The 144,179-nt window shown below is 44.0% G+C and overlaps 1 protein-coding gene across 1 annotated transcript; it reads left to right on the top strand.

The window, feature by feature from the left end:
• Positions 1-16,018: 16,018 nt before the first annotated feature.
• Positions 16,019-96,552, top strand: ABCD2 (ATP binding cassette subfamily D member 2). Its single transcript, XM_029617178.1, is given in 11 exon segments — positions 16,019-16,996; positions 23,827-24,007; positions 53,527-53,648; positions 59,845-60,013; positions 65,836-65,930; positions 67,068-67,213; positions 82,264-82,409; positions 83,709-83,793; positions 92,245-92,370; positions 95,702-95,795; positions 95,797-96,552. Coding segments are annotated over 11 exon segments (2,220 nt in total). The 5' UTR covers positions 16,019-16,057; the 3' UTR covers positions 95,914-96,552.
• The last annotated feature ends 47,627 nt before the right edge of the window (positions 96,553-144,179 follow it).

Consider the following 144,179-nt stretch of genomic DNA (forward strand, 5'->3'; position numbering starts at 1 on the left):
GGGGGGGGGAACAGGGTAAGGTGATACTGGGGGTAAGGTGAACATACATAATATAGTAAATTAGTAATGATGGCAGAAAAGGACCAGCTGGCCCATCTAGTCTGCCCAGCAAGCCTCTTATGGTACTATCTCCGGAACGGATTTGCCCATGTTTCTCTGAAGGGTAGTAACTGCCACTCCATGCAGTTACCCCCAAGCCTTATAATAAGAATAGAAATATTTACAATCAATCAAACCAAGCAACTGTCAAATGCATAACAGCTAAAAATGTTTTTACCGGATGAGGAGCCTTCTTGATAAGTCAGACAATGCTGCTTGGCGTTCTTTGCTTGGAACTTACCCATAGAAGCTGTGCTGTTCTTTTTCCTTTATGACTTACATAGTAATATAGTAATTGTTGCGTTCGGGGGTGGACCCTTGTCCTGAGGCAGTGGAGAACTGCCTCCTGGTAGGGACCAGGAAGCAACTGCCCCCAGAGGGCGGAGCACTGGAGGAGACAGAGGATAGGAAGAGCTTCACCACTGGAAGCCCAAGGTCCCCCCGGGAGGAGCCCGGAGGGACCCGGGCCACTTGGACTTAGGTGGGCCTCGCAGGGTCTCCTGGGAGAATGGAAGTCCAGCATGCCTACAGGCAGAAGGAGAGTGCGGTCAGGTTCGAGACTGGAGGTCAGATGGAACAAGGAGGACCAGAAGAGCATAGGTGATGACAAGGCTAGGAACAGAGCCAGAATCTAGAGATGTGGTCAAGCAGGCAGAGGTCAAACTCCGGGAGTCAGTCCGAGGAGTAGTCAGCAAAGCAGAGGTCAGGTTCTGGAGGTCAGTTGAGGTCACAGGCAGGCCGAGGTCAGAAGGCAGGCAGCAGGCAGGCAGGTCGAGGAACAGACTGGAGTCAGAAGGCAGGCAGGTCGAGGAGTAAGCCGAGGTCAGTACCAGTGAGACGGTCCGGAGGTACTACCTCGGGAGATGGACAGACAAACAGGAACAGAAGGATACTGGAGTACTAGGAAGCAGGAACAAGGCAGGACCAGAACTGGAACAGAAGGATCCTGGAACGAGACTTGGAACAAGACTGGAGCAAGAAACAAACGCAGTAACAATCTAGCACAATCACCGACCCGATTACCAAGGCAAGGAAGTACAAGCAGAGACTTCCTTATAACAGGGAATCAATCAGGGTGCGCCGCGGAGCTAGGACACGCCCTTGGCCCTACAAGAGGCCGGGCGGCGGTCCGCGCACGTAGGGGCGTGGCCAACACGTCAAGGATGCCGAGCTCTGGCATGAGGCCTGGGGCGCAGTGGAAGGCCCGGCGACCACCGCCGCAGGACACCCGGGCCTGGAAGCGCTTGCAGCTGCCACTAGGGAAGCCAACCCGGGACCTGCCATGAAAGCATGAAGGTGAGCAGGCCCGTGCGCAGGCCGGGCGCAGACGGGATGCGTAACAGTACCCGACCTTCTAGGCCTCCCCCTACGCAGCCGTGGTTTATCAGGATGAGTCCTATGAAAGGTTTTCAGGAGCTCCTTATCAAGGATATTGTGGGAAGGCTCCCACAAATTCTCCTCGGCCCCATAACCCTCCCAGGCTAAGAGGTATTCCCATTTTCCTCGACGACGCCGAACATCAAGGACTGCTCTTACCTGGAGGGAAGAGTCAGGTTCTGCAGAGACCCATGGAGGAAAGGGAACACTACGTGAGGGCCAGGAGAGGACCAACGGCTTCAACAAGGACACATGGAACGTGTTATGGATACCCATGGCACGAGGTAGCTGGAGTTGATAAGATACAGCTCCCACTCTTCTGATTACAGGGAATGGTCCAATGTACTTCGGAGCCAAGCGATGAGAGGGAAGTCTCAGTTGTATGTGTCGAGCGCTTAGCCACACTTTCTGGCCAGGACCGAAGAGTGGAGCAGGACGTCTATGGATGTCAGAGTTACGCTTAGAGCATTTAGCGGCTTGGGAAAGACGCTCTTTTACTTGGTTCCATACTTAATGAATGGTGTGAGCCATAGATTGTGCCGCTGGAGAAGGAACTGTCAGAGGAACTGGAAGAGGCAATCGGGGCTGCCATCCGAATAGCACAGAAAACGGGGTTAAATCGGTGGCTGCAGCAACATGAGTATTGTGCGACAGCTCAGCCCTGGCAAGAAGATCAGCCCACTTATCCTGTTGATCATTTACATAGGAACAGAGGAAAGTCTTCAGAGTCCGATTGGTCCTTTCAGCTTGACCATTGGCCTGTGGATGATAGGCCGATGTATAGCTTAAGGAAATGTTAAACTCTTACATAGGGAACGCTAATATTTGGCAGTAAACTGTGGTCCCCGATCGGAAATAATCTCCTTGGAGAGTCCATGAAGGCGAAAAATATTCTTCAGAAACAGCTTCGCCAATTCCGGGGCCGAAGGAAGGCCCGGCAGGGGAATGAAGTGACCCATTTTCGAAAAACAGTCGATGATGACCCAAATCACAGTATTGTTCTGGGAAGGAGGCAGGTCTGTAATAAAGTCCATCGAGATGCTAGGAACTTTTTCGATGTTTATTAAAACAGAGACGTATATTAAAAAACTTGCCCGACTCTGGCCGAGTTTCGCGGCTCACACAGCCGCTGCCTCAGGGGCTTCAACACTTCACAGCTGCCAAAAAGCATTCATTTGTGCAAAATCTTCCAACATGCAACCATTAATTATCAGCAGTGCATTGAACCACTCTCGCACCGACGTGCAGCATGTAGTCTCTGCTTCTATCATGCTGCACGTCGAAAAAGTTCCAGGCATCTATTCTTTTGTTTTTCCTGACGGCTATCATAGATCGCCTACCTCTGTGTTTTCTTGGACCATCGAGATGCTAGACCATGGCTCAGTAGGTGCTGGGAGTGGTTGAAGTAAGCCCCAAGGCTTTCCAGTAGGCGGTTTCTGTTTAGCACAGATGGGACACGAGTCCACATAGTTTTGGGAGTCTTGCACCATATTGGGCCACCAATAGTGTCTTTGCAACATCTCTAAGGTCCGGGCATGACCTGGATGGCCTGCCAACTTGGAATCATGAACCCATTTCAGAACTCGTTCATGTAGTCTACATGGAACAACGGTTTTCCCAGTAGGAACTGTAGTGGTCACAGCAAGGGATATACAGGCAGAATCAATGATGAAACTAGGAACTTCAGGGACATCTTCAGGTTCAAATGATCTGGATAGCGCATCAGCGTGGAGGTTCTTGGAACCAGGGCGGAAAAAGAGGATGAGGTTAAATTGTTCGAAGAAAAGTGCCCATCGGGCTTGATGAGGGTTCAGGAGTTGAGCCTCTTTAAGGTGCTCAAGGTTCTTATGGTCAGTGAAGATGGTAAACTTGTGTTGCGCCCCTTCCAACCAGGGGCGCCACTCTTGAAGTGCCAACTTGACTGCGAGGAGTTCACGGTCACCAACGGAATAATGCTGTTCCATAGGAGAAAACTTATGTGAATAGAAAGAGCAGGGAATCATATAGAAACATAGAAGTGATGGCAGAAGAAGACCAAATGGCCCATCCAGTCTGCCCAGCAAGTTTCGCACTTTTTTTTTCTCATACTTATCTGTTACTCTTGGCTCTTAGTAACCTTTTGGTTCTATTTCTCTTTCATCCTCACCATTAATGTAGAGAACAGTGCTGGAACTGCATCTAAGAGAAATATCCAGCTTAATTAGTTAGGGGTAGTAACCGCCACAATAAGCAAGCTACACCCATGCTTATTTGTTTACCCAGACTATGTAATTCAGTCCCTGTTGGTTGTTGTCTGTATATAGATCCACTTTTCTTCATTCCCCCTGCCATTGAAGCAGAGAGTTATGCTGGATATGCATGAAGGATCAGACTTTCTCCCCTGCCGATGAAGCAGAGAGCTATGAAATCAGTTTACCCTTATGGGAAAACCTGCTCAAGATGGCTCCTGCGCCGATTGCAGAGGCGTCAATCTCTACGACGAACAGGGCCGGTAGAAGCATTATGCTTCTACCGGCCCTAGGCGCCCGGTAGAAGCCTAATGCGATCGCCGAGCATTAGAGGGCGCCGAGCCGTCGATGGCCGCCGGTGGACCTCATCCTACTGGCGGCTGAGCGGTGAACTACTGCTGTGCTGTGTGCCAGATACACACCGCAAGAAGATCAGCAGGGCCGTAGTGGAGCTTGCGTCACCTCGGCCCGGAAGAAAAATGTTGCCGGAGCCGCGTGGGCAGGAAGGAGGAGGAGGAGCATCAGCCGCATGCAGAAGAGGAGCAGCATGGCCCGAGAAGACCAGGGCCGCTGCAGAGCCCATCCTGTGGTGACCCGTAAAGAAGAGGCCCAGAGGTGAGAGAGAGGCTGAGGGCCTGTAGAGTGTGTATGTGTGCATGTATGAAATGAGTTGAGAGATTGAGTGTGACAGTGAGTTGAGAGACTGTGTGTGGGAGTGAAGACCTGAATGTTTGCAGAGACAGCATGTGAGAGCCTTTGTATGTGTGAGAGAGACAGCATGTGACAGTGAGAGCCTGTACTTGAGCAAGACAGCATGTGGGCGTGAGAGAGAGCCTATGTGTGTGAGACTCAGACAGCATGTGCCAGTGAGAGACTGTATGTATGAATGATTGTATGAGAGAGAGCCTGTGTGTGTGAGAGTCAGGCAGCATGTGCCAGTGAGAGACTGCGTGTATGAATGATTATATGAGAGAGAGCATGTGAGAGTGAGAGCCTGTATGTGTGTGTGTGTGTGTGTGAGAGAGAGAGAAAGCATGTGAGAATGAGAACCTGAATGTGTGTTTGAGGGAAGAAGACAGATGGAGAGAAAAGAAATAGAAAAAAAGACAATATAAAAGGAATTGGCAAAAAAATAAGAAAGGGATGGTAGAAAAAAAAAAAGCCTGTGACCAACCTATTAGAAAACTAAGATCAAACCGCAAATGTAAAAAAAAATAAATTACTTTTACTGATTGGCACTTGTAATCTTTGGAAATGTGCAAGAGTAGCACTTTCTCTATGCGGATCTTACAATGTACGAGATCCGCATGGAGAAAGTGGAAGCCCACGGGGCCTGCACAGAGGAGGCAGCAGAATGGGTTTCAGTACCAGTAGCAGCAATCAGCACCTCCCCAATAGCCACGCGGCAGCAGTGACAGTGGCAGCAGAGGAATGAGAGAGGCTCTGAGGTTGCTGGCAAAAGAAAGATTGGGGGTCTCTGCCTTTAGTGTATGCATGTGTATGAATGGGAGTCTGCCTAGGGGTGTATGTGTGTGAATGCATGGGTGCCTGCCTGAGGGTGTGTCTGTGTATGAGAATGAATGGGTGTCTTCCTGGGGTTTGTATGAGTGAGAATAGGTGCCTGCCTGTGTGTGGTGTATGTGTGTGTGTGAGAATAAATTGGTGCCTGCCTGGGGGTCTGTGTGTGTGAGAATGAATGTGTGCATGCCTGGGGGATGGGGAGGGAGTGGTGTGAAAATGAATGGGAGCCTGCCTGGGGTTCAGTGTGAGAATGACTGGGAGCTTGCCTGTGTGTGTGTGTTTGTGTATGTGAGGGAGCCAGTGAGAGTGAGAGCATGAGTGTGTATGAGAAAATCCAGGGGAGTAAGAATGTGTATGGGGGGGGGGGGGGTGGAGGGGGAGAGAGTGCCTTACAGCCTGAGAGTTTGTCAGTGTCTGTGAGAGTGAGAGGTTATGGTTGGGTATAAGAGCATGAATGTGTATGTATGTGACAGTGTATGTGTGAGCGAGAATGGACATGTGAGTATGTGTGAGAGAGAGAGGATAACCTCCTAATCCTCGACAATATCAGGGTGACTGGAAATCAAGAGCTCCCATGTATGGACAGCAGGGGCTTTTTAAAATCCTTATTAGTTTTAATTATTGTGTGTTATTTGATATATGTGCTGTTTTGAAATATTTTATTGGTGTTTGGGAAATTGTAAAAAATGTATATGATTTTAATTAATAGAAATTCCATTTATCAGTAGTTTTAAAATATTCTTTTATTAATATGGTTTTACTATTATAACTGATGCTTTATGTTTCTTGATTTTATTGTTTTATGAGGAATGGTGGTTCTGTTTTTCCATTGTTAATACACAGAGTCTGGCTTCTTGGGGTTTCCATTTCAGTTTTTTCTAATTTGTGCTCCTTTATTTTGTATTCTGTATTTGGTGAGGGTCTGTCTCTGCTCTGTGTGTGTGACCATGATGAGAGATTCCGCTAGCATGTAGTGTCTGTATAGGGATCTACAGCAATCTGATTGGTTTTGTTTCCTCAGTAGGTGGTATATTGTTATCCTAGGACTGAATGAATGCATGCATTATGTAGTTAGTTCTGTGAAATATATGTTTTAATGTAATGTCTGCGGATTTATGTTTGTGGTTTGGACCAATGCATGATGTTTTGAAATATTGTGGGATTATTATGCAAATTAGATATAGGGAGTATATGACCTGATGGCATTTAATATTATGTGATTTGTAGCATACAGACTGTTTTCTAGTAGGAACAAATCATTCACTTCATACTATTAGTTTAAGTATGGTATTTCTTCCTTATGCAATGTAATTTCTAGTTTAAGACTAAAATTATGATATTATTATTAAACTTGTAGTTTAACCATAGAACTGGATGATTTCTATTGTAATTCAGTTTTAATGTTATTGTATGATTAGCTAGTGAATGCTTGTATGAGTATTGTTTACATTAATTAAGAATCTAGAGGGACACACACAATTATGCTCTACACCTGATAAATACCAAGGTTAGTTATTAGGACACATTTTTTAAGTTCCTTTGTTGTGGCCCATCGTCAAGGACCAGTTGGTGTGCCACCGATGCCATTTAAGGTGGCACAAGAGGGAAATGATATAATGAAGATCTTGGTTCAGGACTTTGGTTCATTTAGCCAGTCCCAGAGTCCTTAGCTGTCAGACCCAGTGTAATATTTACCCTTGCTTATTCACAGGTAGGGTTATTGTTATTTGAGTCCTTGGTGTTATTACTGTTATGTTACGATGGGATTGCAGTATAGATTTTGAGTGTCTGTTTTGTGGGGTTTTGTGTTAGTTCACAATGTATCTGGCAGTGGAAGGTGTTTGTGCTGCTGTTACTGTGAGGTGACACCAGAATTTGAAAATATCTTTTAGTATGATGAGCTGTAAGGGAAACATCCAAGCTCCATTGTTTGGGGGAATTTCAGTGGATGCACAGAGTTAGAGAACTGGAGTTGCAGGATTTATATTGACATGCTGTCCCTTCCTATATATTCCAGACTTCACTCTTATAGCCATATAGAATTAGTTGAATGAGGCTATCAAATAATTTTATAGTGTGAAACTGGCCAGCTTTTTTAAATTACACAGCAGACCCTTTGGACTTTTTTATTAATACTTTTTTTTTATAACCAGTTTTAAAGCAGGATCCATGCTATAGAGGTGGGTGTATTGAAGAAATGTTATTTTGGCTCCCCCCCTCCCCCCCCCAATTCTTCTGTCTAGAGATGCCACTGATTTTCTGTGACCTTAAGTATAAGTACAAGAAGGATTACGGGGGGGATGCTGGAGAGGCACACAAATGCATTGGCCCCCGGGCACCGGAGACCCTTGGTGCACCACTGGGTGCGAGTCATATGGAGCTGCAAGCGATGGCAAAGAGGAGTGGAGATTTGGCGGGCCGCAAGCAGTGCCCAACCTGTTCGCGACCAGAAAACCACACAGTCAGCGGGCGTGATCGAGAATGAGGTAGGAGTCGGGGCCGAGACCAGGGGGTGGCGGTGCAACCAGGGGGGGGCGCAAGGGAGAAGGCTCGCCTAGGGCGCCAAATCACCTTGCACCGGCCCTGATGACAAATGGATGTTTAGGGTCCGAGTGCTGCAGGCAAGGGCCAGAATAGAAAGCCTTCTTGATCGTCTGAAAGGCGGCTAGTGCTTTGGGTGCTTTGGATGTCCACACCCGAGCGTTGGCCCCTTTCCTAGCCATCACGGTGAGTGGGGCAACCAGAGAAGAATAATTAGCAATGAAGCTCCGGTGATAATTGGTAAAGCCAAGAAACCGTTGTAAGGCACCGAGGCCTACTGGCTGGGGCCGGTCGCGAATCCCCTGGGCTTTCGCAGGGTCCATAGAAAATCCTCAGTCTCTGCCCCTCTCTCTGGGAGACTCCAAACGCCGATGGGGTGGAGGTATGCACCCGATCAGGCTCAACACCGTCAGCTCTGTCGGTTGGGGAAAACCAGCACAGATTCCACCCGACCCCCTAGCGCTAGTGGCCTCACCTGAAGGAGAAGCTAAGAGCTGCTGTCGTGGATCAGGAGGATTCAGCGATATTTCCCCAGGTGAAAACAGAGCTCCTTTCTCTGTTTCACCAGCGGGGGTAAGAGCTCTCAAATCAGCTGTGGGAACTGCAAACTCCCGAATTAAACGCTGGTCAACTAAAGTAGAGGGCTGACTTTTCCTTTTCTCTTATGCGGCATAACTTCAAAATTCAAGGAAATTTTCCAAAGGTAATGCTGAGCAGCTGAGAGTTGCCTCAGGTGGCCATATTGGATCCGCCCCCTCCACTAACTGGTCAAAGCACCCACATACTTTGTCCAAAATGCACAGTTTGTAAATGGCCACCTTAATAATATTACTTGTGGTCTACCTTCATTTGATGGGGCTGGGGAAGTCAGCACCCTGTCCAGTTTTATGTCATTTTTTTGTCTCCATTTTTAATAGTTTTGGAATTCATTCTGGGAAAAATGCTCGTAGTTTGGAGCCTTCTAATTTTTTTTCAGAGGCTCCAATCAATCTAAGACTGTTTCTCCTATTAGAATTTTTCAAATGATCATGCCTTTCAGAAAGATAAGCACATTTTCTTACTGTTGCGATTCCACTCGTGGGTGGGCCCTGTGAGCAGCCTCACTCACCTTCCGACTCCACCTGTACCACTAGCTCTGTTTTCCTGTATGCCTTGCCTCCATGGAGAGACGCCACTAGTTTGCCATGTGGCTGTGAGCCGCCACCGCTGCCATCATCTTCGCATTCTGTGCCCTACTGACTGCTGGGCCACCTTGCTCCTGCGCGGCCTGGAAATGCTGCTTCTGCCTTTCCATGTGGTCCCAATGCCACCTGTTCCATCTGGCAGAGATGCCGCCGACATCGCCGGACCACCGCCAGCTTCTGCTCCTGCCGTTGTTCTCTAGGGGCACACTTAAAGTTTAAAGGAACTGCGGTAGGAAAAGCCCCAAGGCCCCTCCTAATGATGTCATTCGCTGCAGCTCTATAAAAGGGCATTTCAGTCAGTTCTTCGGGGTCCTTCGCAAAGGTTTGCTAGTGCTTTCATGGTTCTTGTTTCATGTCCCTTGTCTCCTGTTTCCTGTGGTCACTTCATTTTGTTCCTGAATCCCTGTATTCACATTGTTCCTGAGTCCAAATCTTTGCCTTGTTCCTGAATCCAAGTCCTTGCCTTGTTCCTGGTTCCAATCCTTCATCCTGTCTAGAGTCTTCGTTGCTGGTTCAAATCTTTGGAAGTCCTTCCTTGGTTTTAAAGTCTGAGTCCAAATTCCTGAGTCCAAGTTCCTAGTTCTGAGTTCCTGGGTCTGAGTTTCGAGTTCCTGAGTCCTGTCCCTGGTCTTTGGAGTTCTTGCTCCAGCTTCCATCTTGTTCCAAGTCTTTGAGTACGGTGCCTGTGCGCTATTGGCATGGTCCGTGGCCAGTTCCGCAGTTGTGTAGGACATGCAGCGGCACCAGACTTTCTCAGAGCCTTCATCATGTTTCCAAGTCCTGTGCCTTCATCTTGTTTCAAGCCCTGAGCCTTCATCTTGTTTCAAGCCCTGAGCCTTTGTCATATCCAAGTTTTCAGAGTCTTGTCCATGTCTCCAGATTCATCTATAGAGTCCTCAGCCTCTGTCTGTCATCAGGGGAAACTCAAAGCAACCTGCCACCTGAAGCGAGGAATGAAATGGCACTCCTTGCCCAGCCCCCTCTTGCTCTGCCCCTCCTCCCTTCAGCTGTCACTGACATGCCAGCCTGGCCTCCAGTGTCGTCGGTGTCCCTCCTGCATGCCACCGGCCTGGGCAGTGGCCCTCTGGCGCTGGTGGCCCTCCTCCACGCTGCCAGCCCGGCCTTCGGCAGCGGCAGCATCACTCTTCCAAGCCGTTGGCCTGGCCTCCAGCAGCGGCATCCCTCCGGCGCCAGCAGCATCCCTCCTCCATTCCGCCAGCCTGGCCTCCAGCGTCGTTGTCGTCATCCTTCCTCCCTTCAGCTGTCACCAGCCTGGCCTCCAGCGGTGGTGGCCCACGGCAGCAACCCTCCTCTCTTCTGCCACCGCCAGCCTGGGTCATCAGCTGCGGCAGGGGCAGGCAGGGTGAGGAGAGCGCCACAGTGGCGTTCTGAGAGGGGCATTTTTTGCCGCCTCAAAGTTCTGTCGCCTGAAGCAGCCGCTCACCCTGCCTCATTATAGAGCCATCCCTGTCTGTCCTCATGCTCAAACTGCTTCCAAGCAGCAGTCCAAAAAGGCTTTCATGTGGCCGGAGGGCTACCCCAGAGACCAGCATGGGTTGCTGGTTCTCAATACCTGGAGCCACTTAGACATCCTGTTCCAAGTCAAGTGTTCTTGTACCAAGTCAAGCGTTTTCCTTTTTCCAAATCTACAAAGTTTCTCGTTTCAACCAGCCCCTGCCCAGATGTGCTTGCCTGCCAGCGGCATGGACCACAGCCAGCCCCGGGGTTGTGCAGGTCATGTTATGGCTTAGGGGCTCACGGTCTTAAGTACCCATCCATGTTCGCAACATTTACGGGGATTTCTGACTTCTGCCTTTTAACGGTTAAGTAATTTTTCCAGTTCCTCAAATCTACCTTATGTTTCATCCATCTGTCACCATCTTCTTGAACACAGGGCAACAAATTGTAAAATATTATTCCTTGGGTGGGGAGGGTGGGGGAAGGATCATTGGACTTTTGTACTTTTCCAAAGTCGAAAGAGATTGGGCTGGGTGGGGGTTGAAGGGAGCACAGAAGGAGGCAAATTCAGATTTTTTTTCCCTTATAAGAAATGTATCAGAGACAACTTCAATATACCATATCTCGAGAATCACTGGGCCAAATGTCACGAAATTGTATAGGTGGCCATTCAGTTCAATGAGGTTTAACTGGGATGCCAGTAGCTCCTTAGTTACTGATTATTCTTAATGGCCATGCGATGGTTTCTAGTGCATATCATTTCTTGTAAAATTGTTCTCCTTACTTTTCTTTGCATTTCATTTTATAATAATCTGTAAACCTGATTGGCAGCACTGAGCCTGACAGTGAATGTTTGGCCTTAATTTGACTGGTAGAAGTGGTCAGTTTTTTAGAATGGTAGGCTGAGCTTTTTTGTATTCCAAAATATATTTTGAAATTGATTTTCTATGGAAAGCTTTGAATATGTCTTGATAGAAATTGTTTAGCCCGACTGAACTTTACCCTACATATACTAATTGTAACTCTGGAAAATAGACTTGTTTCAGTTCTCCTTGTAGGAGAGTGCCAGTTTAGTCAGGCTAAACCTCTGTGAGTCGAGTTGTTTGTAAATCCTTCACAACTGTTGCTCCAGAGGGAGCAAATCCAAAAGGCTGCGTTTATGTTTCAGGAGCTTTGCAGGCGTATGATATGGCAGATCCAGAGGGATATTTCCAGGAAGTTTTAGACAGTGAAAGGCAGGGTGACCAGAGCAGTGTAAGTGAACTAGAGGCAGGTTTACCACATGGGAAAGCAAAAAAGAGGGAGGATTTAAAAGATTCAATGAAAGATGATGGTGATGATGGTGGGGAAGAGGTAGATAAGGACGAGGCTCAGCAGGTTGAAGAAGTAATTGCAAGTGGTTTACCTGCTCACAATTCTTTTTGTTCTCACCATGAGTTCCCAGGTAATCTCACACGAGGGCGTGCTAAAAAATGAAAACAGCAGACAGATAGAAAAGCAAGCCCGTTCAAGCGGACTTAATCTGAATTCACTGAATATGTTCAGGTTTCTTAACCAAGCAGGCAGAAAAATCTGAGTCCTAAAGAGAGAGTTTCTATTGAAGAACAGTCTTATTATTTTGTTAATCCTTGGGTTGATAATTTGGCAGGATGGACGGAGCAGTTAACTCCTCAAATGATACCATATCCTAGAGAAGGGTCATTTGAGCAGCAGCATATGAATACTGCCCGTCTTTGCATTACAGGAGGAGTTTCCAGTCCTGATCGGGATTTGAATTACATGACAGAGGGACTGAAAGGGGCTGATGCAAAAAGGTTGCGCTGAAAGAGGGCGCTGTGTGTTCAGCGCCTGCTTTCCTAACGCACCCACAGGAGAGGTGCGCAACTGGGAGAGGTGCCTGGGGGCGCAATGCAATCTTTAAATTAGGGCTCTTGCTCTCGAGGAGGCGCTAGGGGTGATTGCATGCCCCTAGCGCCTCCTTGACAGCATGTGCCGGAGAGAGGTCCGCTGTCGGTGGCTGTCCACCGGTTAAGAAAACCGAAGCTGAATTTATCAGCGTCTGGTTTTCCTAAACCGTGCACATCAGGGGTTAGGAAAATGGATGCTGATAAATTCAGGTCCATTCTCCCAACCTGACTACCGGCACCAGAAGGAGTGTATAAATGTTCAAAACTGAGTTGCTGGAGTTAGCAATCTGTTCTTGTTGGGGATAGTTGTGGGTGGATTCTTGGGCCGGTGGCAGATGACCACGCCCCCGGGGGAAGATCCCGAGAGGGACCACCAGTCAGGCTCAGAGTTTGGAGACAGACACACACTAGTTCTTTTATTAAACAGTACATTGAACCACCAGAGGTGGCAGTAGTGAGCTGGAAGCACCCGGCTGGGCTGTAGTCCCTCAGATACTGGAACAGCGATCCCAGGGTGGCAGAGCTGTAGAGAAACGATGTAGCTGATATACAGGTCGATACTGTAAGACCGCGGGAGAGCGGACGAACGCCCGCTCTCCCGGCGTGCGCACCGGCCCCTCGCCGGTGCGGGTGATTCAGTATTTAAATGAGGTGACGCGGGAAAAACGGGGAAAAGGAGGCGCTAGGGACACTAGCGCGTCCCTAGCGCCTCCTTTTTGTCAGGAGCGGCGGCTGTCAGCGGGTTTGACAGCCAACGCTCAATTTTGCCGGCGTCGGTTCTCGAGCCCGCTGACAGCCACGGGCTCGGAAACCGGACGCCGGCAAAATTGAGCGTCCGGTTTTCGGCCCGACAGCCGCGGGCCGAATTCAAATTTTTTTTTTTTTTTTTTTTACTTTTGGGGACCTCCGACTTAATATCGCCATGATATTAAGTCGGAGGGTGCACAGAAAAGCAGTTTTTACTGCTTTTCTGTGCACTTTCCTGGCGCCGGAAGAAATTAGTGCCGACCTTTGGGTTGGCGCTAATTTCTTAGAGTAAAATGTGCGGCTTGGCTGCACATTTTACTTACTGAATCGCGCGCGCATACCTAATAGGGCCATCAACATGCATTTGCATGTTGAGGGCCCTATTAGGTGCTGCGGGTGGGCCGCGTGTTTTCCTCCCCTTACTGAATAAGGGGTAAGGGAAAACACGCATCCATAGCAGGCTGACAGTGCGCTCCAACGGAGCACACTTTACTGTATCGACCTGATAGTTGGTAGTGATGACTTCCAGGCAGAAGAGTATATGAAGCACGAGAAGCGAGTACCGGTTCCAGACTGTCACCTGAAAAACAAAGGAGAGAGCAAGGCCCCCGAGGAGCGGGAACCTCTGGTAAGTCCGACGAGGCAGAGTTGCTTAGAAAGACAAAGTCCGTTATCAATCCAATGTCAATCCTTGCTAACTCGATGTGTTAGCAAATACTGAGACCTTAAATATCCGTCGCGGATGATGTCATCTTCGGGGGATGCCCCCAAGGTTCGCGCCATTGCCGGTACTTCAGTCAGGGCCGTGCCGCGCGCGCGCCCCTAGGCCTCCAGGAACATGGCGGAAAGCAGCGTCGAGCCGGTCCGGGAACGTCTGAGGATTTGCGGCAGAAGAACGCCGCAGCAGCCAATCTTCCCATGGCCGGAGAGGGAGGCGCCAGAGAGGTAAGGAGGGCGGAGAGAGGGAGTTGGGCACCAACGGACACAACAATAAATCAATATTAAAGTGTCGGGCACTTAATATTAATTTATTCACTCCTTCACTTATTGCCGATTGGTCCCTTTACTGTCACATGTCAGTGAAAGGACCAATCACCTTTCAGAAGGCTGTCCTGAAAGGGGATTGGTCCTTTCACTGACAAATTTCAGTGAAAAGGACCAATGGGCAATAAGTGAAGGAGTGAATAAATTAATATTAAGTGCCAGACACTTTAATATTGATTTATACACTCCTTCTGGTGCCGGTAGTCAGGGTCAGAGAATTTATCAGCGTCCCGTGTGTATGCCAGGGTTTCAGGAAACAGACACTTGTCAACTCAGCGTCCGCTTCCTGCACCGGACTGTCAGAACTTTTAATTATTTTTGTAAAGAGTTGTTCCTCCTACTTAATATCCCAACGATACTTAATATCCCAACGATATTAAGTAGGAGGCAGTACAGAAAAGCATTTTTTTCTGCTTTTCTGTGCTAGTTTTAGCACTCAACAATTTACGCCTGCTCTGGGCAGGCGTTAATTTCTGATCTCTAAAATGTGCGTCCAAGATGCACATTTTTTTTTTTTGCATTAGGCATTAGGAGTGAATAGCCTCAATCACATGCATTTGCATGTGATGAGCACTATTAGTTTCACTCCATGTTGGATGTGCGTTGTAGAGGTGCTAATAGTTATCGCCTATACAACCCTTGTCCAACTGCGGGTTATACAGAGCGCTTGGCTGAGCGCACTGTATTGCATCAGCCCCAAAGTGTGGGAAAAACATGCCCAGGATTACCAAAATAAAGAACCTGAAGGACTTTTTCCTATGCTTTATGGTAAAAGATCATCAGGTCAGGCAGGGCCATGTTCTAAGAAATATGTTTCCTAGAATTTTTCAGAGCTGACTACCTTTATTGATACATTACCACCTCTTGAGAAAGGAGCTGGGATGTGGATAGCTGACTGAGAAACATACCACCGGAGTCACACTGATTTCTCCATAAGATGCATTCAAATGGAACTCATGCTGTCTAAAATGTGACACTTTCTCCTGGCTGTTTAGGAAGTATGACTCACTGTTTTTCCGGGAAAACATTTCATGTCATAACTTGATTTCCAATCTTTGGTTCAACACCTTAAGGAAGGTTACAAAAATATAGCAGTAACTAAATATAAAGTAAATTATACTACAGAAAAACTATAAAAATATATAGCAATATATGCAACTACTGTATATAAAACAAAAATCTCCTTAACCCCCCCCCCCCCCCCTCACTAACAACCCGATATAATGTCTAGGAAAAAAATCCCTTCAGAGCATAAACAGTTATCCTTCCACCCAGGCTGTCTTGCAGGAATATGACTGGCAGCACTGAAGCATCCGGAAGAAGAATCTGAGTCAATTTTCACTGCAACGGCTTTTCCAATTTAGTTATTGTGGTTTTGGAGAGGAAGTCTCCGCCCTGCCCAGAATGAAAGGCAATTAAATTAAACAACCAAGGCGAAAGCACCAATTTTCTCATTAAGGGCTGTGCGTTCTTCTAGTGACGAGCGCGTCTATCCCGAATATGTAATTAAGGCCAATTACTGCTTTCAGTAGCATGCCATAGAGTACGAGGGTTTTTTTTTTTCTTTTCTTTTTGTCTCAGCCCTTCTGCAGTTCACGGGTCGGTTGGGGGCGATAGGATGAAAAGTGGTAGCTCCTTGCTTTGGGTCATTTCTAAAGCTGGCACATAGGAAGAGAAATTTGCATACAGGTTTATGCCATCCAATGAGCTTCTCGAAGGGGCGGTGCTTACGGTGGGGCCGATTTGCATGGATGCTGGGACCTCTGGAAGGCAACCGTCCTGGGGATGTAACAGAGCCGCGAAGCATCTCCTCATAAAAGCAAACCCCCCCACCCCCCACGCTTGATTTTATTTTTGTTTGTTGTATTATTTACCCTCACCCCCCCCCCCCAATAACGATGCAGCGGCCGGAGATCCCGCCCGCGATCCGCTCGCCTTTGTGCCTACGGCGATGACCGCAGCGCAGGCAGCGGCTTTCCCCGCAGCGCTGGCTCGGCTGCTCGGGAAGATGGCCCACGCGCTGCACGCGGCCGGGCGAGCCAAGTGGCCCGGCCAGGCGAGCGCCGCCCGCAGAGCCGCCCTGCTGCTGGCCGCCGCCTACGGGCTGAGGCGCCTCTACCCGCTGCTGTGCGGGCGGCTCGGAGCCCGGCCCGGCGGCAAGCCCAGCGAGAAAGCCTCCTCGCCGGCGGCGAACGCGGACTTCTTCCGCCAGCTCCTGGAGCTCCGGAAGATCCTCTTCCCGGGGCTGCTGACCAAGGAGCTGGGCTTGCTCTGCCTGCACTCGGTGGCCCTGGTCTCCCGCACCTTCCTCTCCGTCTACGTGGCCAGCCTGGACGGCAAGATCGTCAAGAGCATCGTGGAGAAGCGGCCCGGCAGCTTCCTCGCCCAGCTGGCCAAGTGGCTGGCGATCGCCATCCCGGCCACCTTCGTGAACAGCGCCATCCGCTACCTGGAGGGCAAGCTGGCCCTGGCCTTCCGCACCCGCCTGGTGGCTCACGCCTACCGCACCTACTTCGCCGACCGGACCTACTACAAGGTGATCAGCATGGACGACAGGCTGGCCAACCCCGACCAGTCGCTGACCGAGGACCTCATGGTCTTCTCGCAGTCCGTGGCCCACCTCTACTCCAACCTCACCAAGCCCATCCTGGACGTGCTGCTCACCTCCTACACCCTGATCCGGACGGCCCGCTCCCGAGGAGCCGACCCCCTGGGGCCCACGCTGCTGGCCGGGCTGGTGGTCTACGCCACGGCCAGGGTGCTGAAAGCCTGCTCGCCCAAGTTCGGCAAGCTGGTGGCCGAGGAGGCCCACAGGAAGGGCTACCTGCGCTACGTCCACTCGCGCATCATAGCCAACGTGGAAGAAATCGCCTTTTACAGGGGACACAAGGTAAGAGGGGAGGGGGGGCGGGCGGGGGAGAGCGGCTCTTCTCGCTGATCATCTCCCCCCCCCGGGCGGTTTGCCTTTCGGTGACATCTGATATAAACGAACTGAATACAATATACGGTGCTCCTACGGTCGCCGTAATGTATACCTCTTGGGAAGAATTGGAGTGGATGACAGCAAAAGGGTGATTGATTGCATTGCGGCTGGGCTTTTGCCCAAAAGAAAATCTATTTCTCATTTTATCGTTTCCTGTTACACACTAAATATTTGATGCCATATCTAGGGTACTGAACATACTTTCCAACCCTGTGTACGGTCTTGGGTTTGCGCTCCGATAAGTCCGCTTTCTGGATGCCCCTTCTCCTAAGGGCAGTGGCAGAGAGCGGAGGCGAAAGCTGGCAGCTGGGGATCGCATCCGTCAGCCTTCTGGCCATTGACTTTCGGGCTGGGTTTGTTTGGATGGCGATCCGAGCTTGCATCAAACCGCTTCATGTTTGTTTGTTTTTTTTTCTATTTAGATGAGGTTCGTGCAATCTCGGATCACACAAGACTAATAATAAACTCTACCCAACAGACAATACCTGGGCAACAGGGCAGAGTTCCAGTCCCCATCTTTCCCCCCTTTCTGTAGCTCTTTGATCTGGAAAGTGTTTAGCACTGCCTAATCAGTCAGTCATGTACTTCAAATAAATACTACTAAATCTGCAACTGCCTTATCTTCAGTAATAGAATTTTCTCTAAAGCCACATACTAGACACAAAATGAAATACGCCAAACAGTAATCATAATAGTGTGAATTTGTATTGCCCAATTAGTTAAGAATTGTACTCTGGCCTATGCATGGAAGGGTATTACTACATCACCACCATAAATTCACTTTGATAAGGATAATAAACCCTACCTCTAAAAACCAAGTATGATGTATTCTGAATCTGGAATATAGAGATCACTATTTTTATAAATGAAATCCAAGTGTTGAAGCTTTGACTATAATTGTTAGTGTTCATGTGATGTCCCTGAATCCAGTTGTGTCAGATCTGGTTGGTCAGAGATGATCTGTTGCATCTTTGCTTTCTAATTCCAAAGTCATGCTTGTGTTTTAAATGCAAATGTAGACTCTGTGTGTAAAGTTTCCTGTAAGGTTAGTCAATTGTTATTCAAATAAAGGGTTTTGAATTCTATATAATGATTATTGAACCTACAGATATGGAGCAAACACATTTACAAACTAGACATGAATGAGGGGATTTTCTAATTGGCTGAGAACACCCCTATCCATTTATGACTTCACAGTTGGATGTAATATAGTTTGGACTTATCACTGCCCTTCATAGCGATAGTTAAAAGAACGAGAAACGCCTTTTGTCATAGTAATTAGCAATAAAAATAACTAAAGTTCTAGTATAGAAGTTTCAGCTTTAAACTTCTTGGAAGTATGGTGTGATTGAGGGGCTGGTTCCTTTCCAAGTTTAATTTTACAGGGGATGAGGGATACATTTTTCTACTTTACTAAGTCATTTTGTAGTTGTAGTATCACAGGACCATTTGTCTCAAATTATGCCACTGGAAACTGGAGACACTTGCCTTTACCATGGTGTAAGACAGGCTTCCATATGTGTGATAAGAAAAAAACTGGAGAAATCCCAATTTAAAACTTAAGCTTGTGACTAAATCGGAAACTGATTACACTCCCTTGCCTTTTACTGTGAAATACCAATTGATAAAAACTTCATTTTTGCATCAAATAGAAAGGTTTAAACCATCTATTGATTAAAATTGTATTTAAGTTAATAAATGTATTAGTTACATATAATTTTTAATGCATTGTTAGTTTGCATACTAAATTCAAGAACTATATTTCCATTTATTGCTAGTGTTCATTATAAGTTATTATATTTGACAAATACAGTATATATTATAATTTAAAAAGTTAACTTTCCAGTAGAGGGAGTTTGTTTTGTTTTTATTGAGATGTCAGCAGAACCAGAATATCTTTTTTTGTTGGGGGTCGAGGGGTTCCTGTGGATGCAGAGTGTATGCATCTGTGTGTGTGTGTATATATATATATACACACACACACAGATGGATGAAAACATGATTGACCATGCAAAGCTCCATGAAAGAAGAGATTATTATCTCCCGGAGATTATGGTTTTTGCCTCAAGAGGGAAGACTTTTTCCATTTTACGCTGAGAAAGTACAGTCAGCATCTATTATATTGAACTCTGGATCGACTGGACAAAAAAAAATAAATTTCAATTGCTTTTGTAGCAACAGATTACTGTGATTGCATAGACATCTGGGCTCAAAACAAAGCCCAGAGTGAAGCATTCCCCTAGAATCTGACTCCAGATGATTTGGCTTTGAAATTCTAGACAGGCAGTAGGGAGAAGCAGAAAAAAACAAACCTGTGGAGTTTGAAGTTTTAAACTAGAGAAAGAGAAAACTAGGGTACAAATTCGGGGGATTTTTCAGAGCTGCTAATCAACAATAGGAGAACAATAGGAGACAGTTAGGTGGGCAGATACATTCTCTCTCTGGTTTACTCTGAAGTGTTTAATAATACGCCCTCTTTCATAGCTTCTTCTCCCAGCAGCAAACTATGCAGGTGTTCTTCCTTCTTCTCTCTGTGTTCCTCATCCCCCATTTTCTATATTAAATGGAATAAAGAGAGAGTTAGTAATAGCCCCCCCCTTATCTCCTGCTGTCTTTTGAGAAAGACTTTTGGAATTTTATATTGGTTTCCCCTCCCCCCCGACAGGTTACTTAGTAGCACAAATCTTAAAGTTGACCCTGCTGTCCTTTAACACCAGACCCTTGCATTGAAAGGGAAAAGTCCAGATGATTTGTTATCAAAGATCACATGATTAAGTCAAATCTACTTCTCCGTGATTTTCTTTCCATAAATATATATATATATATATATATATATAGTAGTAGAGTTTGAGATCATTTTATGGACCCATTACATAATGTATTTGTTAACAAAGAAGAGCATATTGGGCCCCACTTCCAAAAGAGCTTAACCACATAATCACAGACTAGGAAAATGCTTTCAAAAGTAACATAGAAGAAAAGATAATGGCAAAGAGAGACCACATGCCCTATGCAAACCACCCATCAACATCTCCTGCCCAGCTTCTAAGTCCCTGGTTCTCGCTCAGAGATCCTCTCTGTGCTCTTCCCATGTTTTCTTGATTTCTGATACTGTCCTGGTCTACATCACATCCACCTCCTTTTCTGTAAAAAAAAATATTCCTTTAGATTACTCCTGAGTCTACTGCTTTCTTTCATCCTCATCCCATGACCCCTCATTACAGAGCCTCCTTTCCATTGAAAGAGGCCCATATCTTTTGCATTTATTCCTTGGAGGTATTTAAATGTCTCTATCATATCTCTCCTTTCCTCCACAGTATAACTCTCTCCCCACATGCTTTGTGATGAAGACCATTTTAGTCGCCATCCGCCGGACTGACTCCATCCTGTTTATATCCTTTTGAAGATGTGGTCTCCAAAATTGTACCCAGTACGCCAAATGAGATTTACTGTATACAAAGGCAATCTTGCCTCCTTTTTCCTGCTCACTATTCCTCTTCTTATGCACCCAGGCTTCATTCTGGCTTTTCCTGTCAACTTAAGATCATCGGATATGATCACCCCCACATCTTGCTCTTGTTTTGTGCACAGAAGAATGTCACCCCACATACCGTACTGTTCCATTGGGTGTTTGCAACCCAAATGCATAACCCTGTAGTTTTTAGCGTTAAATCTTAGGTGCTGAACATTAGACCATTCCTCAAGCTTCCTCCGCATGTTTTCCATACCTTCCAGGGTATCTGCCATGTTGCAGATTTTGGCAACATCCGCACAGAGGCAAACTTTTCCTTATAGCTCTTCCTCAATATCCTGTGTTTACCATTACCCTTTATGGTATCCCATTGAATCAGTTTCTAATCCAGGGGGGTCACTTTAGAGGCCATACCTAGGGTGCTCAGTTTGTTTATAAGTTGCCTAAGTGGAACTGTGTCAAAGGCCTTGCTGAAATCCAGGAATATTACATCTAGCACTTCGCCCTGATTTAACCTCTGTAGTCATCCATTCAAAGAAATTGATCATATACATCTGACAAGATCTACCTCTGGTAGAACCATGCTGCCTTTGATTCTGTAATCCACTGAGTTTAAGAAACTGCACTACCCTCTGTTATAGCAGCAATTTCATTAATTAACTCACCACAAAGGTCAGATTTACTTGCCTGTAGTTTTCAGACTTCTCCTTACTTCCACGTTTGTGATGAGGAACCACATCTGCCTGCCTCCAGTCTTTTAGAACCATTCTTGACTCTAAAGAAGCATTGAAAAGTCAGACAACGTCACTTCCAGAACTTTAACACCCTTGGATGTATCCCATCCGACCCCATTGCTTTATCTATTCCTGAAAATTGATTAAGGTCTACTTCACTTCCATTCCTATTTGTGGCAGTTTTCTGTGGTCCTGTGCCAAATAGAATCCATAGTTTGTAAATATTTAAATAACATTTAAAAAATATGTATGTATTTATTTAGTCACACGCTCTGTAGAAATAGCCATATTTCTATTTATCTTGAATTCCACTATCTACCAAAACCTTGTTGTCACCATGTGAAACCTAGAGATTTGATAGAAACAGGTACCACTTAAAATGTCTACCAACAGCATACACCCTTGGAATATAATTTGCATAACTATTTAAAATGTGCAAACAAAAATGGCACATATTTCAAATTCAGTAAGTATAATTTCATTTAAAATAAAACTGCATTTTCTGTGCATTTTTCAATGTTCAGAAATTCTTCTCAAAGTGTAAACCCACCATGTATCAAATAAATATATAATAAGGTACTACTGACATTTTTTAAAGAAAATGTGTGCCATCTATGTAGAGTGTATCAAAATCATCCTTGATAAGTAATGCTCACCTTATATTGACAATTGATTTATACTCTTGTATTTTTACTTATTTAGAGCTTGATTTACAGAGGGAAAAAATGTTAGTAAACCAGGCCCTTAATTAACACCACTTAGTGGTAATTTTCTGCCAGGGCATGCCAGGTCACTGACCTAGAAACCTTTTGAATTTGCTTCCTTTTTCCCATTGCAGCTTGAGGCTGCCATTGGCCCCCAACTTTTTTTTTTTTAATGTTCAAGAATTTGCAATTTCTCTGAGCATCTTGAAAATGCCAAGTTAGCAACTGAGTCCCAAATAACCTCATACTTTCTAAGTATAGCACCGCTTAGTCTGTACTGGTTATGATGTCACAAATGACATCACATACACATCATAAATCAATCATATCCCTATCCATGTAAAGTAATTTATGATACTACAAACATGATAGGTTACATAAATTCATAGTCACTTAAAAATGAAAACATAATAAATTTCCAGTAAAATATTTTATAAAAGGTGAATATTATTACATTTGAAATGTTGTACACAAGGAGAACAACTTTCTTCTCAGCATCATCCATACAGTGCCCGTGAGCTCCTCAAAGCAGTGAGTGTAACAAATTATCCTATACAGGATGTCTGATTAGTTTCTGCAGTTTGTGTGATGTCATTTATAATATCAAAGTCACTAAAAGCCAGTGTAATACAGTGTGCATTGGTTCTTTATAACATGGTTCCAAAGATGGCTATTCAGAAGTTAGTGAAATTACAGGTTCGAGCTGGTTAAAGAATTTAAAAATATCAACTTATATAGTAAATAAAATATTTAACCAATACATGATGCTCATTATTACTTTTCACTTCAAGATGAGCAAGGCAGGTGAAGTTTTATTGTTTAATAATTACTTTTAACATTTAGAACCCAGCAGGCTTCCACCTTGCTCTCTTGCATTTGCAATTTAATCAGAACCTACCCCAGCTATGGCTACAGCGCCCTGAACCTGCAGTTACTGGGATTTATTTCCCTCCACTGTTTATGCCCTTACCCTTTTCTCTCTATAAACCAGTCATTGCAGCAATAGCCATCTGTAGGGGGCCATAGACTATGGAACATGGTATGCCTGCATCTTAAATCCAGTTTATAGGTTTTGCTGTCACATATGCTGTGCAATCGCTGGGATTTTAGCTCTAAGCCTGGATTTATATATCGCTAATGTGGTTCATAACCTTTACTGGAAATTAAGGTTGGTGAGACAACTATGCCCATTCCTTGAGTTAAGCTCACTGAAGTCTGTTGTCTGTGCCTTGGCCATGGCTCAACTTGATTATTACAATGCTGCCAGCAAAGTCTACTTATAGACTTCAGTTAAAATAGAACATTTCAGCAAGAATAGTTACGGATAGTCCATGACATACCCCAGCCATGCCTTTGTTTATTTATTTAAAAATATATATGCTGCCTACGTAATACAAGTTATTCTAGGCGGCTCACAAATCATAACATTGATATTCTTACAAGTACTGGACAAAACAATCTTTAGAAGACCAATACCTATTGTTGTTAGAAGCAAATTTAAGGCATTGGTATTGGCATTTCATGTGCCACATGGCAAGTGCATACTAGACCTTGAAAATAGACTTCAATGGTATGCTCTCTCAAGGTCGTTACGATCTAGAAAGGCCAGTTTGTTATGTTTTTTGCCAACGCATTCTATTTACCATGGGAGTCCACGTTCTTGAGCCTTTCAACTGTGGTCCACCAGTTATGGAATGGTAATTCTCCTGATAGTCTGTTGAGAATGTAATCTACAGGTGTTCAGAAGGAAGTTAAAGATCTGATTATTAGCACCGAATCCCGATAATGCACATTGTAGAAACCTTTTACAATTTTCTTTCACTATAGGTAGAAATGACAAAACTACAGAAAAGTTACACGGCTCTGGCAGACCAGATGAACCTGATTTTATCCAAACGCCTTTGGTATGTCATGATAGAGCAGTTCCTGATGAAGTATGTGTGGAGTGCCAGTGGTTTGGTTATGGTGGCTGTACCCATCATCACTGCAACTGGTTTTGCAGATGGCGGTAATGACATTTTAAACTTATCTCAAATGCTTATGTTGACAAGTAATATAGCATTTCATTACAATACCTTAAAGTGAAATGAAGGAAAACTTTTAAAATGGCATTTAACGTGGGTGGCATGTTAGCGAAATTTTTTTCCCTAAACACCATTCTATGTACATTTTTCAGTTAGTTGTCAGTTATTTGATGAATGGCTTGCATGTGTTTTTAAGAGATTTATTAGTTGTGTGACAATACTGTGCATTTATTTAATTAATTAGTTATTTCAATCCTTTTTAGAGCTAAATGCATTTTGCATTTTGCAATTATATAATCTTTTGAATGGTTATTCACAAGGTAGGTTAGGTGCATATTCAGTCTAGCAACCAAAATATAAAATTGCAAAACAATATCTTATGTGGGATTTAGATGACTGCCTAGATTGACATTTCGTTCCCTTTGTTTTTTTCATATCAGAGTAGTTTGTTGTTCCAGATCTGCATTTCATATGATGGTCACCTACAAACAGATAAAGAGGCTGATGTACTAACAGGAGAAAAATTGTGTGCATTATCTAGACTTTTGTGTATGCTGTCTTGCTATCACAACTTCTATGCAAATAAGCCCAACAGCAAATTAGTGTACATGGTTTTTCTACTGAATGTTTTGCAGAAACTTGAACTACACCTCGTCACATTTGCGAAGCTATTATCATGGAGAGTGCTACTGTGCACTCATCGTTAATAAGCTGCTTTGCAAATGTTTGCACCACAGTCACTTATTAATTATTAATTTCAACAAAAGTTTGCACATGCAAAACTATGTGCACATTTTAGCTCGTTGCATAGTTTTACATATTGCACTAAAAGGGGAAATAGTGTGCACTATTGTAAATAACAGACACTATTTGGCCCTTATTTCTGTGGGTAAAGCAGCGTTTTAGATGCGGAAATAGGATCTTTAAAAATTGCCTTCCCAAGTAGCAGGTGCAGGTCTATGCATGTACTTTTTCCAATTCAGGTGTGAAAGGGAGACTTTTCCCTTAGAAAAACTGAAGACAGTATGAAAATTGGCTCTTATTAGTGCACAAAGCAGCCTTTGCAAATATTTTTCTTCTGTTACTAGGTCGGCCTCCCAGTATGTTATCCAATGCTCCACATTTTTTTCATGCCCTAGGAAAAATAATTGGTTGATAGTGCTCTGCTTTATTCTCCTGCTGACAAATGCAAGGAACAACTGTGGCTTTACTTCTTACAGAACGTTACACTGTCCATCATCACTAAATTAAGCAAAGCCCCAAAATAAATCAGGTGACTCAAGTAAGCAGCAAAGATGAGAAAAGAAACCAAAGCACTTATTTATTCAGAAAATTCATGGTTCACGATGCACACTTGCAATTCAGTTAGGTAGAAGTAACCAAAGTAATGGCACATTTAAAATAAATGAAACATTTATGACCCTCGATACCAATCTGCAAACCACACAATTGATTTACTCATTTGAAGCTATTATTGCAATGATGTTTAAAAAATCAGGCATAAACATGAGCAGAAGATAAATATACACTTGATCTGGAGTGCTTGTGTTTATAGAGTTTGCCTCACCTCCCTTCACATGAGCCTGATTATCCCTTTATAGACATGCAAAGTCATTTGGACATTGTTGGTATCTTTATAGAAAAAGGCAAGAAAATCTCACGTAGCATGGTTTGGGCCATGATGACAGTGTAAATTAAAGGCAAGGAACCAAAAACGCTCACCAAAACTTTACTCTCCACATCATCTCATTTGCATACTCTTTCAAACACTTATTCACCCCTAGCTCCATAGGAATCAATCAGAGGTACATTATTAATCTCAAACACAGACAAAGCATTTATTATATTCAAAAAACAAACTGCAAGTATCTCTGCATGAGGAATTGCTGGCATACAAGATCAGTATGTACCCAAATATAATATTAAAACACTTTATTCTATCTACACAATGTTTATTTTGCATCCTTCAAACAAAACGGTGGAATCGGTAAAAAATGGACTTTATTGTATCTTGCCCGACTCTGGCCGAGTTTCGCTCTACGAGCTGCCTCAGGGGCTTTTTGAACCACTTGATTTGGCTCAGATCAGTGCAGACGTTGTGTGTATCATAGTCGGAGGAACATTAATCAGCGAACTGACTATCAGACCTGTTCTAAAAACAGATGCTGTCAATCACAGACCACTGTGAGAACAGTGATATCGTAATTCTTCAGTGAAAATGCATACAGCTACTCGCCGCTCGAGGAAATTCTCTCCATGAGGTTTTGCATTCCCAGCACACTAGTCACATGCTTTTTCCCTTAAATATGCCAAGCAGTCCTGAACTTTCTCAGTCTCTCAGTCGCCTTTCACACAGGTCAGCAAGACTAGGGGCACAGCCGTGGAAGCCTCATCTGTCACACACCAGATGGGTTTGTCTTCACACATCCCGATCTTGCAAGAAACCTGTCACCTTCTGAAACTCATCTATCATACATATTGACCTGCATTGTGCCTTCTAGTCTAAGATGCCCTGCATACCTTTTGCTGTCACTGCTTTCAACAGGGATGCATCTCACTATTCAGAGAGGTAAGCATGCCATGTGCAGATAAATGGACACAACTGGATTGCCTGTTATCACACACTTATTTTGCCCTTCTCTAAATTTTGTTGTTTAGTATCACCAAAGAGCCAATGACTGCCTTTCAGCTGCGCCCAAGCAGCACAAGCCAATGTATGCCTTTCAAACGCTGGTAATATGCCACCTTAGCAGTGGTGCTGGGCAAAGTATAAACATGTAAGCATCAAGTGTTTGTGTTTATTCTTGACTGAGGGACAAGATTTACTTATTTATATGGATTTTTATATTCCACTTTTCAGCACTTCAAAGTGTACATCTAAGGGGATTACATTCAGGCTCTATAGGTGTTTCCCTATCCCCACAGGGCTTACAATCTAACTTTGTACCTGAGGTAACAAAGGGTAAAGTGACCCTGGCTTCCCTGGGTCATAGCCCGCTGCTCTAACCACTGGGCTACTCCTCCACTCCCAGGCAGCCAGGGCCACCAGCTCAGCTGTGATGCCCAACAACTGTCCATAAATTTCCTTCAGCTGATTCCCTGGGACTGGTACTGGAATGAGGAGGACTATCTCTGGTGGATTCTCCTCTCAGCTCCAGTAAGTCTGGCATGTCTCTTCTCCTACCTTTCTGTGTGAGAAGGATAGGGTACACATATTTTGTTGATGGGTCCAGTGTGTGGTGGAAGAATGAGGGTGAGTCTTTTTTCTGTAGACTGATACATTGCTTTGCATTTGTTGGACTCAGTCCACCAATGACTGTATTCCTTTAAAAAAAATAAATTTTCCATACCAATCTGACCTTATGAGGCACCTGCTTGTGGTCCAGAGGTTGGAGCAGAGCATCCTGTATCCTGGGTATGAGGATGCAGAAGTGGAAGGGGTCATGGGAGACTTGTTTGACAGAGGCCTCTCAAGGATATGTGGGCTGGGAGTCTCAGCTGGGTCTGGTGAAGGAGATTGACTTCATGAGTATTTGCGTGACAATGCATGTCATTGTCTATCATAAAGTCCGTCCACAAATGCCTTTCAGTATGTCTATCTTAGGGAGCTTCATTTTCAGTTTGTATTTTGTTATTTTTTCTGGGAATTTATTGGGTTTATTTTAACAAGAACAAAGACAGGAGAAAATCAGTGGAAAAAATGTATTTCTTCATTTTTCCAGGAGAATATCTGAATGTATTTTGGTGGACAGAAGCTTCCCATTGTCTCATGCTCTCCCATCCCGCCTCTATAACCTCCCCCTCAAATGATTCTTCCGATGATCCTGATCCCTTTACCCCTCTCCCCAGCATTTCCCCTTTTTCTCCCACTCTCCTTCTGCTCCCTCATTGTCTCCCTTTCCAAAAATCTCCTTCCGCCTTTTCTTCCAAGAAGCACCCCAAAAAAATCACTCTCCGTCCCAAAACACCCCTTTCCCCTAATAACCCTCTCCCCTCAAAATCCTCTCTCTCTCTCTTCCCCAAAGTCTGCATCCCATCTTTCTGCCCTCTTCAAAGAATCCCCCATCTCTCTTTACCCCTTTTAAAATGAATCCACCTCTTCCCTCCCCCAAGAGTCCCCTCTTTCCCAAACAATATTCATCCTTAATGGCTGTGGTGGCCCCAGGCTCCTCCTCTACCTGCTTTCAGCAGAATGCTCACATTCCCACACTCTGATAGCACTGCACATCTGAGTCTGTGCTGAGCCAGAGAGGCAAGAGTCCTGCCAGGAAGTTCCTTTGGTGGGGAGCTGCAGCCTCTGGTGGGTGACTGTGAAGCCATGCTCTGGCCGATGATGCTTTGGTTCCAGCCCTCTCCTGGAGCTAAATCAGCACCCCCCTTTCCTGATGCCAAAAACGCTCTTTTACAGGAGCAAGGAGGAGCCTTACAGTCTCAGTTCTGCTGACCTCATCTCCATGTGCCAGGAAAAGCTTTCACCTAAGCAGTGGCTTCCCAGGTGCATGGAGATGAGGTCAGCAGAACTGGGCCTGCATGGCTCCTCTCAGTTCCCGTAGAAAAGCGTGGCTGACATTAGGTCTGAGGCATATTTTCACCGCTTGGGGAAGGGGGAGAGGGAAGGATTTGAAATCTGGCAGGCTCTTCGGGGAGCTTCGGGAAATGCTGCCCCGGCAGCTGTTGAAGACGCATAAAATTAGTGTCGAAACTGGTGTAAACCGATTTCCACATTTGGAAAAATCCAAGAATTTATGGGTGAAGAATCGGGTTAAACTGAAAATGAAGGTCCCTGGTCTGTCTCTGTCTGTCTGGTATGCTGCTTCGGTAGTGCTGTGCTCTGTGATCTTGCTTGTGTGCATTTGCTCTGTCTTTTCCGGAGCGCATGCTCCCTCCTTCCGCTCCTGTCTGGTGTGCCAGTGTCCGTGTGTGCTGTGGCAGGGTATCCTTTGTGTGCTTTGAGTATAATGTTCTGTTGGAAAGGCGCATGCTTTTTTTTCTGTGCTCCCTGAGTAGAGTCCGTTGTGTTGCTAGTCTTTGTCCTTAATTACACAGCACGTCTCTCTCTACTGTACACTCTGCTTTTGCATTCATCATTCATTCTTCTTTGTGTAACTACTATTCCCTTGTATCTGTTTATTTCCACACCCGCCCCCCCCCCACACCCACTACCCACAGCGTGCAACAGCCTTTCCAAAGGGCCGGTATTCCATAATCTCAATGAAACCACACGTATCATCTCTTATAAAAAAATCATTTTATAAACTCCAACTTCTAAAACGTCTCCGTCCCCTTCTCTTCTATCGAGACTTTAGAACCATTCTCCAGTCCTTAATTTTTTCCGGGCTAGATTACTGTAATGCCCTCTATCTAGGTTTACCTGATTCTTCATTATACCCTCTGCAATTGGTTCAAAACAGCGCAGCCCGTATCCTATCTGGTATTACACTCCGAGATCATATTACTCCTATTCTACAATCTCTACACTGGTTACCCATAAAATTTAGGATAAAATATAAAGTACTCACTATAATCCACAGCTTAATACACAATTCCTCATCCACCTGGCTCTGCTCCATACTTCGCATCTATAAACCCGCTCGTTATTTAAGATCATTAACACAAAACTTGCTTGACATACCATCACCATGACAAGCAAGATTAAAAATCACTAGGAAAAGAGCATTCTCCGTAGCAGGACCCTCGCTCTGGAATTCTCTCCCAATCTCCCTCCGCCTAATATCAAATCCACTTCATTTAAAAAAATCTCTCAAAACATATCTATTTCAACTTGCCTTTAACATACCACCAACACATTCTACTTCCACTACTCACCCTTCACTTATTCCTTCTATACCTTCATGATAGTTAAGTTCAATTTATTCCAACTTACTCTTCTAAGTGATATTTCTCACTCACACTTCATACCCCTGGCCCATTTTTTTCCTTCCCCCCTGCTCTTCCCTCAAGGCATAAATTTTCTTTCTTGTTATAAGATAAAACACTTTTGTTTTAATTGAGCTACCTACGTAGCTTATATCATTTTTATGTATTTTTTCTCTAATTTATTTTAATTTTGTTGGTTTTACCTCTTTTGTAAACCGTTTTGACAAAAACTCTATTTTTAAAAACGGTATATAAATACTTTTAAATAAAATAAATAAATAAATAATCTGCTATGCCACACAGGGGACACATGCTTTTTATTTTTAAGTTTGTTTTCGAGATGGTGTCTGGTATTGGAGATGCAGCTGTATGTTCTGCCTTCTTGCCCATCTTTCAACTGTTGCCTTGTGTGTTGTCCACGAGGCATTGTCACTGAATTTCCTTTTGTAATTCTTTCAGCTCTGCCCACACGTTTTCGTTTTCTGCCTCTGGAAGCGGTGGTGGGGGAGGGAGATGGAAGAAGAACCTTCCTTTTCATCCCCCATCAGCCCTTCCCCACCACTACTACCAGGAATAGGAGAAAATATAAATAGACTGAGGGTTAGTTTCAAAAGGATTTACAGGCGTAAAACTGAATTTTAAGCGCACGAATGGACTTCACATGTGCAAATGGTTTTTGAAAATTGGTGCTTTTGCATACATAACTCCCTTGAGAATTCAGTCCGTAGGGTTGAATTGTCAAAAGGTTTTCATGGGTAAGTGCCTAAACCTGTCTAAAAGGGCTTTTGAAAATTGCTTTCATTATATGATACTTTTACGCATGGAACTCCCTTGAAAATTACTTCAAGGTATGCTAGTCTATCATACTTAAAAAATTTGAAAAATACTGTGAATTTTCATGTGGGCATCCAGCCAACTTTTTCTCTCAGGAGCTGTCCAGGGCATAACGCTAAACAGCTGTGAAATGCCCCTAGTTTTTGTTTGCATATGCAGTTTCCCCTTGAAATCTCATGTTTATTTATTTATTTTTATTTGCACGTAACGATTCCACAGGAATTAAACTTGTATTAGAAAAAGAGATAACATCCAAAAATAAACCCTAATGTAGGGATGGACCAACTCTAGTCCTCAACACATGAAATGAAACTCCAGGGAGGGCGTCTCAGAACCAACGTCAGAAAATATTTCTTCAAGGAAGGGTGATGGATGCCTAGAATGCCCTTCCAGAGGAGGTGGTGAAAACCAAAACAGTCAAATAATTCAAAAGGGCATGGGGATAAATACTGTGGATCCCTGAAAGCTATAGGATGGAAATGGAGAAAAGAGTGCATGGAGTAACTTGCTGATGCGACGGTTACTACCCTTAACCGATAATTCTGATATTTTGATGCAACTCAAACATTGCTTTTTGCTTCAACAGCAACGCATAACGGGAAATTAGATTCAAACAGTAACCAATGAGGGCCCTGACTTTTATGGTGTGGGAAACTGATAAGCATAGGGTAACCTACACGGCGCAGCAGATACTACCATAAGCTTACTGGGCAGACTGGATGAACCATTCGGTCCTTTTCTGTTGTGATTTCTATGTTTCTAAGAGCCACAGACACGCCTGATTATGAGGATATCCACAATGAATATGCAGGAGATAGAATTACATGTACTGGCTCCATCATAGGTAAATCTATCTCCTGCATATTCATGGTGCATATCCTGAAAACCTGGCCTGTTTGTGGCATTTGAGGATTAGGGTTGGCGTCCCCTGCCCTAGGTGAAAACCAAAAAGGGGGAAAAAGATCAGTGTGTCTTAGCAGACAAAATTCATGTTTATTTATACAAGAGATCACACAGGAAAGGAAATGCATTGCTGTCTCTGTTACCATGCAAGAAACTATCGAGCTATGGCCCTAGCTATTCATTTTTTATTGTATTTTTGACATGTTTGCACTTTTGATCTATTATTTTAGGATGTATATTTTTATTTATTATACTTTTTATGTGTTATTTTATGACATTTTATTTATTGGATTATTTTCATACTTTGTGACCTGTTTTGGGGATGGACTATGTCTAAGGAAGGCATCTTTGAACTTCTGTGTCAATTTAAAAATAAAAATATGAATGCAAAAGCACAAATAAGACAATTATACTGTACTTATCATGTCTGCATGCATTTTCCATGAGCTACTGCAATTTTGTGCACCAAGAATGGGAGACCAAGACAGAATCAGTACACATCATGATGGCACATCTTTGTTGTCACTGGGAAGATAGATTTGCCAGCAGGGTTCCTGCAGATCCACAGCCCACTTTCTCTGAGAAAGCAAAGAGCAGAAGATTAGCACTTGACAATTCTGCAGTAGAACCTCTACTGCCCAAGAAATGCACTTTACTAAACCCTAGTTTTATTGGTCCTATTTTTTTTAATAACACAATATTTTTTATTTATTTATAACTCCTGTCTCCTGTATCTGACACTGAATGAAGACCTTTTGATATTGTGAGCATGGCTCTGCGTGCTGGAGTGAGGGTCCTGGTAGTGTAAGTGTGTGAGAATGAGAATGAAGATGATGTATGATAACTGAGAAGAGGGTGCCCATGTGATTAGTGAATGTTTTGGAATACTTAACCAAGATGTGGGGAGGGTCAAAGCTGCTTTTCAACAGTATGGTACTATCTTTTTAAAAGCAGCAAAAAAAAAAAAGGCTCCAAAAAACAACTATTTTCTTACTTTTTCCTGAGACTTTTTTTTCTGATTCCATTTCAGTGGAATCAGATAGAGTAGAAGAAAAGCCTTGGGGAAGCAAATGAAAACTGCATATTTAGGTGGGTAAAACCCTTTAGTGTCTGGACTGCAGGTGGAGTTAATCTCAGTAATAGAATATGGGCAGGCTTCACCTCCTGCCTACTCCAAATATCTATTTTTGGGCTCTTGCAAATATATTTTTGAATGTTTAAAAACAGCATGAAAAATGGCTGAATGTCCCCTTTTACAACATAAGATAATTGGGAAGACTTGATATTTGGCAACTGTTTGCCTTGTGGGGTGAATTGAGCCCGATAGTACTAAAATAATACTGTAAATGTCCATCAGTTAAGATTAATGCACAATAATTTTCTATGCAGTGTCCTAAAAACTAGAAGAATGTTTCCTTTAGTTCACTGAGATTTCTGCAAACTCAGTTTCAAACATTTAGTTGTTCAACCAGCGCTTAATGTAAATTGACTTGGCAGGAGAGAGGAGGTGGGAGAGGCAGATCTGCCAAGCCTCCTGCATTGAGTAGGAGACCCCCATTTATGGCTGTTGTCTCCTGCACTCTCGCTGGCCAAGAGCAAACACTCTTCAAGCCTGAGAGTAGGTCTGGGAGCTGAGAGTGGGTGCTGCAGGCAGAAGGGGCTGGTTTCTCCTGTCACATGCTCCCCACAGCCTATTAACTGGCAAAGGAACGCCTGACTAATGGCTGGCAAGGGAAGGAGGGTGCAGCAGCAGTGCAAGAGAGGCACCTTCCTGCCCTTGATCTGCTGTGTGGCATCAGCAGAGCGAGGGAGAGGAGATCATAGAGGGATTAGGGAAAAGAGATAAGACAGGGAACAAGGTACTGCTGAAGGGTTTGAGAGAGGGTCTATAGAGAGGAGGAACAACTGAGAAAGGGGGTGAGGAGCTGTGAGAGAATGGTTGAGACAGGGAGGAGAAATGGGCGAGGGTGAGAAAAACTGAGATATGTAATGTAATTATTGTAAACCGATGTGACGGTATGTTCCAAACACCGGTATAGAAAAAACTCAACAAATAAATAAATAAATAAGAGATGGTAGAAGTAGTGGGAAAGGGAAAGCTGGAGGGATGTGCAATTTGTTTGAAATGAAATGTGAAATTTTTATGAAATTTCCCATTTTGTTTCATTTTGTTTTTAAAACAGAACTCTGCTGCTTAAAAAAAACCAATCCTTCCTGGGCCCTCTCCTAATCCCTTATGAGGTTCTCCCCCTGAACCCTTTTAACCCGTTTATTAAAGTCTTCATGGGGCAAAACTCCTGCCCCACCAGTGCAGCTGTTATAAATAGCACTGTCAGACCAAGGCCAGCACTCAGGCTAATTTTTCTGCAGAAGAAAATGGCAGATGTTAACAGTGGCATAGCAAAGGTAGGAATCAGGCATTTTTATTTATTTCTTTAATTTTAATTTCATTTTTTTTTATTTCAAATAAAACGAAAATTACCTGAATTAAAAAAACAAAATGAAAAGAAATGTCTTTGCACATCCCTTGAAGCTGGTTGGGAGAGAGCACGAAAGGGAATATTAGCTGGGAGAGAAGCTGGAAGAGGAAATGCTGGCTGTGAGAGGGGGCGGGGTTAAAGCCTGTGAGAGTAGCTGTGAAAGGGCCTGTTGGCTATGAGATGAGAGCAACTGTGAGGGGGACAGAGAATGGGTGAAGCTAAGGGGGTCTGGAAGAGGAGCTGGGAAATAAGGAAAGAAGTTGGGGGAGTGGCCATAAGCTGTGAGAACCAGGGGGAGGAGCTAAAAGAACCAGGTCAGGGGACAAAGGCTGCAAAGGGACGAGGGGTTATGAGAGGTGGAAAGGAACTGAGAGAAGGGGCACAAGCTGAGAGAGAGAAGAGTAGACAGAAGAGATGGGGAGATGACCTAGGCTGTGAGGAGGAAAATAGCTGAGAGGAAAACAGGTTGGGAAATGGGGAGGGGATTTGTGAGAGGGGACATGGCCAGGGTGAGGGGAAGAAAAACTAGAAATTGGGTTGAGGGGTTAAGGGAAGGGATATGGACTACAAGAGAGGCTATGAAAGGGGGCCTTACAAGGAAGAAGAGGTGAAGAAGCTGGGGAAAGGAGTTGGAAAAGGCCCTGTAAGGGACTAGGAGAGGAGGAGGTCTAATGAGCAGATAGACTGAGAGAAGAATTTTGAGAGGAGATGGGGTCATAGTGGAGAGAAGAAGCATGAAGGTGAGGAAGAGGTAGGGGAATGTGAAACTAGAAGGAGATCAGAGAAGGTAGCAAGCTGTGGAGAGCCAGTGATACACATATGAAGGAAAGAAAGCAGAAATGAGAAAAATATCAGGAATATGAGTTTTAACAGAGAAATAATGAGCAGGAAAAGTGGAAGCAAAGAGTAGACCAGGAGCAACAAGAGACGAGCGAGAAATCACACTACTGACACAATGGTTGGAAAATGGTTTTAAGTTTGGTGTGCTAGCTAACTGGGCTGTATCAAGGGCAGGGGCAACTCTTATCTGCTGTTCTCCTCCAACCATGGAATCAATGAGGTAAATATGATTTTTCTAGAAGGATGGTGTGAGTGAGATAGATACAATGCCATGGGCAGAAAATTTTCCTCTGCTTCCCCTTTGCAGCTATGGAGATGACTAGGAGTAAGATCTTGAGCAGTGCTGGCCCATCTTTCATGCTCCTAGAGCCATGGAAGCAGAATGCACAGTAGCAAAGAGCCTCATATTTTAAGGAAACAAGGATGGGAGGAGAAGGTCTACAGCCACTGCAAACTCTCAACCCTCTCCCACATCCCCAGCAGTCTCTCTTTCAAACCTTTCCCATACCCAGAGGTCTCAGTCTCTTAACCCCTCTTCCACATGCCTTCAGGTCTCACTCTCATACCCACAGGTCTCGTTCTCTAAACTCCCCTCCTCTCCCCTATTCTTACCCCTACTCTCTCACATATTTCCTCCCTTCATCCCACATTGATGCTAATGAAGCCTTGGATCCCATCTCCTCCTCTTCCTCCTCTGCACATCCCACCCTCTCCTCCACTGTGCCACCTCCCTCTCAATTGGTCTGTGCCACCATAATGACACTTCTGAGCCTTTTCTTTCTCCAGATATTTCTTTGTTTTCCCTTCAGCTTGCAGCTGACACTCCCCCTGACTCCATCTCTTACTCCTCTGTTCATTCTGCCTCTTCCTTTGATGCCACTTTCCTCTTTTGATTGGCCTACATAGTCTTCTACCACTACCTCCTGCTTTTGGCCACGTGGGCCTCTGAGGCTACCTTCTTCTTCATTGGCTCATGTGGGTTCCGCTATCATTGGTGTTCAAAGAGATGCATTTTTAAATTCAAGGTGCTGCAAGTGGCTTAGGAGATACTGATTGGCCACCCCTGACCTAGAACCTCAGGACAGGAGTCCTAACAACATACAAAATGCTATGCAGGATCAGTCCAAGGCCCATTGAGTCCAGCATCCTGACAGTGGCCAATCCAGTTCACAAGTATCTGGCAGCTCCCATAAAGTGGATATATTTTTTGTTACTCACTCCCAGGGATAGCAATAGCTTTCCTTAGTCTACCTGGCTAATAATGTGCTATGGATTTTTCCTCCAGGAGCTTGTCCAAACCTCTTTTTAAACCCTATTGTGCTAGTCGCCTTGACCATGTCCTCTGACAACAGCTGAGTGAAAAAGTACTTTCTACAATTTGTTTTAAATTTGCTGGTTATTTCATTAAGTGTCTCCTTCTTTTAGTATTTTTTAAAGGATAAATAGCTCTCCTTTATTTACCTATTCCACCCCACTCATGATTTTATAAACTATCATGTTCTCTCTCAGCCACCTCTTTTCCTGTATTCCTATTAGCTAGAGCAGGGGTGGGCAATTCCAGTCCTCGAGGGCCACAAACCAGTCTGGTTTTCAGGATATCCCTAATGAATATGCATGAGAGAGATTTGCATGCACTCTGCCTCAGTTGTATGCAAATCTATGTCATGCATATTCATTAGGATATCCTAAAACCTTGACAGGTTTGTGGCCCTCGAGGACTGGAATTGCCCACCCCTGAGCTAGAGTGTGTAAGAACAACCATCTCTTCAGACATTTATATGGAAATCCTTTTTCTCATAAACAGTTGGAGCCAGGGACAGCATTGGAGAAGAAAAGTAAAGGGGAATTGCTCGGGGTCCCATGTTGCCTGTAGACCTGCCTAAAGCTAAAAGAAACACAAACCAGTGGATGTCTTTAGGTGTTGGTGATGGCAATAACAAGACAAATCAGCATGGGGCTTGGCGCTACAGTAACCTCACCCCCCTATTGTAGAGGCTTTGTTACCAAGGAAACCATGCAAGGAATAGAGCCCATTGCTGAGCCTGTGAGTGCATGCAGGCTCAAAGGGCCCATGCAAATTTTGTTTTTATTGCTGCCACTGCTGTCTGAAGACTTCTGCTGAGCCTGAGACAAGACAAATAAGAATAGGAGAGAGAGGATCCAGAAGGGGGCAGGGACAGGAGGGGATAAGAGGAAAATTACTCTGGAAGAGGCCGAGGGTGGATAGAGGGAAAAATCCCAGAGTATGGTCCTAAGGAGTAGAAGACCCAGGAAATGGCCATGGAAGCAGGAAGGAGAATAGGGGAGAAAGAGGGAGAAAAACTGAGAAGGGATTATTGAGGAAGAAGGAAGGATAAGACCTAGGAAATAGCCATGGTGAGAGAGGAAGCACAAGGGCTAGAGATAATAATAATAACACACATACTTCCAGATTATCCTTCCAACCCCATGGGGTAACCAAGATAGTGTACAATCATAAAATTACAATAATGGCATGCCATACAAGATGGATTGCTGGGAGGCTCAAGGACTGAGATGGTGATAGGATGGAGAGGAGCTGGGAAGGCCCAGGAAGGGATCTTTGGTTGAGGGTGACTCAAAGGATGAAGATAAGAGAGTAGGAGGTAAAAGACTGGAGAAGAGGTCATCAGCGGGAATGAATGGGGCGGGAAGCCTAATGACTGATATTGGAGAGGGTAAGAAGTAAAAGGGGAAGAGAGCCATAGCAGAAGAGGTGAGGCTCAAGGGCTGAAGTTTAGGCTTATGGACTGGGGATTGGGGTAGACTAGTAATACAAGGAATATATCCCTTTTACCATAAAAAAGGACTATTATTAACATCAAGTTGTAGAAGAGCAGTAAAATTCCAAGGGAAGTTGCGGACAATGTTAAGGGTTATATTGGAGGACCAAGGGAGCCCAGGTGCCACAGTTTGGTTACGGGAACACCATGTGATGTTTAAAAAAAAGCCATGAAGTAAGGTTACAAGTGCTCTCACCATGCGATACTGTGTCATCTGAAACCTAGAATCCCTCCATGAAGTCCATAAAATCCCAGGAGCCATTGTTATGTGGGTGAAAAACAGTTAAGGCAGTAAAGCAGTGCTTGGGATTATATGACAAAGTAACTTTGCAATTAGGGAAATAGCTAAATAGTTTTGATGTATCCAAAGGAAGAAAATAATAGCAAACTGTAAAACACTGAGTAGCTGGGGAGTCAAATAAATAAAGCATTGAGGGGTGATGTGGATTTAGGGCATCCATGTGGACATAAGGGAGAAGGATCTCAGCCATAACATGATGTTAAACATAGTTTTGTTCAGGTATGTGGGGAGAAGACCACATACAACACAATTGGAAGTATTAATTTTTGCCAATGTCACGGAAATGTTTAGGTATGAGATATCACTCCAAGAAAATTCTAGACTCCATTTACGCAAAGGGATAAAGATGAAATACACTTATCATCATTGAAAGGATTACAATAAAAACTAAAGAAGATTATAAGGAAACATATTAAACAAAACAAATCAAAATAATTCCAGGCATTAATATATCATAATTAGATTTTCTAGTATCTTGAGTCACTCGCAATGTACACATCTCTTGACTGGTGTGTAGCAAGTGATATTCAAACTTGGAATTTCTAGAAGGAACTTGTGTCCTTGTTCTAAAGCAATGACTTCAGCAATGTCTTCAGATAGTAAAGGTGATGTTGGTGTTGGATACGCAATCCGTACCTTTAAACCAGGGAAGATAGAAAATAAGAACATAAGAAATTGCCATACTGGGTCAGACGTAGGGTCCATCAAGCCCAGCATCCTGTGTCCAACAGTGGTCAAACCAGGCTTCAAGTTCCTGGCAAGTATCCAAAAACTAAGTAGATCCCATGCTACTGATGTCAGTAATAGCAGAGGCTATTCCCTAAGTTAACTTGATTAATAGCAGTTAATGGCCTTCTTTACCTGCTTTACAGTTATCCAAACCTTTTTTAAACCCAGCTACACTAACTGCACTAACCACATCCTCTGGCAACAAATTCCAGAGCTTAATTATATGTTGTATGAAAAATAATTTTCTCCCATTAGTTTTAAATGTGCTACTTGCTAACTTCATGGAGTGCCCCCTAGTCCTTCTATTATCCAAAATAGTAAATAACCGATTCACATCTACCCGTACTAGACCTCTCATGATTTTAAAGACCTCTATCATATCCCCCCTCAGACGTCTGTTCTCAAAGCTGAACAGCCCTAACATCTTCAGCCTTTCCTCATAGTGGAGCTGTTCCATCCCCTTTATCATTTTGGTCGCTCTTCTCTGTACCTTCTCCTGTGAAACTATATCTTTTTTGAGATGCAGTGACCAGAACTGTACACAATACTCTAGGTGCGGTTTCACCATGGAATGATATAGAGGCATTATGGCATTTTCCGTTTTATTCACCATTCCCTTCCTAATAATTCCTAACATTCTGTTTGCTTTTTTCACTGCCACAGCACACTGAACCGACGATTTCAATGTGTTATCCACTATGACACCTAGATCTTTTTCCTGGGTGGTAGCTTCTAATATGGAACCTAACATCGTGTAACTACTGCATGGGTTATTTTTCCCTATATGCAACACCTTGCACTTGTCCACATTCAATTTCATCTGCCATTTGGATGCCCAATCTTCCAGTCTCACAAGGTCTTCCTGCAATGTATCACAATCCACTTGTGATTTAACTATTCTGAGTAATTTTGTATGATCTGCAGATTTGATAACCTCACTTGTCGTATTCCTTTCCAGATCATTTATAAATATATTGAAAAGCACTGATCCAATTAGCTTATATAACCCAACACCAATATCAGAATCAGAATTGATATAATCATTATCATATATTGGAGTATATTAAGTTCTTGTTCTACCAAGGTAAATGTTTTCAACAATTTCCCAATGAATTGGTGGTGAAATGCAATTTTTATTTTTCCTTAATCAAACCATTAGTATGTTCCACCAATCCTGCTGCTTGGGGATAATAAGGAATATGTTATACCCATTGAACGCCTTTTCCTTGGGCCCATAATTTAATCTTATTACCTTTAAAGTGTTTACCATTATCTGTTTGGAATTCTACAGGTATACCATGAAAGTGAATTATCTGATCTAATCCTTTCAGGGTATTATCCTGATTGGAACTTTTGTCAGAGGTTTACTCAGCCACTGATTGAGATAATGAGAGCTCTAATTCAAATGGAAATTCCGGCTGGATAGGGTGTAATGCTAGTGTGATGGCAATAGCTCTTTTGCTTCTTGCAAAAGCTTCTTCTTGGCTAGGTCCTCATTCAAAAATAATCTTCTTTTTGCAGATGTGTTTGGAGACTACAGAATCTTTGGACATTTTCTCAGCTTTGAGGAGTGGCCACTGCTTGAACCTTTTCTATTACTGCTGTGGAATATTGCGGGTACCTTTATCCCATTGTATGCCCAGGACCTTCACTTGCTGGGAAGGTTCTTGTACTTTGGCAATATTAATCACCCAGACTGCCTCCTGGAGGAAATAGACAAGGGAGTCCAAGCTGCTGCACATCTGTCTCTGATGTGCTTTGGAGTAAGAAATCATCAACATAGTGATGAAGCTGGATACCTTCAGTCTTTGGAAACGTTCAAAGCATGTCTGCTAGGATGCCATGGCAAATGGTTGGGCTATATAGAAGCCTTGTGGCAAATGTTGGACGGTGTACTGTACCTCTCCCTATTCAAAAGCAAATTGATTTGGGGACTTTTTGGTTAATTCAATACTAAAAGAGGTGTTTGATATGTCCACTGCCTCGTACCCACTGCTTTTGCCACTTTGAGCAGCCTCTACTAAAGTTGAGACATCAGAAACCTCTGCTTCTTCATTCATCTTGCGATATCAACTGTTATGCACCAGGTACCATATGTTTTCTTCACAGACCAAACTGGACTGTTAAATAGGGATTTAGCATTCCTAATTACACTGGCTGCCAACAAGTCATCCACCACCTACTGAATTTTTTTTTGTCCACCTTTAGTCTTATGTTGGGCATGATGAGCAGGTTCTTTAGGTGGGCCAATAGCCATTGAGTCACCTAGTACATGGCCCACTTGTACCGCTACTATGGCACACTGTGTCCTTTGATTGCTTGTGGAAGACATTTCTCGTTTCTCTTCCATCAAAGTCCAATTACATTTTCTAATAACACAAATGCCCAAAATAATATCTTTCTGGGGTTGTATTATTACCTTATGGTGGAAAGGAGCTCCGTCTCCTATTTGCAATGTGATTTCAGCTGCCACCCCAGGGGTAACTTGACCTTCATACCCTTGGAGGGACAGCATGTGCCCCTTGAATCTATCTAGGTTGCCCCACAAAATTAAGAACATAAGAACATAAGAAATTGCCATGCTGGGTCAGAACAAGGGTCCATCAAGTCCAGCATCCTGTTTCCAACAGAGGCCAAACCAGGCCACAAGAACCAGGCAATTATCCAAATATTAAGAAGATTCCATGCTACTGATGCAATTAATAGCAGTGGCTATTCCCTAAGTAAACTTGATTAATAACCGTTAATGGACTTCTCCTCCAAGAACTTATCCAAACCTTTTTTGAACCCAGCTACACTAACTGCACTGGTGGTGAGGAGTGTGGTGGTGGTGGTGGCGAGGAGGAGTGTGGTGGAGGATGGAACGTGACAGGATTGGGAGGAGAGGACAGAAGAGGGGAGTTGAGAGGAGGAGGGAGAGGGCGAGGGAGGAAGAGGGACCTAGTGGTAGGGGTATGAGGAGTAGGAGCAGGGATAGGGGTAGTGGGAGAGATAGGCAGGAGAGAAGTGATAGGAGGGCGGGGGAGGGGGAAAGGGTGAGGCAGGAGAGAATGGTGGAAAGAAGTAGGGCTAGACAGCCAGGGCAGAGGGGAAGGAAGCTGGAAGCACAGGGTCAGGTGGGGGGGGGGGGGGGGGGGGGAGGAAGGGAGTGGGGAATCTGGTGGGTCGGAGAGTAAGGCTAGGGAGGAGACCCCTCCGGAAGTGGCACCCCAACTAGGCAGCCAGGCAAGGGTGAGGCAGCGTGCTATACACTTCAGCCAGGAGGACAACGATCGGCTGAATGAAGGTGTCCTCCGCCACTATGCCCATCTCTTTGGCAACCTGGCAGTGAAGACGTCCAAGGCAGCCAAGGCACAGCTATGGGCCATCAGGTGGCAAAGTGGAATACCTCGCACCGGGGAGCAGGTGGCCCACCGTTATAGGGACATAAAGGCACAGCTGAAGGTGAAGATAGCGGAGCGCAACGAGTCCCTGCGGGAGACAGGAGGAAGGTCCCCTTGCCCAATCCACTTCACAGACATGGAGAGGCGTCTGATGCAGCGCCTGGGACCAGACGTGTTCGAGGGGTTGGATCCACGACTAGATACATCCCACCTCGAAGATGGTAAGTTGGCCTGTACCCCTCCCCCCACCATGTCCTTTCCTGTCCTGTTCAAGGTTCATATACAATGTTTAGTCCTGTTCTCTGTTGAAGTTCCCCATGTGCTCTGCAGAACAGTCTTGCCCCGGCCCCCATCCCCCAGACTGAGGCTAGCAGTATGAGGTGTTGAAGAAATGCTTAGAACTGTGAACGGTTTCACTTCCCCCATGTGCTCAGCACAGTCCAGGCTTGGGCCCCCATCCCCCAGACTGAGGCTAGCAGTATGAGGTGTTGAAGAAATGCTTAGAACTGTGAACGGTTTCACTTCCCCCATGTGCTCTGCAGAGGCCCTTGCGGAGCCCCCATCCCCCAGGCCACAGGCCATGAGGTACAGAGAAACTACAGAACTTCATAAGCAGACTGACATGTTGGTCAATGATTATGTGTCCCTGTTTCCTGCTACTCAAATTCAACCAAACGCTGTGGTACTGATGCTGTCTATCCTTTTCTCCCCCATCTTCTACAGAGCACTCTGGTCCCAGGCAGCAGAGGTCGGATGCCAGCTGGGAAGGACCAGGCACCAGCAGTGACCCCCCTGGGACAAGGCGGCCACCGATGCTCACCAGGCCCTTCGTGATTGATGCCGAGACGTAGTGGTCGAATGAGGAGGAGGAAGAGTTGGGCCCCACAGCAGCAGGCCAAGGCAGCCCCCTCAACCTGACCGAGGCCCTTGAAGGTCTGGAGTGGGAGTCCCCCTCCCCCCCCCCCCCCCCCCCCCACTGCTCTGCATGGAAGCAGCCCAGTCACCTTCGAGACAACTCCGCCCACTCTGGATACCCCTGTCGCATCGCCAGTCAGCCCTGCACCAGCACCTGTGGCACCAAGAGCACTTCCCCCAGCACCAGTAGCCCCAACACCACCACCACAACCAGCTCCAGCTGCTCCACCCTTCCTACCGACCCAGGACCCTATCTCAGGCACACAGGCAGACCAAATCAGGATGGAGCTGCGTGGGCTGAGGAGAGCCATTACACAGCTCACCCGCCACTTCCAGCTCCACCCTGCCTCGACCACCCAGGCATCCACCAGCATGACGGCAGCGATTGCCACACAAAACACCATACTGCTCCAAATCCTGCAGCGCATGGCGGACCAGCAGGCGTCATCGTCCACAGCCTCGACACCCCAAGCCAGTCCCTCAGGGTCCCGAGGCCGCAGGGGCCATTCCCCCAAGAACATGCCACCTCCCACAGGACCAGCACGATGTGGCAAAGGGTCCTGAGGGGAGCATTGGACACCAGAAACTGGGTAGGGCAGTCACTCCCACCCACCACTGGGATGGCCATCCCTCAGAGTTGCATTGCCGCCGAAATGGAAGAGGATGCATCACTGCCTGCTCCCCGCAGAGTTGCAGTGCCGCCGAGATGGAAGAGGATGCATCACTGCCTGCTCCCCGCAGAGTTGCAGTGCCGCCGAGATGGAAGAGGATGCATCATGCAAAGCAGATGAGGCGCCACCTCCCACCCACCTGGTCAGCTAGCCCACCGGCCTCCGCTGCGCCACTCTGCTATGTGCCACCGGCCTCCGCTGTGCCACTCTATTGTGTGCCACCGGCCTCCGCTGCGCCACTCTGCTGTGGGGTGCTTTCTGTTCTCAAGGGATGCAAATTCTGCCTGTGTGCTGTGGGATGACTTGTGTGCTCAAGTGCTGTTAATGCTGGTTGTAGGGTGCGTTCTGTGCCTCATGGTTCCAAATGGCATTTGGCCTGTCTCGTCCTGGGCCTTCACTGCTGTTGCCATGCCGCTGCTGTCTCGTCTTGGGCCTTCACTGCTATTGCCATGCCGCTACTGTCTCGTCTTGGGCCTTCACTGCTGCTGCCATGCCTCTGCTGTCTCGTCCTGGGCCTTCACTGCTGCTGCCATGCCTCTGCTGTCTCGTCCTGGACCTTCACTGCTGTTGCCACACCCTTCATGTGTTCCCCTGCTGCCTACATGCTGAACTGCAGGATATCTTGTCTGCTGGCCGGACTTTCACTCTGCTGGCAGGCCTCTCAGGCACTCCCCTTTCAGTGCACTCTTTCAACATGGACCGCCTGGGGCCCGGACTTTCACTCTGCTGGCGGCCCTCTCAGGCACTCCCCTTTCAGTGCACTCTTTCAACATGGCTCGCCTGGGGCCAATGCCAGTCAACACATTGTATACTGTCCAGCGGTAATCTATGTATTGCAGGATCCAAGCTATTGGGGTGCCACTTCCTGTTTCTCTGTTCCTAGGTAATCATGCTTTGCCAGTACTGATAACACCCACTACCTGCATATGTGTATATACTCCTTATGGTGGAGTGATGTAGCACAGAATTGGACCCCTTTGGATCTATTAGCTATCTAGTACTTGCAGATAATGACTACCTAGGAACGTCTAATGTATGGTTAAACTGCTGATCTAATACTTCACTATACCCTGCACAATGTTGTTAGGAATAAATTTCCAGTTTAACCTGCCATCTTTTGTGTCCTCTTTATGTTTCTAATGTGCCCTTGGTGTACACCTGCCACACCTAGCATGCTGCATCACACGTTGGACCAATGCAGAGTTTCCCAACTGCCCCCTGGCTGAGGTTCAGTATAGCAACATCTGCACCTGCCATTGAAATACCTTACTGGGAGGTTCAGGTACGAGGAGGGTGCTAAGGGGGACCCTGCACAGTAAACATTAGGGGAGTACATGACATGTCCCTCACACTAGAAGAGGTACTGTTCCTCAGTACAATGAACGCACAGTAAGGGAGCGTTCTGATGTATGCCTGTTCTCATGATCTGTGTGGGAAGGGGTGGACAGCAGTCTATTCAATTTGCAGTGCTCATGTCAGACACTGTTGGCGGTGATGAGTCCACACACGTATTTCTTACCAGTGTTCAGTATTATAGCTATCTCGCCCTGACAAACACCACGTATGTGAGCCTAACCGATGCTACGGTACTAACCAAGTTTGCTTGCTAGATTGGTCTCTCACATGTGCTGGTAAACAGAAGATGACTTCCACCAACTCTGGGTGACTCACAGACAGGTTGCCAACCTCTGGTGCCATGCAGGACATCCATTATAGTGGTGGATCATGCATACGCTAAATTTCTAGGTGCTATTGGCATACAATAGTGTGTAGCCATTCTCATCTGCACATGCTAAGCATGTACCATGTGCATACTGATATATCAGTGTACATCCCCACCATGGCAGCCTGAACATGGATTCCTTGTGTGGCAGGGAAGGTTTCCTATAGTTACTGTCTTAGCCTTAAGGTTGTGAGGCATGGGAAGGGTTATCTGGCTCTCTGCATGCCGTGTATTAAAACAGGTTCACAGACTGTCAGCGGACAGGTTACTAGGCTGTTGCTAGTTGTACGGAGAGGTTAATATATGAATGCTGATCTGTCATACCCGTTTACATGGTGCAACCTGTGTAAGGCATGTTAAAGAGGCCTTACGTGTGTCAATCTGGTGTCCATGTGCACACAGATTTGGTGAGTGCTGGTGTGCAGTCAGTGTTAAGTACCAGTATATTAATTGGATGGCCAGAAAAGGCCAAAGGTGGCAAGAAGTGGTCACCATCCGTTGTGACACACATCCCTCTGGTGCCGTCTCCCAGCTGTGGTGTGTGCATGCACCCTTTAAAATGTTGGCCACGTCCAACATGTGAACACTGTCTGACGGGCAACACTGTGTGGTCCACAATCCTACAGTCTCTTCACATATATTACCTCGCCAGACACAGATATACAAGCCATTCTCCAAGTTTTACTGACATTGTTGATAGTGCATGTTGTTTGCACAACCAGTACAGTCCACTGACAGGTATCTGTCAGTGTTGAAAAATATTAGGTTTACATTAATGACTATTAACAGATCAAGAAACATTTACATGCTGCAGAACCCCAGTGGACTTTCCTCCCTACATGTGTGCTGTTCAAAAGGTTACAGGTAACCAATGTTGCTCACACATCAGTATCAACAGAATATTAGTGTTTGCACATACTGTATGACCTGTGCCACCATCACATAATATACCCACCTCAGCCCTGGTCTTCTACATACTCTGTCTTGAAGCTGCTGTACCTTCAAGGCTTTCTTGAGGGACATCATGTGAATGGGATGTATACCCTCCCAACGGAGCGATATGGGTGCATCTATCTCAATCGGAGGGACATGTAGGCCCATATCTGGCCAATAATCCCTCTATTGTTGCACACAGCTCAGTTAGCACTGAGTGGGAAGACCACTGTGCGGTAGCTCCTGTGGAATACATAGTTGGCCGGCGAGCTAACGGCGACCTGTCCACATATAGGCTGTCAGGCATTGGCATAGTCCCAACGTGTGAAGCTATATGTATCACTGGGTGTCCCACACTTCTGTACTCAATTATGAGTTGGTTTGTGCGGCCGTGGAGGACACAATTCCTGACAGATGGTCTGCCACTGTAGGTGGACATCCGGAATCTCACAGCCTTCTACCTCTTGCCATACATGCTGTAAGGTGTTGCCTAGATGTCCAGGCCACTGTGTCGCCTGTGATGTAGTGGTTCACAGGCCAGGTGCAACAGTGATCACTGCAATGCTGTTTGTCAGCACCCTTACACACAGCTAGCTTTCCTGACACATTGCACCTCATGAAGGTTAGGTTGCCAGGTCCAAGAATACAGCATGTAGCGTTCAGCCTGTTTAACGTCTGCGCATCCAGCTAGTGGAGCTCCTGCACCACAGAACTGTGCTGCTGCATGGAGCACAATTGTAAAGGATGCACATGTGCTTGGCCAAGTGGCAAGTATTAGCACACTGTAGCCAGGAATGGCAGGGGCTCATGGCAACTTTGGACCTCCTGATATGCCCTTATGGAGGACATCTCCGGATGCAGCCAGGAGGCGTGCTGCCAGAAGGGTGCACCCTTATAAGGTACAGTACATGGAGGCTCTATGTGTAAGTCTGCATGATATCATGGGTGAGGGGCAGAACTGAGAGCGGTTGGTACAGAGGAAGGGTGTGTTACATAGAGGCTAGGTACCACGAGATGCCATCTTGGTATGGGCTGGTGCTGTGGCCAGCAACATCGTTGTCATAATGGCAGAGACATACACCCACCCGTGGCATTTACAGAAGCTGGGTGGAATGGCCTTCCATACATTGTGGGAGGACTGGGTGGAGATAGGGGGTCTGGTCAGAGTGCAGACCGAACATCTTCCCAACTGTTCACCTTCCAGGCCAGCCTACCATTGTACTGTACAGTTTGAGGGTGACAGTGCAGTCAATCCTACATACCTTATCACGGTGACATGGTTCCAATATTGTGATAGAGCGAGACATTAGTTTGGCACCCTGTCTGAACCCCTGTCATCCTCATCACTGCAAGTAGCAAGCGTGGAAGCAGCTGTTGCTGTACAGTTATGTGTCTCAGCTAGTGGATTATTACTGACACCCATCCACGTGCAGGTGTTCCAAACAGCTCTGGAATATGGTGTCCATATGTTGTGTGCAGAAAGGCTGGTACCCTCTGTCCGGACACCTAGCACACATTCATTGTTCCCACTCATTGATCACCTATTCTTCCAATACCACCCCTGGTTTGGTGCCGCACAGGGGTACTACACATGTTAGGAAAGGGGATTGGGCTGTAGATCAATGTACCTCTTCACCTGCCTAGCCGTATATCTGGCCCCCTTCAGCCATACATTCCACCCTGTGCAGCCTCCTCTTGTGTTCTGCCACTCCATATGGACGACACATGGATAATGCGGGATCAGCCAAAGGCTTAGGCTCCAGGTACACATTCACATATGAGTACTGAATTGCGTTATTTGAACATCATGACCTGTGCTGGAAGGCTGTGTGATCACCTGTCAATAGCGATGGATTACCCGTGGATATTGCTTTGTCATCATACTCTGCAGTAAGGCAGCTATGAAGAGGGCGTTGGTAGAGGCAACATGATTTGGATGGGCTCTGTTTGGAGGACCTTGAATGACTGTGTGTGGGCTCACCAGGGGTGTGCTGTTGGGGAGAAAATGCCTGCACGGAGGTGCTTCCACAGAACACGGCATGCTTTCTGTGCTATGGAACCAACTGCAGTGGCTAACGTGCCACCAGCCACACCCAGATCTGTGCCTTGTGCCACTCTGACCCATATGTGGGCGGTTGCACAGGCCATCTGCTGAGGGCCTGGGCAAACAGGCACTCTGTTACAGTCCTGACAGCCTCATTGGCAATTTGCACAGATCTCCATGTTTGAACACATTGCAGCCAGCTACTTTCTGCACCTTATAGACATTCAAAGGGCACCTGACACCACATTGAGGGGGACTGCATCACTGTCACATCCACCTGTGAATCCTCTTGTGAGGGCTCACTCCTCAGTAATGGCCATCTTTAACTCAATAGAGCAGTATACACATGCATGCATCCTCCCTTTGGCAGCCTGGCCGATCGGTAGTGCTGCTAGTGAATGCCTTTCTGCGAGGTAGCTGCCAACAGTCAGCCCCTCACCTTTTGGGCGGAATATGTGACATGTGGGTGGGTACTTCCATGTGGCAGCTCAGTGATACTTTCTACAAGTGACATGTTATGAGAGGAGCGTTTACAGCCTCCATTAAATGGTGGCTGTCTGTCCCGACACGGGACATCTATATCATGAACTGTCTGACGGTCTGTGTGTGTGCTCGTACCATGAGCATGCATGGCCAGGAGGCTATTTCCTTGCGTCACATGCGCAAAGTGTTGTACACTACCTCCATCAGATAATGTGTGCCATATCTGGCATGACACAGGTGTCTGGTACGCCTTGGATGGCAGCTATTCACTAGACACCAAGGCTGAGCTCTGCTGCTGTTCCATCAGTAGTTGTACTGTAACTAAACAGTTCATACTGTTAGTGGGGACAGGATGGGCAAGGTGTTACATACTGTACAAATATTCACAGACCACATACATGTACGGTACACAATGTGCACATGAGCACCTCAGGATTGACAGTCATACACAAGATACACGGTGGCTGCAGCCTTTGCAGCCACAACTGCCCTGTTGTGACAGCTGTGCCAGGCTGCCCATTGACCCCCACATCACTGGTTTCACAGTCACAGCCAGATACATGATGTGAGCAGCGATAGTTTTCAAATGGTACTGCATGGATATGTAGGCCAGAACACATGTACATGCATAGTCAGTTACAGGGAGCCCAGTGAAGGGTGTGTGTGAAACAGAACCACCGACTCATGAGAGCTGGCACTGTACAAACTGTGACCGATGTTTGATGTCTGTACTATATGTGTTTATGGAGGCTGATACACAGTATTATTGGGCCCATGACAGCACAGTGGGCTACATACTGCCATAGCTGTGTGGGGGACCGAACTGTACATGCATCTCCTTTCCTTCACAGCGATTCCTTGTAGCAGCATTCAGCCGCCCCAACCATGTGCATGCAACAAGATAGCTGGCTCTCCTTTCGGACAGCTGCAGTGACCCCAGAGGTGGGTTGATGTGGGATGCTACAGTGCTAAGGGACCTTCAGATACGTCTGTGCAGCGCCAGATGTGCTTTTTTCTCATGCACCCATTCATGAGGCATCAGGATGTTGTAGGGCTGATATGTGCTCCCTGCTGTGTATGGAGTCTCTGCTGCCAGGCCCTCACTGATACCACTTGCATACTGAAGGGTTGTTAGTGTTGCTGCAAGACGCACAGGACTATAATATAGAGGGTTGGCAAATAAGGTAGGACTGACATAGGTAGGGTTCATTAGTCCTAATGGGCGTCAATGACGCACTGATATGCATGTCACCGTGATGGCATTAGGGGCTGACAGAGGTACGGGCCATTACAGGTACAATTGCTATAAGGTGTTAGCAAATCTGGGGAGGCGTGTGAGTGTGTTGTGTCTCATGAGGACAAGTGTGTACAGTACCGTCATCCTTGATGGCATGTCAGTATGTAGCAAGTGCATAATCCAATGGCACTGAATAAGTAACACACATAGAGCACCTCAGCAGTGCCATGAGCCAGCCCTTAGCCACCCTATTATGGGCTATACCCTCAGATGTAGAGCACCACCCCCAAACAGTTGTTGGGTGGACAGACTTAGCAGGTCAGGCACGTGGCAGACTGAAAAAGAGGTCTGCACATTAAATTATGTCCTAACCCATCAGTGGCCAAACTGCCCTGCTGGGGCATGGTTCTGTCCCATGCCTACCTTAAAAGTATGCCTGTATAAAGTGTTGGCGAAGCTGCCTGCCACTGACTGTGTTCTCATGCAGTCGTGCACACACACATGGGAGATCAGGTCTGAGGTCTGGATCTATAGCCATAGGTATTCCATGCTGAACAGCCACATTATGGAACACAAAGCAAAGCAGGATTATCCTTGCAACCTTGGGGGGAGCAAACAGTAACGCTCCACCAGTCTTGTCCAAACATCGGAAGCGGCTCTTCAGAAGGCCAAAGGTACGTTTGATGACTGAGCGTGTAGCACGTAAGGCCTCATTATAGGCCATCTGTTGCGCTGTGGCAGGCCAGAGGATTGGGGTCATAAGCCAGGGCCTACATCCATAGGCTGAGTCTCCTGTAGCATGAAATAGGCAAGCCATTACAAATACTGATGTTGGTGTCACATGCATGTAGGTGCTCACTACATGCAGTAGAACCGGATGGGACGAGGCAGGCCATTCTTGTTTCCTAACACACTATTTGTGGGGCTCCATGCTTGCTTTGTGCCACAGCAGGTATGCTGCTATTAGGAAGTATAGCATGTGATGGGCCCCTAGACAGTGTGTATGCGTGTGTATGCGGTAGGTCCGTAACATCACGGTCCTTAAAGATTATATCCCTGTGTTCGGATCATACGCATCATGCACTCGAGTCATTGTGTACGGACATATCTGCTCAACCTGACATTTTATGTAGGTATGCATTCCCAATAACAGACATGGTGTAAACTGGCTGCCCCTGAATGTGCACAACTGACTAGAAGTGATGATGCGAAGTATCATGAACGTCAGGACCTCAGGAACACCTGTGGATGTGAGCTGCCCTTACATCACAATTCTAGAATCACCTTGGACAGTGCCATTAACCATGGCTATACCGAATAAGTGTAGGCTGTCCACTAGTGCAGTAAGGTGAACAAGCCATGCCACATACAGGCCATACTGGGGCTGCTGTGTACCTCGTGCTTGGCAGTCCATAGCAACTGGTTGGGTGCCTGAGCCATTCCACCACTTAAGGTAACATTATGAGCCACTGAGGCCTGTTGTGATGGGGACATATGACTCCATCCGGACAGGCGTATACATCACATTTGTGTGCCATAGCAGAGATGAACATTGCAAATATGTTAGATGTATGGAAACATATATCTTACCTACAGGCCAACCATCGCCATACAGGCCAGCTTTGAATTTGCGAAACAGAGATGATTGCCTGAGTATGAAGGAATCGTGTGCTGATCTCGGAAAGCTGGACATCACTGACAGGATCCGCATTCCAGCATCACACATCAATTGCACGTTGAGGGAGTGGAACTACTTTCTGTTGCGGTAGGCTGCCTCCATCTGACGGGGTGGAATGATGGCCACATGAGTGCAGTCAATAGCTCCAATAACATTCGGAAAGCGGGCAATGGCATAAAAACCACTCTTGAGGACCATCAGGTCTTGTCTGTCGCGCAGAAAAGCTATGTATCGAGGCATGTGGTCCATAACTGCTTCAGTGACCTGGTGTAGACACCGTGAAAAGGTGCTCTTTGATATCCCACCCACAACAGCTAGTGTGGATTGGAAGGAGCCACTTGCTGTGAAGTGCAGGGCAGCCAAGAGTTTGGTCAGGCTGGGGACGGCAAGGCTCTTTCGGGTTCGAGGCTCAAGGGCACCTCGTATGTCTTCATATATTTCCAGGATGGCACAAGAGCTCAGGCGATACCTGCTGATCACAACATCCTCTGGCATACCCAGCAATGAGGTTCGTGGAAGATAGATCCGCTGCCTGTACCTGCGGCGACGTCGACCAACGTCCTGGTGTCTGCGTCGGGCCTGCTCAGCCATGGAGTAAGCCTGCCCCATACACTGGGAATGTGTAGATGATGTTGGAAAGATAGACCTACTAAGAACAGGCCTTTTTATTGGGTAGCACTACCTTTGTAGGTGTGTGGGGATTGGTTTTCTACATTTTCGTTCAACGCGATATCGCGGTGCGTGCTATATACAGCGATACAGTCTAGCACAATTGAAAGAAGTTTAGTTATTGATCGCGTTAGGAGCCGCGCTAACAGCTCAGCCGTTTCGCAGATCGCGGTAAGTCCTCCCTACGTTACATTTGCCCCACCCCAACTCTGCCCTATGAATACTTAATTAAAAATTTGCATTCGCAAATCGAGATAACTGCTGTTAGCGCGGTTTGCGAATTTATTGCGCACGATACGACCTTAGAAAATAAGGCCCATAGTGAGGTACTTCACATTGTCGGTCCCTGTCTAATTTAGTCATTAACAAGGAATACTCAATTTTAGTTGTCATTATGATTATTATGAACCTCCCACCAGAAATTTGACATTAAAATATAAACAAATCGAGGTCAATATTGAAAAGGGTTTGTCCACGTAACTTTTAAGTTACTGGACAAAGCCAGAGATTTCAATTTATTACCTGTTGATTGGCAAAATTTTACTTAGGTAGTTTTTTACCCAGGTAAAACTTGGCTGGATAAAAAAAGATAGGGTGCAATCATTCCAGAGGCATGGCCTAGGTTTATCTAGGTAGTGCTGATATTATTGGGTAAATTACAGTCCTAAAGTTACCCAGGTAACATTAGGGAGTATATTCGGCAGCAGACTTAGCCGGGTAAGTCCTACTGAATATCTTTCTGCTTGCTGCACCATCAATATGGTCATTATTTCTAAATTAAAAACGCATTCAGAACGCTAATATTGAAGCAGTGAGGTATTGAACTGTTGAGGTAAATACCAGTCATTCAGCAAACAAGATTCCCATTCCAGCCAAGGCAAGTCACTTCATGCCACTTCCATGAGGTTTATAAGAATGATTATTTATAATCATGGAATCCGTAACTTACTTTTTTTCCCCTGCAAATCAATGATTAATTTGAATTGTACTATTTATTATCAGATTTGGAGGATGGTCAGAAACAAGCAATGGTCAGTGAACGAACGGAAGCCTTCACTACAGCCCGAAATCTGCTTGCTTCTGGAGCTGATGCCATTGAAAGGATCATGTCATCTTACAAAGAGGTACTTCACCAACTCATGGCTTCTAGAGGTGATGGGCCTAATCCAAACTGTAACCACATCATTGAAATTCACTTTTTAAATTAGATTTCACTGCGTGGGTAAACTCCATGTCTTGAGAATGCAGAATATGGCAGAAAACTGCAACTTTCTGTGTGAAACTGAAGATGTCTATCAGAACCTGTGGGAGGCTCCATGTAAGGTAATTAAGTTTTTTCCATGGATTGCCTCCCCTGGTGTCTGCAGCTGTTCAGGAATCTACTCTACCCTGTATGTATTTTTTTCTTGAAAAACAATTGAATTCATATTTTCTGGCAGTTAAAAAGTGGACTAAAGTATCTCTACATTCTTAGCATAACCACTTTTGTTCATATATCATTGCAGAAATGCTGACCAAAGATTAGAATGTGAGTCCTACGTTATGGTATTTCTTATGGCTTTGACAGTCATTGCAGCTGTTTTGGTGATTTTGAAGATGTCACTCATCACCTGTTTAATATAGTTTAGGATTTTAGGTTAAAGAGAATGAACTTTCTATGTTTTATGTCATACAACCTCCACAAACTGTAGCATGTCTTGAAACCTGAGACAAGGTGATGTCATCAGATAGGCTTTTAAAGAAATTGTAGTCTAGTGATTAGAGTAATGAATGAAAAGTGAGAGCAAGTGGGACATGTGATTTCTAATCCTGCTCTTCTACTATATGACCATAGCAAGTCACTTTGGGCCTCATTTTCCAATATCGCATTGGTATCGCATGCGATACCAAAAAGGGGGGGGTGTACCTTATGCTAATAAGCATGTGTATCACAAATTGCGATATCAGCTATGCGAAAAGCTCTTATTGCAAGTTGCACTATTAGCCCAATTTGGGCTACATTGCCAGTATAAGAACATAAGAACATAAGAAAATGCCATACTGGGTCAGACCAAGGGTCCATCAAGCCCAGCATCCTGTTTCCAACAGTGGCCAATCCAGGCCATAAGAACCTGGCAAGTACCCAAAAACTAAGTATATATCGTGGTTCATGATGTTTCTGGACAGGAGAGAGAGAAAGAGAGCGAGCAAGAGAGAGAGAGAGCCTTGCTATAGTGTTTCCTCCCTAGACAGGTATTTGTATCCCTATGGGAGGCCCACCTAGTAACTCGAGGTGAGGGTTAAGTATTATTGTAGGGGGGGGGGGGGGTAGGGGCCACTTTGACATTTAACGTGAGATGTACGAACAGAACAGTGGTCTCTTGTGAAGATTTGCTGGCCTTCGGAGTGAGGAAACTCACTCCAAGATGAGATTTGGGCAAGGTTCTCTCAGCCTAGCTTGAGACATCAAGCTAGGCTGAGAGAACCCTCCAAGGCCGCTCCAATTTCGGAGCGGCCTTGGAGGGAACGGGGAAAGCCATTGGGGCACATGTGTGCACCCCCTTGCGCGCGCCAACCCAGGATTTTATAACATGTGCGCGGCAGCGCTCGCATGTTATAAAATCGGGCATAGATTTGTTTATGCCGGGTTGCGCGAACAAATCTACGCCCACGCATAAGTTTTAAAATCTGGCCCTTTATGTATGCTTTGCAAGTTTATTTGTAAATTTAATTGTGTAGGTTTATTCTCCTCTACTAGTCATTTACCATTGGTTTATCTACTTTGATTTATTTATCAAAACTGTAATCTGTTATTGAATAAATGTGAAAACATATGTTAACTCTACATTTAACGTATACATATCAGTGATAAATATTGATATGAACATGGGCAAACACTGTAGTCTCAGAAGATTCAAGTTAAAAGAAAAAAAAGCAAGGCTCAAGGCAAAGTACAGAATAATTAAAGTCCACCTTAGCAGAAAATCTGTCCAGCTTGAACATTTCATAAACTGTGTTTAGTGCTAACAAGATGATCCATATATTTTAATTTATAAAGTTTTTAAGAATCTAGTCCATAAAAATGGAATGGATTCTCTAGCACACAAAATATGAAATGTGAATCAACCAAAAGCAGCTGGAGCATGTGTTCAGCAGTCAGAAAGCTAACTTGCAGATATTCTCTGTTTATTTAGCAATTAAAAGTTAGGAGCAGCAGGAATGGAAAATGCACATGATGTATTCCTTTTAATTAGTTATTTCTGACATTTAACATCTGATTTTTAGCACTTAAGAGGCTAGTCCAATTCGCCTTTCTGTCTGTTGACTGGCATGATAACTTCTGCAAAAATTCAACAATTGGGCGCAGACTTCCAAGGTGGTGCATGGGCCTGGCACCCACTCTGTTGAACATGACCTTGATCTGATTAGGGTGAGGCCAGTTTTAAATAGATCAAAGCTAAAAAGTGGTAGAAAATCCATGCATAAACATATGGTCTTAACCTAACCGATGAAAACTTCTCAGGACAATTATACATCACTCTGGTCTCAGATCATTAAAAAAAATGTCTCTCGAATATGGATTGCTTTTCAGATACAAGTTGTGATGGCATAACTGAATGATGGTATAGAAAATGTGTCAAATAAATAAATAAATAAAGTATTATAGGTGCAAATATTATAGATACCAGTGTGGAGAATTCTGTAAGACAACTTTCAGACTTTGGGAAAAAAAATTGAGAAACTTTAAGAAACAAAAGTGATCAGTACAGGTAAATTTGGAGGGCAAAACCCCCTGGTCAGGTAGACATTTCACAGGGTCATTTATCAAAATATGTTACTGTGGGTGTTAGAGCCCTAATGCCTGTGATATTTATTGCAATGTTTAGTACAAATGCAAGTTGTTAAAATTTAGGGGGAGAGAGAGGAGGGGAGGTAGAGGAGGAGGAAGATAGAAAGAGAGAGCTCTAGAGTCTAGACTAACCATACATACTACATAGAAGTCAACTATTTATACCATTATAGGACAGCCAACTAGTAACTCCAGGTGAGGTTTTGGTGGTGGTCTAGGGTTTTGGGGCCAGTTTTACATGCACTGTGAGACTTATGAACAGCACAGTACACATCAGTGAAGATTTGACGTAATTTTGAGTAAGGAAAGTCACACAAAGAAAAGATTTCTACAAAGTTCTCTCAACCTAGCTTGCTAGTATCTTGGTAGAGAATGCATCAATATAAAATCGGGCGCGCAATTGGGAGTGTGGGAAGTGGATTTTATAGCGTGTGTGCACTGGGAACCGCGCGCACATGGACGCCCACACACTGGTTTAAAAATATACCTTATAATGAACTGTGATGCATGATTTTGCAGCGTCACAGCTCATTAACTTTGATTTTGCACAAAAATTTGCAAGCATAAAGGTACATATGGAAGTTTGCTGCATGTGAAGTCAAAACATTTTTGAAAAGTTTGCTTTTAGCGTAAAAAGGGAAATTTGTGTACCTGAGCCCAGCTTAGTGGACCTTAGTACTTCGGCCTCTAAAGGCCGCTGTTTTGTAAATATGCTATGAGTGTGTGTTACACTGGTGCTAACCTCTCTAGCCTTGAAACAAACAGTTTGTAAATGAACCCTTAGGTCTCTAATTTTATTTTATTATTTTTTTTATGTAAGGCCATGCATGCATTTACTATAGAATAGATAAAAATATTGGTATATAGCCTTTTTCCTCTGGTTTTGACTTTATTCCTCATTTAAATAGGTGCAAGAACTTACAGACGCTCTCCCTCCTTTGCTATTGCTTCCTTTACAGATCCATGTGATGATGTGCTGTTCATGACCAGTAAAGCATGCAGCACCATGATAGCACATGTAAAGTCCCAATACAGAATAAGCAGTTAAACTTGGATCTTAACAATGATACAGAATATTTTTAGCTTACTTTCTAAAGGAAAAGAAGCCTTAAGAGATCACTATGTCTATGTGTATGGATGCCAAACAATTTTGTGTGTGGTGTCCTATCCACATCAAATTTTCAGAATCTTTCAGAAGGAACATGAGGATTCTGAAGGAGTAGGGGGGTTGTCTGAGATTCGTACATATGTGTGGATCACAGACCTGCATGCATATATGGAAAGAAGGAAAATAAGCACTATTAGGTCAAGGCGGAACTTCTTGTTTAGAGCCATGAGTACCCCAGTGTTATCTTTCTAGAACAAAAGGTACCAGGACTCACGTGCTGGATATGTGTGGGTTTGTTTTGTTTTTAGAGGAACCACAGGGCAAATCAAGTAGGTGGAGGAAAACATGTCAGTACTCAGTACTGGGATATACCTCCCTGAAAAAAAGCCCCGAGTATGCCCATAATGATAGACACACATCTGTTATCATTTAACTGTACAACTGTGGATGAGTGGCCTAGTGGTTAGAGCAACAGGCTGAGACCCAGACAGGCCAATGTTGAAATCCTGCTTCTCACACTGATGCCCCTTACGACCTTGGTGATAACAACAAAGAATAGATGCCCAAGGGTCTTTTTCCAAATCTTTAATTGGTGGAGACGTATGTGATTAATTAAAAATGCCCGACTCGTGCCGCGTTTCGCCACATTCCAGTGGCTGCCTCAAGGGCTTAAATGAGAGCACACTAAATAAACTATTAATTAATTCCAACAACATCCACATTACAGACGTATCTTGATTAAATAATGTAGCGCTTAAGCTTCTCCCGGTTCCATTCTCAAATGGCACCGCATACGTGTTTCTGCGCGTCAGCGTGTGCCGTCTCCACTTGGTACAGAACAAAAACCTGCAATGCGGATGTTGTTGGAATTAACTAATAGTTATTCAGTGTGCTCTCATTTAAGCCCCTGAGGCAGCCACTGGAATGTGGCGAAACTCGACGCGAGTCGGGCATTTTTAATTAATCACATACGTCTCCACCAATTAAAGATTTGGAAAAAGACCCTTGGGCATCTATTCTTTGTTGTTATCCTCACGGCGTTGTTTGATTGCCTACCTTGCTGTTTTCTGGGCCCGTCCCTTGTGACCTTGGGCAAGTCACTTTGCCAACCATTGCCTCATACACAAACTTAGAAGCCAGTGCACTAACCCACAGCATTTTCATTGGTTAGCTACCTGGTCACAGAAAAGTTTTCTACCCAGGCAAATGAGCCCCCTAGCAAACTTTCACTCAAGATTTTGCTATTGTCCCAGCCCAAAAAAGATAACTACACCTCATTGAGGTGCACTAACCTTTTTGCAAAAACCCAGACCGCAAAGCCTTCTTTGTGCACCGGTGCTCTGCATGATGTTGCATCCCAGTAGTGCAAAAGGTTACTACTGCAAAGGGACATAGCTGTGAGAACGTTTGCAAATGGGGCTTCACACGCTAAAACACATGAAAATCTCAAAAATTAAGGGGGATTTCCTTTCATTTTGTTTTGTGCTTAAAGTTCAGTTTGAGGAAGTTACGCAGAGTAGTACGTTGGCATCTTGGCTTGTAAACCCTTTGGGGCAGGGAAAAACTTACTGTACCTGACTTGCAACTTAGCTTGCGCTTGGAGTTTGAAAGGAAAGTAATTAAATTCAAATCACCAAAAGGAAAAGAAATGCAAGTCTACTACAGGGATAGGCAGCTCTGGTCCTTGAGTGCTGCAAGCTGGTCGGGTTTTCAGGGTATCCGCAATGAATACACATGAGAGGTGGTGGAGGTGATGCATGCAAAGGCATCTTATGGATTTTCTTTTTTTTTTAAAAACCAACCTGCTTGCGGCACTCAAGGACTGGAGTTGCCTATCCCTGGTCAATTATAAGCTGGACCACCACTAAAACAATCAAGATAATTGAAGTAATCTGGTTTAAAAAAGTTTTCATAGCATTAGCATAGGATTACAATGGGATATATAAAGAAAACATTGCAAAAAAAAAAAAAATATATATATATATATATATAGTGCAAAAAAAATAAGGCCATGAATATACTTACTAGTGTTCCTGATGTGTGTACATACAGTAAATATAGAAGAATAGGAACACCTTAGGAATTGGCACAAAAAGAACAAAAAATCTATTTATTAATTTTTCACAATTAATTAAAATAATACAACATAGAAAAAGATTGGGTTGCACCAGATGTTGAAAAGGGTAAAAGTCCAGAAATGTCTTTATTCAGAGATGTTGGTGATACAAAGTCTTTATAAATCCCGTGGGGGCAGGGATCTGCTCCAAATTGTAGGATAAACTGATATATATATATATGTGTGTGCTGAAGATTAGATGATGTCTGAAGTGTTTAATTATGAAGACTCTCTTCTAACCATGAGGACATTTGTTTTGTTTCCTAGGTCACTGAATTAGCAGGTTACACTGCTCGAGTGTATAATATGTTTTCCGTTTTTAATGAAGTCAAGAAGGGAATATACAAGCGAGTTGCTGTGATCCAAGAAACTAAAAACAACAGAAAGAATGGAGACAGAAAAGAAGTACGCATTGATGGCCCCTTAGAAATCAAGGGTAACAAACTCAAATATTTTGTCACTCTTTTTGGAAACTACTAATGTATGTGGGAAGTGTTTTCTTGGTTTTTACAACAGCTGTAGCTCTGTTATTGTTATTTAATTATAAAGTACAGGATTCAATATAAGGTTTTAATGTTAAAATGACTTGTGAAAATGGTGAACATTAAAAGGGAAATTTTAAAACCTGCGCACGGGTATCCCAGCACACACATACTAGCGCGCCAATTTTATAACATGCGCGCGCGCCAACGCACGCATGTTATAAAATCCACTACCTGCACGCTCAATTTTATATCGGTGCGCGCAAATGCCGACACGCGTGCGTACGAGGGAGGATTTCTGTAGATGCGCATGGCAACAAATGATAGGCCCTTTTCCTAGTTCCCTCCAATAAAGGAGTGGACTATAAGAGAACCTCCTGAACCCCCTAGCTAACCTGCCTCCCTTTTCTCCTATCCACCCAGGCCCCACCCCCAGTCCACCCTTTTTCTTCAAGCTGTTCTTTGGCGCCTACCGGGAGATACGCACATGGCTGCGGGCGTTTGAAAATGCGCATGGTGCTTGCACAGCCCGGCCTCGCACATATCTCCCAGGATAGGCCTTTTAAAATTAGTCCTTAAATGTTGAAACATTGAGGCCGATTATCAGTGGGCTCCCACATGCCTACAATTGGCAGTTAAAATGTAACCGCAGATCTTTGGCAAATTTTCAGCTGCACAAGGTTGCAGCTTAGATTTAGGACTATTTTTTGGTCACTCGTGCTAGGTGGCCAGGACCGGTGTAAGAGTATTTGGCACTCTAGGCCAGTGATCGCGAACTCTAGACCTAGAGTGCTACAAACAGGCCAGGTTTTCAGGATATCCACAATGAATATGTATGAGAGCGATTTGCATGCAATGCCTCCATAATATGCAAATCTATCTCATAATTATTCATTGTGGATATCCTGAAAACCTGGCCTGTTTGTGGTACTCAAGGACTGAAGTTCGCCATCACTGCCTTAGGCAAACTTTAGTTCACGCTTCCCCTTCCCCCAACTTACCTCCAGCACAACGCTCCCTCCTATCACCCTCAATGGCTCCAGCACAGCGCTTCCTTCTTTGGTGATATTGGCTCTGGCAGAGCACCCCTTTGGGCCTTGTGCTGGAGAAATTTTGCTGTCCCCCCAGATTTTGGCACTCTAGGTGACTACCTAGTTTTCCTAATGGAAGCATTGGCCCTGAGGTGGCTAAACCTAGCCACCTTGACCTGAAAATCAACTCTAGGCAGCTAATTCCACTGAGCATGAGAAAGTCTCTGGGGTGGCCAATTTTCTGCTTAGGGAGCTCAGTCCCCCTGATAATTGAGCCCCATTACTTATAAAGTACTATCAACATGCAGCATTGCATTAGAAATGTGAGAGAAAGAGGATAAAGGATCCCCCTCTACTGAACATTCTCTACAGTTAATGGGTCCATGACACATTCCTAAAAAATCTTGTAAACTAATTATTGGATAGTATATCACCAATAATCTTAATTTAACCTCCCATCTCAATGTCGTTTACTGCTTTAGAAATTACATTTGAAATATGAAGACAAAAATACATTTTGTTTGCATGAGACTGCAAAAAAACAAAACAAATGACAGTGAGAAAGAACCAGAAGAGGTGAAGGGGGAGGGAAGGTGGTGAAGTGAAAGATGGTGACAGAGCTAAAGATGTTAATAGGATTTGAGGGGGTGAAAGAGCCAGAGGTAGTGATTAAGAGGAGGAAGGATTTGAGAAAGGGGAAGAAAGGGGTGAGCATGTGAGAATCAGAAGGGGTGATAAGGGAAGAGTATGATTGGCAGAAAGGATACCGAGTGGGAAAAGGGATAGTATGCAAGACATGGACTGTGTGTAAGTGTGAATCAGAGAGAGGGGATGGGGGAAATATGAGAGCAGATAATGGAGGGTGAGGGAATTAAGTTAGAGGGGATGGGAGAATGTGAGAGGTAAGGATGTGCATATATTTGAAACGAATGTGAAGTCAGAACCCAAAATTCTCATTTTCAGTTTGGTTTGTTTTAAATGGAATGAATCCCTAGTGGGTCTGAAAAACCTGAAAATGTTTGTCTTTTTTCATTTCAGCAAATAGTGCATGCTATAAGTATATAGTATGCAATATTTGCTAAAGGTTTTTTTAGAAAGCATGTCCCCCATCACCCTCTCTTACCCATTTCTGGTGCTTGTCCAATCAAAAGGGCAGAAGCAATCCCTTAATCTTCTATTCATCTTGTTCTCATCGATAGATATACAAGTTAATTATTTATAGGCACTGCATTCATCATTTGTGATACTGGCTTTGCATCATAGATTTGCACTTTTGTACTGCAGACCAAAGCATTTCTAAAACTAGAACTCCAAGAGGTAGCATTTAAATGTGAAGAAAGGATGGGTTTGCCATTGGAGATTAAATCCACAACTTCTCTCCCAGGCCCAGCCCTATCTCATTCAAGTGTGGATTCATATTTTGTAGCCAGCTTTGGCTTTCCACATCTGGACTTTCACAAGTTGTATAAGTATTTTGTAATGCCAGAAAAGGCTCAGATGATGGTGGACCCTTAGTGCTGAGGGGTGATTGGTGCAGCCTATCGGTTGAACCCGCTAGATCCACCCCGTCAATTGGCAGACACGTCCTGTTCCCATGATTATTACGAGCAAATTCAGTCCGTGGAAGGAGAGCGGCCCAATTATCTTGTCGTTGATTCATGTAGGCACACAGAAAGGCCTTGAGGCTTTGATTCACCCACCTGGTTTGTCTGTATTCAGCAAACAGTAGGCAGCTCACCAATCCTTTGATTGTGTTACAGACCTGGTCCCCAGCAAGGTCTCACCCTGAGGCAGAGTATATCCGCTCTCTGCTCCCGAAACCAAGACTGGATTATTCTTCATGGGGAAGAAGGATGGGTTATTACTGCTTGACTATCATAGTCTCAACTCTATCACTAAGAAAAACTGCTATCCCCTTCCTCTGATCTCCAAGCTCTTTGACCGTTTGGAGCCTCACAGCAGCAGAACAACATAGTAGATGCCAGCAGATAAAGACCTTTTTCTGGGCTACACTTTGAAGGATATATCCCAGCTGCCAGCCATAGAAAACTTGACCACTTGTAGGATATCACTCCTTCTTCAAATCACTTTTTGTTGTCTTCCTCATTGGTACTATATCATTTCCCATACTTAGGGGGCTTTGTTTTCAGCTTTTATTTTATTTTTCCTGGAAATGTCAATGCTGTAACAAAAAAATCACAGAAAAAATGACTTTTCCACAAATTTTTGTCCTGTGTATTATAACAGTCATTTTTCCACTGATTTTTTTTTTTTATAGTATTGAAATTTCCAGCAAAAATAAAATAAAAACTGAAAATGAAGGTTCCTTCTTAGCTTTAATTCAATGCCCCCCCCCCCATCCATGTCTTTGTAATAATCCAAACAGTTGCCCAAACTAATGAGGTGGTTGCCCAAATATCCATCTGTCAGCACCGATTTGATTGATTCTGGAGAAAATACCATTCTGCTGTTTCCAACCTGGCTATCACATGGCCAATTATTGCTCCCTTATCTCATGCCAGTGCTGCTCATCCCATTCTGCTATGTTGTATTGTCAAATGGAAGGGACAGAGATTTATTTCAACTAATTATGTGCAACCCCAATTCAGAGAAGGGGCTGAATCTTGCAGGGGCCATAAAAATCCCAGAGCTACATCCCAATATTACAGTCACAGCTCTTTTTGCCTTGAGGTGTGGGTTCTTGATCTCTTGGGGAGAAGGATATCCTTTAAGGCCCAGGGCATAAGTGAAATCCCTTCCATGCGTGTTACTATGGCTCTCCAAGGCAGGTACACACTGACAAACCAGGCTGGACTCACTGGATAGTTGTTCAAATAAACGTTTACTGTGATTTGTTGCAAAATAATTAAGATATGTAAATTATATAATGTCTAGATTTAGCTAAGGTATGGGAGTACAGTTTTAAAGTCTCTCTATCCATGTGGAGGTGTCCCTCAGTGTTGGGTCTTGAGATTTGCTTATCCTCCATGTTGTGGAATGATAAGTGTCTCAAAGTGGCTGGGGTGTCCTAGATATCTATAAGGTCCTCTTCCACAGAACCTGAGGTTGAAGGATATGCCCAATCATCCCAACTTGGCCGTGTTCTGTGTCCCTGGGTGAAAACTTTTGGGGGTATCCAGTTGTTCTTTACTCCTCTTCTCTCCCTTGAACTCCTCTTCCTTGAGGAAAGGCCTCTCACTGGAAAACAGTTCTATAAGCTCTCCAGCTCTGGGGTAAGGAAGGGTGGCAGAAAAAAAGAACTTCCTTCCCTTATTCAGGTGTACAAATAGCAGAAAAACTTCTTTTTTTTCACTTCTTGGTCTCTGCAGTCTCCTCTTGGTTTGAGCAAAGAGGTATACAGATCCCTCTTGGCTTTCTGGGCAAGGAAATCAGCCTCTAGAAAAGCACAGGTCTAATTAAAAAAAGACTCAGAACTCTCTCTCTCCTTCTATTTTCCCTCCCAGGCCTATGAACTGATTGGGAAGTGCCTCTCCACTCCTGTTCTAGGCTGGGGCCTAAATTGGAAGGGCACACTAAGTCACTACTAGCTAAACCTTTGCTTCCTTATATTACAGGAGCTCCTCAGGGGAGGTGCTGTAACAAATGGTACACCCCCTTCTCCTAAGCTCTCTACCCCAAGGTGTAACTAGGGGCATCTAGTGGAGATTCAAAGGGGCTCTACATTTGCATATATGTGCTCCAAGGTATTTTCTCAAGAAAACTACTCATACTGTTGTTAGAACACAACTGTAGCCTTTATAATTTGTTGGAAATCCTTAAATAGTTTCCAATCATAAAATAAAGATTTCTTATGTATTTTAAACTATATTCATGTGTATTTATGCTGTTTACTCCATTTTGTAATTTTACTAACAAAGGATAACAAAAGCATGACTAGATCACGTGAAATTCTTGCCTCTGGTGTGTTTCTTCTCTGTGGAGTGAAATTGGCCATTGTAAGTGACCAGCTGAACTTTTTATGGTGCATTTCTATGCTCCAGGCAGCAACTGCACATTGGGCACATGAGTTTAAATCAGTGGCATATGAGTTAAATATATTGTACTAAAATACAACTGCACTTAAAAGTTTCTTCTGGTAAGAATGGTGAATTACAACAGTTATATAAAGAAAGCTGACTATGAGTGGTTTTATTTCATTTTACTTTTGTACAGCATTCTTTTGTTTTCAGGGGATGGCTTGTTTGAGTATTACTAATGTGTGGATGTGCCATTTATGCAAAAGGCTAAGTTTGTATAAGGCTTGCTTTTTTTTTTTCTGGTCTTTTAATTCTCTTACTTCAGCCAAACATACTTCTTCACCAGTTCTCTTCTCTGCAGCTTCTTGGCAAAGTAGTCTTGCTGTATGTGTTTACGTATCTAATCTTCATTTCTACAGAATTACCTAAATGGCACATTATTGTATGCAAGTGGCATAAATCAAAGCATAAGGATCCATTAATATGTTTCACTCTCTGTAACCTAGTGCCCCTCTTTTGTTTTGCATATACAATATTACACATATTGAATTCTTGCACTGCTTTTTATGAGCTTTTATAAACCATTGTTTTACGATATCTATTGACTTTATTTTTCTGATTTTTTTGTAGTTTAAATCTCACAGGAGAATCTGTAGCTCATGCTAGCTTATGGGGATTGTCATGCAATAAGCAGTGCCTCAAGATTAATAAATAATAAATAATTATAATAACAATGGTCTCTTGATGACTTGTTTTCTTGTTTTATAGGAAAGGTTATTGATGTTAACCATGGAATTGTTTGTGAAAACGTTCCTATTATTACACCAAATGGAGATGTGGTGGTTTCGAGCCTAAACATCAAAGTAAGGTGATATGCGAGAATTTGCTGATTGTTGCTGTCATATTACAAAACAGAGCAAAACATATATTTTGCACAAAGTACTTGGAGGAGGGAATGGTAAAGAAGGAAAATCAGGTAAGGTAGGCTAGGGTTTAAGTGGTGAGGCCGATGTGCATAGCTTATTTAAAAAAAAAAAAAATGAGGCCAACTTTCAAAACTACCCAAAGTGTAGCATTTGCATGTGTAAGTGAGTCACTGGAGATTTATCTGCCATTTTATAAACAGTGTGGCTCCCACATCTTTCTGCCCCAAAAGAATGCCCCTCTGTTTCAGTACACCTGTTCATTTGTAAAGTAGGAACACGCGTTCTTTCTGTACCCGTTTTTTAAAAATACATGCATATATTTTACATGCATATTAAGTAATATAATTCATGGATAATAACCCAGAATTAAATGTGGAGACAGGCATTTTATAAAGTATGCCCTTAATTTGCTTCTGAAAATATTTCGATGTGTACTTGGAATCAGCAGTTTACCGATTCCTCCACCAGTTCACCTAGAGGCCCCTCAGTACTTCACCCTGAGACCCCACCAGTTCACCTAGACCTCGCACTCAAAAACTACAGACAAAAGACAAGTGCGATTTTCATTTGAGCAAGTCAATTAGCAGGTGTAGGTATATGGACAAGTTCAGTAATATATGCACATATATCATTTACAAGATAGCAACTTGTGCACGAACCTCCGAACCCCACCTTGGAGCAGGCCTAAGCCACCCCTTTTATTCGTTGTTTACATTTACGCATGACACTGCAAGTAGGTGCGTACCGATAAAAAGAGAGTTTCATTTCTGGTGAAATTTCAAGATCGAGACTCACAGAATCAGTGTTTAATAAGCAGCAAGCCCATAGTTCTCACCCAGGAAATATCTCAGTGATAAAATATGATCCACTGGCTGAAAACAGTTAATTGACCTTTCAGCAAACATACCACGATAAAAAATACCCTTTACATAAGAGAAAGGCATCTGTATAGACACAACATTGCCACAACATCAATTGCTCATATGATAGATTCGTCTGTGGTGTACTTTAAGATTCATTTGATGACTATCTTAAAAAAAAATGATGTTTTCTAATTGCGATTGCTATATTTAGGTGGACGAAGGAATGCATCTTCTTATCACCGGTCCCAATGGCTGTGGAAAAAGTTCTCTGTTCAGAATTTTAAGTGGCCTGTGGCCAGTATATAAAGGGGTCCTCTACAAACCACCGCCCCAGCACATGTTTTACATCCCACAAAGGTAGGTGCATATTTTTTATCATAGGGTGCTTTAACCTCCCCCCATAGCTGTAGGTTACAAGATATTTCCCTCTCAGAAAACAGGCTTTGAAAGGAAACAAGAGGGCATGGAGAAATGAAGAGAGTGAATTCCCTCATTTTACTCAAAAGCAGTGAATGCTTTATCAGGTGTCACATTCTGCAAAATAAAAGCTGCATTCTTCTCCTTTGATTTCTCAATGATTTGAGAAGTAGACAGGAGCCAAATCTTCCCAAGGTTAGACCCTGATTAGGCAATAACATATTTCTGCAAACTGAACAGTATGCATTTTTCAGCTTGTCTGCTCCAAGGGTTACATCAATGTTAAATATTTTGAAGAATGCAGGAGAAAATTATCCAGTTTTTTAATCAGTTACCAGTAAGCCTACTAGAAAATTGCAGGGCCTTTCCTTAAAATTGTGGTTACCAATTTACAGATATTTCATGGAGGCTCTCTCTTAAACTCTTTGCCACAGGGATATAATTCTTCCTGCCATCTCTCAGCTGCTAGTCTTAGTCCTAAAGCCTGATTAGCTACCATACAATACTACTGAGCTGCCATAAAATGAAGAACATGCAAATCATAGCAAACAAACAAACAAACAAATGCAAGAAAATACAGGGAAGCCTGGAGACTATAGAATTAGTTGTTTTCCTTGCACCAGCAGTTTTATTTATTTATTTATTTATTTATTTATTTATTTATTTAGGATTTTTATATACCGACCTTCTCAATACAAGTATCAAATCAGGTCGGTTTCCATAGAACAAAACTGTCGCGGTTAAGGTGTTACAATAAACAGAGTTTCTGAACATAAGAACATAAATAAATATTACATAGACAACAATAACTCGTCAAAATAACGTGAATAAATATAGGGAATGGCTAAAAAAGGGGTAGTGTAACTTGGGATATACAGTTAACAGAAAACTGTGTTGATGGGCAAAAACATGAGTAATGCATGAGCTCAAAGAACTAATGCATCAACAAAAGAGTATTTTCAAAACAAGTGGGCTGTCCAGATCAGGCGTGATTGGGCCTAGAGGGGGTATGGACGGTCGAGGAGCTTATAGTGGACTATTTTGCTCTTTGACCGGTGTCAGAATGTTCCTGCGATTCTGGATAGGCTTGCCGGAAGAGCCAAGTTTTTAGGTTTTTCTTAAAGGTTAGATGACAAGACTCTTGGCGTAGATCCGGCGGTAATGAGTTCCAGAGGGTGGGCCCGGCTGTGGAGAGTGCTCGTTTTTGTTAGTGAAGTTTTCATCGGGGGAGCATATAAGGAACCTTTGTAGTTGTATCTGATAGGTCTTTGTGATGTGTGAGGGCGGAGTTGCGAGTTTAGATTTAGGTGGGCGATGCCCATAATATCCTTGTGGATCATTGATAGTGTCTTGAAGGTAATTCTGGCTTTTATAGGAAGCCAGTGAAGGCTGTGAAGAATTGGAGTGATGTGGGCTCTTTTATTTGTGTTGGTGAGTAACCTCGCCGCAGCGTTCTGCACCATCTGTAAGGGTTTTGTAGATAAGAGCGGAAGACCTAGCAGTAAAGAGTTGCAGTAGTCTAACTTAGACAGAATTATAGACTGGACTACTAGACGGAAGTCACTAAAGTGGAGGAGTGGTTTCAGATTTTTTAGCACTTGAAGTTTGAAATAACATTCTTTAGTTGTGTTGATAATGAAGGATTTAAGGTTGAATTTATTGTCGAGACGCACCCCTAGGTCTCTGACGGAAGGGGAGTGGTTAATAGATAATTTTGTGAATTGTGTTGCGCTATGGGAGTTGATGAGAGTATGGTTTTCGTCTGGCGAGATGATGAGGATTTCTGTTTTGTTTGAATTGAGTATAAGGTTCAGGCTGGATAGCAGAGTGTTGATAGATTGTAGGCAATTAATCCAATGTGCCCAAGTTTTTTGCAGTGATTCTGTGATGGGAAGGAGTATCTGAATGTCATCAGCGAAAATATAATGTTTTAGCTTGAGGTTGGAGAGAAGGTGGCAGAGTGGAAGCAGGTAAATATTAAATAGCGTAGGGGAGAGGGATGATCCTTGTGGTACTCGTGTTGATTTGATAGGAGGCGATTCTTCGTTATTGATTTTAACTTTATAGAATCTATTCTCCAGGAATGATTGAAACCAGCTATGAGCTTCTCCTTGAATTCCTATATCGGATAGCCGCTCGAGAAGGATGGCATGATTGACTGTGTCGAATGCGGTGGATAGGTCAAGAAGAGCGAGGAGGTATGTTTGTTTTTTTTCAAGATTGAGGAGGATGGTGTCAGATAACGATGCAAGTAATGCTTCTGTGTTTTGCGATTTCCTGAAGCCGAACTGGAAAGGGGAGAGTATGTTGTTCTCCTCCAGGTACTCCGACAGTTGCTTGTTGACTAATCTTTCCATCACTCTTGAGATCAGGGGAAGGTTAGCGATAGGGCGGAAGTTTGCAGGGTCATCTGTTGAAAGGTTAGGTTTTTTTAGTAAGGGTTTCAGAATGGCTATTTTGAGTTGGTCTGGGACCTTTCCTTGAGTTAAAGAGCAGTTGATGATGTCTGCTAATGCTTTAGAAATGGTGTTAGGAGTCGATAGGAGAAGATTGGAGGGTATGGTATCCAGTGGATGAGAAGAGGGTTTGAGCTTATTGAGAATAATGTCGATCTCCAATGATGATGGTGTCTCGAACGATGATAGGCTGCTTTCTTTGTAATGTGATGAGATTCTAGGGTGTGATGCTGTTGGTTGTTGGGTGGAGATTGGCTTAAGGAGGTTGGTGATCTTTTTATCAAAGTAGATTGCTAGTTCCGCAGCTTTGCTGGCTGCTTGTTTGTCTGGGATGATAGGAGGAGAGGGTTTTGTTAAGGAAGATACAAATGAGAATAAGGTTTTAGAGTGCAAAGTTGTGGATTTTTTTTGCAAAGAAGTATTTTTTGGCCTTGAGTATGGCTAATCTGTATGTGTTTTCTGGTTCATTATTTGCAAATGACAAAACACCATGGATGAAGAGTGTAAGGCTGATTTGCTTGCTCTAAGTAGCCATCAGAAGTTGAATTTTGTTAAGCATTCCAGGATTCTGAGTAAGGTTTTTGTTCTGAATTGACTTGGTCTAGGACATAAATTAATACAGATAGGAAACCTAAGAGAAATAGAGAAGCTCATATTCAGAAAAGCTGAGTGCCTAAAATAAGGCTCCTGAATTAGTCCCCTGTTTTCAGTCAGACTTAGGAACCCACATTATTGGCTGAACATTCACCCACATTTACATATCTAAAACCTAGGGTCTTACATTTTAGGCCTGTTATTCATTTTTCTAGATTTAGGCACCTAAGTTGGGTGCCTGCTGCTGAAAATCAGTGCTAAGCACCTACATTTTTTCCCCACCCCAACTCCACAATCATAGCCACTCATATTTTAAGCACCTTCATTTAGGTGCATAGTGAAGGTGAAACTAAAATCCTAAATTTAGGTACTCAGCCCTAGGAAATTTTCAAAAGAGCCTATTTAGGCACCTAACTCTCAAAGTCAGCCACCTAAACTTTTGAAAATTGGCCTTAGAGAAATAGATTTCCAGTGACTTGAACCAGATGTGCTTTGTCTCTCCCTCAATGTCAAAATCTTACTTCCCTGAACAATATATGCACTTTGGGCCGGATTTTCAAAACGTTACGTGCGTAAATCCAGAGGATTTACGCACATAATCGGACTTACGTGCGCCGGGCCTATTTAAAAAAGACCCAGTGACAAGTGTAAAGCCACGGGACGCGTCTAAGTCCCGGGGCTTTCAAAAAGGGGGCAGGGAGGGGGGGGGGGGGTCAGAGGCTCTCTGCACAGCGGCCATTTGCTGCTGTACCGGGGGATCGTGCGCCGGCAGTCAACCGGCAGGCGCAACAGGATAGGACGATTTTTGGGGGGGTTTAGCTTAGGGCTGGGGGCGGGGGAGTTAGAGGAAGGGAAGGTGGGGTGGGGGGGTAGGGAAGTTCCCTCTGAGGTCGCTCCGATTTCGGAGCCGCCTGGGAGGGAATGGGGGAAGGCAGTGCGGCTCAGCGCAGGCTTGGCGCACGCAAGGTACACAATTGTGTCCCTGCTTGCATGCGCCAACCCCCGATTTTATAACATGCACGCGCCTGAGGGTGCATGTTATAAAATCACGTGTCCATGTTTGTGTGCGCGCGCAGGTCTTAAAATCTACCCCTTTATGTTCATTCACCATAATGCTACATATAACCTTTGTATATGCGCCTACATGAAGAAGATATTAGCCTATAGCTTCTGTTTAATTTCCCTGGCTCAAGGAGGGGTTTGCTTTATTTCTTTCAGAGAAAGGGTTGTATCCTTAATCAGGAATGTTACCAAATCCACACAGCATCCCAAAGACATAATTTAGGAATTGTACACCATGGTGATAGGAGTCCATGGTGAGGCATTAGGGTATCATCAGTAAATATGGCCACCAGGACTCAATGATTAAAGGAGCCATTGCATTCTCCACTTGTCCTCAATATCTCTATTCCCTTCTCCTCCAATAAATAGATTAAGATATTGTTTTTCAAATTCAGAATCAATAAGCTTCTGGACATATTGTTCCTCAGTTGCAGAGGGCCAGATGAGTGGCCTTCTCTATCTCATCAATATCTGCTAACAACCTGTTTGAATTGATTGGGAATATGTGCAATATAGAGTACCTGCTCGTTCCTACAGCCTGAACACAAATACATTATTTATACAGTAAGTACAGGTCCCCATTACACAAGATTTGAGCTCAGAATTCCTGCATAGGAAAGGAATTGTCATGCAGCACAGAGTCTCATCATATGGTGTATCATTTTTCATGTGAGACCCTTCCATTTGGTGGACTCATACACACACAACAAAAGATTATCAAGTTAGAGGTTTAAAATCTCTTGAAGTTTTGGAGCATTTTGCCACTTTTTACCTTTATGCATACTTTTCATATCTTTAGCATGTTGATGGCATCTCCATCATGCAGTGCTGCTTAGCTGGATAAGTAGGGACATATCCAGCTAAGTGGTTGTATTTAAATATTCAGCTATGTTCAGCGGCCACCATTTAGCTGGATAAGTACTTACCTGGCTATATATTTATCTGGCTAAGTGGTGAGCAGGACAGGGGCATAATGGGGAGGAGGTATCTGAATGGCTAACTTAGCCACATAAGTGCCAATATTCAGACTTGTCCAGCTAAGTTAGGCAGGTCTAAAATAAACTGGATAAAATTATCTGGCTAACTTTCGACTTATCCGGGTATATTCAGCAGTACAGCTGTGCTGATGAATATCCTGGCTAAGTTAACCAGATAAGTTTTTTCTGAATAACTTAACTAGCCAGCTAGGCTTTGAATATGGACCCCATGGGGCATATCTAATGTGTCTGAATTTCAAATAAAATCAGGAGGTCTCTAAAAGAAATCTTGAAAATCTTTAGTCTCCAGTTGTGGCCATAAAAACATGGATTATGATGGCATGTAAGACCCATAAGACCCTTTTAGTCTGCCCATTTTCCTTCCTTGTGCAATAACCATAAACCTCAGTTGATCTCTGGTTTTCCTTTCACTTTTTCAGAATTAAAAATTCTCTTTGCTTATCCCGTGCTTTTTCGAATTCTGTTACTATTTTTTTTTCCATAAGAACATAAGAAATTGCCATACTGGGTCAGACCAAGGGTCCATCAAGCCCAGCATCCTATTTCCAACAGAGGCCAAACCAGGCCACAAGAACTGGCAAGTACCCAAAAACTAAGTCTATCCCGTGCTACTGATGCCAGTAATAGCAGTGGCTATTTTCTAAGTCAACTTGATTAATAGCAGTTAATGGACTTCTCCTCCAAGAACTTATCCAAACCTTTTTTAAACCCAGCTACACTAACTGCACTAACCTTATTCTCTAGCAACAAATTCCAGAGCTTAATTGTGCGTTGAATGAAAAAGAATTTTGTCCGATTAGTTTTAAATGTGCTACTTGCTAACATCATGGAGTGTCCCCTAGTCCTTCTGTTATCCGAAAGAGTAAATAACCGATTCACATTTACCCTCTCTAGACCTCTCATGATCTTAAAGACCTCTATCATATCCCTCCTCAATCGACTCTTCTCCAAGCTAAACAGCCCTAACCTCCTTAGCTTTTCCTCATAGGGGAGCTGTTCCATCCCCTTTGTCATTTTGGTTGCCCTTCTCTGTGCTTTCTCCATCACAACTATATATTTTTGAGATGCGGCGACCAAAATTGTACACAGTACTGAAAGTGCAGTCTCACCATGGAGCGATACAGAGGCATTATGACATTTTCCGTTTTATTCACCATTCCCTTCCTAATAATTCCTAACATTCTGTTTGCTTTTTTGACTGCCAAAGCACACTGAGTCGACGATTTCAATGTATTATTCACCATGACGCCTAGATTTTTTCCTGGGTGGTAGCTCCTAATATGCAACCTAACATCATGTAACTACTAGAGATATGAATCGTGTGCCCGATCGTCTTAATGATCGGGTTCGGCTAGAGGGGGGAAATAATCTGATTGTGGGTGATGTGGGTGATGTGAATCGGAATTGGTTCCGATTCACATTGTTATTTTTTTTTTAGTGAGGCCCGACCCTTTAAAATTAACCCCTTACCTTCCCCCACCCTCCCGAACCCCCCCAAAACTTTTTACAATTACCTGGTGGTCCAGTGGGGGCGCGGGGACCGATCTCCTGCTCTCGTTCCATCGGCGCTATTTTGGCTGCCACTCAAAAATGGCGCCGATGGCCCGATAAAAAAAAAAACCCACCCGACCCTTTAAAACGACCCCTTAGCTTCCCCCACCCTCCCGAGCCCCCCAAAACATTTTAAAATTACCTGGTGGTCTAGTGGTGGTCCCGGGAGCGATCTCCCATTCTCGGGCCATCGGCTGCCACTCATAAAGTTGATGCCGATGGCCCTTTGCCCTTACCATGTGACAGGGTATCCGTGCCATTGGCCGGCTCCTGTCACATGGTAGGAGCAGTGGATGGCCAGCGCCATCTTTAAAGATGGCGGCGGCCATCTTTACGACGGCGGCAGCCATCTTTAAATACGGCGGCGGCCATCTTTAAAGATGGCGCCGGCCAGCCAGTGCTTCTACCATGTATCTAGCACCCTTTTTGTGAAGAAATATTACCTAATGTAACTCCTGAATCAACTGTCTTTGAGTTTCCTGTCATGGCCTCTAAATTTAGACCTTTATTACACTAAAAAATACTTGCTTATACCTATAAGGTATTCTGCATTCTGTAACTATCATAAATTCTTCTCTGTCCTCTCCTTTGAAGTATACATATTTAGGTCCTAGAGCAGTGATGGCCAACCTTTTGCGCTCTTTGGGGCGGATTTTCAGAGCCCTGCTCGCCGGTGAGCCTATTTTACATAGGCCTACCGGCGCGCGCAGAGCCCCGGGACTCGCGTAAGTCCCGGGGTTCTCCGAGGGGGGCGTGTCGGGGGCATGTCGGGGGGCGGGCCCGGTCGTCGCAGCGTTTCGGGGGCATGTCGGCAGCATTTGGGGGCGGGTACGGGGGCGTGGCTACGGCCCGGGGCGGTCCGGGGGCGTGGCCGCGCCCTCCGTACCCGCCCCCAGGTCGCGGCCCGGCGCGCAGGAGGCCCGCTCGCGCGCGGGGATTTACTTCTCCCTCCGGGAGGCGTAAATCCCCGGAGAAAGGGAAGGGGGGGGGGTGTAGACAGGGCCGGGCGGGGTGGGTTAGGTACAGGAAGGGAGGGGAAGGTGAGGGGAGGGCGGTAGAGGATTCCCTCCAAGGCCGCTCCGATTTTGGAGTGGCCTTGGAGGGAACGGGGGTAGGCTGCGCGGCTCGGCGCGCACCGGCTATACAAAATCGATAGCCTTGCGCGCGCCGATCCAGGTTTTTAGCAGATACGCGCGGCTCCGCGCGTATCTACTAAAATCCAGCGTACTTTTGTTTGCGCCTGGAGCGCAAACAAAAGTAGGCCTATTCGCGGAGTCTGAAAATCCGCCCCAGTGTGTCAAAATTCATAAAAAAAACCGAGCATAACTCGGGTAGTGTGTCACTTCTAGAAAAATCCATAATTTTGTGATATTTGTAGCTCTAATATTAATAACAAAAAGTTATAATTTTAATATATGTTCTGTATTTATTAATAAAGCAAAAACAAATAATTCTTTACCTTACCTGCTTAGTGACTTTTTTGTTGCTGAATTTCATTGGCTAAATCTTCAATTAAAACACTCTCTCCCCCTCCACCCCCCCCCCCCACACACACACACAAACTCTTACTCCCCTGGATTTTCTCATACACACTCATGCTCTCACACTCACTGGCTCCCTCACATACGCACAAACACACACACACCCAGGCAGGCTCCCAGTCATTCTCACACCACTCCCGCTCCATCCTCCAGGCAGGCACCAATTCATTCTCTCTCACACACACACACACACACACACACCCCCAGGCAGGCACCTATGCATTCACACACATACACCCCCATGCAGAGTCCCATTCATACACATGCACACACTAAAGGCAGACCCCTCTCTCTTTTGCCAGCAATCTCGGAACCTCTCTCATTCCTCTGCTGCCACTGTCACTGCTGCCGCATGGCTATTGGGGAGGCGCCGATTGCTGCTACTGACACTGAAGCCCATTCTGTGCAGGCCCCGTGGGCTTCCACTTTCTCCATGCTGATCTCGTACATTGTGAGATCCGCATAGAGAAAGTGCTATTCTTGCACATTCCCAAAGATTACATGTGCCAATCACTAAAAAGTAATTTATTTTGTTTTTACCTTTGCTGTCTGATCTTCGTTTTCTAATTGGTTGGTCACAGGCTTTTTTTCCCACCTTCCCTTTCTTATTTTTTTTGCTAATTCCTTTTATATTGTCTTTTTTCTGTTTCTTTCTCTCCATCTTCTTCCCTCAAACACACAGTCAGGTTCTCATTCTCACATGCATTTCTCTCTCTCACACACACACACAGGCTCTCACTGTCACATGCTGTGTCTCATACAATCATTCATACACTCAGTCTCTCACTCCCACATGCTGTCTTGCTCATGCACAGGCTCTCACTGGCACATGCTGTCTCTCTCTCACACACACACAGGCTCTCTCACATGCTGTCTCTGCAAACATTCAGGTCTTCACTCCCACACACAGTCTCTCAACTCATCTCATACACGCACACACACACAACCCCTCTACAGACCCTCAGCCTCTCTCTCACCTCTGGGCCTCCTCTTCGCGGGTCGTCGCAGGATGGGCTCTGTGGTGACCCTGCTACCGGGCCTCTTCTTTTTCTCGGGCCGCTGCGACTTGAGATTCGCAGCGGCCCGTAAACGCAAGTGCTGCTCCACTTCTGCACGCGCTAATGCTTCCCCTCCTTCCTGCCCACGCGGCTCCGGCAACGTTTACTTCCGGGGACGCACAGGCAGGAAGGAGGAGGAGCATCAGCGCGTTTAAACGCGATCTTTTTCTTGGCCTTGCCGATCTGCCTGTCGCTGCGCCCGGGGGCATTGGGGGGATAATAAAAAACTAGTTTTAAAGGGTCGGCACAGCCGATTAAAAAAAAAAAAAAATTCCCAATAGTCCACAAACACTGCGCGTGTCAGCAAAAAGTCTCGGCGTGTCACCTCTGACACGCGTGTCATAGGTTAGCCATCACTGTCCTAGAGTCTCCTTTCATAGGGCTTTTGTTGTATTTCCACTATATTCTACCATTTTGGTAGCCCATCTTATGACTGTCTCTATCTATATCATTTTAGAAGTATAGCCTCCAGAATTAAACACAATACTCTAGATCAGTGCTTCTCAACCTTTTTCCCGTCGTGACACACCTGATGGACAATGTTCACATGTGTGACACACTGCTCACAACAATCCAAAGCTAAACATAAAAAAAGCCTCAGTATTATTTTATTTTTAAGAATGACACAAGGGAAAGATAAGAGTACTCTTTCTGAACAGAAATAACAAATTTTTGTACAAACTACGTTCTTTGTCCCCTGCAGGGCAACCAACCTTTTTTCTTCTGCTATCACTTTTGGGCCCAGCAGGGGAAGATGGAATCAGTTATCACTAGCCCGGAAGAGAACGAGAATTGCTATTTCTCGCTGGACTCCGGCAGGAATGGAGGACAAGAGCTGTGTTCTACTGGACCCAGTGGGTGAAGAAGTCTGCCTTGTGAACCATTTAACTTTGCGCACCCTCCCCACAGAATTAAAAATTATGCATTTATAATATATTTTATATGAAAAATGACATTAAAAATACATTTTGAGGTAAAAAAAAATATACTTACAACATGTGTATTATATTTATATGCATTATTATGATGCCAACCAGAAAACCCTGCAAAAAAAGTAAAAAAAGACTTGGAGCCCATATGGCATTAGGCCTACTGGAATATGTTCAGTGTGGGCTTAGCACTCAGAAAATCACGAGTAAAAGAATTATAACAACAATATTATAATAAAACCTCCATACTAAAATAACACTAACTGCCAGCAGGCAGACAGTAACAACCCTACTTATGAAAAGGTAGAAGTGCTAATATTACGCCAGGCCCTAAAATACAAGCCAGGCTGCTATTGATCCCTCTACAGAAACTGTTCGCTGGCAGAATACCTCACCTCAGTCATGCATGCAGAATACAGACAGACCCTCACCAAATACAGAATAAACAGCGCATACTGTAAGTATGAATAGAAATATACAGACAACAACTGAACTGGAAACAACAACAGTACAACAATGAAAAAACAGGATCACCATTCCTCATGAAATATCAAAAAATATAAAATCAATAATAATAAAATCATGCTAATAAAAATAATGCATATTTTATAACAGTTGAAGAATAGAATAATATCCAACAATTCAAAACTCATAAAAATGTTTCAAATACCAATAAAACATTTCAAAACAGCAGTCACAAACATCCAATAATTAAAACTAATAAGGATAAAAAAAAATCCTCTGCTCTTCATACCTTGGAACTTTTGATTTCTGGGTGCTCTAAGATTGTCTTGGATTAGCAAGAGGAGAGGAGGGGGGGGGGGGGTTGCTCAAACTTTCTCCTCTCTCTCTTATATATGAACTGTCTGCCTCACTCTCACATGCTCAGTCTCACTTAAACAAACACACAGGCTGTCTCTCACTCGCTCTTGCTCATTCTTGGTCGCACACATAAACACACACACCTACATATGCAGGCTGTCTCTCACTTTCACATGCTCAACCTCACACAGGCATGCACACACAGGCTGTCTCTCACTCTCATGTGCTCAGTTTCACACAGGCACACATATACAGGTTGTTTCTCACTCTCACATGTTCCAACTCACACAGACTGTTTCTCACTCATGTGCTCAGTCTCACATAGGTACACATACACACAGTCTCTCAGTCTCATGTGCTCAGTCTCACACAGACACACACAGGCTGTCTTGCACTCTCACATAGGCATGCCAACACACAGGCTCTCACTTTCACATGCTCAGTCTCACACACACATACACACACACACACACACACACTTTCTCTCCTCCCAGAAGTACAAGTAACAGCAGCAGCAGCTTGAAGCTTCAGCCTCTCCTCCTCCAGCAGGTGGAGACAGACTAAAACTGAAAGGGTATCCTATATGAGGACAGAGCCTACCCTGTTGCCCTTCAGTATTTGTCTGGCTCCAGCAGGTGGAACAGCTCATCCTGTGGTTCCCTGTTTACCTTATTCTCTGTCCCTTTGGGGGCCACGGGGACTGATGCTGTACCTCTTCAAATTTGGCTCGCATTACTCCTTCTCTTGTTCCTGTGCGAGTCTACCTCACTTCCTCTTCTGTGCCAATAAGGAGGCCATACTGCCCGCATGGTCTCCCATCCCCACATGTTAAAATTGACTCTGCTGCTAGCATTCCGCTAGGGCTTGAAAATGCTGGCAGCCTGGGAGGAGGAGGAAATCTGCGTTCTGCTGGAGCAGGGGAGGGGGAGGGAAGAGTAGCCGCATCAGCAGGAGACCAGGGAGTGTGGTATTCTGGCTGCGGAGGTGGTGACACATCAGCTTGTGCTTTGCGACACAGTGCTTGAGAATCGCTGCTCTAGATCAGGAGTTCTCAAACAGGTTCTTGGGCCCCCCAGCCAGTCAGGTTTTCAGGATATCCCTAATGAATATGCAAGAGAAATATATGCATACATGGGAGGTAGTGCATACAGATTAATCTCATGCATTTTCATTAGAGATATTCTGAAAACCTCCATGGACCAGTCTGATCTAGATGAGTCTCCTCAGTGACCTGTAAAAAGGCATTATTACCTGCTTTATTCTCTTATACCTCTGTCTATGCAGCCTAGCATTCATCTGGCTCTCGCTATTGCTGTGTTGCATGTGCAACCTTGAGATCATCAGGAACAAGCACCCCAGACCGCTCTTCTGTTTTGTGCATGTTAGTATTTCATCTCCCAATTTGTACTGATCTTTATGAAATTTCGCACTCCAAATTCATGACTGTACTTTTTTGTGCATTATAATTTTAGCTGCCAAACACTTTGCCACTTTTAGAGTTTTCTTAGATCACTTGTAATTAGGTCTGCTCCATCAGGAGTGTCCATTCTGTTGTACGTCCCAATATCATCTGCAGAAAGGTAAGCATTTCCTACTGAACCCTCGGCAATATCACTTATGAAAATATTGAATAGAATTGTACTCAGAACTGATATCCGAGTCAGTCCATGGATAACATTTCTTTCCTTGGAGCAAATTCCAATTACCACTACCCTCTATTGTCTATCACGCAACCAATTTCTAACCAAATCAACCACTTTGGAGCCCACCCCAGCCTACCCAATGTATTTATGTGCCTCCTGTATGGGACATTATGTCAAAAGCTGTTATTCCATTTTACAGACCTGATGAAGCAAGTGTAGTCCTGAAAGCTAGGCAAGAAATATATTCAGTTAGTTCAGTAAAATAATTTAAATAATTATTTTTTGATTGTTAACCTCTATTTTTCTACAGAAGCTGTACTGAAATCCAAGTATATCACATACACTGTTTACCCCGATCTAAATTTTTGGTCAGCCAGTTGTTAGACACAATCTCCTTAAGGTGAAAAAAAAAATGTGTTGCTTTGGATCCTGCAGCCTATTGGATTCAATATACTTCATTGTCCCCCCTCTTCAGTGCTGACTCCACGAATTTACCTACCATTGTGGCTTTTACATCAATTGATGCACATGAGACCAGATGCCTGACAAATGGTTGTTACAGAAGTACGTTAACACAATGTAGAATTCAAATATCATTTTCAAAGCGCATACAAATAGTACAACTTAGCTCTACTTTCATAACTGTATTTCAAAACAAGATCACATCAAGAAAAATATTAATCAGCCAATTGAAAAGTGTCAACTCTAGCACAGGAAAAACAACTTATTTCTATTTGTTTTATATTTTTATTTAAAGACTGTATATTCTGCTCATATCCAGCAGTCCAAGGCGGATCACATCAGGTACATACATACACAGTTAAATTTACAAACAGAAAACTCCTAACTATGCATACAAATTTCTGTGCTTCCCTAGCTCCCAAGGACAAAAGAGCATTTCTAATGTCTTTTCTTACTGTGAAATTTTTCCAGCATACCATGAAATGTAATATGTTCCAATGTTTCCCTCAAGAGACCCAAGATAAACATGTTTTGTTTTTTTAAGTAAAAAAACAACCATTGCAAAATTGTTACTGAGGAAATAGTTCACTTTTTTAACTAAGTGAAAGGGTCAAACATTTTCATCTGCTTCATGGTCCTAAGTTATATAAAGAACACATCCTTTTGGAATCTAAATAAACAAACACATTAAACAGATGAAAAATCAATTCCATATTTATTAGGGACTCTTCTTCATGAACAATACACAGATGTGAAAATGATATTCTTAAGGTACAAAGACCAGTTTCAAAGTACTTAGCTGGGCATTTGATACATGTAAACCGTTGCGATGGTATATAACTTAGTGACGGTATAGAAAAGATTTTAAATAAATAAATAAATATTAAATGTAATTTTATATTTTAAAAGAAAAGAGGGCACTCTGTAATGTTAGCATGTAGCACATTTAAAACAAATCAGAGAAAACCTTTTTTCATTCAATGTACAATTAAGCTCTGGAATTCGTTGCCAGTGGATGTGGTTAAGGCAGCTATTGTATCTGGGTTTAAAAAAGGTTTAAATAAGTTCCTGGAGGAGAAGTCCCTAAAGTACTATTAATCAATAGGAAATAGGCACTGCTTGTTGCCAGCATTAGTAGCATGAGACCTAGTTAATATTTGGGTACTTGCCAGGTATTTGTGACTTGGATTGGCCACTGTTGGAGACAGGATTCTGGGCTTGATGGACCCTTGGTCTGACACAGTATGGCTTATCTTATGTTCTTATGTACACTCAATAAGGGTAGACATTTTCAAAAGCCTGTTTTTATGCAGGTAAGCACGTGTTTACTCATGCAAACCTTTTGAAAATTGACCTCCCCATGCTGTACACCCCTTCATAAATATTCCATTAGAGTGCTGCAATAACAAGCATTGAAAATGCACATAGATTTATGCTTTAAGCATATAAACGTTATCTTTATCCCTAGAGCTATAGTGAAAGTTGAGGGTTAATGGCTGCATTAATATAGATGCACGTGTTAAAGCTATCTGTGCTATATTTAAATGAACTCCTGTGTATAATTTTGCATTTTAGCAGTTCATGTAAATATTTTAATCATTGATGCTCATTATTGGGAAAATCAGCATATTAGCATTAACACAAATCATTTAACACATATAGAGCAATAACATAGGCGTTAATGCCTGCATGACTGTTAACACCCAAGTGGCTATGCCATTCAACCAGATTGTATTTACAGATACTAGTTTTTGTGGTATAGTTTTTAACATGGTAGTAAAAGAATCTTAGATACACTGCTTTGTAGGGCAGATTTGTGATATAGTGAAAGATAACTACAGTGTTTTCTTATTAATTCTTTTGTTGGTTTGTAGACCTTATATGTCCATTGGAACACTGAGGGATCAAGTAATTTATCCGGACTCTGTGGATGACATGCATGACAAAGGGTATCGGGACCAGGACCTTGAATGCATTCTACACATTGTCCATCTAAATCACATAGTACAAAGGGAAGGAGGTAAAAGCCCAGTGTTTGTACAAATAGTGTCAAGAAAGAATTTGCCTAGAAGGATTCTTTTGTTGAAAACTTTGTGTTACTTTGTCATAAAATTTCTTATTAAACATGGCACCTATGTAGAACAAGTCCTTGACTTCAGGATCCCTCTGCGGTCAAAGGAGTGGAGTCTTCCTTGCCATGGGTTGCAGTAGGAGTTCCTTCTGCTGTGCCATGCCCCTCGTCAACTTCTCTGCCGAAGTTCAAGTAGATTTCCTCTACAATGTGGCTTGATTATTTCCCTCCCCCCTTCCGTCCAGTTCTAACAGAAATCTCTGCATTTATGTTATATATTCCTATTTTGGCATACTTCATATTGCATATGTGCTTTTATTGCATTTTCTTATCAGGCATTCTTGTTCACTACTTCATGGCCTTTGAACATAAAGAGTGGTTAATACACTTTTCTTTAAATAAATAATTACATTGGCTCAAGTTTAAGAGCTGTTGCTTATTCGTACTAGAGTGATCATGAACTGCTTACTCCATAGGAGAGCTTTATTGTAGTTTTCAGAATTATTCCTTTTGGGACCTGATTCATCAAGGCACTTTCCCTTAGACACAGAATGGGAGAAATGCCTTAGAGAATCAGGGCCTTAATGATCAATGCATTTCTCTGTACTTTCAGATGTCGAATTCTTTTAGGCATTGCCATTGGCCAATGGCCTATCAAATATATTTTGAAAACTGTTTTTTAAATTCTGTGTGTGTATTGGGTTAAATTCAATAGAGCTGATATGAAACTTAGTCAAACTATAGTCTGTTTTTCTTAGCTATGGCCCTTATGAAGATAATCTTCAACAGACCTTCTGCATGTAAAGCAGTGTTTTACATGCTGAAATGGACTTTGACAACATTTCCCATTCCAATATGTGGGTAAATTGACACACACATCTCATTTTCACACAACAGTTATCCAGACTGAGCGGATGCATTCCTGGGGGTGGAGTTAGGGAGGGGTTTCAACTTAACGTGCATTCTTTTGGAGTTTTAGACAGTATGAGCATAAGTTTTCACCAAACATTTGTGCAGACGTTTTACCAAGAACAACTTGTGCAAATAGTCTTGGTGGGATCATTTTCAAACATGTGCGCCTAAATCAGCTTTGAAAATTGGTGTAAAGTGTGTACATATTTGATAACTTTTTGTGCATAATAGTACAAAATTACCTCATTTATTCATTTCTAGAATAAATCCAAACATGCAGTATTTGCAAAAGCCCCTAACTAATTCTTTCATATTTTGTTTGTAACCGTTCGGAAGGGTGGGATGTCATTATGGACTGGAAGGATGTGCTGTCTGGAGGTGAGAAGCAGAGGATGGGAATGGCACGAATGTTTTATCATAAGTAAGTACATATCAGCTGAGTATACTAAAACATACTGGGGTAGATATTCAAAGCTGGCCGTGTAGGTAACGTAGCCAGTTAGAACTTATCCAGCTAAGTTATGATGTATATTCAGCGGCCCGGCGAAGTTGCTGTATATATGCGTATGCATACGCACTTAGCCACATAAGTCTACCCGGCTAAGTTTAGACTTGCTCCATGGCACATCTAAACTTACATGTATACTTATGCAGATAACTCCGAATATCGGTAGTTAACCATATATTATATGGCTAAATCGCTCCACCCCCCATCTGCCCAGTACACGCCTACGTTGTGTGTGGGTGTAACGTCTAGCTGTATAAGGGACTTATATGGCTAAGCAGCAGCTGCTGAACATAGATGCATATTCAGCCGCCGCTACCTAGCCGCATAATGTAAGACATTTGTTGTCATTGTAAGACAATTGTTGTCATTGTTCGCATATTTGTTGAATGTAAACCGAACTGATAAGTAACCCTGTTACTTGAAGTTCGGTATATAAAAGCTATAAATAAATAAATAAATAAATAAATAAGTCCTGGCTTATCCGGCTAAATAGCGCTGATTGAGCTTTCAATATCAAACCCACTGACTTTCAGATTCTGAGCTTAAATGTAAACACAAGAACAAGAACAACAACAAAAATATACAGATTTTCTTCACCATAAGGATTCAATGTAGGGGCAAGCTCTCTCTGAGCTTGGGTTATACCCATACAAGTCCAATAACAGTTTCAAATATTTTCATTTCTAATCTCATGTCATTCACAACAGAAAACAGGTATTCACAATCCAATTACAATTTCATTCCCACGGATCTCTGGGTTCTGCAAAATGACTGAGCTGTCTTCTGATTGCTGGGAATTACTTCCCTGTTCCCAGCAACAGGGCCGCATTTCCATTAAGCAAATTAGGCAGTTGCCTAAGATCACCAAAGTTTTGAGAGGTGGCAAAATCCCATCAGCGTGAAGTCCAGAAGGGTGCTGTGCTAGGGCCAATACTGCCAAAGAAGGGAGTGCTGTGGAGGGAGTGATGTGCTGGAGGGAGCTGAGGGAGGGGAGTGCATGACTGAAGGTTTGCCTAGAGTACCAAATAGTCTTAAACTGGCCCTGGTCCTGAGGCCTAATCCAGTTCTTCAGAGGTGGAGACTCTGACTGCCAGCAGACTCCAAAGAAGGTCGCCTCATTTGTACCAGCTTTCTTTCATCACTGCCCGCCAGTGGCTCGGAGGGCAAAGAACCAGCCAGTCAGGTCCAAGTTCATGGCCTACCTGCAGCCACTCCTAATGCTGTGCTGTGTCAGGCGTTCAGGCATTTGTGCTAGCACCATCATCTCTTCCTTATCATCCGTGCAAGCAGGAGAACTTTATACTAGAAAAAAACTACTTGTATAAAAGAGTAATGGAAGGGGAAAAGGAGAGATAGTGAGAGTGGAGGCAGTTGAGGAACAGGCTGTGGTGAGAGAGTGTAAATGAGTAAGTTAAGAAAGTAGGGAGAAAAGAAAGTAGGAGAAAACAATTATATATAAACAGAAAAACGGTGAGAAAAGCTGCTGAAAAAATATATAAATATTCTGAGACACGTGACAGGTTAGAGAAATATTTTATTTTACAGGAGCATTATTAAAATTATTGATTTTCAATAAAACAATTATGAAGTTCTGTGCAAATTTATGCAAATGTACTGCAGAATTGCCACAAAATCTCAAAAGCCGTGCTGCAGAATCTACCCTTGAGGTGCAGCACAAAACTGAGAACCTTACGTACAGACACAATTGTGGCTTATTTTCCAGGCTGCAGTAACAAGATACCAAAAATTAAATAAGACCAAATCCGATCAGGCTGTCAAATGTGCACACATTTTTTGCTTCATGGGATCACAGAGTCTTATACATCATTAATGCATAGCTCCATGATATACAAGAGTAATATTAGTAGAGGCTTGTGACTGAATACATTTCTGGACATAGCCTTCATGTAACAAGAAGATTAAAAAATCATAAATACCAAACTATGTTAAATGTTAATATTATGGACTGTGTTAATCACAGAAATTATATAGGGAGTCCAAAAACCATGTCTGCAAACAATAGAATGTCAAAACAATAAAGCAATCCAAACAGTTTATAAACAAAAAAAGTAGTGACAGTGACACTTTAAACCTAAGCTGCTAAAGGACCTTCATAACACCCGAACGTGTTGCTTGTTTATGCATGAAATGCCCAGGTCATATTTAATCCTTGGTCCTGGATAAACTTAATTCTTTTAGAATTTTTTATGCAAGATAAAAGTAATTTCTTCCCTTTAGTAGTTAGAAGAGAAGTGCTCTATTAACAAGCAGCGGCTGCTGTGAGCGTTGTTATGTTGCACCCATGTTTTGAATAGTAGACTGCAGCAGGGGTGAACGTCTCATAAAAGATACTTTTCATAAAATATGATGTACAGAAAAACACATTTTGGGTACAGCTACCAACGACATTGCACAAAAGAGGAAGCAGTTACATTCAGAGTAAAATCGCTGCGTTCAAAAGGTTGTAGTGGTTGCGCTGTACGGCAGCATTTTGTCAGTGCTTTTAAAGCTTTGCGTGATTACGTAAAGAACAAATGATCCCTACGTGCAAGTTGAGATGTGTTTGTATATCTTTTACTATGCTCATGTGGTCTTCAAAATGAAGGAAAGACTATTAGATTGTTTTGTACACAAAATACAGGCACCCATTGTTTCTCATTTTCTCGCTGCTGAACATTCTTTCAATGACATAAAATGGTCTATTTTGGAACAACTAAAAAATGATTGGAGGGGTGGGAATTGGGCTAAAATTCTGATACAATATGAACAGCAGAGGATTTTTCGTCGAAAATCGACACATCCCACTGGGATGAATGCCAATGTAGAATGTTTCAGTTTTTCTAATTGACGGCTCTTTCAATTGATGTTTTGACATTCCATTTGACAACTGTCTAATTGATCATGTGTTCTTTACGTCATCATGCCAAGCTTTAAAAGCATTGGCAAAATGCTGCCGTACAGCGCAGCCACTACAGCCTTTTGGACGCGGCAATTTTACTCTGAATGTAACTGGTTCCTCTTTTGTGCAATGTCGTTGGTAACCATAGCCAAAATGTGCTTTTCTTTACATCATATTTTATGAAATTTATCTTTTATGCAGAGAGACGCCGACTTTGTTAAGACGTTTGCCCCTGATGCAGTCTACTTTTCGAAATATGACGTTATGTCGGGTGCAAAAAAACACAATGCTCACTGCTGCCACTGCATCTTAATGAGCACTTCCCTTCTAACTACTAAAGGGAAGTAATTTCTTTTATCTTGCATAAAAAAATTCCAAAAAAATTAAGTTTATCCAGGACCAATAATTAAATATGACCCGGGCATAAACAAACAGCACATACGAGTGTTATGAAGGTCTTTTAGCATCATAGTTTTAAAGTGTCACTGTCATTACTTTTTTTGTTTATAAACTGTTTGGATTGCTTTATTGTTTTGACATGGACTGTATTAAAACAGTTCTGTCATGAAGATTATAAAGTGCTAATGTGTAAACAATTTCAAATTATTTGCTTTTTAAATTATTTCAAATAAAATATTGAAAGTATTTTTTTTTCTAGTCAAGAGTTTCCTCTTTCTCCTTTCAGCTTCCAGGATTGAGACCAGGCTCTATTGGTTTACGTTGTCCTGAGTCCTCATGTGCCACGACCTAAGTTTTATTCACATTGGGGCGGATTTTAAAAGGCGCGCGAATAGCCTACTTTTGTTTGCGCTCCAGGCGCAAACAAAAGTACGCTGGATTTTAGTAGATACGTGCGGAGCCGCGCGTATCTGCTAAAAACCTGGATCGGCGCGCGCAAGGCTATGGATTTTGTATAGCCGGCGCGCGCCGAGCCGCGCAGCCTACCCCCGTTCCCTCCAAGGCCGCTCCGAAATCGGAGCGGCCTCGGAGGGAACTTTCCTTTGCCCTCTCCTCACCTTCCCCTCCCTTCCCCTCCCTTCCCCTCCCTTCCCCTACCTAACCCACCCGCCCGGCCCTGTCTAAACCCCCCCTTACCTTTGTCGGGGGATTTACGCCTCCCAGAGGGATTTACGCGCTGGCGCGCGGGGATTTACGCCTCCCAGAGGGAGGCGTAAATCCCCGCGCGCCAGCGGGCCTCCTGTGCGCCGGGCCGCGACCTGGGGGCGGGTACGGAGGGCGTGGCCACGCCCCCGTACCGCCCCGGGCCGTAGCCACGCCCCCGTACCCGCCCCCAAAACGCTGCCGACACGCCCCCGAAACGCCGCGACGACCGGGCCCGCCCCCCGACACGCCCCCCTCGGAGAACCCCGGGACTTACGCGAGTCCCGGGGCTCTGCGCGTGCCGGGAGGCCTATGTAAAATAGGCTTCCCGGCGAGCAGGGCTCTGAAAATCCGCCCCATTTTATTTAACCCCCTGTTCCCTTCCTTCTAACCCAGCCATTGCCAGGAGAATCCTCAGCAAGGGGCCTTCTGATACTTGGTACATGTCCAGCCCTAGTCTGGCCACTAGGTGTTGCCATTGCCCCCACCCAGCTCCTATTCTCTTGTGGGGGGGTTATGGGAGGGCTGTTAGCAGTTATAAAGGAATAAAATATATTTAAAATATATTTATCCCAAAATGTTACAGTAAGGGCCTGATTCACTCCAGCTTTTCTCTCTTTTTGGAGATGTGGGAAAAGGCGTGGATGAATCAGGTTAAAAAATCTCTAATATGAAACCCAGGATGTAAAATATGATCCTATATTATTGTGTAGCAAGCTACTATAAACTAGGTACCTACCCCCATGAGCTTATCATATGTTGGAGCTTTACAATGTGGACCAAGCTGCATCTGGATCTGAGTGATATGTTTTGGATCTGTCAAAAAGGGGTTTTCAACCCTTCAGAGACAGCAAGGTGCCACATCCAAGGTAAAGGAATATAAAAATTATTTCAAAAACCCCTGTGTCCTCTCCTGTGAATGACAAATGTTCTGCAAGAACTAACATCCAGCACTCACAGTGTTAACAAGTTGGGAAAAGGGCTGTACTGTTTAGCCTGCCCAGAGAACAGCACTACATAGACAGCAGAGGAAGAAGCCAAAGGAATGCTGGGCGTCCATTTAAGGTAAAAAAAGGCACAATTTGGCTGGCTGTGTCTGTGTGTGCAGGGCAGGGATGACCAGGAGTTGGAACCAGGAGCCAGGAAGAGAGGAGTGCATATGGCAGCCTTGCAATTAGTTCTTCTGAAGAGCTAATTATCAAGAGGGAGAGATAGAAGTTTGCTTTCTGAGGAAATAGAGACAGACAGCTATTCTTGTTTCATAGCCGAGCTACATGTAAAATCCCAAGAAGGGTCAGAGGAACCAGGAACTGAGAGACTGAGAGGCCTTCTTCCTAGAGATATCTAGGCCCAGGAGCACATGGCTGGATTACCCTCCTAAGAGACTGAATTAAGTAATCTAAACTTTGCACAGAAAGTATTTTAGCAGAGGAGGGAGAATGTTTATTTCCTTATCTTTTGTCCCCAAATGAAGTATCTTAATTGCTTCAGCTTTTTAGCCAAAGTCAAGCATAAACCCTTGCTAGGAAAGAAAAACTGGTGATCTCTGGTCTTTCTGTAAGAGACTGAAACTAAGACAGCTTTCGATATAGTACCAAGTGTACCAAGTAAACCATTTGGGGGAAGTTCCCCAGGAGAGAGAGACCTTTCACACACTGCAGTGCTCATCTATTTGGTTTGTCATATAAGCAAGCTCCAGCTTCAGGAGGGAGTTCTTCATTCTCTTGATTGTTTTTTCCACACAATTTTGTGTTTGGGACAGGGTGCACCCTTTTTTGGGGTAAATCTGCCCCCCCCTTTTTTTTTAGCATTCTGGGATAAAGACAGTTTTTGAAAGCTGTGTACTTCACTGCCTCCCCTCCAACCCCTTTCTCTGTTAGCATTCCTTATTTTTTTGTTATTATCCACATGACTATGTTGGTCACCTTGGCTAACAGTCCATACTCAGTGCTGTTTTTGCATTGCTTGATATAAAATAAGAAAACTGCAAGTTTATATTATACTTCACTACTGTACTTCTCCCATTTAATGTTCTTGTTGGATTTACTGTCTACTTACACAAAATTGGTAAAAAGGTTCATTACTGTTCTATTCTGGTGCGATGATTTTATCTGGTCTATGGTGCCACAAGTGAGAGGTTGTTCGGGAAGGGCACAGAATTGTGGTATTGGGGTGACTGGGACTCTATCTCATCCCCCACTCAGGCTTCGAACCTGAAGATAAATCATATTAGTAATATCATTTCTCATTGGTACTCTCTACCCCACGCATAGGGTAACTCATAGTCCAGACCAGGGAGTCCACAATTGCAAATCTCTTTACAAGTTAATCGTTTTGCTTTTCATTTATAGAAAATTTGGAGTCTTTTGTGACTATGACTCTGGGGTTGTTTTTTTTCAAAATCGGGCTTTTCGGCTCCATATATATTATAGTCTCAGTGAACCAACAGGAAGAAATTTCAGTCAAAAACTAGATAATCTTGAGGAAGAAGTGGAAGTGAGGAGGGACTCAAATGATTTGTGTTAATTTCTACCACATCTCTCTTCCTTGGGGGATATTGAAAACTCTGTATTATTGATTAGGGATGTGAATCGTTTTTTGACGATTTAAAATATCGTCCGATATATTTTAAATCGTCAAAAATCTTTAGAGCCGCAATACAATAACAATTCCCCCGATTTATCATCAAAAAATCGTAAATCGGGGGAAGGGGGAAGGGGGAGGGGGAGGGCGGGAAAACCGGCACATTAAAACAACCCTAAAACCCACCCTCCCGAACCCCCCCCCAAAATGCCTTAAATTACCTGGGGTCCAGAGGAAGGGTCCCGGTGTGATCTTTCCCTCTCGGACCTCCTTGCGTTGTAGAAATGGCGCCGGCGCTACCTTTGACCTGTCATATGACAGGTCAAAGGTAGCGCCGGCGCCATTTTGTTTTTTTGTCCCCCGATGTCAGGAGATTAGGAGATCGCTCCCGGACCCCCAGGGACTTTTGGCCAGCTTGGGGGGGCCTCCTGACCCCCACAAGACTTGCCAAAAGTCCAGCGGGGGTCCGGAACGATCTCCTACCGCGAATCGTTTTTCCATATGGAAAACGATTCGACTGCAGGAGGTCGTTCCGGACCCCCGCTGGACCCCCAGGGACTTTTGGCCAGCTTGGGGGGGCCTCCTGACCCCCACAAGACTTGCCAAAAGTCCAGTGGGGGTCCAGAACGACCTCCTGCAGTCCAATCGTGTTGCCATATGGCCGGCGCCATTTTGCGCAAAATGCCTTAAATTACCTGGGGTCCAGTGGGGGGGGGAGGGCGGGAAAACCGGCACACTAAAACAACCCTAAAACCCACCCGACCCTTTAAAATAAATCCCCCACGCTCCCGAACCCCCCCAAAATGCCTTAAATTACCTGGGGTCCAGAGGAACGGTCCCGGTGTGATCTTTCCCTCTCGGACCTCCTTGCGTTGTAGAAATGGCGCCGGCGCTACCTTTGACCTGTCATATGGCGCCGGCCATATGGCAACACGATTCGACTGCAGGAGGTCGTTCCGGACCCCCGCTGGACTTTTGGCAAGTCTTGTGGGGGTCAGGAGGCCCCCCAAGCTGGCCAAAAGTCCCTGGGGGTCCAGCGGGGGTCCGGAACGACCTCCTGCAGTCGAATCGTTTTTCCGTACGGAAAAACGATTCGCGGTAGGAGATCGTTCCGGACCCCCGCTGGACTTTTGGCAAGTCTTGTGGGGGTCAGGAGGCCCCCCAAGCTGGCCAAAAGTCCCTGGGGGTCCGGGAGCGATCTCCTAATCTCCTGACGTCGGGGGACAAAAAAACAAAATGGCGCCGGCGCTACCTTTAACCTGTCATATGACAGGTCAAAGGTAGCGCCGGTGCCATTTCTACAACGCAAGGAGGTCCGAGAGGGAAAGATCACACCGGGACCCTTCCTCTGGACCCCAGGTAATTTAAGGCATTTTGGGGGGGGTTCGGGAGAGTGGGGGATTTATTTTAAAGGGTCGGGTGGGTTTTAGGGTTGTTTTAGTGTGCCGGTTTTCCCGCCCTCCCCCCCCCACTGGACCCCAGGTAATTTAAGGCATTTTGGGGGGGGTTCGGGAGGGTGGGGGATTTATTTTAAAGGGTCGGGGTGGGTTTTAGGGATGTTTTAGTGTGCCGGTTTTCGATTTACACGATATTTTAAAAACCCAAACTGCGACGATCCGATTCCCTCCCCCTCCCAGCCGAAATCGATCGTTAAGACGATCGATCACATGATTCACATCTCTATTATTGATTTCTTATATATTATAATTGAGGATTTATTCAATAAACACCAAGTTAAACAAAGCAACAACTAGCTAACCTCTTTTATTGCTTCTTTAAAGACCAAAATATGCATTACTGGATGAGTGTACCAGTGCTGTAAGTATTGATGTTGAAGGAAAGATCTTTCAAGCTGCAAAGGATTCGGGGATATCCCTGCTTTCTATCACGCATCGCCCTTCTCTTTGGTAAGGACGAACTCTCAAAGTATTTATAATTGCATTTCTGTAGCTATCTGAAATGTGATGAGATTAAATATTGCATTGTTTTTCCAGATGCATGTTCATGCAATATTTTTACTTTCCTGTAGTATAACACTTGGCAACTGGCTTTTACTTTTAGAAATACTGTACTTTTATTTTTCCTAATGCCTAGAAGAGTCACTGTAATGTAAAAGGATACTTACAATACTTTGTACAGGGACCTGAACTGTGAGTATTAATGAATTACATGTCAGATAATTCAGTCTAATAGTTCCATGTAAGCAAAAGACCGGCTAGCATTGGCCAGAGAAGATCCAGGAGTATTTTTTTGGAGTTGCTGTGCCAAGACAAACGCTATGCATTATTCATGTAAGTTTATCATTGATTTACAATATACTGTAAGCCAAGGGTGCTCAAATCAGTCCTTGGGGGCCCCTCACCCAGTCGGGTTTTCAGGATATTTCTAATGAATATGCATGACAAATATTTGCATACACAGCAAATAAACCTCATGCATATTCATTAATTTGCATATGCTACATCCTATGTATACAAATATTTCTCATGCATTTTCATCAGAGATATTCTGAAACCTGACTGGCTGGGGGGGGCCCTCCCACGGTCGGTTTTAGCACCCGTTCTGCAATTCTATGGCCACAGCAACTGTTTGCAGAATTTGTTTCTTGCTATGGAATCGTGGGGAACGACCCATGAAGTTCCCCTGCCCTCACTGCCACCTTTCTCTGCTGCTACCAGCTTATCCACCCACTCCCTCCATGACTACTGCAGCCACTCAAGAACCTCCTACCCTCAGCTGATGTCTTTTGTTGCCACTTGCGGCCACTTCTTGATTCACAGGAAGAACAGCCATGGCTGAAGTAGCAGCTAAGGGAGCGAGGAGGGGAATGGACAACTTGATCAGTCCTAGGAATAAAATCCAAGTTAAAGAGAAAGGAAGGGGGGATCAATTAATTGGGGGGGGGGAGAATGAAGGGAAGGAGGGATGTAAATAAGAAGTGAGGGATGGATAGGGTGAGAGATGAATGAATGATGATTTTATGTGTTTCTTATTGTTAATTATTTTATGCATGTTTTATTGTTAACCGCCTAGACCTTTTTGTGTTAGGCGGTCTATAAATTTAATAAATGTAAATGAGAGGTGTGGATGGGAAGATGGCTAGAAATAGATTGTGAGGAATGAATAAGGATAGAGGGATGAACAATAGAATCAGTGTGTAGGATGGCTGATGGAGCAAGAGATGAATTAGGGTGAAGACAGGAGATAGGGATAAACGAACGAATCAGTAAGGACAGAGAGGGGATAAGAAAATGAATGGATAAAGTTAATGAAGGATTACTGAGGAACGAGGAATGGAAGGATGGCAAGAAAGAAAAATGAATGAGAAGTGATGGAAGGGAAAGAAGTGAGAAAATTGAGGGGAGGCAGGGGAGGCTGGAAGGAAGGATGAATGAGAGGATGCAAAAGACTGAGAGGGAGAGATGGAGGAGAGACTAAAGAGGATATGGAGAAGAGAATGCAAGTGAAGTAGGGGAGGATGGGGAGGAAGGGAAAGGTAGGAAGAAAGATGAGGAACAGGAAATGAAGAGAGCTGGATGGAAGGAAAGGTAGACTGGTGAACAGAAGCATGATAGAAGAAAAGAGGAGCCTTAGAGACGTGAAGAGGCTGGGGTCAGAGGAGAGAGAGAGAAGAGAAAGGAAGTAGCAGCGAAAATGCAATGAAAAGTAAAAGAAACCAAAGTGGGAAAAGCTGAAATGGAGAAAGGAAGGAATGAAAAAGAACCAAAAATAATCATTCAAGAATGGTTGGAAAGCTTGTTTTAAAAGAAAATATTTATAACTTAAAGGTTTTTCAATAAAAAAATGGTCATTCTTTGAACACTGAGGCATATGCAATGTTTGCAAATATTTACACATCTGCTGCGGGATGTAAGCTTTAGTTGCTGCAGAAAACCAGGGTCTGTGTTATGCATGTGAAATTTGGAAGTGATCCCCTTTGAAACCAAAACATGATCTTTAGAGTTCTTAATAACATGATACTTAATAAATTAGTGTTAAGGCCAAAATAATGGCAAATTAGCAGAATAGATTTTCAGTAGATACTGTATATAAACCTACTCTAAATAATGTAGACCAATATGTACCTGATCCCTAAGTGCCCAGAATGAGTTGTAAAAGTGGCAAAGTATCATCCATATTATGGCAAAGGGTCTGCGATGCCGAAGATGGTCCCTTCTTGGCCTTTTGGTTGAGTCTGAGAACCTGTGCAATGCGAACGAGTCAATGCCCTGCCATCACATCCCATCAGTGGCACTGTTACACTATGAACATGATTTAAGGAGCAGGATTAAACCTCCCGTTTGGGAAAAAAAGGATGCACCTGCTTAAATTAAACCTTCATACATTGTGGTACCTGTTTGTGGGTTTTTTATTTTTAGCTAAGATCAATGTGAGGTCTGAGGATGAATAGAAGGTATAATAAGAAACCCCTCTTAAGAGGATAAAATGTATTTCGCCTTTAGCTGAATGAGAACCTGAAGAATATGAAGTGTCAATGCCATGCCACCCACCTGAATTGGGGGACAGGAAACTAGACTTTGATTAGACTGGGAAGATTAAACTTCCTGTGAAAAATAAACAACCTGTCTAAGAAGCCTATGTACTAACTTGCAATGTTTGTACACATTGGTGATTATGTGTGAAAGCAATTGTGCAAAAACACCCACATTTCAGGATTTTGAGCATTTTTTGTATGAAGCCCCATTTGTAAAAAACAAAAAACGAATAGTAAACTTTCAGGCATAGGCTGCTACATGTGAAACTTTATCTAAATTCAAAATGGAATATTGCTGCTGCAACGCAAAAGTATGCAAAGCAGCTCCTTTAATTTTGCAAAAAACCAGCACATGAAAATGTCTTCGTAAACTGGTATTTGCAAAAAGGAAGCGTAGTTATCTTTTTTTTTTTGTCTGGTCTCACAAAAGTTTATGTGCATTTTTTCTACAGAACTCATTTGCATTTGTAGAAAAACTGCATGCGAAACTGCAGATAAAGCACAGTAAAGCCCACAGGTTAGTACATGGGCCCCTAAGTCCTTTAATAGTACATTACTTACTTCCCCTGAAAGTTATATATTGAAACCATGCAGTGTTCTCTTGTTTGCATTTTGCTAATATTTTTTGTCATTAGAACAAAAATGCATCTTAATACCTGGGATTTTGGATAACCAACTCATAACATTCGTCTTCTGAAACCTTCTTCCTTATATAATATTACAATCTCAGTGTTATCTTACAGGAAATACCACACTCACTTATTGCAGTTTGATGGTGAAGGAGGCTGGCACTTTGAACATTTGGACACTGCTACCCGATTATCACTAAGTGAAGAAAAAGCAAAGACTAGAATCGCAGCTTGCAGGAATCCCTAAAATGCAGCAAAGACTGAATGAACTTTGCAAAATCCTAGGAGAAGACTCAGTACTTAAAACAATTGATGAAGATGAATGACTTCAGATTTGTGTTGCTGTGTGTTTTAGTATCATTTTTTTTTAATTAAAAATTCATTAGCGACACTAAGTTGTATGCATGTATTGTACGATTTTAGCGAAGTGAAGCCTGGTCTACAAACTTTTGTGTAGTCTGGAAGATAATGGAATACACATTAGTAACTCTATGAGTAGTAATTACACTGCACATCAATTTCAATCAAACTGTATATGCATTGCAAAAAAACCCATTCCCTTAACAAATCACATGGAACAACTAAACAGCAAAGTCTTGCCTGGAATTGATGAAGACTGTGTACTTATTTAAACCAAAATTGCCATGTGCATATGGTATGCCTGATACATAATACTGTACTACTCTGGCATGGAGCAAACACAAGGGCAGGGTTTAGGTCAAATGTGTAGAAAAAATTAGCTCTAAGCCAAATGTCTTCTAGATTCACCTAAAGGGCCGTTTTCTATTGGACAGTTGGAATTAGCATGCTTCCTGTCTTAGGGCCTAATTCAGTAAGACTTTCTCCCATTCTGTCTATGGGAGAAAAAGCTTAGTAAATCAGGCCCATAATGATATGCCACCAGTGCATGGATCAGTTTACTACATTTCCATATTTTCAAGAAAAACAAACTGGCAGAAAAAAAAACTCAGGTATCATTGCTTTCCGTTTTTTTTTTTTTTTTTTCTTTTTTCTTTTTTCAAGACTGTCAGTGCTAAGCAAAATGTATAGAAAATTTAGTTGAACAATGAACCTAAACTAAGAAAATATATTTAACCTTAAAGGATGTAAAAAAAATAATTCTGTTTGCATTGTATACTTTTGGCTGTATTTTAATAGGCAGTCTGTATTATATGGTTTGGTACTGTGGCATTTTGAGGTACTGCAGCATGCAGTACATCATGCATGCAGTTGAATTTGTGCATACAAATGAATACTGTAATAGAAATAACTTGCAATCCCAGTTAAATATGCAAAATTGGAACAGACGTTACTTGAAAAATCAGACTTGTCTTGATAACATTATGAAATGGGGATAACTTGCTGCTTCAGAATGGAACTATCTTTTTATTATTTAATTGTTCTTTTCAGAATCCCTAAGAGGCCTAATAATCTTGTGAATAAAAACTCATTGAATATTTGTGTGTTCCATTTTCCTAAATTAATTCTATGTATAATCGATTCAGTTCTTTCAGAGTGAACTTAATATCAAGACCAGGGAGTCTCAAACAAGGAACTATGGGGGCAGCCACTAACGAAGACCTCTACCAGGAAGAACCATTCTAGCTGTAGAAAGTTATTTATTATTTTTATTTAAATTCTTTTACTATACCGATACTCAAGACGAGGTCTTATTCTACCGGTTTACAATAGAAACAGGGGGAAACCAATTAACAACTATATAGAAAGTAAAGTTACATTAAACAGGGAGCGAAAACATGGGAGCTGGAGGACAGGAAAGATTTTTTAAAACGATAACAACTGGAGAGTGATAAAATAGTCAATGAAAAACAATAGAGAAAGTTGGTAGAACAGCATTATTCCAGCCTTCGGGTACTGAGAGTTGGGGACACCCAGTGAAGCCCTCATTGGGCCCGCCTAGCGCTCGCTGTTTAAACTGTGCACTCTCACTAAAACCATGAATCCCTAAGCAGGCTAGCATGTGTTGCTTTGAATCCTACAACCATGTTCATCTTTGTAAGGAGGTTATCCTTTATTTCTCCTGCACAAGGGTAAACCGGGATCTTATCTTGCTTGATGCTCGCTGATTAAAGCTCTGTTGTGAACTTTGAACCCCTGTGCCCAGTTCTCAGTTTGCCACTTAAGGGATGCTGTATTATTTTATGACTGCCCATGTCCCAGCCAGTCCCTGATACCAAACCAATGTGGAGGCCTGTGCACTAACCTGCAACCCACGTTATCGGCGCTGCCTCAGAAAAAGATCCACAGAGGGAGGGTAATTTTCAAAGGGGCTTCTGGTAGGTAAAGTGGTGCTGTACTTGCAGAAATTGTTTTGTAGAAAATTATGAGCATGCATGCTTTTATGCACATGGTGGAGAGATGTTCCAGGGGATGGAGCCTGGGTGGTGCTGCAACTTCTGCGCATCCTTTATGAGTTTCAGAAGTATGGGGTAGATTTTGAAAAGAACGCGCGCACGCACACATGGCTGTGCAATTTTATAACAGGTGCGCGCTGATGCATCGTCGGGCTTCCCCAGTTCCCTCCCAGTCCGCTCCAATTAAGGATGCGGACTGGGAGGGGAACTTCCATACCCCCTACCGTAACCTCCCTTCCCCTTCCTCTCTCCTTCCCGCCCCCTATCCCTATCCTAGGTCCCCCCCATTTTTTTAAACTTACATTTTGCTACTGCAAAGGAGCTGTAGCAAGTTGCGCACACCAGCACCCTGCCTGCGTGTGATCCCCGGCACAGCGGCAAATGGCCCCGCCCTGCCCCACCCTCCGCACCGCCCCTCTGCCAAAGGTGTCATTGTGTGCGTGCAATTTTGCCAGGATAATTTTCCAAAACAGGCCTTACGTTCGCTTAAATTGCTGGAAGTTTTGCACAGTGTTACAGGATGACCTCCATTAAAAGACCCAGTATGCCAATTAAAGAATAATTAGCCTGCACATATTACATATATAATAAACAGCGTTAATTTATATTCCACCTTTCATAGTGGATTACATTCAGGTGTTTTCCTACTCCCAGAGAGCTTAGTTACTGAAAGTTTTCTTCCATTTTGTGTCTTTGAGAACCATGCTTAGTGAATAGGGCCCAACTTTCTACCTGAAGTGATTTGCCCAAGGAGATTTGAATTCTGGTTTATAGCCTGCTGCCCTAACCACTAGCCCTATGCTTCCATGCAACGGTCATGAATATCTGCTTGAGCCAGCTGTGTTAAGCAATTGACTACTTCAGAAAACTTATTTAAAAAAAAAAAGTTGCCCTAGAAAAAAGTATTAGACTGCAAAAAAGTCACCAAGGCAAAAAGCTATTTAAATAAAATGATACACATTGAGGGTCATTTTCAAAGACCTTTCTCCTGATAAACTGGTGCTTTACCTGTAGAAATGGGCTTTTTAAAACTTGTCTGTGCTACCTGTGCACTCAAAGTGCACTCAAAGGACTTGTACGCACCTCCTTTTACCTGCAGTGTGAAGAGACATTCTTGTAGGGGGGGTTGCACAAGGTTTCCCCTGAAAGACGATGTGTGTGCACATTAGCAGGCGTAAATGTGTGCAGATAATTTTGGTAGGATAATTTTCAAAAGGAAAATATGCCTGCCCATTCCCTTTGAAAATTGGTGCACGATCTGCAAGTAAAAAAAATACCCACACACTTTACACCAATGGGGGGCAGTCAGAGAAGTGCCACTGTTAGGGTTTGCCCCACTGGCTCAGTAGCAGTGCTATACACTCATACGTAGGAGAACCGATTTCAGTTCCCATGTCAAATACATGCTTCTTGGCCAAAAACAGGGGTTGGGTGTACGTAGCAACTGGGAGGGAATCTCAATAGTCTATGAAGGGCAACCTCTACGCAAAGACTCAGTGTTGCATTTGTACCAGCTGATTATCAGGCCGATTCAGTAAACTACTGTAAGCCGATTTGATATGCTTGCATGAAAAGTCAGTATATAAAAATTATTAAATAAATTAAATAAATAAACCGCACGGGAGAGCCAGCGAGCGCCCGCTCTCCCAACACGCGACCAGGCCACTCTCCTGGGCGCACGATTCAGTAATCAACAGTATGCAAATTAGGCCCCACGGTAATAAGGACACTAGCGCGTCCCTAGAGCCTCCTTATTGACAGAAGCGGCGGCTGTCAGCAGGTTTGACAGCCGATGCTTAATTTTACCAGCATCGGTTGTCGAACCCGCTGACAGCCACGGGTTCGGAAAATGGACGCCGGCAAAATTGAGCATCCATTTTCTAACCCACAGGCCGTGGGCAGATTTTTTTTTTGTTTTGTTTTTTTGGAGGCCTCCAACAATATCGCTATGATATTAAGTTGGAGGGTGTACAGAAAAGCAGTTTTTTCTGCTTTTCTGTACACTTTCCCGGTGTCAGATGAAATTAACTCCTGCCTTTGGGTAGGCGATTATTTCAGAGAGTAAAATGTGTGACTTGGCTGCACATTTTAATTTCCTTATCGTACGAGACTAACTAATAGGCTCATCAACATGCATTTGCATGTTGCGGGCCCCATTAGTTTCGGGGGGGTTGGCCGTGCGTTTTCCATGCGCTATTACCCCTTACTGTATAAGGGGTAAAAATAGCGCGTGGAAAATGCACGGCCAAACGGGGGCATGGCAGAATTTTTTAGGGGTGGAACTTCCATATGTGATGGGAAAGAGTATAGTGGTGGGGGATATACTATCCACCTGGCCAAATAAAAGATGGGACTATGAAATACTAACAAAGATTAGTGAAGCTAACAAATTCGGCAGCACAGTAAAAATGAGAGATTTCAATTACCCAATACTGTCTGGGTAAATATAACAGGACATACCAGGAAGGTAAAGTTTCTAGATGAAATAAATGTCTGCTTCACAGAGCAGTTGGTCTGGGAAGCAATAAGAGAAGTAGTCATTTTAGATATAATTCTTAGTGGAATGCAAGATTTGGTGAGGGAGGTAACGGTGGTGGGGCTGCTTGGCAATAACGATCATAATGCGATTAAATTTGACTTAATGACTGAAGGAGGACATTAAGTAATCTACAGTTTCTAGTATTAAGCTTTCAAAAGGGAGACTTTGATAAAATGAAGCAAACAGAAAAAAGTGAAAGGTGCAGCTGCAAAGGTCAAGAGTTTACAATAGGCATGGACATTGTATAAAAATACCATCTTGGAAGCCCAGTCCAGATGTATTCCACATACAGTGGGCCCTTGAGTTACGACCGGCTCGGGTTACGACCAACTTTTCCAGTTTTTAATTACAACCAAAATTCAAGGTGGGGGGAGGGAGAGAGAGAGAGAGAGACATGGTTTAATGGGACATAGCCAGTATGGATTTACCAATGCCTCACCAACCTGCTACATTTTTTGAACAGGTCAATAAACATGTGGATAATGGTGAACTGGTGGATGTAGTGTATTTGGATTTTCAGAAGATGTTTGAACAAATGCCCCATGATAGACTCTTGAGAAAATTAAAAAGTCATTGGATAGGAGGCTGTTGCGTCCATCAGTTGCAGACGGCTGCAACCTCTCTGCCTCACCACTTTTCTACCTCTCTCCTCTTCCCTTGGAAATATCGCTGCCTCCGCTACTGTTTGCCGACCTCTCCCGGCGTCCCCAGACCAGCATGGGCAATAGCGTTTGCCATGTTTTCTTCCCGAGAGCCTCCTAGGGTGTGCGCCACCTTCGCTTTTGAATACGTCATGGCGGGAATCTCGGGGGCAGCCCCACCGCATGATGTCACAACCTCCGGGTACTTAGCCTCTGCTCACCAACATTGCTACGAGTTAGCAAGGACTACGGTTCAGCTAATTCTGACCGCTTCTAATCTGCCCACTTGGACACCTTCCTGCTACCCTCCGTGGTAATCGCTGCCTCCTGGAAGTTTTGGATACCCGCTCCTCGGGGGCCCTTCCGCTTCCATCCACCCTCCAGGGGTTTGCCTTGCTCTAACCCTCACAGGATACCTACTCCTCGGGGGTCTTGTCTTTTTCTATCTACAGATACCCAACCAGAAGAGGCCTAGGTACTCGCTCCTTGAGGGCCTATCGGCTCCTACACCTCCCAGGTAATCTGTACCTCGGACCTCGGGTCCTACTTCCTGCTCGTCTTCTTCAAGAAGGAATACCAGCTTGCCTACAGCTTCATACCAGTGAGTACCTCTACTCTTCAGACTATCTGCTTCACCCTGCCAGATTCTCGGCATACTCCGCTAGCAGACCACTACTGGATCTGTCTCCATCTGCTTTACTGCTGACCGGGTTCTCGGGTTATCCCGTGCTGCGGATCACTACCGGACCCACGTCTCATAACTAGGGTGAAAGTTACTCGACACCAGAGGTACCTGAGTCTATGGATACTGTCCATTCCTCGGACAGCACCATTTGCTGTACAATAAAAGCTCCATTCTCCTGTGTCCGCTTACTATACGAGTTTAGCCAATCACTGTGGTTCCCCACAGAGCCCCTCCCCATGGGAGGAGTCATCACTACAACGGCCAAGGGTCCACAACCATGTCTCAAACACAACAGAAGCAATGTTCTATTGTAGATTGCAAACTGGTTAAGGATAGATAACAAAGAATAGGACTAACTGGTCCGTTTTCTCAGAGGAGAAGGGTAAAAGGTGGAGTGCCTCAGGGATCTGTACTGGGACCAGTGTTTTTTTAATATATTTAAAATTTACCTGGAAAAATTAACAATGAGTGAGATGAACAAATTTGTAGATGACACAGAATTATTCCAAGTTGTTAAATCACAAGCGGGTTGTGAAAAATTGCAAGGAGAATCTTGGAAGACTGGACATTCAAATGGCAACTGAAATTTAATGTGAACAAGTGCAAAATATGCACATGGGAAAAAATAACCCACACTGTAGTTTCATGATGTTAGGGTCCATATTAGGAGGAAAAGGATCTAGGCATCATAATGGACAATACTTCGAAATCCTCAACTCAGTGTGCAGCGGAGGTAAAAAAAACACAAACAATGTTAGGAATTATTAGGGAAGGAATGGAGAATAAAATGGAGCATGTCATAATGCCTCTGTATCGCTCCTTGGGAGGGCACACCTGGAGTATTGTGTGCAGTTCTGTTCACCACATCTCAAAAAAAATATTTATTTATTTACTTATTTAGAATTCTTATATACCGACATTCTTGTAAAATTAACAAATCATATCGGTTTACAATATAACAGAACAATCGCGGCTAAGGCGTTACATTAAAACAAGGCTTCTAATAGAGTATACAGAACAACATAACAATAGCAGCTTAGGCGTTACATTAAAACATAGGTCTAATAAAGTATAAATATAAGAACAAGTGAAACAAGTATAAATGTGAGAACAAGTGAACAATCAAATGGAGCGTAAAGGGGACCCTGAAGGACATAGGAGAGATTTTTAAATCCCATTATATTCTGTTATGTCCTTTGACCTGTGTCAGAATGGTCTTGGGAATCCGGGAAGGCTTGTCTGAAAAGCCATGTTTGAGGTGTTTCTTAAATGTTTTATGACAAGGTTCTTGACGAAGCTCCGGTGGCAGAGAGTTCCAAAGGGTGGGTCCAGCTGTCGAGATTGCACGCTTTCTTAGTGAGGTTTTGACCGGTGGGGCATATAATGAACCTTTATATGCATTTCTGATTGGTCTGTCTGAAGTATGCAGACAGAGTTGAGAGCTTAGATTGAGATGGGCGATGCCGTGAATGTCCTTGTGGATCATCATCAAAGCTTTGAAGGTGATCCTAGATTTTATGGGAAGCCAGTGAAGGAAATGAAGGATGGGTGTGATATGGGCTCTTTTATTAGAGTTGGTGAGAATCCTTGCCGCGGCATTCTGGACCATCTGTAGGGGTTTGGTAGTTGTCGCTGGGAGACCTAGCAATAGAGAATTGCAGTAGTCTAACTTTGTGAGGATAATTGACTGAACTACTAAACAGAAGTCATTAAAATGCAGGAGAGGTTTCAGATTTTTGAGTACTTGTAGTTTAAAGAAACACTCTTTGGTTGTGTTGAGGATGAAAGATTTTAAGTTGAAGTGGTTATCGAACTGAACCCCTAAGTCTCTGACGGAAGGGGAGTGGTTGATGAATGCTTTGGCGAATTGGGATGCGCTTTGAGAGTTGAGGAGAACGTAGTTTTCGTCAGGTGAAATGATGAGGATCTCAGTCTTGTTAGAGTTGAGGATAAGGTTAAGGCTGGTAAGCAGAATATTTATGGATTGTAGACAACTGTTCCAGTGTGCCCACGTTTTTTGCAGGGATTCTGTGATTGGTAGGAGGATCTGTACGTCGTCGGCAAATATGTAATGCTTTAGTTTGAGGTTGGAAAGTAATTGGCAAAGTGGCAGCAGATAAATGTTAAAGAGTGTGGGGGAGAGGGATGATCCTTGTGGGACTCCCAAGTTCGATTTGATTGGGAGTGATTCCTTGTTATTAATCCTGACATTGTAGAATCTGTTCTCAAGGAACGATTTGAACCAACTAAGTGCCTCTCCTTGGATACCGATATCTGATAAGCGCTCCAGTAGGATGGAGTGATTAACCGTATCGAAAGCGGTTGCCTTTATATATCGAAATATATAGTTGCCTTGGAAAAAGTACAGAGAAGGGAGACCAAAATGATAAAGGAGAAGGAATGGCTCCCTCTGAGGAAAGGCTAAAAAGGTTAGGGCTGTTTAGCTTGGAGAAAAGATGGCTGAGAGGGGATATGATAGCTATAAAATCATGAGTGAAATAAAAAGGGTAAATGTAAATTGGTTATTTACTCTTTTAAAAATTACAAAGACTAGGGGACATTCCATTAAGCTAGCAAGTAGCACATTCAAAACAAATCAGAAAAAATTCTTTATCACTCAGTACACGATTAAGCTCTTGACTTCATTGCCAGAGGATGCAGTTAAGGCAATTAGCTTAGCTGGGTTTAAAAAGGTTTGGACAAGTTCCTGGAGAAGTCCACAAACTATTATTATATTAACCAAATAGACTTAGGGAATAGCCACTACTAATCCCTGAGCAATAGCAACATAGGATCTATTAACTGTTTGGGATCTTTCTAGGTACTTATGTCCTAGTTTGGCCACTGTTGGAACCAGGATACTGGGTTTGATGGACCTTCAGTCTGACCCATTATGGCAATTTCTAATGTTCATATGTAACTAGGACGGGCCTTTAGACTAACATAAAATTAACACCTAAAGAATACTTTTAATTTATGTAATCATCCTCCCTAGATATTTTTCCTGTTCACAACATTGTTTCACTGTAAAGCTTTTTTGCTGTTGTTATGTTTATCTGTAAACCGATACGATGTCTCCAATGAATGTCGGTCTAGAAAAACTTTAAATAAATAAATAAATTTAAGTTCTTTTATGTCCAAGAATCATAAGAAATGAGGAGAGGTTGGCAGGGGAGGCGGAGATGCAGGTAGGGAGTAGGATCCATCAGGATATGCACATCTGAATGCAAAATGGTAGGAAGAACTCTGCTCTGTGACTGGTGGATGATATATCACCACTGGTCAGATCCAAACAATGTAAAGAAGCCTTTTATTTTTTTTAAAGGAAAGTTATTTTACAATTACAAAAAAGTAGTCCAGTGGTGGAATATTTATATTTTGATTAGCTGAAGGCACAAGGTCCCTTATAACACACCTGAGTGTGTACCAGTGTAAACCCCCCCCCCCCCCCCCCAGACTGGGTACATAAAATAATGGAATGGGACTTCCCTGTTATACAGTGGTCATTGATTCCAAATTTATTTTGTTGAGTTGTAGATCGTGAAGTGGACCTTGATGGTGAGAGCATGATTTAACATGACTCTATTTCACTTAAGCTGTTAGGATAGGAAGGACATTCCCTCACTCCACTCCATGATGTCTTACTCCATCCATAGGAATAGGCTGGCATAATAATGGAGATGACACATATCAAATTCTAAAGGAAACAGCAACTTTATTTTCTGGACTGTCCAGCCAACCAAAACTTTGTACAAGGATGAGAGGGTGTTACAACATCATTACTGTCCAAGTCAGACAGTCATGGGCTTCCATGACAGTGAAGGTTACTACACGTCAACCTGTTATCCTCTCTAGTGTCCTCTGTCTCTCTCTTGCACCTACCATATCAAAACTCTCAACCACTGGGCACCAAAGATATAATCACATTTCCCAGAGCATTACTCACACCTCCAGTGGTATTGGGCCTTTCCACCACTCTTCACCTCACCTTTCTTTTACTGCAGGTTTCCCTGGACCCTGTGTATCAAGGATCTCATTAGAGCATACCTTCACACCAACTCACCCCACTTGTGCTTCTACTCTTGGGTAGTTCCTCCAGAGGAGGAAAACAACGCTCTACACTCAGGTCTCTGGCCTCTCCATTTCACCACCCCAGTAAGCTCTTCGTAGGAGAAGGAAACCTCTGTTTTCTCTCTGTGCTGGTTTTCTGGACCTCCGCACATCAAAAGACACCCTGAGGCATTCCCTAGTTTGTGAAGTCACCCCAATCACTTCTCTGCCTTGTTGCATGGTAGTTCTCCAGGGGGAAGTAAAAAACCAATTGCTTGCCACTCCACGTCCACCATCTCCCTCCAATCCAAAACCCATTAAAAAGGCAGACTCCTCTCCCCTTCTTCTTGGCCTTGGACTTCTCCCCTTGACTGGAAGAGCCCCTGCAGGTTGCGTATTCCAGTTGATCTCATAGCTGGAGGTCCCTAATCTACTGGCAGGCCAGGGGAGGAAAAGGCAAAAATCCACCAAAATCCACACTTTTATACCTCCTACTTCAACTTGGGCCACCCAATCAGGAAACCCCAATACTTTAAGTAAACAGACACACATTTCTCCATTAACACATTATCACAAATTACTAAATCTTCACACACCTAAAGTGCCATCCAGTGGTCATCTTATATTATTGCATGCACAACATTTAAACCTTTCCCCCAAAGCCAGCTACATTAATAACTCCCTGGGTCTCTTCCACCCAGAGCCTTCTGTATGCCCAGCAGGCCCACAAAAAAGGCAGAAATACTTGGGGGTCTCCCTACACCAGTATCCACTAATGACATTTATTCCGCCAAGCTTTAGTACTTTACAAGCTACAAAGAATTTCAGTTTCATTTCAAGCAATCTCATTTGTTGGAATACAGAGTATTCATTTCTAGAAACTGTTTTCCATTTCATCTGCCTTTATTGAAAAATCAAGTACAGCACAATGAAAAAAAAAAAACCCAACCCTAAACAAAGCATATTTGTAGTTTATATTAGCAGTACTCCCCTCTGGGCAGCATGGTTACTGTTTGTTAATGCCGTGCCTAAGGTAAAGACCCTTCCCTACACACATGCCCGATTGTCTCATGCATACAGTATTTAAAAGTTTCTCAGTAGAGAAACGTCCGCCCACATGCATTTCTGTAAGAGTCTTAAATTCCTCTAGACAGGACAGTTAGGTCAATTAATGCTCTGTCCATTACACATTACTACATTAGTAATGCAGAGTCTTAACTAAGCAATTTAGTGCCAAATGTATGTTTGCCCTCCCCTTGCCTCCACCCACCCAGTGTCCCGCACTGCCATGTGAGATCTCTAGGTTTCATCCCTAGGTCGGGCCTTTATTTTCCTGGCCAGGCATGGCCGGGGATACTGCTGAGGTTCTGGGAGAAGGGATGCTCAGCCCTCTTTTAACAGTGGTACGTAGAGGCCAGACTTAAGAGTCCATGTCAGCCCAGATCCAGAAGAACCTGCAATTTGTAATTCTTGGCTGAGGCCCGTTACTGCAAGGGGGAAAGATATAAAAGTAGGAAGTGAAAACCACTGGGTAGTGGTGAATAAAGGCCCATGGTGCTGTAACCTACTAGAAGTCATTTTTTTATTGACCTGGAAGCCCCATGGAAGAGCAGGGAACTGCTGGATCAAAAAAAAATAGAATGAAACTTCCTAAAAGACATGTTCCTGTAAAGTTTCATCTTTCCCTTCTTAAGGGGCAGGAATATCCTTGTGGCCTCTAGAGATTTTCATTCTTACAATGACTATGCTATGCTTTATAAATGCACATGATTTTGTGCTATTTCTCCATTTCCAGCCTATTACAAGAGCTCTTCCACAGCATGCTTTAATATTTTCATTTACTCTGCTATATACCACTGTATAATCCCCTTCGACATTTGAATTTCTTCTTAGTTCCTGTAAACACTCTATGGGGAAAGGAGACCGTGATCCTCTTCTCGAGTCACCGCATTACCTGCATTTCCACTTGCACGTATATCTCCAGCTTCCCTTGCTCGCCTATAAATGCATTCACTTGCTGCTCCTCATCACCTAGCATTTCTCTCTCTACACCCTTCCTTGTGAAATTTATTTGTCGAGCAAGTGCTTCCTAATCGTGCCCTTTCTTCTCCACCGCCAGCGCCCGACTCCGTGCTTTCCTTCTTGCTTCGCCGTACGCCTGGAATAGACTGCCTGAGTTGGTGCCTCATGCTCCCTCTCTGGCCATATTCAGATCTGGTTTCCAAACTCCCCTTTTGGAAGCTTCTTTTAGATCCTAACGCTGTATCTATAATAACACTTGTCTGTGCTGTCTGTTTATCTTGACTAGATTGTAAGCTCCATTGAGCAGGGATGGCATCTTATGTGTGCCTGAACAGTGTTGTATACGTCTAGAAATGATTAACAGCAGGGGCGACCCAAGGCAATCTGCTGCCTGAGGCAAGGGGTGAGATGGCACCTCCCCCCCCCCCCCCTTCTCCATTTTCCACACCCATCCAAACACAGATATACACTTATTCACTTCTCTCCCTCTTCCATACACACGGGCACTCTCATTGTTTCTTCTCACCTCGATTCGCTAATGACACAATTGAAGTAATGCCCAGAGATCCCCTACATCCAGTCTTGCAAGGCTCCTGAAGAGGTGGCATTGACTCCGGGCAATGCCAAATTTGCGAACCAACAGGGCTCTTCGGCCAAGCATTTGCAAAGATTTCTCAGGACTATTCTTTGGGGAATCTCAGGACAGACAGGCGGGAGCCCTGCGACAAGTCGAGGGTGCCCAACTACCCCACTAAGAAAGACATCAGGTGGCCAAATGCCCCCTTCCCAAAACTCAAAAAAGTTATTTCACATGGCAGCAATGTTGCTTACCAAGCCACTTTGCTTCCAGCTCATTTTCGTGGGTCGTCTGAGTCATTATTGAATACCTCGATCGCCCCGCCACCGTCCTTCATCCATCAGGGGAGGGACTTCCCATCCCCCCTCCAAACCCCGGGCAGCAGCTCAGGGGTCTGTGCCAGTGCCGGCAGGCTCCCCTCTCACCCCCGCCGTTATTTCCCAGCTCTCTATCCTACCGGGCTTGTTGCAGCAGCTCCCGATCGCTTTTATTCTCCGTCCTCTGCCCCTTCCACTTTTTTTTCCCCGAGTGACTGATGCGGTGGGGAAGGAGCAGCAGCGAGAGGCCAAAAAAAAAGCAAAATCACAAGGAGGATAGAGGAATAGAGCCAAATCTGGCCTCTCCTCTTCCTTTCCCTGCCCGGGAGTTGCCTGGGCCTTTGGCGAGCAGCCCACACATACGGGAGAGTCCAGAGGCGGTGGCTTGTGCTTTCTCTTCCTCCTATGTTTGCCCAGGGCTGCTCCGCTGGCAGAGGCCCAAGGGTCCTTTGTTATTTTGGCGGCAGAGTGAGGCAGCCGCTAGAGGAGTTTGCAGGGGGGGGCAGTTTTTGCCGCCTGATGCGGCTGCCTCACCCTGCCTCATTATAGAACCGCCCCTGACGAACCAAGATCTACCCAGGTACAGCATGACGTGAATGTCAGGTGCCTGTGTGGAGGTGATCATCCGTGTGGAGGGAAAAGAGAGAAGGAGCTGCCCATTTGGTGCTCTCTTCCTGTGATCCAGTAGCCTAGGAAGAGAGAAAAAAAAGAAGGTGTGCAGACCAACTCTGGTGAAACAAACATGATGCTCACAAATGAAAATTGCTATTAAATATGTAGTGCTAGAATACATCCAAAGATTAACTAAAGGACTAAGCTATTGCAGAGAGGCATTTCTTAAAAGTCAGACAACAAGTGAAAAAAGAGAAAAAAAAACCAGGTATTGGCGTTGTAGTGCCCTCTTACGTTTGTCATAAAAGTGCGGCCTCACAGTTGATTTGCTGCTTCTGGGACACCTGCAGTCTTTCTCCACATGACTGCCTCAGTCTGCTATTTCCTGACAGGACTGCACTATGCCCCAAAAGGGCTGGGGGGGGAGGGGGGGGTTGATTAATGAGAAAGATGAGGACAAAGATTTCAAATCTGCTCCTGTTTTTTGGAGTGCAGTTGGAAAGAGAGGCAGGATTACAGTTAAAGCCAAGTTTCTGGTTTAACCCTTGAATCCTCGGTCCCACCACCATACCCCAGGGACAGAAAGGGGCAGCTCTTTGCTCATTTCTTTATTGCCTGTTACTTTTGGAGGGGCTGTAGGCACATCGTGTTGCTGCCAATCCCCAAAGATTAAGGGACTATATACAGTATAGTATATACAGTATATGTAGCACAGCAATTGTCTGCTGAGGGCCTGGGTGAAATTGTATATTTATTTCTTTAAATCATTTATATATTGCCATCCTGGTCTCTACAGATTGTTCAAGGTGGTATCCTGAACAATAAAACATAAATATGTTTATGCATGTATATTACTGGGCCCAGTTATTAGTGTCATAAAAGTGCAGTCACACAATTGATGTGCTGCTTCTGGGACATCTGCAGTCTTTCTCTCAAAGTATACAGGGCCTTGGTATCAGTAGATTTAAGTTTATATTTTATTGTCCTAAGGCAGAGGATCACTTTGAAACTGTTTTTACTGTGTATTAATATCTGTTTATGGTTAACCCTTTTATGTGTATTTCTTTTACTGCAGTCCTAGTTCTTCAGATAAAAACTGCACTGTTTTATGTTGGTGTGTTCACTGGCTCACAGGTAAAGGGTGCTGGGTGCACTCCTAGAATACTCATTTTAGGGAAAGCTCCTCTTATAAGTATATTCAGCAAGGGGTAGGATCCTAAACCTGCCCTGGGGGACTCCCAACCAAGAGAGATTTCAGGATATCTGCAATTTATTTGCATAAGGTAAGTGTGCATGCAAGGTAGGCAAAACATGCATATCTATCTCACACATATTCATTATGGATAACCTGAAAAGCTGACTGGCTGGGGATCCCCCAGGACAGGTTTGGGAACCACCGTGCTACAGAATTTATACTGTGAATACCTAGACAACTTTACATTAGCTTAATACTAATATTATTGCTACATATTTCTGGCAGTGGTGAAAGCATGGGAAGAAGAAACTGGTAGGTGAAGTTAGGCCAGTTTTTATAAGGTAATCATGTTACAAGGAAGTCAAATAGAAACATAGAAACATAGAAATGAGGGCAGAAGAAGACCAAACGGCCCATCCAGTCTGCCCAGCAAGCTTCACACTTTTTTTTTCCCCATACTTATCTATTACTCTTGGCTCTTAGTAACCTTTTGGCTCTATTTCCCTTCCACCCCCGCCATTAATGTAGAGAGTAGTGTTGGAACTGCATCTAAGTGAAATATCTAGCTTAATTAGTTAGGGGTAGTAACCGCCGCAATAAGCAAGCTACACCCATGCTTATTTGTTTACCCAGATTATGTAATTCAGTCCTTGTTGGTTGTTGTCTGTATATAGATCCACTTTTCTTCATTCCCCCTGCCATTGAAGCAGAGAGCTATGCTGGTTATGCACTGAAAGTGAAGTATCAGTCTTTCTCCCCTGCCGTTGAAGCAGAGAGGTATGCTGGATATGCATGAAGTATCAGACTTTCTCCCCTGTCGTTGAAGTAGAGAGCTACGCTGGATATGCATTGAAAGTGAAGTATCAGGCTTATTTGGTTTGGGGTAGTAACCGCTGTAACAAGTGAAGAATCAGTCTTTCTCCCCTGCCGTTGAAGTAGAGAGCTATGCTGGAAATGCATTGAAAGTGAAGAATCAGACTTTCTCCCCTGCCGTTGAAGCAGAGAGCTATGTTGGATATGCATTGAAAGTGAAGTATCTTCTCTAATGCTGAGGATTCAGGTGTAAATGTTGTTACACTAGGACGCATGCTTCTGGTTTCTGCATGCAATACTCCCGCCCCCTCCCCCACCCCAGTCATTTTGCCAATTTCCCCTGAAAATCACTCTCAGAATTAAGTCCATGTTTCCCCCACCCCAGTTTTCTTTGCATTTCTTCTATATATTATGATAAGTTTGGTCATTGTACAATAAAATATGTACAAACTCCACAAATAAATCTAAAATAGCAAATATTTTTCTGAAGGGAATGGAGAGGCTGTGAGACACTGTCTGTCAGATCGACAGCTCTCAAAATCAAGCTGCTGCGTTTAACGAAGAGAGCATTTGTTGAGGCTTAGTGCATGCCACAACAAGGCAAGACTTGTGCCTCACCAGTCAGTATAACTCAATTTTGTTTGGAATTAAATCATTGCATGGGGAGTGCGTATCAGCCACATCTGTCAATTAAGCCTTCTCTTGATACTGCCAAGTAAGTTGTTCTTTTTAGCTAATGCAGAATAAATAGTATGTGCACAAAAAATTTCATCTACACATCAGGACCATTATCCTTAGTTTAATCATTACTGACCTTTAAACTTGAAAAATAAAAATGCATAGAAGCTTTGTGATTTTTTTGGAGCGATCGTTGAAAATGGATGGCATTTATTTTACAACACTGAATGACGGAAGCTGCTTTATTTCATAAAGTATGTTCCATTTGGTCACCCCTGGGCTAGAGTCCTTTCCCAGGACCCTAAAGAGAACACTTCAAATAAATGTTAAGCTGTAAAGTCCTCTCTGGTGCTAGTACATTCTGAAAGCAAAACGTCCTTGTTGGAGAGCGGAATCCTCTTCTAGGCCCTGTGTGTTGCTTAACTCTTAATAAGTATTTATGACTTTCCATCTTAAGCTTTTACTGATAAAAAAATACAACAGTTGATGAACAGGTACCCTACAGCTTTTGATATTTACAAAGTCATTTTTTTTTACAGCTTCAGAACTCCAATAAAGTTGTGACCTTACTCTTCCAGTCAGTTTATTCAAAGCCAATTAATTTTATTTTGGGGTTTTTTTTCCTTTCCAATCACTGAGGTCATTTCTAAGCTTCCTCCCAATAGCTGATGGATAGGATGGTAACCCAGTTTAGCTGTGCTAGTGTAAAGTCCTATTTTGCATACCTTTACTGCAATTATTCAATATTCGCCTCCTGTTATTTACCCTTTCCAATAGGACTAAGACTAATGGACACTCCATGAAACTAGCAGCTATTAGATTTAAAACAAATTGGAGAAAGTACTTTTTCAATTAACACATAAGCAAGTTGTGGAATTTGTTGCCCAATCAAGATGTCTGGAATAGCAAAAGGGCTTTGCACAAATTCTTGGAGTAAAAGTCCATAAGCCATTATTAGCCAGGCAGATTGTTGCGGGTCGTGAGCAACAAGAAATGGATCTACTCTTTGTGATCCGCCAAGTACTTGTGACTCGGTTTGGCCATTGCTGGAGACAGGATGCTGGGCTCGACGAAGTTTTGCTTTGATTCAGCCTGGCATATCTTACATTCTCCTGTTCTTACTGGGTTGTCATGTGGGCTGTGTGGGCTCATTCCTGACCCGATTTGAATTTCCTCTGTTTCAAGGTGGGTTGCATAAGGGCTAAACAGGAGGTAGTAACCAAGGAGGAAGGCAGACACATTGGAGGAGAGATGGGATGCTGGACAAGAGCAGCAGGAGAGAGACTTGCTGCTGGATGGAGAAAAGGAAAGCCCCATAGTGTGCAATTGACTGGGATATGGAATGTGTTCTAGAAGTAGATAACTGGAAAATTAAAGAAAAAAATAATCAACCTGATATTCCATACAATTAGAAATTGTGGATAACAATTGTCAAAACTAGCGCCAAATAATTGGGATTAGTTGCAACTGCATCCTTCATAGAAGCTAATAGAGTAATCATAAATAGGTGACTTATATTAGAGGAATTATTATTTAGATCATATGTTTCACTGGTCACACATTTTTAATCATTAGCCCTCATTAATGTTTCAATGTCTTTTTGAAAATTAAAAATCCTTTTTTATGGAGTGAATTTGCAAAGGAGTTACGTGTGTAAAACTAGCATATACTGTAGCAATTTTCAAAGTCCATTTATGCACATAAAACCTTTAGAAAATTCAGCCCTATGGAGTGAATTTGCAAAGGAGTTATGCATGTGAAAGTAGCCATGTTCAAAAACCCAGTTTTACATGCGTAAATTCTTTCCACCCAGAGGGAATACATACTTTCAACGTGCTTTATTCCCTTAGCTCATTTTTTTCCTTTGACAGCAACACGTGGCTGAGGAAAACTGTAGAGAGACAAGTATAATGATTTACCAATGAACAAAGAAAAGGTAATTATGAATAAAGTAAGTGAAAATGACAAAACCTGTCTTGAATCCTCATTATTGCAAAGCCATTTTTTCTGAATTATAATTCCTCTTGGAAGATAAAATTCTGCAAGAGCACTAGATGGTGCTGTCACCTCTATGAGAACATCTGACTGTTCTCAAGGAAATGTTTAGTTATATTTCTGCTAAGTAATTTTCAATTTGCAAATATCAAAGCAAACAACCCCCAAAACAGAAAATGGATGTGAAATAGCATAAGAATACAAATATATATCCACCACATTCAAATTACACTATGTGAGCAATTTTGTTGACTATTCCTTTTGCACTTAAATCATGTACTGAGCATGCTCAGTGCATAGCTTGTGCCCAGGTTCAGATAGGTCAAAAAACAATGCTACAAATTCCTAAAGGGATAATGAAACTCATACATATTGTAATGAGATTGATAATGCTCTATGCTATTCTGAAGGGGGCAGGTGTAGAAGGGAATATATAGGGAATATATAACAGTTTTAAGATCCAAAATGTTTTCAACATCGGATTGAATTATTTTTATTCAGCTAAGTAGAATACTATTTTTCTGCCAGATATCTTCTAAATAAAAAATTTGGGTGAATTGAGCCCTATTTCCTTATAAGTAGCATAAATATGCATTTAGTTATCAATCCTTGTCTGTTCTATAATTAATGTTCTAAAGATGTCTAAAGCTTAACATTTAATTTAAAAGGGAGTAATTAAAGTACATAAATATGTGATGTGCCCCCTAAATTGGGCCTGTGTCATTGGTATTTTGCCCTGGGAGAGATTTTGGGTGGGGGAGTTTGGTAAAAACTATTATAAACCCCTGTTATGAGGCGTACTGCATCAAAGGGTCACACAGTTCCCAGGTGTCACAGATCAGGCAGGCTAGGCTGGGATTTTCCCCCACCAGGAGTAGGGCCAGGCAGAACATTGGCTTAGGACTGCCCCAGCCCCAATTGCGGAGGCATCTACCTCGACCAAAAAGGGGCAGTTAGGTGGAGACATGACCCAGTTAGAAAAGCCTTTTTTGAGGCGATGAAAGGCTGAAATAGCCTCCGGAGTCCAGTTTCGTGTGTCTTGGCCCTTACGGGTTAGCGCTGTAAGAGGAGCCGCCAGAGTGGAATAACGTGGTATAAAATGGTGGTAGTAATTTGTGAATCCTAGGAATTGTTGAAGAGCCTTCAGGCCCATGGGTTGAGGCCAGTCCTGGATTCCTTTGAGTTTCATGGGATCCATTGAAAACCCTTGTTGGGAAATTATATACCCCAAAAAAGGTAACCTGGATTTTTCAAACAGGCACTTGTCTAGTTTTACGAACAGATGGTTCTCACAAAGGCGCTGAAGCACGGTTCGAACATCAGTGCGGTGCGTAGCCAGATCTCAGGAGAAGAAGAGAATGTAATCCAGGTATGCCACAACTTTGATGTATAAGAGGTCTCTGAAGATTTCATTAATCATTCGCTGGAATACTGCGGGTGCATTACAAAGGCCGAAAGGCATCACTAAATATTCGTAGTGCCCGTCTCTGGTGTTGAAGGCAGTCTTCCAGATTTCGTCAGGACGAATACGCACCAAGTTGTAGGCTCCGCATAAGTCCCACTTGGTGAAGATAGAGGCTCCTTGTAGTTGATCGAATAATTCTGAAATCAAGGGTAAAGGGTATTTGTCCTTGCGAGTAATTGCATTTAAACCGCGGTAATCGATACACGGTCTTAAGGATCCGTCTTTCTTCATAATAAAGAAGAACCCTGTGCCAGCAGGAGAAGTAGAGGGGCAAATGAAGTCCTTTGCAAGGTTCTCCTGGATGTATTCCGTCATGGCCTTGGTCTCAGGAAGAGGCAGAGGATAGGTACGCCCTGGGGAAGGCGTTGTTCCAGGTAGAAGGTCGAATGGGACAATCAAACCTCCGAAGAGGTGTAGGAAGTCCGCCTTTTCCTTTGAGAACACGTCTTCAAAATCTGCATAGGGGGCAGGTAAGCCTGAAGAGGTGGTCGCCAGGGAAACCATCGGTGGTGGCACAACTTTATGTAGACAAGTCTGATGGCAGGTGGAGCCTCATTCCGTCAGCTGAAGTGACCCCCAATCAAATTGGGGAGAGTGACATTGGAGCCAAGGTAGACCCAGAAGTTCCGAGTGGATGGATTTCTCCTGTACTAAAAGTTCAATTTCTTCGGAATGAAGAGCGCCAGTAAGAAGTTGAACTGGCTCAGTGGATAAGGAGGTTTGACCAGGTAATGGTTCTCCATAGATTGAAGCAATGCACAAGGAAGTCTTGAGAGGACAGGTATTGATACCCAAAAGTTGAACTAAGTCCTCGAGGATAAAATTACCTCCTGCTTCGGAGTCCACCAGAGCAAGGACAGGAAATGAATGGGAGTCCCAAATTAAAGTGACAGGCATGGATAACTGAGGGGCCAGAGACGTTGCGCCCAAATTCAGGTCCCCCACTGAACTCAGGCCAGGATGTTTCCCGGACGGACTGGGCAAGTCTGTAGATGATGGCCGGGTGCTCCTCAGTACAGACACAAGCCTGTTTGTCTCCACTGGAGGAGCTCTTCCGGGGACAGCCACCCATGACCCAACTGCATGGGTTCATCCATCTTGGCCACCGCAAAGGTCCCACCAGTGGTAGGGTTGTTAGTAGGTGGTGAGTGGGAGCGAACCCGAGAGGGTTTCCTGGGCATCCGATTCTCCCGGTGACGCTCTTGGAGACAATGATCAATTCGGCCTGTTAGGTAAATAAGATCCTCAAGAGAGGAAGGGAGCTCCCACGCTGCCAATTCATCCTTCAGCTGCGGGGAGAGTCCATCCAGGTAGATAGCTTGCAGGCAGTCTTCCTGCCAGGCAAGTTCAGATGATAAGGTCCGGAATTCAATGGTGTAGTCGAAGAGGCTTCTTTGGCCTTGTTGCAGGTGTAGCAAATTGGTGCTTGCCATGGCGTGCCACCCAGGATCATCAAAAGTTCACCGGAATACGGCCACGAACCGGGTCAGTTCCCGTAGGAGAGAATCCGATCGCTCCCACAAGGGAGAAGCCCATGCCAGCGCCTTCCCTTCTAGGCGAGACAGAATAAAGGTGCATTTTGTCAGTTCATCTTGAAAGATGGAAGGCTGGAGAGCGAACTGCTGTTGCATCCGTTGGTGGCAGACTGCTGCGCCCTCTCTGCCTCACCTCTTTTCTACCTTGCTCCTCTCCCATGGGAAAGATGGCTGTCTCCGCTGCTGTTTGCCGACCTCTCCGGCATCCCCGGACCGGCATGGGCGATTGCGTTCACCATATTTCCTCCTGAAGCCTCCTAGGGTGCACGCGCGCATGCCACCCATGCTTTTGAATAAGTCATGGCAGGAACCTCAGGGGCGGCCCCACTGCATAACGTTACTACCTCCGGGTTCTTAGTCTCCGCTCACCAACATTGGAACGAGTTAGCAAGGATTACGGTCCAGCTAATTCTGACCGCTTCTAAGCTGCCCGCTTGGAACACCTCCTACTACCCTCTGGGGTATTCGCTGCCTCCTGGAAGTTCTGGGTACCCGCTCCTCAGGGGCCCCTTCACTTCTATCCACCCTCCAGGGTTTGCCTTGCTCTAACCTCTCAGGACACCCGCTCCTCGGGAGTCTTGTCTGTTTCTCTCTCCAGATATCCTACCAGAAGAAGCCTAGGTACTCGCTCCTCAAGGGCCTAACTGTTCCTACTCTCTTCGGGTATACTGCACCACGGACCTCGGGTCCCTCTACCTGCTCATCTGCTACAGTGGAAATACCAGCTTTAACTACAGCTTCATGCCTGTGAGTACCTCTGATCTTCAGACTCTCTATCTGCTTCACCCTACCAGATTCTTGGCGTACTCCGCTTGTGGACCACTACCGAATCTGTCTCCATCTGCTTTACTACTGACCGGGTTCTCGGGTTACCCCGCTCCACGGACCACTACCGGACCCACGTCTCCTAACCAGGGTGAAAGCTACTCAACACCAGAGGTACCAGAGTCAACAGATACTGTCCGCCCCTCGGACAGTACCATTTGCTGTACAATAAAGCTTCGTTCTCCTGTGTCCGCTTACTCTAAGAGTTTAACCTATCGCTGTGGTTCCCCATGGGGCCCCTCCCCGTGGGAGGAGTCATCACTACAACGACCAAGGTTCCACAACCATGTCTCAAATACAACAACTGCATATAGCATTGGTTAAAAAACCCTCTACATAGTTTGGAGTCACCGTTGAAATGAGGTGGGGCTGGCAGGCCCAATAAGGCTCTGGAAGTGGAAGTGGACGGTTGTGAAGAAGAGGGTACCGTTGCTGGAACTGGAGTACTAGATATGGCATCTAGCATTAGGTGCAGATGCTTAAGCAGAGAGGCCAGAGCCTCGAGAAACTGTTGCTGTTTTTGTACTTTCGAAGCCAGGCCAGGCATGGCCTGGAGAGCACATGGCTCCGCCGAGTCCATGACCTTTGCAATCTGTTGCACCGGAGGTGGACTCTTGGGCCAAGGTGGGGTTGGTGCTATCAATAGGAAGGGTCCTACGGGTCCCCACCATCGGCAGGCAGAGAGGGCTGAAGGACAGAGGCCGGCTGGCGCTTCACTAATACCAGCCCTCATTCCCCGTGGGTTGAGCCTTTGGGTGCCAGGGCCGACTGGACTTAGGTGGCCTCTATCTGTGGTTGTCGATGGGAGGATCGAGGTCAGCCCAGAGGCAACAACAGGGATAAGTAACAGTCTGTACTGGACGAGGCAGAGTCCTGGAGACCCGGGCGCCAATAGGAACAAAGTCAGACAGGGGATGCCCGAGCAAGAGCAGGCCGAGTCCTGAGTTGGCAAGTCCAGGACGTAGACTGAAGGAGCATGTAAAGCAGGCTGGGTTCAGGGCTGGCGGCAAACTGGAAGAAGTGGCAAGCGTAGCTGAGGTCTGGACGAGGAGAGAGTCAAAAGCGTAGTCAGGCAATGCAGAGGTCCAGGGCTGGAGAGAGGCAACGGAGTAGACAGGAAATGCAGAGGTCCGGGGCTGGAGAGAGGCAATGGAGTAGTCAGGCGATGCAGAGGTCCGGGGTTGGAGAGAGGCAACGGAGTAATCAGGCAATGCAGAGTCAAACTGTGAAGTCAATCCGAAGGAGAGTTGAAGATCAGGAACACAGGAATGAGGAAACAGGTACGGAATCAAGGAGAGTCAGGAACCAGGAACACAAGGAGGCAACACATGCTTGGCTAGCGAGGGGACCTGTTGCAAAGGCAAAGCTAGGGAGCGGAGTCCAGGCTTAAGTACCAGTGCTCCGCTGATGTCATCATCCGGGGCTGCGGTTCTGTTCCCACTGCGGGCCCTACCTAAGTCACCGTGATGCGAGCACGAGCTAGGGAGGAGCGCGGTGCCGAGCAGCAGCGTCTCTCCGCGGGCCATGCGGAGAGGCCTGACGCGGAACAGCAGGAGCTGTAGCAGAATCAGAGGTACTAGGGTCTGTAGCTGAACCGTAGGCACCAGGGGCGGCCCGAGGACAGAACCGGTGGCCTACTGCTGCCAGGGATGCGGGACCAGGACCTGGATTAGCTTGAAAGAGGTGAGGGGGCCAGGCTGCGGGTCTGCTGCGGCCGGCGCGTGTAACAGAAAAATCTCCTTCCTGCCCCCCTGTTGGAGCCATTTTTTGTATTTTGGCTGAGGATGTGTGTGGAGGTGGGCTGTATGGATTCAGAGTTCTCACCCAGTCACAGACTAGTTTGAAGGCTGCAGGCCAACCTCTGCATGAACTCCTGTTTACTGTTTGCATGGTGAAATGCTTATGAACAGGCAAGAATCTGTTTATGGTAGTTATGCCAGTAGTTACATGTTGAGAAAGTAAACAATTAACTTGTACTAAAGTCTGAGAGACTGAAGGGCACACAGCTGTGCCTGAAACTATGAGCTCAGAGAGAGGGCACATCGCTACTTTTCTTAAGCATTTAATGTATAAGGAGGAATAACAGCTAAAAAGAGAGGGAGAGTGCGCTTCCGGACATAATAGCACAGGCTGATCCTTTCGAAACATGTAAGCTTTTTATATATAAGTAGCAATTGTTATTAGCTACCATTACTTCTTCTGCATGATCTGATTTTATTTGTTCCATCTTCCTATTGCTCAAATAAACTTACTTTCCTAAGCAGCTAGAACTGTGATATACTGAATCAGTTTGTGTGTGGCTTTTGTGTGTAGGGGATAAGCTCCTGGGTTCAGGCTCCTAGGTATAATCCCAGTAATTGTGTTTATATTGGGTAAGTCTCCGAAGTAGTCCTGTGTGCACGCAGGCGATAAACCCCTCAGGTAGCTCCCAGTGTAGACCTCAGTGAGATTAGGCCCCCACGTCAGAGCCTCTGGGCACAATGACAGTGTGCACGGTCTGAACCCAGAACACCCCCCCCACACACACACCATGATTTCTGGGGAGTGGGCACTGCCTATGGGTGCCTAAATTGTAAATCCAGCACTGAAATACTCACACTGAAAGTGTCTGTTTGGAGGAAAGTATGGAGAAGAATGGTGTTCAGCTGAAAATTGAACTTAAAAATCAAGATCCAAACTAGGATTGGAAAATTCATGAAGAGCAAAATAAAAATTATAATAACAAAGGCAGTTGTTTCATTATCCATAGTGCATCCTGTGATCACTCTTCTTTCTGGAACTGAACCAGTTTCCATAAAGGGTGGGATAATTCTCCTCAATAACCAGCATGAGACAAGAGCAGAATGGAAAAAATCCCCTTGCTTCAAAATAGATGACTCCAACAAACTTCTTCACAAACTTCCCAATCTCCTTTTACCCCTGCTGTTAACTGGGCGCAAAGTGAAAAAAAACAGGAATCCAGTCCTTCAAGACAAAGGAGAATTGCCCTTCTAACAGGAAATGGTCAAAAGATCTAGATAGCAAAAACTAGGGATGTGAATCGTGTCCTCGATCGTCTTAACGATCGATTTCGGCTGGGAGGGGGAGGGAATCGTATTGTTGCCGTTTGGGGGGGTAAAATATCGTGAAAAATCGTGAAAAATCGTTAAAAATCGAAAAATCGAAAAACCGGCACATTAAAACCCCCTAAAACCCACCCCCGACCCTTTAAATTAAATCCCCCACCCTCCTGAACCCCCCCCAAATAACTTAAATAACCTGCGGGTCCAGCGGCGGTCCGGAACGGCAGCGGTCCGGAACGGGCTCCTGCTCTGAATCTTGTCGTCTTCAGCCGGCGCCATTTTCCAAAATGGCGCCGAAAAATGGCGGCGGCCATAGACGAAAAAGATTGGACGGCAGGAGGTCCTTCCGGACCCCCGCTGGACTTTTGGCAAGTCTCGTGGGGGTCAGGAGGCCCCCCACAAGCTGGCCAAAAGTTCCTGGAGGTCCAGCGGGGGTCAGGGAGCGATTTCCCGCCGCGAATCGTTTTCGTACGGAAAATGGCGCCGGCCATACGCGTATGGCCGGCGCCATTTTCCGTATGGAAAATGGCGCCGGCAGGAGATCGACTGCAGGAGGTCGTTCAGCGAGGCGCCGGAACCTTCGCTGAACGACCTCCTGCAGTCGATCTCCTGCCGGCGCCATTTTCCGTACGAAAACGATTCGCGGCGGGAAATCGCTCCCTGACCCCCGCTGGACCTCCAGGAACTTTTGGCCAGCTTGTGGGGGGCCTCCTGACCCCCACGAGACTTGCCAAAAGTCCAGCGGGGGTCCGGAAGGACCTCCTGCCGTCCAATCTTTTTCGTCTATGGCCGCCGCCATTTTTCAGCGCCATTTTGGAAAATGGCGCCGGCTGAAGACGACAAGATTCAGAGCAGGAGCCCGTTCCGGACCGCTGCCGTTCCGGACTGCCGCTGGACCCGCAGGTTATTTAAGTTATTTGGGGGGGGTTCGGGAGGGTGGGGGATTTAATTTAAAGGGTCGGGGGTGGGTTTTAGGGGGTTTTAGTGTGCCGGCTCACGATTCTAACGATTTATAACGATAAATCGTTAGAATCTGTATTGTATTGTGTTCCATAACGGTTTAAGACGATATTAAAATTATCGGACGATAATTTTAATCGTCCTAAAACGATTCACATCCCTAGCAAAAACTCAAAATTTTCTTCTCCAAAAATCCTCCAATTGGTAAACCTGGGTCACCAAACACCACTTTCTCAAAAACTCTGTGATCAATCCTCCTAGAAGGAAGGAAAGGCTCTTTGCACATCCAGGGGCAATTTACAGCCTAGAGACCATACCCAAAAGAGGAGAACGCAAAGAAAGGGGGAAGGACTCCAAAAATACAAAAACCCTTTCATAGCTGGAAATACAAGGGATATAATTTGTGGCAGAGGCACAGCTCTACTACATAACTATGTAGACAGTTATCCTAAGAATTCACCAGTGGCAATATACTGCATAAAGAAACTGGTGTATGTTAGAAACTGAGAAGTGGAGATGACCCTAGGCCTTACCATTCCAGCTCACCAACTACTTCTTCTGGTCATATTGGAATTGGGCTCCACTCATTTCTCCACCCAGGCTTTTGTGGATTCTGGTTCCAGAGGGAACTTCATCTTAAAGGAACTAGTCAACCAACTCCAGATTCCCACTCTCTTTGGTCTATGGAGACCCACTGCCAGGCCAGTTCATCTTGACCACGGTACTTGTGACTTTATGCATTAGCCTCTTGCACATGAAAAAAAAAATCAGCCTTCTTGTGATCTCCAGAGCCATCCATCCTATCATCCTGGGCCTGCCATGGCTCCAATAGCATCAATCACACTTCGATTGGTCTGCCTTACAACTTGCCCAATGGGGCCATGGGTGTACAGAGTCCTGTTTAGTGCCAGTAGAACCTCCTCGTCTACTGACCATGGTGTTCCTATTCTAGGAGCATCCTCTTCAGTATGTGGATTACAAGGATGTCTTTTCTAAAAAGAGTGTGGGAGATTTACAAACTCATTGCATGTACGACTGCAATATTAAACTCATCCTGGGGCTATGTCTCCACATAGACAGGTTTACCCCCTGTCTCTCCCAAAAACCCAGGTTATGTCCACCTACATTCAGGAGAATCTAGAACAGGGCTTTATCCACTCTTCCTCTTCTCCAGCAGAAGCTGGGCTCTTCTTCGTTGCAAAGAAAGATGGATCATTCAGGCCATATATAGACTACTGTGGCCTGAACGCCATCACTGAGAAGGACCATTATCCATTACCTCTAATAACAGACCTCTTTGACCACCTACAGGGCACCAAGATATCCACAAAGTTGGATCTCAGGGGTGCATACACCTTCATCTGCATCAAGTCTGGTGATGAATGGAAAACAGCATTTAACACTTGCGATGGACATTATGAGTATTTGGTCAAGCTCTTTGGGTTTTGTAATGCCCCGGCAGTTTTCAGGAATATGGTCAACAAGATCTTTCATGATCTGCTATACACCTGGGTGGTCATATACTTGGATGACATATTGATCTTTTCTCAAACCCTGGGTTCCCACCGGAGAGACATTCACATCATCCTGCAACACCTGCGAGAGAATAATCTCTATGCCAAACTGGAAAAATGTGTCTTCAAGCAAGAGGAGCTCCCCTTCCTTAAATACATAGTCTCACGAGATTGATTCCGGATGGATCATGACAAGATAAAACCTAACATGGACTGGTGTCACCCGGTGAGCCTTCAGGCCTTGCAAAGGTTTGCTAATTATTATAATTAGTTTATTCTAAATTATTCTTCTGTGGCAGCCCCACTTACTGCCCTTACCCATAAGGTTGCCAACACCAAAGATTGGTCACCTGAGGCTATCAACACATTCCAGCAGTTAAAGAAGGCCTTTGCTGACAAGCTTTGCCTATGACACCTGGATTCAACCCAACCCTTCATCTTAGAGATAGATGCCTCTACCTTGGGGGTAAGCACTTTCCCTCAGCCAACACACTACAGAAAGGGTATTTTATCCCTCTTCATTCTTTTCTCCCCAGCTGAATGCAATTACAGCATTGGAGTTTGAGAGGTCCTGGCCATCAAATTAACTCTCAAGGAATGGCACCACCTGCTCGAAGGACCTCAACATTTTATTACAATATACATGGACCACAAAAATCTTGAACACTTACATCAAGCTCAGTGACTCAATGCAAGATAGGCCCATTGGTCTTTATTCTTTGCTTGCTTCAGCTTTAAGAATGGTATCAATCAGTGATCAAGAACCAATGGGAAGATGCCCTCTCTTGCTCCTTCCAGACCAAGGTTGTTCTAGAACCTCCCAGCCACATCATTGATCCCACTAAGATATTCTTGGCCACTTCAATATCCATCCCTCCAAGGAAGATGATTGTACCTTCCAGATGGCATAAGAAAGTGTTGAAATGGGCCCATGACTCCCATGTTGCAAGTCACCCTGGATGAGCACAAACTCTTGAACTGCTTCCATGACACTCCTGGTGGCCCCAGTTGAAGTAGGATGTCAAGGCCTATGTTGAATCATGCCCAACTTGTACACAGCAAAACATGCTGTATGGCTGATCCTGGGGGCTGTTACAGCCATTGCCAGCTCCCAGGGAAACCTGGATCCACTTGTCCACAGACTTTATCGTGGACCTCCCTATCTCTAACAGCGCCACTGTAATATGGGTGGTGACTGATCATTTCTCCAAGATGGCACACTTTGTCCTACTACCTGGCCTTCTTTCTGCTCTGAACTGACACGTCTCTTGTCCTTCACATTTGTTGCCTACATAGACTACCGGAGCACATACTCTCCGACAGAGGAGTGAAGTTCACTGCATGGTACTGGCGTTCCCTCTGCAAAAAGTTTGGCATCAACCTTGACTACACAATGGTCTACCACTTGCAAGGCAATGGGCAAGCAGAGTGAACCAACCGTATCCTCAAAACCTTCCTTTGCTCATTAGAACATGCCATACTGGGTCAGACCAAGGGTCCATCAAGCCCAGCATCCTGTTTCCAACAGTGGCCAATCCAGGCCATAAGAACCTGGCAAGTACCCAAAAACTAAGTCTATTCCATGTTACCATTGCTAGTAATAGCAGTGGCTATTTTCTAAGTCAACTTAATTAATAGCAGGTAATGGACTTCTCCTCCAAGAACTTATCCAATCCTTTTTTAAACACAGCTACACTAACTGCACTAACCACATCCTCTGGTAACAAATTCCAGAGTTTAATTGCACGTTGAGTAAAAAGAACTTTCTCCGATTAGTTTTAAATGTGCCACATGCTAACTTCATGGAGTGCCCCCTAGTCTTTCTATTATCCGAAAGAGTAAATAACCGATTCACATCTACCCATTCTAGACCTCTCATGATTTTAAACACCTCTAACATATCCCCCCTCAGCCGTCTCTTCTCCAAGCTGAAAAGTCCTAACCTCTTTAGTCTTTTCTCATAGGGTAGCTGTTCCATTCCCCTTATCATTTTGGTAGCCCTTCTCTGTACCTTCTCCATTGCAATTATGTGTTTTTTGAGATGCGGCGACCAGAATTGTACACAGTATTCAAGGTGCGGTCTCACCATGGAACAATACAGAGGCATTATGACATTTTCCGTTTTATTCACCATTCCCTTTCTAATAATTCCCAACATTCTGTTTGCTTTTTTGACTGCCGCAGCACACAATGAACCAACGATTTCAATGTGTTATCCACTATGACACCTAGATCTCTTTCTTGGGTTGTAGCACCTAATATGGAACCTAACATTGTGTAACTATAGCATGGGTTATTTTTCCCTATATTCATCACCTTGCACTTATCCACATTAAATTTCATCTGCCATTTTGATGCCCAATTTTCCAGCCTCATAAGGTCTTCCTGCAATTTATCACAATCTGCTTGTGATTTAACTATTCTGAACAATTTTGCATCATCTGCAAATCTGATTATCTCACTCATCGTATTTCTTTCCAGATCATTTATAAATATATTGAAAAGTAAGGGTCCCAATACAGATCCCTGAGGCACTCCACTGCCCACTCCCTTCCACTGAGAAAATTGTCCATTTAATCCTACTCTCTGTTTCCTGTCTTTTAGCCAGTTTGAAATCCACAAAAGGACATCGCCATCTATCCCATGACTTTTTACTTTTCCTAGAAGCCTCTCATGAGGAACTTTGTTAAACGCCTTCTGAAAATCCAAGTATACTACATCTACCGGTTCACCTTTATCCACATGTTTATTAACTCCTTCAAAAAAGTGAAGCAGATTTGTGAGGCAAGACTTGCCTTGGGTAAAGCCATGCTGACTTTGTTCCATTGAACCATGTCTTTCTATATGTTCTGTGATTTTGATGTTTAGAACACTTTCCATTATTTTTCCTGGCACTGAAGTCAGGCTAACCGGTCTGTAGTTTCCAGGATCGCCCCTGGATCCCTTTTTAAATATTGGGGTTACATTTGCTATCCTCCAGTCTTCAGGTATAATGGATGATTTTAATGATAGGTTACAAATTTTTACTAATAGGTCTGAAATTCCATTTTTTAGTTCCTTCAGAACTCTGGGGTGTATACCATCCGGTTCAGGTGATTTACTACTCTTCAGTTTGTCAATCAGGTCTACCACATCTTCTAGGTTCACCGTGATTTGATTCAGTCCATCTGAATCATTACCCATGAAAACCTTCTCCAGTACGGGTACCTCCCCAACATCCTCTTCAGTAAACATCGAAGCAAGGAATTCATTTAATCTTTCCACAATGGCCTTATCTTCTCTAAGTGCCCCTTTAACCCCTCGATCATCTAACGGTCCAACTGACTCCCTCACAGGCTTTGTGCTTCGGATATATTTAAAAAAGCTTTTACTGTGAGTTTTTGCCTCTACGGCCAACTTCTTTTCAAATTCTTTCTTAGCCTGTCTTATCAGTGTCTTACATTTAACTTGCCAATGTTTATGCATTATCCTATTTTCTTCTGTTGGATCCTTCTTCCAATTTTTGAATGAAGATCTTTTGGCTAAAATAGCTTCTTTCACCTCCCCTTTTAACCATGCTGGTAATCGTTGTGCCTTCTTTCCACCTTTCTTAATGTGTGGAATACATCTGGACTGTGCTTCTATGTAAACAAACTGTGCTTCTATGTAAACAAACTCCAGGACAACTGGGCTACTCTTCTACCTTGCACCAAGTTCTCCCATAATAATCATGTCAACGAGTTCCTCCCTCTTCCAGCTGGTTTACGGGAAACAGCCTCTACCTCCTCTGTCATTGCCTGTGTCTGTTCCATCACCAGTGGCTCAGCTCTCTGTCCAGAAATAGCATGAACTATGGGACCAGACCAAGCAGCTGATTGAGGCAGCTGCTGCCTGAGCCAAGAGAACAGCCGATGCCCATAGAATACTAGCTCCTCAATTCAAGATAGGGGAGAAAGTCTGGCTTAGTACCCACCATTTACAGCTATGACCTCCCATCAATGTACTTGGCACCACACTTTATTGGACCTTTTTCTGTACTATGGCAAGTGGGCCCTGTCGCATATCAGCTAAGGCTACCACCCATGTTAAAAATCTGTAACATGTTCCACATTTCATTACTTAAGCCAGTGGTGTTTCATGGCCCTCCTAAGTGCTACCTAATCCCCAGGAATTGGTTGCTCTTGGAGATAATGTATATGAAGTCCAAGAAGTCCTGGTTTCCCACCAGAGGGGAAAAAAGGTTGAGTATCTAATTTATTTTAAAATTATGGCCCCGAATAAAATTCATGGGAGCCATCCTCCAACATCTTGGACACCAATCTTCTGAATGACTTTTATCAACAATACCCCAAGAAACCCAAAGCCTCAGGGAAGGTCTTAAGAGAGGAGTACTCTTACGTTTGATGGTCTGTGGCTGCTCTTGAGGACCGCTGAATTCACCTTATCAGCCAGGCCCCTGCTGGCTTCCAACGAGGTCCAACATCAGCAGTTCTCCATGGCCGAGCTGCCGCTGGCCCAACCAGCCATGCCGTCCCCTGATCACCACCAACAGACACAGCTGGACATCGCCGGCCTCTGAGTGCTGCACCTCTTTCTAGGCATGTGTGCGCGCCTCTTGCTGCTACTTAAAGGGACCATGGTGGGAAATCCCCCATAGCCTCTATTGATGATGTCTGCACCCAAGCCCTATAAAAGGGCAGTGCTGCAAACACAACTTTCCTCAGCAACAGATCCAACTAATTCTTGTAGTGCATATTGTTTCCCAGCATCCAGCCTTCGTTCCTGCCTTGTCTTCAGTCTTCATTCCAGGCTTGTCTTCTGTCTACATCTAGCTGTCTTCAGTTTGTCTTCTGTCTTTGCTCCATTCCATCCATATTGCCCGCTTGTTCTTGTTCTCACCTGCCTATTTGTCCCTCTTCCCCTCCCTCGGATGGATAACCGGTTTGACCCCGGCCTGCACCTCAGATACAACTGACTGCTGCCTGCCTTTGACCATTGCCTGGACCTCGGATATGACTGAACACTGCTTGTCTCTGACCATAGCTTGGACCTCAGCTATGTCTGACCACTGCCTGCCTCTGACCATTGCCTGGATCTTGGATACAACTATTCGCCGCCTGACTCTGACCATTGCCCGGCCCTCGTGTATGACTGATGGCCACCTGCCTACAATTCTAGTCAACCATGAACCTACCCTTCTGCAATCAGCAGAAACCCCACCTAAGTCCTGGCCCCGGCACCAAGGTTCAACTCGAGGGAAATGAGAGCTGGTATAAGGGAAGGTCCTGATGGGTCTCTGACTCATCTCGTGCCACTTGCCAACAATGGAAACCTGCAGAGCTCCTCCTTTCAGGTAATGTAAATCCTGCCTCGGCCCAGAGGTCCACAGACACAACATTGTCTTTTTGGAGAAGAGATGACTAACAGAGGATATGATAAAATCATGAGCAGGGTGGAACAGATAAATAGGGAATGGTTATTTACTCTTTCAGATAGTGCAAGGACTAGAAGACACTTCATGAAGATCATGCAGGATGGTATCTTTGAACAGAGGAGATGAGGCAATGAGGATCAAGATTGTGGAGAGATTTAAAGACCAGGCACAGCACCTTGAATCGCACACGGAAAGTAATTGGAAGCCAGTGTAGTTTGAATAAGATGGGTGTTAAATGGTTGCATAAGGCGGCACCGGATTCAAAATGAGTCAACGAGTTTTGAATTAATTGCAGAGATTTAAGTGACAATGAAAGTAATTCTTTTTTTGCAAAATAATTTTTTATTGGGAGGAAACATCAGCAGACATTAAGTCCCACACTACAGCAAATAAAAACAGGATACATATCAACTGATACAATACAAAGAATTGCAATAGTTAAGAGATGAACGGAATAGAGCTTGGGTTATGGTGCAAAGATACAGTTTCACAAAGTGTAACATATGCATTTTAAAATACAATGACTGAATTAAAGAATTAATATGAGGTCACAGCATGAGAGAAGAATCGACCAAGACTCCCATATATCAGGCTTGTGTAGAAACTGGAAAGGGCGGTTCTTCAAATACAAAGTACAACTGCAAGTCATCTATCTCAGACCAAGCCATAAACAAGACCTCTGATTTTTAACATTTAAAGCCATCTTATGAACTGAAAGCCAGTTTTTTACCTTAGTCAGCAGAGGGACAGGTTTTCAAAGGTTGCATGCATCGCTGTAGTTACAGAAAGAAAGAATTGTACGCCGTTGGCATACATTTTGAAAAGGACTTCAAGGTTTCTAAGGACAGAGCAAAGAGGAGACAAATAAATATTGAATAAAGTTGCCGAGAGAGAGGAACCTGTAGGAAGAGGGCATGAATTAGAGAAAACATCACCTATCGTTATATGGAAAGAATGACCAGAAAGATATGATAAAAACCAAGAGAGTACAGTAGAAGAAATACCTAGTGCTTCTAATGTCCCAGTAGAATAGTGTGATCCATAAGTACAACGTCAACTAGATTTTAAGATGCCTGCATATTCCATTACAGCTCAGTAAAGGGAAGGGGAGGGGGAAGGGTTTGACAGATGTGTTGTCTCATCACCTCTGTCAAACTCTCCTCCCCTCCCCTTCCCTATACTGAGCTATATTGGCATTTCAGGCAACCTAAAACCTAGCTGACAGTACTATTTAAAACTTGTGTAACTGTGCTGTTTCTTCACAATGACCTGATGAAGGGAGAATAGCTCTAGAAAGCTAATCAGAGATGGATTAAGTTAGTCTAAAAGAAAAGTATCACCTACAGCTTGTTTGCTGACCCTTATTTCTACATAGGGAGGTAATTCTATAACAACCCAAATAGGTTAAAAAAAATGAATACTGTATGCCAGACTTAGGTGTATAAGTTCGCTTTGAAAATTATTTGAAACAACAACTGAACCACACAAACTTGCACTTGCTCTTTACAGATTGTAACTTGAGAGGGTTAATTTACATGCATATTTTTGAAAATCAAAAGTATGCTTATAAAACCCAATTCTGTTCCCCTGCAACACCAATTTTGTTTGCACATAAAAGTATGCAAAAAATCAGGTTATATGCATACTTTTATGCACACATCCCCTGGGCAATATTATAACAAGTCATTTATTCACATAAAACCATGATTTATGCATATAAATGACCTTGAAAATTACCCCCCAAAAAGGTGAATTTCAAAGGGCTTCCTGAGGGTAAAACAGGTATATGCTAACCCCATGGTTGCCCCCCTCACCCGCCTGCCCTGTGCAGGCTTCCTGATTAAAACAGGATATGCACAGTAGCAGTATCTGAATGTAATCCACTTTGAAGTGGTTGAAAGGTGGAATATAAATTAAAACAAATAAATAAAAAATAAGATTTGGTATTTGGTAGTTTTTGTTCAACTTCCTATGAGCTGGTTAGGAGGTACTTGTCACTTTTAAGTGTGTTTAAGGACCTTTCTTAATGACAATTGACCTCATCTCAGTGTGAACTATGGATACCAAGGGTTTTTTTGGCTTCAAATTGATGTGTGAAATTATAGATGAATTCCTTTCTGTAAGCAATGTAGATGTGAGATGGCTTTTTGACCTCTAGTAATGCCTGAGCAATGCTTCCATCCCCACAAGCTACTGCAGTGAAATGGCATAGAGCAGAAATTCTGTGAAGGAAAACAAATTTAGCAAACACCCAGTTCTGTACGTTGTACAGTAATAGCATCTAATAAACCAACATACTATATATATATTATATCTTCATCATGGGAGAATATAGTTAATCCAAAAAAAAAATGCTTGAATCCTTCTGGGACCTCAGGGTTATGCAGAGCCCTGGTGGCACAGAGTCCAAATGAGTTTATTCCCAAATATACAGTGGAAATTTTCTGAAAAAAAAAATAGGTACTGGGTCAGGACCAGCAGCAGCCTCCACCTTTCCTTCCAGCTGCAATGGGAAAAGAAAGCAAGTTCAAAAAGGTTTAAGGTCAGCAACAAATGGTTCCAGGTCAGTGACCTGATAGAAAATCACCATTGCAAATATATTTAGCTGATGCTAAATACTGATGGGATCTGCCTGTGTAATGCAAGTGTCTCTGAATTCCTGTGGCTGTAAAGCAGTATGCAAATCCTGTTTGGGTACAAAACATATAAATACAAATTATTCTCCCTAGACAATTAGGACTAAGTTCAGCCACTCGAGTGGGTGATGTCATTTGACAGTGCTGACGCAGAATATGCTTTCTCAGAGCTTAGAAAAACCTAGAAGTAAGATAGTTTTTAGGATTAGCATCTTTAATTCCATTAGTTTTTCATCATGTTGTGGAAGAGACTCTTCAAGCTTTATAAGAAATGCAGCCACAATATATATAGCCTTGACCTCCATAAGATCCATCTTCTCTGTTTAGGGTCCTCGCATGACATGAGTAACTGTACAGTATGCAGATGAATGTCCTTCAACTGCTTTCCTTTAGGGAGCTCAAGGCAAAATATCATTTATCCTTCCTTTGTTGTGGGCACTGGTGAACATTGAATTGCAATAGCCAGTAACAGAAAAATATTTGTTCTTTTTTTATAAGATATTTTATAATAGGAGCAGTGCTTACCAAACAATGCAGAGTAAACCTTCAGCTAAGCTCTTCTGAGCTGTTACGCTCAGTTAAATACATCATTACCTCTAACTTACACAGCAATGAGTTTGTTTGCATAACATTTTCCTAATTGATTGACATTATAAATTTATCACATATATGCTAATAACACTGGATTTTCGTAAGTCATATGATTACTTGTAAATTGAGCCCAGAAAGCAGAAACAAAACTGAATGCTGACCTTTAACATACTTTTTAGCATTTTAGCAACCTTGGCTATTCTTACAAGTCTGATCAGGCAATCTCTATTCCTAGAAGCCTGATCAGTGCAATTTCATAGTGCTGTATTTATCTTTATTTCTTCACTGCTACCAAACTAGTCTGGCTTCAAAGCACTCTTACACCTTACGGACAAAAGAGAATTCAAGCTGAAATATCAGATATCATTCCTTACAGACAAAAGGTAGAAGAATGCTTTTGAGAGACCAATACCAAAAAAAAGGGTCAGAGTCTCCTAAGCACTGAAACCATGATTCTTTGTACTCTTGCACCAACTGTAAGAGGTAATGATAACAATCTTCTTCAGCATTGACAATTTCTAAACAGTACTTTGCTGAAAGTCCATCAGCACTATTGATGCTGACTACATCTAGCACCATCAACATCAAGTACTCAGCACTGAAGTTTCATGATGCTGACTACACAACCACTAACAGGAACACATTGTTGCGGTCTCTGCCGCTTCCCTTCTCTAGCCCTGAACAGTGCCTACCTCTGCTGCTGGAAACGCTGCGCCCTACGGTGCCAGGACTCCGACAACTCTGCCAGTTCCACGTGGCGGCCGCCATTGCCTGCCCGTCTCCCCGCTGCCTCGCGCGCGCGCGTGAGGACGCCCACTTTGTGCGTACAGCTCCCGGAAGTCTGGCTCCGCCTGTGCTAATGACGCCACGCCCTAAGCCTGATATAACCGGCGTCCAGACTCCTTCTCCTTGCCTTGCAACGAGGTTCACTACTGCCTAGTAGTTCTGAGTTGCGCTTTGTCTGTTCCTCGTTCCTGTCTTGACCATAAGAACATAAGAAAATGCCATACTGGGTGAGACCAAGGGTCCATCAAGCCCAGCATCCTGTTTCCAACAGTGGCCAATCCAGGCCATAAGAACCTGGCTAGTACCCAAAAACTAGGTCTATTCCATGTAACCATTGCTAATGGCAGTGGCTATTCTCTAAGTGAACTTAATAGCAGATAATGGACTTCTCCTCCAAGAACTTATCCAATCCTTTTTTAAACACAGCTATACTAACTGCACTAACCACATTCTCTGGCAACAAATTCCAGAGTTTAATTGTGCGTTGAGTAAAAAAGAACTTTCTCTGATTAGTTTTAAATGTGCCCCATGCTAACTTCATGGAGTGCCCCCTAGTCTTTCTACTATCCGAAAGAGTAAATAACCGATTCACATCTACCCGTTCTAGACCTCTCATGATTTTGGATTACCTTTGACTTCGCTACAGCCTGCCGCCTGCCTCAGACCTTGGTCCGTTCCTGACTTTGCTTCAGCCTGCCGCCTGCCTCCTGCCTCAGACCTTGGTCCGTTCCTGACTTTGCTTCAGCCTGCCGCCTGCCTCAGACCTTGGTCCATTCCTGACTTCGCTTCAGCCTGCCGCCTGCCTCAGACCTTGGTCCGTTCCCAACTTTGCTTCAGCCTGCCGCCTGCCTTAGACCTTGGTCCGTTCCCGACTTCTCTACAGCCTGCTTCAGTCCACAGCCTGCTTCAGCCCGCAGCCTGCTTCCGTCCACAGCCAGCGGCAGACTCTGTTCCAGACTACAGCCTGCTTCAGTCCACAGCCTGCTTCCGTCCACAGCCAGCGGCAGACTCCGTTCCAGTCTACAGCCTGTTCCAGTCCACAGTCTGCTACCATTTCCATCTAGTCTTCTGCCTGCTCCAAGCCCAGCATTCTACAGGCCCTGTCTGTCTGTCTGGCTTGCTACAGGTATCGCTGCCACCCGCTGCCCTGTCATCAGCTGGCCCTCGACCTATACTACCGGTACACGGACTATCTTTCACTCTGGACTTTCCATACTACACTCCCAGCCTAGGCTTTACCTCTCATTGGACTTTGAGCATATACCCCAAGTCCCAAGGTTCTAGGACCCTACGGGCTCCTCCTGGGGGGGTTCCTGGTTCCCGGGTGAACACCGCCAGCCTGTGGCTCCGCCTCCCGGCCTACCCTGTCATCCTAGGTGGGCCGGCCCAAGGGTCCACTACCCTGCCTGCAGTACCCAACTGCAACACACATACTGTACTTCACCTGTTTTAGTTCCAGAGTAGGACATTTCTTCAGTAACATTTCAACCATTCTTTCAAAAGTTATGGTTGAAATTCATTCATACTTGTATGAAAAAAAGATTCTGTCTATTACTAATCCTCTCATGGAACTTATTCTAGAGAAATTCACAGTCCAACTAGAATCTCAATCTTCTGTTGCACCCTATGAAAAGGTTCCAGATATTCACCAACAGAAATCTCAAAGTTCCATCTCCTCAAGTGATAGACCCTTGTCAAGGAAGCCTCTACGCTTAATCATGGACATTAACAATGACTCTCATTCCACTTATGAATCTCACTCCTGTTAATCTTTTGAGGATTAAATGGGATTGCCCTCAGACTCCTCTCCAGAACCAGCTAGGAATATTACTCCACCGGAAGATTTGACTTATCCAGCATTCCTAAAAAAAAATGGCAGAGACTATTCCATTGCAATTAGAAAAATAAGCAGAGCAAAAAAGAAGACTTTCCAAGTATCTTAAAAAATATGTAAACATCTGTTTGCTGTTCCAGTACATAAGGTACTGTTAGGAACGTGGACCCTTGAGTCAGCTGGGACGGATGGTGATGCACTGTGGGAGCCCACAGTGGACGTTGCAGCCGGGAGGCGGCGCTGAAGAGGAACCCTCGAAGGCTTCACCCTTGGTAGCCCACGGTCCCCCCAGGAGGAGCCCGTGAGGACCCGAGCCGTTGGGACTTAGGTGAGGCCCCCTGGAGGGTGAAGAACCAAATACCTGTGGATGACGAGAAGCCAGAAGCCAGTGGATGAGTCAAGGTCGGAAGCCAGGAGTCGAAGATAAATCCAAGGGAGGAAGCAAAGAAGGAGTCCAGGGACGGAAGCCAGAGTCAGGAACCAGAAGTCAGAAACCGAAGACAAGATCCGCGATCTGGAACAGCAACTAGAACCTCTTAAGCCGAGTGAACCTTGTTGCAAGGCAAGGCTAGAGCCGGCTGCAGGGTTTAAATAACCCTGCAGCGTCTGACGTCACTCCCGGGGCTGTGCTTAGTTTTCCCACACTGGCCCCTTTAAACCCGGAGCCCCTGCGCGCGCCTAGGGGGCGGGGCCAGCCATGGAGGATCGGCGGCGTCTCCCTCGAGGAGGGAATGCGGTGGCAGGAGCCAGGTCGGGCCTAGACAGCTGAAGAGCAGTTCCAGCGGCCCAGGCTGGCCCCGAGGTAGATGGAGGGACCGGGGCACGGCCCGGGACTGTAACAGCTACTTCAAGATATTCATTCTATCTAAACTTATTTGCTTGTTGGTGTGGTGGATTCAGTCATCAAATCTCCTTTCTGGTCACCCTTTCCATTCTCCACAGTCTCAGACACTAACTATGGATGCCTCCATCCAAGGATGAGGAATTCATCTCAACAAAGTTTGCTCTGAATGCACTTGCACCATTCAAGAACAAACATTTCATGTAAGCCTTCTATACCTAAGGGCCATATTCAAGATCCAGATGGAGAATCAGGTAACAATGTACTGCATAAACAAGGAAGAACAGGATCCTCAAAGGTCTGCAGGAAAGCATGCAAAATAAGGAACTTGGCAATCTTCAGAAAGATACATCTAGCTGCATTTCATTTTCCAAAGATAACAACCTCACAAATGGTCTCTCCATCCAAACACAGAACAGTTTCTCAGCTCTGAAGGACACTACAGATAGAACTCTTTGCAGCTTTGTTCAACCACAAACTCCTGCTCTGCTGCTTAAAAAGATCTTTTTTGATTCATTAGAATTAAGACTTGGTCTTTGCTTTTCTACCGATATCTCTTATTTCCAAAATAATCTTCAAATTAAGAAAAGACAAAAGAGAAATGATTCTAATAGCCCCCTTTTGGCCACATGAAATATGTTTTCCATAGCTTCAACAACTAGCTGTTGTAAACCAATACGTATTGTTCCCAAGTTTACTAGCACAATACAATGGATCGCTTTTTCAACCCCAACCTTCAGTCTCTAACACTCATGGAGACTGAAAGCAAAGTTATGCAATTGATACTATACCCAAGGAAGAAAAAGATGTGATTTAGGCCTGGATTTTCTAAGGTCACAGACCTTAGAAAATCCGGCAATAACTGGGGCGGGGTGGTGAAGAGGGGGGGGCGGACCTGCGAAAGCCGGCATCGATCGCACCTCCACGGTGCGATCGCTGCTGGCTTTTGCACCCAATAACGCCATCGTAAAAGGTGGTGCTATTGGGCACGAAACTGGTGGCGAAAAGGGCCCTTACCTTTTCACGATCAGCGATGTCTTCACAGAGTCGGCCCTGGTGCCGCCCCGACTCCTCCTCTTCCGATGCAGACTCTGCCCCGACTCCTCCCCCATTTAGTGATCACACGCGAAAAGTCCCTTTTCACGTGTGCTCTTAAAACTTTAAATGGAAAAGATTTTCCATTTAGTGTGCATCCCAAAAGCAAAATCCCTTCAGTTGCTCCTCTTCTTTCCCTCTGAAATGAGATTGAAAACTAAGGGGTAGATTTTCAAAGGGTTACCCGTGTAACCTTTTAAAAACCCTCCTGCATGCATTGAGCCTATTTTGCATAGGCTCGGTGGCACGCACAAGCCCCAGGACACGCGTATGTCCCGGGGCTTTGAAAAAGGGGCGGGAAGGATGTGGGGGTGTGGGTGTGGTGCAGGTCCGGGGGCGAGACCGAGGCCTCCGGCACAGCGGCTGTGCCGGGGGATTGGCGCGCCGGCAGCTGGCCGGAGCACGCAGGATACGCCTGCCAGAGGCAGGCATAAATACTTGAAATAAGGTCGGGGGGGATTAAGGTAGAGCTGGGGGGTGGGTTAGATAGGGAAAGGGAGGGGAAGGTGGGGGGAGTGGAAGAAAAGTTCCCTCTGAGGCCGAGGGAACGGGGAAAGCCATTGGGGCTCCCCTAGGGCTCGGCGCGCGCAAGGTGCACAAATATGCACCCCCTTGTGCGCACCGACCCCGGATTTTATAACATGTGCGCGGCAGCATGCGCATGTTATAAAATTGGGTGTAAATTTGTGATCGCTGGGTAGCGCACACAAATGTACCCCGCGTGCGCTTCTTTAAAAATCTACGCCTAAGTCTGTCAGATTACACCTAAGTACTATTGTGGCATACCACCTGTTCTCAGGGCTCCCAGGGTATCATCGTTCCATAGTGGCCAGACTCATAAAAGGCCTTGACCATCTTCATCCTCCTATAAAAGTTCCTCCAATTCAATGGAACCTTAACATAGTACTTTCCAAATTAATTAATTCTCCATTTGAACCTTTTCAATCGGTGGTCTGAAATTCCTGTCTTGAAAAGTATTATTTTTAATAGCATTTACCTCTGTACTTAGAGTGAATGAACTCCAGGCCCTGGTAGTCTATCCTCCCTACACATAAATCTTCAAGCACAGAATTGAGAACTCATCTTAAATTTTTAACTAAAGTACTGTCTTAGTTTTATTTAAATCAATCCATAGTGCCACCAGCGTTTTTTCCAAAGCCTTCTTCCAGTACAACTGAATGATCTCATCATAGTTTAAACTGCAGAAGAGCTCTATTATTTTACATACAAAAAAAACAAAATTTACAGAAAATCAATTCAGCTATTTCTGTCTTATGACCTAATGGAACAAGGCATGCTTGTTAAGAAAAAAAAACCTCTCTGCCTGGTTTCCTGATTGTATTTTCCATTGCTACACTAATTCTGGTAATCAGCGTCCTACTAAAATAAAAGCTCACTAGATACAAATTACCTCATCTTCTATAGCGCGCCTTCATTTTGCCTTGGTACAAGATATCTGCAAAGCGGCCACTTGGTCATCTATACACACTTGTATCAAGCATTCCTGTCTCAGGAAACATTCTTATAAAGATAAAAGCTTTGGCCAAGCAGTTGTTTGAAATTTCACTAAAAGCTTCAACTCTCTCTTCATCCTATGCAATCGGGTGGTACCTCTCCCTTACAAACAAGAACAATTTTTTTATTGCAATGCTCAGTTGAGAACAATTTTTTTTATAGCAACTCTCAATTGAGTGACTTTTGTCCTGCTTGTTTATGGAGAAAGCAAAGTTGCTTACTTGTGGACAGCAAGACAAATTGGCCATGCAGTCCCACCCACCTATCGTTTGAGCTGGAGTTTAGCTAGTGAAATGAGTGAGGAGGCTTGCGAGGCAGCTACTGTGTGGGAACATCCATATTCTGCATCACTGTTGTCAGATGACATCATCCAGTTGTGTGACTAATTTTTCATACTGCCAGTGAAGAACACCAGTTGTAGATAAGCAGCTTTGTTCTACTCCAAGGATTCTATTTATAGGCACAACCTTGGGGTTAGATAACAATGTTCTTACAACAGAATTTGCTCACAGTATAACAAGAGTTTCATCCTCAAGGAAAAAGTAGTAGTATGGTTGCCATGTTAGTCCACTTGAATATGTAGAAATAAGTAACAACAGATAAGTTATAAGTGGAGGGGGCAGGGGGAGAGGGTGCCAGCAGTTTTCTCCTGTTTGTTGGGGGCCTCCAGCTCAATCGGAATTAGGGCTGGCATCCAGCATCATGAGCCTTCATTCCCTTTATTTCATATCCACCCCTCCCAACCAGCTCACTTAGCCCAGTATTTGCAGTGACAGTCCTTCTCCAGGGGCCATGCCCCATAGCTCCTTTCAGAACGCTGCAGTCATGGGCCCTACACATCTGGCCATTAGATGGTACCGTTGTGGAATGATTACGACCTCCTCCCCCCAGGGGCTGTGAACAAATAATACCTTTTCATGGGTCCCGATGAGGGAAGCATATTTCTCAAAAGCTGGTAACAAATCTCTTAACTTGGTCTAATTTGTTGAGTTTTATTTCTACATTCCTTTGAGATAAACATGTTGAGGCTTTAAAAGGGAGCTTGCATACATGGAATTTATATTTTTAAGAGCAGCAACAATAGTACAATAATAATGATTCTCTGGGAAATATTTGACTCCCATTGTACAGCACTTTGATCCATTTCAGCTTTTACCTTCTTTGGTAAACCCAGCTTTCTTAACTGGAAAAGTGGAGTTAAGGCCTTCTTACCTTACAAGGCTTCTGTTTTCCTGCAGCTCAATCTGCAACAAGGGTTGGAAATCCATCAGCACTGGTTTTGAGATTTTTGGTGGTGGTACTGGAATCATGGGCCACTAGGGACCACCATTGCATGATAACTGGGTGACCCTCCCCTCCCAGAGCTTACAAACATTGCAGCTCTGGGAGGGGAGGATCATAGTCCACTGCTCTAACCACTAGGCTCTTCCTCCTCCTTTATGGGAGGAGGAAAGCCTAGTGGTTAGATCAGTGGACTATGAACCAGGAGACCAGGGTTCAAGTCCTACTGTCACTCCTTGTGACCTTGGGCAAGTCACTTTACCCTCCATTGCCTCAGGTACAAAAACTTAGATTGTAAGCCCTCTGGGGATAGAGAAATACCTACAGTACCTGAATGTAAACCAGTGTGATATCTCAATTGAGATTGAATGTTGGTGTATAAAAATAATAAATAAATAAATATCCAGCCCCAACTGACCCAGGTCACTATGCATGGCAGTATACAGCACAGCCACTGAGCCACCAAGCCAGCCATGTTTCTCAAACATCTGTGGCTTATTTGTTAAGTATAACTTGGCAATGATCATTCATAAATTATTGTATAACACTCCTTCATCGTGGATTAGTTTTGTTTTGCGGATTTATATCCCAGCCCAAGCCCTGAGATCCACTCTTCAGGGTCTTCATGAAGTTCTTTCCCCAAATCTTGGACGTCTTACAGAAATATGGGCGCAGGCATTTACAATCAATGGTCCACTTGCAGAATTGCCTACATCCTTGCACATTACAACAGATACTCAGGCTTTCAAAAAGGCATTAAAACTGTGTTATTTAAACAGGCTTTCGAGTTGCCCAACTGAATCTCTGGCTTCTCTCTAGCTTTTGGGATCTGTCCAGTCTATGTTGTTGGGCTATTTAAAACTGAATTCTGACCAATCCTCCAGTCTTCTGGGTTGCTTGCAGTCTTTTTAAAATACAACTGATCCTGATTCTGGATTTTTATATAGAAATATGTTTGATGTTTGTTTATATGTGTTATATTTTTGTGCACATTATTTTTGAATCCTGTCCTGAACTTTGGAGGGTGCAGGTTATAAATATTTTGCATAAATAAAAGAAAATAGATTTGGAGATAGTTGTGTAACCCCTGGGCTAGCGTCCCATCACAGGATCACACCTCAAAAAATGTGCTTAAGTGTGTAAAATCTTCTCCTGATGTTAAGCCTCCCTGAAGTCCAAGATTCTCTGTCGGTGGAGAGGGAGAAAGAGAGATTACTTCCTAGGTCCTGAGCGTTGTTCAATTATCAATTCATTACATCATATTGGTATACAGCAATAATATCATGCTGGAATCAGTTGATGGTTTCCAACTTAACTTTTACTGATTAAAGATGGAAAGGTGATAAAAATGTTCTGTTACAAGTGACTTTATAATTCCAGTTACCGGTAAATTTATTTAATTAAATGTGTTAATTAATTCTCTTTTCACCTGACCCTTTCTAATTAATGGGGTAATTGTGAAGCTTCCACCCAGAATTTGGTTGATAGAATGATGATTCTCAATTTAGATATCATAAAATAAAGCCCCATATCGCATACCTTTGTCCAGCTGTTTAGTACAGATGTTCTTCATCCTCCTTTCTGCTTACTTCCCTGTTGGTACTGGGAAGGTACCTCCACGCGCCTTTCTTGAACATCTTGATGATGCAGATTTTAAAAAAACCCAAAACAAAACTAACAACTTTTAAAGAAGTTGAAGAATAATGCTCCATGGATGAGAAAAAGGAGACTGTGTTATGTGTATCAGAGAGAAGACTAAAAAAAAAAGAGGCAAGTAATACAATCTGGGAAACAATGGAAGGATGGAAATACATTGGGAAACACTACAATAAAATTATATTGCATATTTTGTAATTATGTTCGTTATTTTGCTTATTTCTTATGAATGGATTTACATTTCTATGAACAAATATGGAATAAAGTATCAAATATTGCAACTGCTCACAGTTCACTTGTTTTCTTCACAGTTTTCCACAAAAATGGAGATAAATCTTCATGTAAATGTTCCACATTTCCTCAGTGACTTATACCATGTGATATTGTCCTTTCCTTGGATGAGGTGCAGCTTATTTTTCACTCTGATCTTCTCCCATATATTTTCCTATATACTAACAGTAAGTGCCACACAGAACTAATGGAGTCTACCTGATGGAACAGGAGTGGGGCCAGTTTTCAAAACATGGTAAGAAAGATAATTTATCCAGGATATTCAGTGGGGATATCAAGGATTAAAGTTATCTGGCTAACTTTAGCAAGATAACTTTTAATCCTAACCAGTAAGCGTTGAATATCACCAGTCAGATTTCAAGTTTGGTTGGGGGTGGGGGGAGGGGGTCCATGTGATTTAGGCCGCCAGGCCCACGTAGGATTCTTATTTGTTTCCTTACATCATTGCCACTTCACTGGATATTTTCTTTGAATATAGCCAGTTAAGTCTAAAGTTATCTGGTCACACCAGGCTGGACAACTTCAGGACTGCTCTGAGGCAACCCTAAGTTATTTGGCTAATTTAGCCAGATACAGCTGAAAATCAGTTAACGTAGCCAGATAATTTTACTGCACCCCAGAATGCTTCTTTTTTTTAATCTGGCTAAATTTTAGCCGGATGCGTACCCCCCAATATTCAAAAGTTAAATGTTAAATGTAAACCGATATGATGTTCCCAATGTATTTCGGTATATAAAAACGCTTAAATAAATAAATAAAATAAAAGTCAGCATTTAGACGGAAAACTCACAAATTATCCAGCTAAATGCCTTTGAGTATTGATCCTATGTGTATCCACATGGACATCTGGATCAAAAAATGTATCCCTCTCAGGATCACTTTGGACCTGCCCCTCCTCCCCCTCCTGAAATGAACTGAAAATTTGGTGTGGATAGAAACCGAAACACAAAAGTTATTCTGGGGACACAGATATAGTGTGCACACACACAGACAGACATACTGCTCTCACAAGCCTTCTTTCTTTCAGAAAGCCAACTAAAAAAACCGCAACCATTTGATACTAAGTAAGGAGAAACACAAACTGGGCCTAATTTACTAAGGATCTTCTCCAATTCTGTGTCTATGGGGAAAAAAAAGCTTAATAAATCAGAGAAGGGACTGTCTCTCATGTGTATCTGTACAGCACTGTGTTCATCTTACAGCACTATATAAGTGTGAGGTAGTAGTCATAATAAATCAGTCCCAAAGGACCTCCAGTCCTTAAATCTTCCCCTTCAGACCACTTTATCAGGAATTTCAGAATTTGCAGCTGTTTCTATAGAAAGTGAAGAAGTAAATTATGATACAACTGCAATGAAAAACTCATTCACCCAGTTATGAAGAGGCGTAGTGATTCAGAAAGTGTGCATCACTGGAGATGCAAATCAAAGGGAGTTGCTCAGATATTTTATTTCTGAGAGATGATTAATGCACTACTCCCTTTATTGTTCCGGCGCACTTCACAATATCTGGCTCAGGCCATATTTATCTTTTCATACATTTTTCAATTGAAATGACATTATAATTATTATTATTGTGGCATTTTATATTGTCCTAAACCAAGGCACTTTACAGCAAATTATATAGGGGTGCCCTTGTCCCGCCCATGAGAGCTCAAAATCTAAGCATGAGCCTGAGGCAATGGAAGATAAAAGTGCCTTGCCCAAGGTCACAGTGAGGGCAGGCAGCAAAAGGTGAAAATGAGCCTGTTTATTAATATTAAGAGCAATACAAAAACAAAAGCATGAACAATATCAATTATTTCTTTCATCACAATAAAAAAATTTACCTCAGAACTGTCACTTTTTAAAAATGCAGTTTAATATAGGGCTTCCCAAACCTGTCATGGGGACCCCACAACCAGCTGGGTTTTCAGGATATCCACAATGAATATGTATGAGATAAATTTGCATATACGAAGTCTCCATGATATGTAAATTTATCTCATGCATTTTCATTATGGATATCATCATAGTTTCGCCTGTTGCACAGGCTTTTCATGCCCTGGTTCAGCCTGTTGTATGACCTTCCTTGAAACGGGGGGTCTTCAGCAAGTTTCACTTCCAACCTTGCCAAGCTCCTCCTTGCCACTCACACCACACCCAAATTCCAGCCCCATTTAACCCTACCTTGCCAGAACCTCAGGGCCTCTTCTTTCACTTACCTTGGTTCCTTGTTCTGGCCTCCTTGTATTCTCTTTCCTGTCTTGCCTTGTGGCTTATCCAGGCCTCCTGTCTTCTCTTGCGGCCTACCTGGGCCTCCTGTCTTGCCTTGCAGTCTACCTGGGCTTCCTGCCTTGCCCACTGGACTCTCTTGGCTTCCTGCATCACCCTGTGCCCCCCCCCCCCTTCCACAGGCCTCCTTGCCTTACTCTCTGGCCTCCCAGGTCTCCTTTCTTGCTCTCTGGCCCCTCTGCCTTGCCTTACGGCCTCTGAGCCTGCTAGGTACTCATACCCAGCTTTGTGCCCTATTGGGCTTCTCTGTTCATTGTTGCCTGTTCTGTCTAGTCCACTCCAGTCCTGTCCCTATCTAGTCCATTCTTATCCTTGTCTAGTCTAGTCCTATCCAATCCTTGTTCTATCTCCTGCTGCCCTGTCCAATTCCTTGTCTGGTTTCCCAGTCCTTGCCCTTGTCCCTGTTCAGCTTGCTATATCCAGTCCCCTGCCTGAGCCTGTATCCAGTCCCTAGCCTACTCCAGTATCCAGTCCTCAGCCTCCAGCCTGTCCTGCCTGTCCAGCCCTTTCAGCTTGTTCC

Source organism: Rhinatrema bivittatum, chromosome 9, assembly GCF_901001135.1.
Source record: "Rhinatrema bivittatum chromosome 9, aRhiBiv1.1, whole genome shotgun sequence".
Classification (NCBI taxonomy): Eukaryota; Metazoa; Chordata; class Amphibia; order Gymnophiona; family Rhinatrematidae; genus Rhinatrema; species Rhinatrema bivittatum.